At 45.8% G+C, this 144,179-nt stretch overlaps 2 protein-coding genes and 1 non-coding gene across 5 annotated transcripts; 1 reads left to right on the top strand and 2 right to left on the bottom strand.

Annotated features, from left to right (window-relative positions):
- Positions 1–41,413: 41,413 nt before the first annotated feature.
- LOC146023699 (5S ribosomal RNA) lies at positions 41,414–41,532 on the bottom strand. The gene has a single exon (XR_014453108.1). It is a non-coding gene; the product is annotated as a 5S ribosomal RNA (ribosomal RNA).
- Positions 41,533–43,410: 1,878 nt separating this feature from the next.
- BRAT1 (BRCA1 associated ATM activator 1) lies at positions 43,411–67,602 on the bottom strand. Of its 2 annotated transcripts, XM_083152963.1 has the most exons (14): positions 67,473–67,602; positions 65,055–65,189; positions 57,629–57,783; positions 53,837–53,981; positions 52,689–53,058; positions 52,240–52,359; positions 51,373–51,455; positions 50,735–50,853; positions 50,462–50,648; positions 50,131–50,204; positions 49,041–49,134; positions 47,901–47,999; positions 46,233–46,417; positions 43,411–44,366 (listed from the first exon to the last, which is right to left on the bottom strand). In XM_083152963.1, exons 1-14 carry the CDS (start codon positions 67,498–67,500, stop codon positions 43,677–43,679), a joined length of 2,484 nt encoding a protein of 827 aa, XP_083009089.1. In that variant the 5' UTR covers positions 67,501–67,602; the 3' UTR covers positions 43,411–43,676. The 2 variants fall into 2 exon arrangements, with proteins under 2 accessions (XP_083009089.1, XP_083009090.1); XM_083152964.1 differs by lacking the exons at positions 57,629–57,783; positions 67,473–67,602 and having other exon boundaries at positions 65,055–65,188.
- Positions 67,603–67,839: 237 nt separating this feature from the next.
- Positions 67,840–143,342, top strand: IQCE (IQ motif containing E). Of its 2 annotated transcripts, XM_083152961.1 has the most exons (25): positions 67,840–67,994; positions 72,721–72,824; positions 74,135–74,203; positions 76,458–76,500; positions 78,186–78,332; positions 81,300–81,431; positions 83,749–83,819; positions 87,168–87,281; positions 88,809–88,859; positions 90,157–90,227; positions 96,160–96,232; positions 98,093–98,142; positions 124,571–124,734; positions 126,064–126,119; positions 128,194–128,387; positions 128,485–128,565; positions 129,854–129,953; positions 133,495–133,650; positions 135,014–135,040; positions 138,365–138,391; positions 139,690–139,803; positions 140,803–140,924; positions 141,206–141,420; positions 142,694–142,822; positions 142,903–143,342. In XM_083152961.1, exons 2-25 carry the CDS (start codon positions 72,771–72,773, stop codon positions 143,010–143,012), a joined length of 2,370 nt encoding a protein of 789 aa, XP_083009087.1. In that variant the 5' UTR covers positions 67,840–67,994; positions 72,721–72,770; the 3' UTR covers positions 143,013–143,342. The 2 variants fall into 2 exon arrangements, with proteins under 2 accessions (XP_083009087.1, XP_083009088.1); XM_083152962.1 differs by lacking the exon at positions 135,014–135,040.
- The last annotated feature ends 837 nt before the right edge of the window (positions 143,343–144,179 follow it).

Below are 144,179 nucleotides of genomic sequence, written 5' to 3'. Positions count from 1 at the left end.
TTCTAAAACCCAAAACAATTCTCATAAGAAATCACTTTTATAGCACTGTTCTGAATGATCGGCCATTTTAATAATATTATTATGCAAGTCATGATTCAACAAAATGGCTGCTGCTTCTAACAAACACCTGCTGCTTAGTGCAAAGGGAAGGCCTCATACGCAGTGAATAGTACATTGTGCAACAAGCTAAAGTCATCTGCAGCAATAATAGCAATATTTGAGAAAACAGAGTATAACAAAAGTATATAATTATTGATGCGTTATTTCAGTTTTAACAGTCCATCCTCTGAACTTCTCCAAAGAAAGTTCATATCTCTTGCAAAACGCATCATTTGTTTCTCTCTTAATACATCGGAAAACCTTCTTGAAGCATTTCACTAGTATACAGAAAAATCAATAATATTATCTTGGCAAAAACATTAAACTTCTTAAAGCATATATAACATTGACTTATGCGAACCAGTTATTGGGGTTCAACCAAATAAACCAACTGTAGGGAATCACATCACTCACACCTGTTCAATAAACTAATTTTTAACCCAAATAATTTCATTCAACTTTCCTTTTAACGTCATCATCCGTTTAGTATTTGTGATGCTTGTACCATATTTTAATTATATTCACAAATTCAAATACAATTTTATAAACTTGGGATAATGTAAATAAGTGTGTTTCTTTATTATACCATGTGTTACTTTCAAATCTTTATGTTGAATCACCACTGTATTAATTAGTAAAAGTAAATTTTATTACAATAGATCTTGTTTGTAACCATTTAGAAACCTTATAATCCTTGTGGTAATGTCCATGGCTTATGAGACAGTATGTTTGAGAAAACATCATAAGAAACAATTCAATGAGTACCCTTTTTTATCTAGATTTTATACTAGCACACCCAACTCTGTCACATGATAACTACATGTTTTGTTGTACTCCAAAATATCTCCTGTTATTACACTCTTTACCAATTTTAAACCTAGGGAGAGTCAGTAACCTTATAAGATTCACTTGTGTAAATCCTACATAGAAAATGAAGTGTTGTTTGATTTGACTGCAAATATAAGTAGCCATTAACCCAACATTACCGGAGTGATACCGTAGATGACAATATAACCAACAATCAGTTTACCTTATTGTTCTTTTTATCAGCTCATGATGAGCGTCTTAAAGAAGAAATGTCAGTTTGCATATAGATATTATGTTTGCACCATTGTTACCATCCTTATTTAGAATGCCTCTTCTTTACTGATACCTTACTAGATGTATTCTATCAATGGTTCCTGTGTGGGCGTTCTCAGTTACTTTTATGTTATTACTCATATATTTATTTTAAACCTTCTAATTAGTTTAACATATTGGCTATCAGTATTTTATTACCATCCTCTGATGCATACCGAAACCTGGGAGCATCAGTAGTATGATGTATATGTGTGTCTGTTATGATTATTACTTGTGGGATTAAAATTAAAAACAGAAGTAGAATACACCACCATGACTCTAGTAATACCTCTTTGATAACTATACACACTGTCCTTGCCAGCAACCAATCCCTGGTAACCCTCATTCACTATAAAAATATGAAAACTTAAAAAAACAAAAATGACTTCTTCAGTTAGTGAGTGTATGGGAAACTTGGTCACTCATGGGGATCATTGATTTACACCTTGTCCACAACCCGCAGGGACACCACTAAGGGTATCCCCCGATTCCGTGGACCTCTTCTTGCCCACAACCCGCAGGGACACCACTAAGGATGCCCCCCGATTCCGTGGACCTTGTCTTGGTCTGTGTGGGGGCCCTGGACAGGCCCATCATCAAATAAGTTTATTAAGTTAGAATCACAGTCACAATATTTATCTGCATCAGTTTCTATTTCTTTCAACTGATATCACCACCAGGTCGGAAACCTTCTTGCAGTGAGACGCATTAATTCAATTGGTTTGTTTCACAGGGACGGGTCTTGCCTTTGATCTACGAGACATTTAATTGTAAGAATTTTCTCACCATTGCATAGTCTCCAGGCTGGACCTTATAACAACATCCCTTCATAAGCTTTTTTGCTTTTCTGGTAAAAGTATTTAGATGATGTGAGAATTAGAGTGACAAGTCTGCTGCTGGATGTTGAATAGGGTTTGCTGGTCTCCCAAAAAAATGTATATATCAATTAAAATAATGATCTTATAAGGGGACAGGTTCAGTGGCTGCTGAGGAGTAGTGTGAATGTTATACAAAACCGAAGACAAAACTTCAAGTCAACTCATGGTAATTTCCACACCCACCCTAAATAATGTGTTCTCAATGTGCATTTGTTAACATGTTCAATTTTGACTAAAACCTTTTAGTGAATGGTGAGTGCAACCAACCTTCAATAACCATACATTGATGTATTCCTTAGAATACCTTTCCTGTCAAATATGTACCTCTATAATTTTTTTTTTTTTTTTTTAATACCATATACCTTATGGGATAACATATCTGAACACAAATTTCTCAATAAATTTCTTTGCTGTAAAGGATGCTGTACATGGGACAGCTGGGATGTTCCTTATAATCAAGATAACATATCAGATACCATTTAAATATAATGACAATTTTTAAATGCCTGTAAATTCAAAAAAAAAAATATTTTTAACCTTAGGAATGGACCAGTGGTAGGAGAAATGTTTGATGGTTCTATAGGAATAATTTTCCTGAGTTCATTCTTCTGCAGATGCGTTTGGGCCTCTGCATAAGATTAAATCAACATACATGCCCTCTCTCTCCTTACATGAGTCATCCCATGGGCAGCTTCCGCATATGCCATGAGGAGGGGTTTGGGGAGCTACTGGTCTGCCCCCACCATCTTTACATAGGCCATTAGCCTTTTGACTGTATCCATTCATCATCCATTGGCACATTCCTTTTAAATACACAACTCTTGATGTTTTATGAGATTCTGCTGGTCAATTTGTAAAAACATTAAATTGTATAGTGGTGTGATTCACAACAGTGGCCATCTTTATTTTTGTTACCAAGTGCAACAAGATCACTTTATAACATGTGAGCTTGACACTTAACAACTACTGCCTTTGCAGGGAGTTGCACAGCCTCAATGAGCTCCTTTACTTGCTGTGATATTAACGTATTATATCATTGCAAAATCACGATGGAAAATGAGGATCTCTAAATCCAATACTACCGCATATCCCGTATATGGCCATCCTGAGTCTCCTTGTTGGTGACAACTACAATCTTTGTAGATGGTAGTGGCGTGTCAGAGATATCAGGTCTAATTGGAGAAATTTTGCTTTAAATATTCCTCACAATCATGTTCTAAATCCTGCCTCTCATCCATCCTCTGGGACTCCCGGGTCCCACCAGGTAGCAGAGTAGCAGGATTTAGCGTACCACACCTGACAATGGTCAGGTCATGTGGCGCTGGGAGCAAAAGTTCCCAACGAGAGAACCATGCACTGGAAATGTGTCTTGTCCGTGAAGAGTTCATTAGAAAAGATGTAGCATTAGAGACACATAGTGTGCGGTGTTCTGTAATTTCTATACAAAGGCTGCAGCAGCCGCCACAGTCCTTAAACATGTTGGTAAAGCAGATGCCACTCGGTCAAGTGTGCAACTGTAGCACCTGATGGGTCTATGTGAACCCCCATGTATATGTGTTCAAACTCCCAAGGCCGCTGCTTGTTGTTCATTACAGTAAAGACAGGTATATGATAAATCTAATATATCCAGTGCTGTGGCTTCTGTCAGTGCGTGTATCAGAGCCTCAAATGAAGCAATTATGTCAGTATATTGTACTTTGTCAGCTCTGTGTCAGTTAGATTTAGTAGTAGTAATAGAAAAAGAGTCAGTAAGAGAATCCTGTAAAGAATTTAAACACATCATTAGATCATAAACATATTGAATCAGCATTGTGGTAGGAATCATGCAACGCATTGTGGGACATAGTGGGGCTGTCCATAAAACTTTGGCTTAATTGAGTCCACGTATATTGGACTGTGCTGTAAATAAATGTTGTAAGTCCTGACTATCTGCTATTTGATAGTAAGAGATATGCAGATCATAAACCAATGATTAGATGACGGTAATACTTCCATAACTGTAAAGTGAATTGATTTACACTAAAAAAATAATAAGAAGAATAATCGCATTGGGCAGATAACCTGCAATAACGGAGTGTTGCAAATACTATGGGTATTAAATAATATGCGTTGTTGTCAAATCTGGAAAAAAACTATTTCTTGTGGTCCATAGATGTTTAGAAACTTGTGACATGATTAGTTGAAAACTCATCAAAATACTAATTGCTAATGCCCTATGAGCATCACTCGTATCCTCTAACCCCATGAGGGTCCTCATATCGGTTAGTGCCTTCTGACAGCAGTCTCTCATGGATTCCTGTTAATAATACACAATTTCTTCCAAACCACTCTGAGAAAAAAATAATCATTAAATCATTACAAATATTTGAGAGAATATCATGATTAGTTGTGCAGCAAATGCGATTTACTAGTAGCAGAACCCAGTAGTGCTGCACCTAATTGTGACCTCCATTCCTTATTTGTGGGCTCATATGCATGACCAATGGATCTAGTAAAGTGGCAACATGCAATCAGATAAATCAGTAAGCATAAAAATGCAACTCAATATGCATCTTATAATAATCACTATAAAATCTGTATTTTTCAATAAGGGCTTTGATAAGGATTCTGCAGAGGTACCTGCAGACTCAATATTATTTTCTAAAGAATTTCTATTGGCTCAGTAATAATAATAATTATAATAATTTAAAAAAAAAAACACTTGCTTTTTCTGTGCAAAATGAAATGCATCAATTTGTAAATTAATCTTTTCTCTGGAATGGTCACACCTCTATTGGCTGGGATTTAATTTAAATAAAACAAGCAAAAGCAATAGCATTATTAAGCTCAGACATCATATTAGCATTTGTCATTTGGAAAAAAAAATTGGCAGTTTTAAAACAGATGTTGATAAAACAACATTATCACATGAGGGAAGCAGAGGGGAGGGGGCTGGAGGTCATCCTTGGGTATGGCTGATCACTGTCCCATACAAACATTGCAATAACTTGAATCTATTCATTGTGCCTTTTCAAAAGGGTAAACAATATCTTCAATTCTAAGATCTTTTAACACATAATTGTTTATATGTCCTTGTTATGGAAAACAGTTCTGTAACACTCCTTGGATATTTCACATCATTTAGGAATAAAACTTTACTCTCTTATCAATCTCATTAACCATTTCCTGCCTTTAATCTCCTATAGAGTTATTTCTGATGTTACTCTCACCTCATCACTGAAAAAAACTTCTTCCCTTCTGCTTTTTCAAAAATAAACAAAAAATTTCAAAATTATTCTTTTTTTTTCCCCATTTTTTTTCTTTTTCTCCCTAAGGCTCTAAAAGACATATCACCTCTCCTCACTTCTCACTGAACAGAATTAACCCCTCAGTGGGACAGTACAATCTTTCCAAACATATGTGGGTTAGTGGGATATACTATCTCAATTCTTGAAGCTTTCACTACCTGTCACCAGACCATTGCGCGTTCACTCTCATCAAATAATCATTACCTCACAGGTGCATCATCATCACCAATTCCAACTAACTATGACCAGCATAGTATTTTCTATTCCTTCTCACTTGCTCACACTAGTCACATACTCAGAGAACTTTCTGTGATCCCATACAAATGCTTAAAATGGTGTTACCTCTTTCAAAGACAAAAAATGTAAATAAAATAAATGAAAAATGTCCCCCAAAAAACCTAACCATGCGTTATGTGTCATTCACTGTTACCACACCTACGCCTTCCACATCCTGTCATTCCTTGTTACCAGTCTTGTGGGTCTCTACTGTCATTCTTTGTTACCAGTAGTCACGTGTCCCACCCCCACCCTTTCTTCTTTTATTATGTTTCCCCATATATTCTACCTTGTACGTAGGTGGCAGATACCCCCTGTGAATCTCGCTACCGGTCAGCACTGTTCACAGGAAAAAATCAACTCATCAAATCAGAAAAAAATTATATGCAATATGTCATTCTTTGTTACCATATCTGCACATTGTCTAAGTGATCATTACACGATTAGATCACTATCCCCCTTGGTTATCTGACTAACTGTGGCCACAGTATTAACCCCTTAAGATACTCTATCAATTTAGTACCCTCCCCCTTTCAAAACAAACAAAATTAAATTAACACAAATCAAAAACAAAACAAAAATTGGCTTAAAGAAAACCCCACAGCCTCGAGTCAGTTATCACTGATTACCTTCCATTCATAAGAATAAAAATAAACCCAGGATTTATCTGCGCATTACTCAAGGTATATCTGATTCAATATATGTATCCAGATTAAGCAAATAGGCAATAGAAATTGCCAACAGAAAACACGGTCTAATATGTCAATATGAACCTTTAAGAATAGATGTTATATTGGACTTATATCTCATCGATATATATCACTTTTCTTATCCAAAATGTATTACTCATTAAATGAAAAAAACATTGAATTCACATGATCATTTCCTGTTTCTTCACCTAACATGGACAACTCCTTATCTCGCATTACATCAACTGAATCCATCACTTTAGAGTTTCCAACTCACAGCTGCTTTGTTTAATAAACCAAAAAAAATTAAATCAAAAACCCATAGCAGAAAAACATCAGTCCTACATTACGTACTTCATCTCCACAAGACAAGAGAAAAAACTTTACAATGAGATAAACTCGATCTTTCTTTGTTATAAACAATATTCCAATTAACTTTATTTATTCTGGTGGTAAAAATGAACTGTTACTTGGCTTACAATATTAGCGTCTACTCCTTTAAACTCTGTATTTTAACTGACCTCTGTCTATGGATACAAAGAAACTATCTCAAATTGTTATTGTAATCCGACTGCTTGCTAGCTCTAACAATGCAACGTATACTTAATTATTTATTAACATTTTCTTATATAAACCATATACAGTAGACAATCCTTTGGTTTCCAAACAATACAGATTATGGATAAATCATGCATTCCATTTCTTCCACATGTTGCTGGCCAGACAACCAGAAAGAGACGTAAATGCACAATCTCCTCTACCTATCTCTAATCACCAAATTATAAGCACGGGAAAACCTACAACAAATATATGCAACTTCTTTAAAATTTATAGATTGGACAAACAAAGAAACTCTAATTATCAAAACAACCGCTACAGATTAGTTACTTCAGCAATATCCTCAGCAGACAATATACACCAAACAATCCAACCGCGGTCAAAAAATAAAAATAAACAAAAAAAATACTGTCATTTAAAGAATATTTTTTTTTTAAAAAGTAGAAAATTTATTGTCAGCATAACCTTTATACCAATATGCTTGCTATAGTCTGCATGCTTTGCAAATAAACTAAAGAAATACTCTTCCTGACCCAAGCAATGTTGTTTACAACTTCTTGCCAAGATTCTCGCTGCTCTCCTTATCTATTCTCTGACACAGAGAAGAAATGGGCGATGCGGGGTGGTTTAGAAAGCTGACAGTCTGCAAAATGCAGCGTTGTCTTTCCATGCCTTAAATTACGATCTATTTGTTTTATAATTAAATAGCAAAGTTTCTTCAAGCAATATTGGATTAGCACACTTTAACAGATGTTGAGAAAGATAAGAGTACAAATAAATGCACCGACTTTACAATTTTTTCTACACATTTTTTTTTTTTTATTTATTTATTTTTTTAAATAGCTAATTTTTTTTTTTTTTTTTTCAAACTTTGATTTTCTCAACTGATAAAATGTGAAAACCAACATCATTGAATCTCGCTGGGGCCTCCAACTGATAAACCAGATATTTATCTGATAAGATTAGATATGATAAATAACCCAAACCAAATTTATTTACTTTATTACCTTTAAATATAACGGCAACGCTGAAATGATTGCACACCCACACAACCTTGTTATAAAATGTATGACAATGCTTTACTTGAAGAATAGCTTCATTACAGGTAATTGCAAATGCAGACTAACACAAGAAACATAAAACTGACTAGCTAATACTTAAACAGTAATTCTAAATCAAATCAAAATGGACACCTTTCAAGGACAGTGATCAGCCATGATTAAACCTCCTTCATAGTTACCTCCAGCCCCCTGTGCTTCCTTGTTCTTTCTCAACTGCCTTTTTTCCTCCCACTATCACTCTGATATTTAAACCTTTATCACATTAATTAATTAATTACTCATAAGCATTGAGTCTTATTGGAAAGCTCTGCTTTCAATCATGATGTCATAATTAACCCAACACCCAACTTCAGTGGCCTTGTGGGTCTACGCATGTGTGGCCTTGTTCCCATATTATTCAGTTTGTGGAGACTAGGTGTCTGTCCTTGCTACATTATACTGTCAACATCACATTCTTAAGCTTCTAAAACCCAAAACAATTCTCATAAGAAATCACTTTTATAGCACTGTTCTGAATGATCGGCCATTTTAATAATATTATTATGCAAGTCATGATTCAACAAAATGGCTGCTGCTTCTAACAAACACCTGCTGCTTAGTGCAAAGGGAAGGCCTCATACGCAGTGAATAGTACATTGTGCAACAAGCTAAAGTCATCTGCAGCAATAATAGCAATATTTGAGAAAACAGAGTATAACAAAAGTATATAATTATTGATGCGTTATTTCAGTTTTAACAGATATGAAAGTGGTATAAAGCTATCACGTTTGATATGAAAGTGGTATAAATAATATTAACCCCCGTATTAAAATATAATTGGTTTGATACTCAGGGGCTGGCTGGCAACTTTTAGCCTAGGGGGCAAGTCCAGAGCACTGGCCCATAATCAGCCAAGTCACCGTCGGAAGGAATGCTTTTGCGCGCCGTAGGCGCGTTGAAAAATTAGGGGCGTGGCCTATCATAAGGGGCGTTGTCTGTACCATGATTGTATTGTGTACCTGCAGATTGCACATTTTAGCGAACCTTGTAATACCCATTACACATAAAGCCACATGCCGTAATGCCAATTACACATTATGCTGAACACCATGATGCCAGTTACACATTACGCCCAACACTGCGATGCTAATTACTCAATACACCGCACACTGTGATGCTAATTACACATTATGCTGCACACCTTGATGCCCATTACACCCCATACTGTGATGGCAATTACCCAATGCTCCCCACACCGTAATGTCCATTACGCCCCATACCATGATGCCCATTACACCGCACAATGTGATGTCCACAGTGCCAGATATGCCCCCACAGTGCAAGATATTCCGCCACAGTACCAAATACACATATGCCCCCACAGTGCCAGACACAAATGCCGCCACAGTGCCAGATATTCTGCCACAGTGCCAAATACGCATATTCCTCCACAGTGCCAGATATGCCCCCACAGTGCCAGAGACACATATGCCCCCACAGTGCCAGAGACACATATGCCCCCACAGTGCCAGAGACACATATGCCCCCACAGTGCCAGAGACACATATTCCCCCCACAGTGCCAGATATGCCCCCACAGTGCCAGAGACACATATGCCCCCACAGTGCCAGAGACACATATGCCCCCTCAGTGCCAGAGACACATATTCCCCCACAGTGCCAAAGACACATATGCCCCCACAGTGCCAGATATGCCCCCACAGTGCCAGAGACACATATGCCCCCACAGTGCCAGAGACACATATGCCCCCACAGTGCCAGAGACACATATGCCCCCACAGTGCCAGAGACACATATGCCCCCACAGTGCCAGAGACACATATTCCCCCACAGTGCCAAATACACATATGCCCCCACAGTGCCAGACACATATGCCCCCACAGTGCCAGACACATATGCCCCCACAGTGCCAGACACATATGCCCCACAGTGCCAGATACACATATGCCCCCACAGTGCCAGATACACATATGCCCCCACAGTGCCAGATATGCCCCCACAGTGCCAAATACACATATGCCCCACAGTGCCAGATACACATATGCCCCCACAGTGCCAAATACACATATGCCCCCACAGTGCCAGATACACATATGCCCCCACAGTGCCAAATACACATATGCCCCACTGTGCCAGATACACATATGCCCCCACAGTGCCAAATACATATATGCCCCCACAGTGCCAGATATGCCCCCACACAGTGCCAGATACACATATGCCCCCACACAGTGCCAGATATGCCCCCACACAGTGCCAGATATGCCCCCACACAGTGCCAGATATGCCCCCACACAGTGCCAGATATGCCCCCACACAGTGCCAGATATGCCCCCACACAGTGCCAGATATGCCCCCACAGTGACAGAAACACATATGCTGGGGTGAGGGAGGGGGGGGGAGAGCGCTTACCCACTCGCTAGCTGCGGGCCGTGCTGCGGCTGGATCAGCTTCTCCAGCCCTCCTGCGCTGGCCGCGGCTTCCAGAACACGGCCGCGGCTACAGGAAAATGGCCGCCGGCCTCCTGCACTGAGAACATGTCCTCAGTGCAGGGGGCCGGCGGCCATTTTCCTGTAGCCGCGGCCGTGTTCTGTAAGCCGCGGCCAGTGCAGGAGGGCTGGAGAAGCTGATCCAGTCGCAGCACGGCCCGCAGCCAGTGGGTGGGTAAGCGGCCCGGGGGGCATATGGCACTCTGCCCCCCGGCCCAGCCCGCCCCTGTTGATACTGTAACTTCATACACTGATATTGTCTATGTCAAATAAAACCACAGCTGTATAAATTAATTTATAAAGGTCACTTAATGATATCTTAACCAGCTGGAAGAATTTCTAAACATAATGCTAAAAAGATGTTAGAAAAATATGGTATACAACAGATATATAATTCGTAGAACTGTAGATCTTGTTGTATATCAAATTTGATTTGTGTAGGATGTCTCGCAACGCTGATAATAAAATTTATAATATAACATACCTTAGAACATGGAGAGTGCGGCAAACAAAGATCCTGACCATATGGGGTATAAAAAATAAAAAGTTATATTCCACACGATAGCTTCCACATCATCTAAGGGCCATCTTGCTTTTAAAATAAATGAAATTTAAAGTTATATTCCACACGATAACTTCCACATCATCTAAGGGCCATCTTGCTTTTAAAATAAATGAAATATCAGAGTGCATAACAAAGAGGTCTGGGCATACATCTGTTATGCATTTAAAGATACAGGATCCATTCAGTCCGGGTCTGACATGCTGTAGGCTTTTAAATGTAAAGACACAGTATCCTGAGAAATGGGGGATTATTTTAAACAACGGATTCCATGGTCTTTGAAGACACAGCCATTCACGTATGGAGTAATTAGCTTAGACAGAGTAGTAGTGTGTTAGCACTTATAATCATTAGAAACCCCTAAGGGCTGATGTGTGTTAGCATTTATACTCCTTAGAAAACTCATTATCACGTTTGATATGAAAGTGGTATAAATAATATTAACCCCGTATTAAAATATAATTGGTTTGATACTGTAACTTCATACACTGATATTGTCTATGTCAAATAAAACCACAGCTGTATAAATTAATTTATAAAGGTCACTTAATGATATCTTAACCAGCTGGAAGAATTTCTAAACATAATGCTAAAAAGATGTTAGAAAAATATGGTATAAAACAGATATATATTTTTTTTAATTTAAAATATATACCTTATCAACTACATCTGTGTAATTTGATAAACATTATATATATATATATATATATATATATATATATATATATACTTCTGAAGTCCAGGCACTCAGGCAGATAAAGCAACAACTTGGGTGCACCAACTTGGGCCACCAGCCCGAAACGTTGACCCACACAGCCTTGTGTCCATCGTTTGATTTATTATAAGTCTGCCGCCGTGCAGCTATACCAATCTTGTGAGTGACCTCGGATGATTTACCTATATATATATATATATATGTATACTGTATATAACTATTTTATTTTCTAAACTGCAAATGCAATACATGGCCACTAGAAGGCACACATGTTCTGTTGCAAAGATTTCATGGCCTTTTTTTTTTTTTTTTTTTTTTCTGTCTAACCTAATTAACATCTATTCATGTGAATGAGTTTTCTAAGGAGTATAAATGCTAACACACATCAGCCCTTAGGGGTTTCTAATGATTATGAGTGCTAACACACTACTACTCTGTCTAAGCTAATTACTCCATACGTGAATGGCTGTGTCTTCAAAGACCATGGAATCCGTTGTTTAAAATAATCCCCCATTTCTCAGGATACTGTGTCTTTACATTTAAAAGCCTACAGCATGTCAGACCCGGACTGAATGGATCCTGTATCTTTAAATGCATAACAGATGTATGCCCAGACCTCTTTGTTATGCACTCTGATATTTCATTTATTTTAAAAGCAAGATGGCCCTTAGATGATGTGGAAGTTATCGTGTGGAATATAACTTTAAATTTCATTTATTTTAAAAGCAAGATGGCCCTTAGATAATGTGGAAGCTATCGTGTGGAATATAACTTTTTATTTTTTATACCCCATATGGTCAGGATCTTTGTTTGCCGCACTCTCCATGTTCTAAGGTATGTTATATTATAAATTTTATTATCAGCGTTGCGAGACATCCTACACAAATCAAATTTGATATACAACAAGATCTACAGTTCTACGAATTATATATCTGTTGTATACCATATTTTTCTAACATCTTTTTAGCATTATGTTTAGAAATTCTTCCAGCTGGTTAAGATATCATTAAGTGACCTTTATAAATTAATTTATACAGCTGTGGTTTTATTTGACATAGACAATATCAGTGTATGAAGTTACAGTATCAAACCAATTATATTTTAATACGGGGGTTAATATTATTTATACCACTTTCATATCAAACGTGATAGCTTTATACCACTTTCATATCAAACGCGGATCACGTTTGATATCAAACTGTATAAAAGGGGCGTGGACAAACTGTATAAAAGGGGCGTGGACCTGTCAAAACCAATTAGTTTGAAGAAAAAGTGTGCCTTATCTACTAGTTCATCATACATTTTTTAAACCTGAAAGACAGAAACTTATAAAACAATTGAATCTGAAATTGTATTCTGATATACCAGTAGGTAGAGTCTTAGGAACCTATGTACTAAGCCTTGAAAGATATAGTAGATGGAGATAAAGGGCGGGATGTACTTAAGGAAAAATACATTTTTATTCCATTTACATTCTACTAAGACAGGCTTCGGTGTGGAGGGTAATGTCTGGGCTATTGTGCTATCACAGAGATCCAATCGGATCTTTCCCAGTACCCCCTGTACATATACAGATGGACTAATAAACCTGGATTGCAAAAAGACCGGCTAAGATCGCAAAGGGCAGCTCTTATTGGGCCAGATGAACGAAGCTTCAAAAGTGAAAAACAACCAACCAATTGGCCCATTGGGAGAGCTGCCCTTTGTGTTACCCCTTAGGTCTACTGCATGATGGTCGACAAGCATTGGGTCAACACCATTAGGTCGGCATGGGTCTATGTCGACATGGCTTTAGGTCGACACAAGCATTAGGTCAACTTGGGCAAGGTTGACAGTCAAAAGTTCACTGTTTTTTGAGCCGACATGTGCCAACAGGCGATATTTCATGCCCTACCATCCTCTAGGGCGTGGTGGCAGAATAAAATAGTCTGCCGAGCGTAGCAAAGCACGAGGGGACACGGGACACTTTAACCTGTGTCTATGTCGACATCCGGGTAAATAAACAGTGAAAAACCCCATGTCGACCTTTTGACTGTCGACCTTGCCCTTGTCGACCTACAGTAATGCTTGTGTCGATCTAGACCCATGTCGACCTAATGCTTGTATCGATCTAGACCCATGTCTACCCAATGATTATCGACCAAATGATCCACACCCCCACTTTCCTATGTTAGTAAATACAGCATGCAGTTAGTATCAGCAAGTGGTTAGTAAATCCCACACAAAGTACCAACCAACAGTCATATTTCAAACACAGCAGTCAGCAGCTGATTTGCTGGTACTTTGGGTCTGATTCAGACCTGCTCGCTAGGCTGCATATATTCGCTGCCTAGCGTGCAGGTAAATGCTGCCCCACCAAACAGCCGCCACCCAGGGCCGAGTGAATCCCTGTAGCCAACACATCCGCTCGCATGTGACCGCAAGGAGGAGAAACTCATTAGATGGTTGCTCACCATCGAATGATTTTTCAAGCCTTCGCTCTGAAAAGTAAGTCTATACTTACATTTTAGGTACCTGATACATGGCCACGCCTGTGTACGCAGGGGTACCCTGTCGTTACCATGGACGCACCCCCAACTGGTTTTGTGGGCACGCCCATAAAACACTGGGTGGTCCCCTGCGTCTGTCCCATGCCCACCCCCTTCCCGCCCACCATTGAGCAAACACCCCGGCAAGTGCGAAACGCGCCGAAGGCAAACCCGCACCATCAAGTCGATCAGGTCTGAATTGCCCCTTTATCTCCAATCCACTGTATTTCTCTGCCCTAAAGCGCAAGTGAAGCCACTGTTGGAAATGAACCAGTTGTGTGATCCTTCCATCATTCATTACTACAGCAGCAATGCATTATCTGATGCAGGGGAGGGTGTGTGACATCTGCAACAGGCCAGATATGCCTGTATTCATCGCAACCGCTAAGCAAGTCACTGGCTACTAGGGTGGCCAATCTCGGGATCGGCGGGATCCCGGGATTTGGCCCCTAAAACGCCGGGATTTCAATCCCGGGATTGGAGTTTCCAATCCCGGGATTTTCAGGACTTTTTAGTCTATGATAGGTGTTCACATCTGTTCGCAAGGCTGGATTTCACTATAGCAAGGCAGCTTCTACCTGATCTACATTTGCAGCTGTGCGATCAGGTCTGAATTACCCCAAAACGCAATGTTTGAATAATAAATGAATAAAGAGGTAACACAACAGACAGAACGTCCGACATGATGAATGACTTACTTTGTGGAGTCAGGACTGTTTTTTCTTCATGCACGAGGGCAGAGCGAGCGATATCACAGCAGGTATTATAGCAAGAATGGGATTCTGAACAGCCAGGTCCTATGGGGTACAAATAATACATGACAATCATATGTACAAATAATACATGACAATCATATGTAGTCATCACCACTCACTATCACACCACATTTCCTCACAGATCAACTTGAAGCTCCGTATCAGGGTCAAATATCATTTTATCATTTACATTTTCATTTATTTAATGGAGTTATCTCCATCACTAAAACACCTGGTCAGCACAATGGCAGTCTGCATGAGTGTCTTATTGCAAATAGAAAGGTTAAATAGAATGATTCCGAGAAGAACCTCAGGTTTCTGTTTCTCTACAATTTCACCATCTGAAAAATCAGATAAAAAGAATATGCATTATCTGCAATGCAAATGGTTATTTATTTCCTAGTGATGTTATTTGTAGTCTTGTCCTCCTCATATTCAAGTCATATACATGTTGAGTTGCGTTTTTTTTACACACACACCCCCCCCCCCCCCCCCAGGTAAATTCTGCCACTGTTCCCTGTCTAAGTGAACCCAGATGCAGTCTGTGAGACTCACTGTGACTGGCAATGACTTCCTATTGGAAGTCCGACCTGTCAGTCACCCAAGGCAGTGCCATTGGGAGGTGTTCCCTCCCTTCGGGACACCTCTACGTGGGCAGCTGATCGGCAGACCATAAAAACTGGGTTCCACACATGTGCAGTGTGAGGACGATACTGCGCATGCGCTGGACCCGGAAAATGCCTCTGGGGAGCTGCTGCAAATTATGGCAGCCCCCCTCCTCTGCAGAGGTAAGAGCCGCCACTGTACATGTCACCATCATATTAACGTCCACGAGCCTGGACCATCCAGGCTTTGTGAAAGGAGTAAGTAGTCTGAAGCCCCGGCTCTGACCAGTGTACGGTATCCCGGTAAGTTAGACACACAGGCTTCAGTGTGAAAGAGGTATTGCATTAGACGGTAAAGTAGTGAAATGGCTTTGATAGTATATTTAGCTGTTTTTTTACCTGTTTGGCAGTGCTGGTTTGGTCTAATGTCTAGGGAGTTTGGAGGTGTTGTATATTCAGTATAAAAGATGATGAATTTTAAATGTTTTTATTAAATAATAATAATAAAGTATTAAATGTTAACTGGGGTAAATGTGACAGTATATTTAAGCTAGTCAGTCTAGAGACAGAGCAGGACCATTAGAAGAAAATGACTGGGAGAATTGGGAGATGTTCTGTGAAATGGACTTATGATCATGTGAAAAAAGGACGTTTCTGGGTCATGCCTTGGGTTGCCACCTCTCCCTAATTACCGCTCGCCGTCACCGCCGCTGCGGAGCCAATATAGATTGATTGGATTTAAATATGAAATTAAATAATATGCATTGTTTTCTAGGTATATCATCCAAATACCTCTAACAACTAAATTGAGAAACAACATGTAAAATGATTTTTTTAAATTTTTTTAATTTTAATTTTAATTTTTATTTTTATTTATTGGTGGAAGTCCCTCGTGAATTATTCAGTAACGGATCTTTAGCAGTGGATCCGTATGGCGACATTCGGGGAGTGTCGAAAGAACCACTCCTTGTGACATCTACAAAGGTGATGCCATGTATGCAACAGAGATGACCAGGGAAGCCAGATGCTCGCCAGGTCAAAAAACAAAGAAAAACATGAATGTAATTTAATGCACAACCCTCGTGGCCAATTGAACACCCAATGACATATTGAAACCGAATAATCAATAAACAATGTTCAACATTCAATGCAGCTTAGGCTTGCGTTCCACGGCCCGGAACGAGTGGCGTAATGGCGCCAATAACGTCAGTGTATTCAGGTATAAATAGCCGGACACAGGGGTTTGCAGTTTGTGGCTTCCTCTCTCCTGGGAATTGGTCCCGTCGTCTCCAGACTACTGTGCAGCAGTGTTGCCCCCTTGTTTCCATTCCTTGACAAAGGTCACTGTGGCTGACCGAAACATTGGAAGATGGATCTAAGAAACAGGTTAAATAACCTCTTTTCATTTTGACTCTGTGTTTATATTTAAAAACAACTAGGAGTATTTTCAGTTGTTTCTTTTTTTGGCGAGTGTTCTTACCTTCCTCCGGTAGGTTTTTGCCTTTATATATATATATATATATATATATATATATATATATATATATATATATATATATAGAATTTTTTGTCTCGGTATAATGTCTTGTATGTGTTTTATTAACAATGATTGGAAACAGATAAGCCAACGTCTCTCAGTAGGTGAGATCTAAATGAACAGCTGTATTTGTAATCACTAATGATGGGGGATGTATAAAAGTGAGCTTTGCGTCTGGTGAGACAGCCCACTGACGAAGTCCATGATGAAACGCGTTTGGGCGTGTCTCACCAGACGCTAACTTCAACCTGTCGCTGATCGGGAGAGGAAGAGCCACTGATACACTGGAAGAATCTGGCAGAGTCCACAAACCAGCGTCTTTAGACCAGCGTGGTTCCCCAGCTCCAATCTTCAAAGGAAAACTGACGGTGACGGTTGCTTTATGGAAATTGTTTATATTGTGTGGTACTTAAGCCCACACTGAAGAATTGTGGGGTACGAGTACCTGTATATCTTTTTACTTTTTTATGAAGTGGCTGATTGCCTTTTAATAAAAATGTTATTGCACTAAGGAGCTCTTCCTTCTGTATATATATATATATATATATATATATATATATATATATGTAGGAGAGTCCGCACTCAGGATAAGTCGTTGTCATAGGGGGTGCTCCAACAGATGAATGAACATCACAAAGGTACAGAGGTATATGAAATGGGCACTCACCAAGGTCTTAAATTCAGCAAAAAGATTTATTCACGAAATGAAAATACATCCGACGTGACGTGACGTTTCGATCAAAGGATCGTCATCAGGAGAATGTCAACACAGGTAACAGATATCATTCCCAACCAACAGGCAACCTGGTATCCATCCATGGAGGATACCAGGTTGCCTGTTGGTTGGGAATGATATCTGTTACCTGTGTTGACATTCTCCTGATGACGATCCTTTGATCGAAACGTCACGTCACGTCGGATGTATTTTCATTTCGTGAATAAATCTTTTTGCTGAATTTAAGACCTTGGTGAGTGCCCATTTCATATACCTCTGTCTGCTGTGTTTTATTTCGAGTGCCGCCGCCCCCGCATCCTGCTGTAACTCTGCCTGTTTTCAGGCAGCAACGGAGGGCACCGACTTGCCAGCCATCCCTCGGAGGGTACAAATTATTCTGCTACTGTGGAGTGCCTGCCTAAGGACTACATATATATATATATATATATATATATATATATATATATATATATATATATATATATATATATATATATATATTAGGGCAGGGTGAAAAAACTGAAATTGAGAAATTCAAAATCGGCTAGTGTGGAAAAGTTGTGACTTGACTTGAATAAGAAACGTGCAAAAGCATTTTGATCTGAGTCAACATCTTCTGTTCTGGCAAGAGGCCTGAAGTTTGACTTTTTTTGGTGAAAATGACGAAAACTATGAAGATTCTCCGATCTAGTTAAAATTATGTCAGGATGTCTTAGAGTGGTTCATTAATATACTTTAGCATAGTAAAAGAGAGTACGAGATTGTCCTAGTGCAAAGTGACTGACTTTGGTGGGAGAAAAAATCCCTAATAATTGACCCATTTTCATGGTCACAATTGTGAATATTGTGTGTTTTCTCCTGAACGTGTTTATAATAGAAGAAGCACAAATACTCTATATGGAATTTCGGTGACACTGTGTGAAATATAACACTGCATAATAGACCTTAATCAGACCTGATCCCAGTACAAATTTGTTCTCAAAATGGGCAAAACAAATGCTGCATTGCAGGTGGGGCAGATGTAACGTGCTGAGAGAGTTAAATTTGGGTGGGGTGTGTTGAAACTGAAATCTAAATTACAGTGTAAAAATAATGCAGCAGGTATTTACCTTGCACAGAAACAAAATAACTCACACAAATCTAAAGGTGGCCATACATCTACAGATCGATTGTCAGATTGGGCCGGTTGGAACAAACAGCTGGTAATATCTGAATGACAGTTTGTCAGCATTTCAAAGCAAATGGTCAACTGTCATTTGCTCTCATCTTTTACCAGGATTTTGTTCCAACCAGACGGATCGGACAATAAATCTGTAGATGTATGGCCACCTTAAATCTCTCTGCACATGTTACATCTGCCCCACCTGCAGTCCAGCATTTTTTTGCCCATTTTGAGAACAAATTTGTACTGCAATCAGGTCTGATTAAGGGCCATTATGCAGTGTTATATTTCACACAGTGTCACTGAAATACATGAAAATGGATTTATGCTGCTCTCTTTGCAGTGCATATACAAAGATAGACAATCCTGTGTATATAAATAAGAAATAACTGTTGCAGTCTGTTATTGAAAAACAGTAACTGTTACAATAAGTATTACAAGTAAAGGCCCATACACACTTAAAGATTTTCATTTTAAAAGACTTTGCCAAAATCTTTGATAGATATATCTTTCCCCAAAGTAGTGCGTACACACTGAGCTATTTTCCCTAAAGAGCAAGAGATTTTCAGGAGGCAAAAGACTTTGCTGAAAATCTTTCATTATAAATGGGCTGGGTTTGAATTCCAAGGGTTCCATATATACAGTGCATTGGTGGCAGTGGGCATATAAATATATAAACATTGGTGGGCAGTGTTGGCACTAATTTATGCATTGCTGGCACAGACCAGCAATGTATACGTTAGCGCCAACACTGCCCACCAATGTTTATATATTTATATGCCCACTGCCACAAATGTATATTTACTTAAATGAAAACTGCCCACGTATGTATTTATTTAAATGGCATGCATGTACTAGACGGGGTGCGCATCTCCCCCCCGTGTGCCCCTGGAGCGACTCGGCCGCATAATTCCCCCGTGGAGCACCGCGCTAGCCGCATAACCCCCCCCCCCTCAGTGGAGCGGGTAAGCACCAAACAACCGCCTCCCCCCCACCTGGGGCGCCCCGTGCCCTACACCGTCCCCAGCAGATAATGACGCACACAGCTGGCCACCAACGTTTATATTTTTATATGCCCACTGCCACCAATGTATTCATTTAAATGCACCAACAATATATTATAATATATTATATAATATAATATATTATATTTATATATATATATATGTATATTATATTTATATATATAATATATATATTATATATTTATATATATATATATATAAATATTTATATATATATATATATAAATATTATATATATATATATATATATATATATATATATATAGGTAAGTAGGTGTATCGGGTTGGCACTCGTGGCTTCAATAAAAATCCGGTGCCAGGAACATAATAGAGCAATAAGAGACACTTACCCCCTCAGAGAAAGGATGGATCCGGCACACGGTAGTATAGGTGAAGAAAAAGAGGTTTATTAAGAGTGCAACATTGCACTAAGTGACAGCTGCTGACCTGACAGCCGTTTCAACTGCTGGGTGCACCCAGCAGTTGAAACGGCTGTCAGGTCAGCAGCTGTCACTTAGTGCAATGTTGCACTCTTAATAAACCTCTTTTTCTTCACCTATACTACCGTGTGCCGGATCCATCCTTTCTCTGAGGGGGTAAGTGTCTCTTATATATATATATATATATATATATATATATATATATATATATATATATATATATATATAGGAGAAGTAGAAGAATCGGCACTCTCACAGATATGAAACAAATGCCCCGGGTGCCTTCACTTGTATAAAACAACTGAGAAAAGATGAGCGTCACTCCAGAGGACTTGGTTATGTAGATATTTATGTCTCAAAAAAAATCAAACAAGATAAGGATGCATGTACAAATAGTCAACGTTTCAATACATAAATGTATCTTTGTCAAGACCACATGCTCGCAGGAGCATGTGGTCTTGACAAAGATACATTTATGTATTGAAACGTTGACTATTTGTACATGCATCCTTATCTTGTTTGATTTTTTTTGAGACATAAATATCTACATAACCAAGTCCTCTGGAGTGACGCTCATCTTTGCTCAGTTTTATATATATATATATATATATATATATATATATATATATATATATATATATATATATTTATATATATATATATATATATATATATATATTATATTGGTGCATTTAATGAATTCATTGGTGGCAGTGGGCAGAATAATATAAACATTGGTGGCCAGCAGGGTGTTAGCAGAGAGCAGTGCTGTCTGCTCCATAGTTAGCAAGGCTGGGGGCGGGGCCAGCCTGGCTGGGGAGCAGGGCTCTGCAGCAGCAGCAGCATCCAGCCGGCGGACCAGAAGGAGCACAGGGTGAGTACAGACAGGCGAGGGGGCGGGGGGCAGTCCGCCGGGCTGAAAGTGGTTAATCTTTCAGCCCGGCAGGCGTACACACATGGCGATGATGGATGAAAAACCATCCATCATCGCCACATCTGCTGGTAAAACCAGCAGATGAACCACTTTCCTAGCGATGATGCGGGAGCGCGCATCATCGCTAGTCGGCAATCTCCGGGGCATACACACTGGGCGATTTTCGGCCGAAAATCGCTCAAAACGGCTGTTTTGACCGATTTTCAGCTGAAAATCGTCAAGTGTGTATGGGCCTTTAGTGTAAACTGTCTAATGTATCATTTTACATATCACTTCTGTTTATTGACAGAAAAACAGTGTTGCATCCCCTATGCTGGGAACATGAATGGGCTGCATTACAGCATATAATTATGCCAAAGATAAGCCAATATATTAACTGTTAAATACGTTGAAGTGTATTATGATGTAATAAATTGTAAGCTTGCAGCAGGGCCCTCTAACCCCCAAGTCTGTCTGTTGTTACCCAGTTTGTTTTATCACTGTTTATCTACTATTGTAAAGCGCAACGGAATCTGCTGTGCTATATAAGAAACTGTAAATAAATAAATAAACAAATACATCTAATGTTTAGGGGGGAAAAAAACAAGAACATTGATTCAAAAAATAACAGGTTAATCATTTTCTATGAGTGGTGTCCAGCAGTACATATATGCCAATCACTGTGTTCATTCCTAGGCAGCAGGGCCGTCTTAACAGCAGTATGGGCACCTGGGCAAAGCAATGCACTGGGGCCCTTACCCATTCTCCCCTCCTAGGGGTGGGGGTGCTATCAGCAGCAGCTTTGATGTCCCACGGGTGGCAGGGGCTGCTCCATCTTCCATTTAACATGTAGGACCTGGAGCAGTAACTTCTGCTAGTTACTCCTTTACTGCACAGGCGGTGGGAGGGAGAACACTAACGTGTGGAAGGGGGCACTGAGCTGAATGAAGGGTCCCTTGTAAATGACTTCCAGGGAGGTAGGGGGTGTTTTATACACAGGGGACGGTTGGATAATGGAGTGGGCTTAATATTCGTCATTTTCCAGTGGAAGGGCAGCTTGTTTGACTGCAGATATCGCCATTATCTGGAAATAGATTTCTTAGCCTAGGATAAAAACCTAGAGTCCCAACTTTCAGGAGGTGCTGGGAACTTGGGGATCAGAGATCAGGAACCAGAGCAATCCATTGACAAAAATATAAAACTGTGCACCAGACGTTTGGAGCTGGAGCAGGGACCGGCTGCTTGAAGGCTGATATCTCTGGTTCTGGGCATGATAGAGATAAGCCGCTAGTGTCAGAGAGAACCTGAGAAATATGACTGGAAATTGTAATTAACAGGTCGGATGTGGACTGCTGCTTTGAAGTTGGATATCTGCAGTTCCCCAGGGCCGATTTTCAAAATTCTGGTATCCCTGGAAAAAGGGGATCCTCAGCTATCAACATAGAGCCATTATTCACCTGGGGCCCCTGGGCAAGTGCCCATTAAGCCCATACAAAAAGACGGCCCTGCTAGGCAGGATTGATCAGCAATACTTATTACAGCATAATGCACTTTAATGTATTTAACTGTTAATATATTGGCTTATCTTTGGCATAATTATATGCTGTAATGCAGCTGCAGGTGGGGCAGATGTAACATGTGCAGAGGGAGTTAATGTGGCCATACATCTACAGATTTATTGTCCGATCTGTCTGTTTGGAACAAAATACTGGTAATGGATGAGAGCACTTTGCTTTGAAATGCTGGAAAACTGCCAAAAACTGTCATTCAGATATTACCAGGTATTTGTTCCAACCAGCCAGATCTGACAATCGATCTGTAGATGTATGGCCACCTTTAGATTTGTGTTGAGTTATTTTGTTTCTGTGCAGGGTAAATACCTGCTGCATTATTTTTACACTGCAATTTAGATTTCAGTTTCAACACACCCCACCCAAATTTAACTCTCTCAGCACGTTACATCTGCCCCACCTGCAATGCAGCATTTGTTTTGCCCATTTTGAGAACAAATTTGTACTGCGATCAGGTCTGATCAAGGGCTATTATGCAGTGTTATATTTCACACAGTGTCACCGAAATTCCATTTAGAGTATTTGTGCTTCTTCTATTATAAACACGTTCAGGAGAAAACACACAATATTCACAATTGTGACCATGAAAATGGGTCAATTATTAGGGATTTTTTCTCCCACCAAAGTCAGTCACTTTGCACTAGGACAATCTCGTACTCTCTTTTACTATGCTAAAGTATATTAATGAACCACTCTAAGACATCCTGACATAATTATAACTAGATCGGAGAATCTTCATAGGTTTCATTATTTTCACCTAAAAAGTGAAACTTTAGGCCTCTTGCCAGAACAGAAGATGTTGACTCAGATCAAAATGCTTTTGCACGTTTCTTATTCAGGTCAAGTCACAACTTTCCCACACTAGCCGATTTTGAATTTCTCAATTTCAGTTTTTTCACTCCGCCCTAATATATATATATATATATATATATATATATATATATATATATATATATATATATATATATATATATATACACTAATTGTTTTGTAGCAATCTGGAACCGGAGATATATGGTCAAAAATGTGTATATAAGAAGATATAGAAATATAAAAGAGTTTATTTATAACAATACAGTATAAGAATTTATTTATGAAATATTTAAAAAAAAAACAAATATATAATAAAAAAGGGAAAAGATTGGATGTATCATATTATTCAATAGAGTGCTTATATTAGAAAAAAGATTCTGGAGGCTAGGAACACCCAACGCGTTTCGTCTTGTCTGACTTCATCAATATATATATATATATATATATATATATGTATTTTGGTAGGGCCAGCACACACAAATCTCAAATATCAGCAGCTGGGGTGCCAACTTAGGCTTGTAGTCCCAGGGGTACAGCCAAATATAAAGTCCAGTATAAAGAGCACTCACCAGTCTTCCAATCTCAATGCCAATAATGGTGATGTATTAAACTTTTATTGGCATTGAGATTGGAAGACTGGTGAGTGCTCTTTATACTGGACTTTATATATATATATATATACTAGGTGATTCATCGCCCCCTACGGGCGCTCTTCACACCGTCGTAAGGGGCTGCGCCCCCTTAATTTGTGAACATTTGTATATGAGAAAGATGGTTAGAATTGTATGAAAGATGGCCTGTATTGCAACTTGAGTTATAGGTGAAATGTGTTAAATAGAGAGCATATGATGTGGAAGGGGGTGTGTATTGTTTTGTTTAATTAAAAAGCGGTTACAGAGTAAGATGTACATTGATAGTGTAGATGGTACAGTGACATTTGTGGGTGTGGGGGGGGCTGTGTGTGCATGTTGTTTAGGTGTGTGTGTGCAATAGTATAGTAGGGTATTTCTGAGTCAGCGGCTCCCCACTGGCGGAGGTCACGACACAGGAAAACAGGAGGCTGGGTAGTGATAGGGGTGTGTGGGCATAAGGGGGACTAAAGAGGAGGGTGGGAGATACTGTGCAGCTTCTGCCAGTGGGTGAGGGTCCAGCGAGGCAGTATAGGAGTACAGGATGGTGGCCCTTAGTCAGTGTCTCCTCCTACTGGGTGGGAGTTCGGGTGCTTGAGAGCAGGAGGCTGGGCTATGAGGCATGATAGGGGCATGTGGGCAAAACCGCGTCAGCGACTCCCCAGTGGTGGAAGTTACGGTTCAGGAGAGCAGGAAGCTGGGTAGTGATAGGGGTGTGTGAGTATACGGGGGACTAAAGAGAGGCTTAGGGGTGCCGTGAATTGCGGGAGGGGCGCGGGGGTGCCGTGAATCAAGGGAGGGAGGGGGTGCAGGTGTCGGCGAATCGCGGGAAAGGGCGGGGGTCTGCAAAGCGTGGGAGGGGGCGTGAATTGTGCGAGGGGGGGTTGCGAATCGCGGGAGGGGGGGTGCGCGGGGGGTCCGTGAATTGCGGGGGGGCACGGGGCGCGATGAATCACCTAGTTGGTTATATATTCTTGTAGAAGGATGGTAGGATGTTGCTGTCATTCTGACTTAAAACACCTACAGTAAAACAGAACAGGTGTTATATATTATACAAAGAATTGGTTGATGATGTGTAGGTTGACGTGCACATAGTGCATAGTTGTCACTGGAAAAAAATTGCTACAAGAGAAAATCAACACAGAAAGTTCAACACATGTAAATGTTGACATAAGTGTGGCACTTCATCGGTGTCCATGTCGACTCATGAGAATGAATATGAAAACATTCAAAAAAAGAAAAATAAATCTTCAAAAACTCATGTCAACCTTTTTCATTGTTGACCATAGCCGTGCCAGTGTTTTGCATGTGCCATTTAATCCTGGGGTTGCCGTGAATCGCGCGCGGGGGTGGGGGGGGAGGGAGGAGGTGAGGGGTGTCCGCGAATCACGGGCGGAGGGGTCGTGGGTGGATGCCGTGAATTGCGGGAGGGGGGGTCGCGGGGGGTTGTGGGTGCCGCGAATCGTGGGATGGGGGGGCGCGGGGGGTTGCAGTGAATCGCGGGAGGGTGGGTCGCGGGGGCGGGGGGTTGCCGCAATGACAGGAGGGGGGGTCAGGGGTGGGGAATCGCGGTAGGGGGGGTCGTGGGGGGCACCGTGAACCGAAGGAGGGGGGCCCGGGGGGTTGACGCGAATCGTGGGAGGGGGGTCGCGGGGTGCCACGAATCGCAGGAGGGGGGGTGTCACGGGGTGGGGGTCACCGGGGGTGCCACGAATTGCGGGGGGTGTGCTGCAAATCGCGGGGGAGGGGGGTTGCGGGGGGTGCCGCGAATCACCACAAGAAAAAATCAACACAGAAAGGTCAACACATGTAAATGTTGACATAAGTGTGGCACTTCATTGGTGTCCATGTCGACACATGAGAATGAATATGAAAACATTGAAAAAGTGAAAAATAAATCTTGTCAACCTTTTTCATTGTCGACCATAGCCATGTCAGTGTTTTGCATGTGCCATTTAATCGTGGGGATGCCGTGAATGGGGGGGGGAGGTGCATACCCAACATGACCCTCTCCAGGAGGGACACATTGCTCTGTTTCTGGACTTTCTTCTTAATTTATGGATTACCATCACCTGGGCTTAAATGACTTTCTTATCAATTACCCTGTTTAAAATGACAGGTGATGACAATCATTAATTAAGATGGAAGTCCACAAACAGAGCGTTCTGTCCCTCCTGGAGAGGGTCATGTTGGGAGGTATGGAGGTGTGGGGCGCTCACCTGGTGTGTCTGGTGAGTAGCTGTGTCTTTGCTGTGTAACATGAAGAGGCAGAGGGTGTCTGGCACTGTCTGTGGGCTCAATGGGCTGGTTCTCTGTCATGTGAGTCAGAGGCTCCACCCAGCGTTATAGCTCCAGACACACTTTGAGTGACAGATGTAGCCAAATATATAAGAGATATAGTAGCACTTACCCAACCTTGCAGAGGGAAAGGAGATAGACCAGCAATCAGTTGAAGTTTAGAAAAATATGTGTATTGAGGTTGTATCACAGCATAATAATAACAGTGGCTATTACAACATCTCAGCTGACCCGACAGCTGTTTCAAATCTGGATACTGTCCAGTTCTCATCAGGGGTACTGACAGATAGTAATGCAGCTGTATTTATAAGACAAATAAAGGCGCCCCGTACACTGAATCATGGAGCTGTCACTCAGCACCAAGGGGTGTGCTGGTACGTCCGGTTGCTAGGAGACTGGGGGGGGGGGGGCAGGTAAGCGGCGCGTCACTCGGAAAACCCAATGACCGCTGCTAGCTGCTGTCAGTGCGGCTAGATGTTTACAATGGGATGATGATAGCGCCTGTGGCGCTGGCACGGCGTGACTGATAAATAGATAACCGGTCAGTCCGGTGCTGGATATTTGTTGCGCTGTGGGCTAAAGGCGGGGATGAGATATAGGGGCAGATTTATTAAGCTTGGAGAAGAGATAAACTGGAAATAAAGCGGAGAAAAGGTAAAAGGAGATAAAGCACCAGCCAATCAACTCCCAACTGTCTTTTTCAAACACAGCTGATTGGCTGGTGCTTTATCTCCTTTTACCTTTTCTCCGCTTTATCTCCAGTTTATCTCTTCTCCAAGCTTAATAAATCTGCCCCATAGTGAGTATGGATACTGCACAGTGTAAGCCCGGTACCTGTACGTGTTAATGGTGTCGGGAATCAGTATACTGTATGGATCAACACATGTCTAATTAGCATATTGATTGGGCAGTATATACCTAATCTGAGGCCGCTAGCGACGTTAACCAGAATTGGTGCCCGTATTTTAACTTGGTGGATCTGAGTGTTTTAATGGGAATTTCATGAGTTACTGCAAATTGAACGTAATGGCACCCTTATATAATATGTGTGTGTATATAAATGTGCAAAAAATTATTCAGGAGTCTGATTGTCTACTAGACACCATGCCCACTTTTTAATAGTCCACGCCCACTTTAGGAGGCCACACACCCTTTTCCGCACATTAAGAAAGGGGTGGGGGGGTCCCCAGGAATCAATAAAGAGGAGGTGGCAACCCTAGTCATGCCTTATTCTGCCCATACACGGAGCGATAAACTCTAGTTCAAAAAGTATGGGCAGCATATACTTTATGTGCTATGTTATGTGCGGTGGAGCGCGCATCACATCGCACCTGTCCGTCGCACCATGTATGGACGGCATTCGTCAGGCTTACTTAACTTTTTCTGTATCGGCTAGCAAACACCCTCTTTCCAAGATGGGAACACACATATAGGAGGTCATTCTGGTTGACTCACAAAGTTGACTCAAAATTCACAGCTTTGCGAGTCAACTAAACACCGCCGCCCACCTGTGAATGGATGTTTTGCATAAACATCCCTTTGCAGCTTGCGTGCGGGGCAGCAATCATTCGATGGTCACTGACCATCGAATGATTTCTACTGTGCTCGCAAATCTTAAGGTGGCTATACATCTACAGATCGATTGTCAGATCTGGCTGGTTGGAACAAAAACCTGGTAGTATTTGAATGACAGTTTTTGGCAGTTTTCCAGCATTTCAAAGCAAATGGTCAACTATCATTTACTCTCATCCATTACCAGGTTTTTGTTCCAACCAGCCCAATCTGACAATCGATCTGTAGATGTATGGCCAGCTTAAGTTACTCTCTGTGACTCAGATTTGCAGTGGCCAGATAGGGGAAGAGGGTGGACAGTTGACAACAGGAGTCATCAGCTGCCGGCCCCAGGACCCACGTCACGTGCGAATTACCATGGGAATGCCCAGCGTTTTCATGGGGACACCCATGAAACACTGGGCGTTCCCATGGGCACAACCTGTGTGTGCCGCACCATGCCCACACTGCTCCGTGCGAATGGGCCGGCGACTATACAAACTGCCAAAATTAACAATGATATAACAAGGCATATAAACGGCTTCACACCACATAAAGAACAATTACTATGGTGAAAATAATAAGATTGCTAAATGGTAATAGATCAGTATAGATAACGATCTCTTTCTTTTCTTGTAATTGTTCACCAGCCATAATATTAACAAGAAAGTAATATGTATATCAAACACTAAGAATAAAATAGATAAAAAGAAGATAGATAAAATAATAAAAAAATTGGCAGAAGAATTAAGACCTAGAATTGACTTATTTGAGGTGGTTTACGAAGTGCAAATTCGCAGCTAATCATAGCAACCAATTAACTCTAATCAATATAATCAATATAATGCAATTAAAAAATGAAATAGAAAAACAGAAACCAAATATAGTTGTAAGTTATAAATGAAGAGAACATATTGGTAAAAAGACTGACATATACTCACTGCAGAGACCAAATGGGGATGCAGAGAGGGTGACAGCCAGTGTTGATAGGTATTAAGTAAGACACTGAAAGTTAAGGAGTGTGCATTTTTGTAACCAATGACTAAATCTATATCAAAAACCAAGATTGACTTATCACAAAATCTTTTAAACCACAAGACCTTCAATCTTGAATCTTGGCAGGAAGCTTCTCCTTTGGTCTTAAGTATTTGCTAAGAACCGGTTTTAAGGCCCTCATACACTATTTGGGACCGACTTTACCCAATTCAGATGGATTGGGCCCAAATCGAATGTGTAGACATCCCACCCGACCCAATGCGCGGTTCCGTGTGCATCAGATCGGAGTCGGGAGGTTGGATGGGCTGCACATAACATTTGATAAATCCTATGTGCAGCCTCTAGGCGGGGGACGCAGCGAGGCGGGCAGGGGCAGCGGACACAGAGACAAGTGTGTGCGGGCATCTTCCCTCCATTTGGGGGTTACTGTCACACCCCCTGTGCTGTGCAGGTGTGTGTGATGCACAGCACAGGGGGTGTGACAGTAACCCCCAAATGGAGGCGAGCTGTGTCACTGCTGGGGGGACGTGATGGGACCATGTGCCATTTTCTCTTCACATATACACACACTACATACTGTACATACAGGTCCTCTGATCTCTATAACTGGCATTAGCCGCAAACCATGCCAGAGCTGCATCATTGCACACTGTCCAAGTGTTGATCCAAAGCTCACACTATATATCCTAAAGCGAAACACGGGCATTCAGCTAGTCAGATATAAAACTGAGGGCTGTGTATGATGACATTGATTTGTAAAGTGCAACGGAATCTGCTGCACTATATAAGAAACTGTAAATAAATAAATACCCTGGGATGCATGTACTTGCTATTATATTATTATTATTGCTGTTATACACAGTGGTTTAAGAGAGGAGCGAGCCGGTGATCTGCCTCCTGGAGCCTCCCCCTCTATGATGTAGTAGACTCTGGCATTATGGCAGACACATAGGGAAGCTGCTGGTGATTCCTGCATAAAAGAGATTTTCTGAATATAGTGAAATCCATACAGTAGTTGATTTACAATAAGGTTATGTAAAAAAAAAGAGTTAAAGGTGACGCTGCAAAGTTCCAGCTTACTTTACAGCACTCGGGGGGGGGGGGGGGTCACAAAAGGAGGACGTTCCGAAGACAGGCAGCAATGCAGGAGCTGATCCCCTGGGGTTGGTGAATATAACCAGCTGGGGGGGGGGGAGGGTATAGGTGTGCAGGGAGGGGGTCAACACAATGGAGAGGGGGGTGCTGGCGATGTTGACAGTGGCGGCGCATGTGCAGCAGGATTGAGATATTGTTTCCAAAAAATACTCCAATAGGGCGATGTTGTCAATTATCGTATTGTGAGTTGAGACAATGTTATCACAGCACATTAACATCTAATTATGCAACTGGTGATAAATCGGCTTCTATAGCCCCATACACACTAGGCGATGTTGTTTACAAGATTGCCCAGAAAGGGCTTTCTGAGTGATATTGTGAACAATATCGCCTAGTGTGTACATGCCATGTCGTTCACGATGCGCGCTTCCGCCGTCGTTAACGACCCCCTATGTTCGGATGAGGAAATCCTTCTTAATAGCGGTCATGCTGGAGCCGCAGCATGACCATCGCTCACCCCGCTGTCACCCCCCTCGCTTGATGATGCCTCCTTCCTCACCGGGTCCCCGACGGCAGCAATATTGGCATCGGTGGGGATTGGGTAATATGTATGGGGCTTAAGAAAGCATGTAGATTATAGCTGTGTCAAATCAAATGAATTTTATTGTAAATTAGAGTATAGCCTCTCACTGCAGTATCTGCATCTGAATGATGATTATTTGAAATTAAATATATACAGTTGTAATGAGCTCTGTTATCTGACTAAAGGCAACTTTGCCCAGCATGTATGGTTTTTACCTATGGGTTGCAGGGCTGCAGCCCCCCCATGTAAAATCCACCACTGTATATGAGACTACACTGGCTTCACTGTGACTGGCAGTGACTTCCCATTGGACGTCAGACCTGCCAATCACCAAGACTGTCCCAGTGGGAGCTGTTCCCTGCCTCCGGGATGCCTCTGTATGGACTGCACATGCGCCAGACCCGGGATCCTTAATATGTGTCTGTGGACTGCTGCCGAAGCAGCCCATAGAGGCAGGCCCCAGACTGCTGCCGAAGCAGCCCCCCTACTCTACAAATGTAAGGGCCGACGCTGATAATGATGATGGAGAAAATCGCTGGGGTGAAAATCGCTTAGTGCATACACGTTTTTCCTGTGGGTGGAGACTTTCCATAGCAGGACTTTATGGAAAGCCATACACCCTGTCATTCATCAGCTGGCATTAGCAATGAGCAGCGGCCGTGGCTAGCGATGATGTACAAGTGCACATCAGCGCTCACCGCTGGCCCATACACGCTGGGCTGCTTTAGAGCTGAAAGCAGCTCAAACGGGTAAATTGAACTGATTTCAGCTCATAGTCGCCCAGTTTGTATGGGCTTTTAAAGCTTAGGTTGAACTCTGCAGCTGTGCTTCAGCAGTAGCATTGCTATCATCTGTGGTATCTAGTTAAAGAACAATTTGCTGATCCCATTCTTCTTCTCCAAACAATCGTTGTCTTTTTTCTAATAACTGTGCTTGTGCTTCTCGTTTACTAATCTGTTGGATCTTTTGTTATAGCGTTTACAACTCCCTGCTTGATAAACCACATGTATTTTCTTAAGGCCCCCATACACTAGGGCGACTTGTCCTTAGGACAAGTCGCCCCCGACTTCCCCCTGAGCTTCCCCGGCTGCTCCCCGGGGGAGCTTGATTAGATTGGCACCTGATGTGCCATTTTTTACATGTGATAAATCGTCTCGATTTATCACATGTAAAAAACCCGGGGAGCAGGGGGGGGGGGGGGGGGGGAAGGGCTACAGAGCAGGGCTGCTGGTGGGATCAGGGGGGGCTGGGGACGCTGCGGGGGACACAGGCGGCATAGAGCCGGGCAGGGGGAGCCGGGAGCTGTCAGTACTGAATAAAAAATTGGCTGAGAGAGCGCTCAGCCAATCACAGGCTGCCCATTCATTGTATAGGCTTTTTTTTCTAGCACTGACAGCTCCCGGCTCCCTCTGCCCGGCTCTATGCCGCCTGTGTCCCCCGCAGCGTCCCCAGCCCCCCCTGCTCCCTCCACCGCCGCGCCGCCCCACTAGGTCCCAAGTCGGGTGGTCGGACGTGCAGCAGGTCCGACCACCCGACGCAGATCCGATGCGCACAGGACCGCGCATCGGATCTGAGGGGACATCAAAACTAGCCGATTTTGGTCCGATTTCGGCCAGATCCGACTGATGTGGCCGAAATCTGACCAAAATCGGCTAGTGTATGGGGGCCTTTAGTCTGCAAACCTCTAGCTAATATATTTGGGTTAAAGTCAATGAATAGGTCAAAAGTATACATTTAAAAAAGACACATTTATATGGTATAATTAAATAAATATTATAGAGGGATAGTAATGAGGACAGGGGGTATGGTATGGATAGCAGAGAGGACAGGGGGGAAGGTATGGAGAGCAGGGAGTATGGGGGGTAAGGTATGGAGAGCAGGAAGGACAGGGGGTATGGGATGAATAACAGGGAGGACAGGGGTGTAAGATATGGATATCTGCAATTAGTGCCAGATTAAGCCTTCAGGGGGCCCGGGGCACTTTATACAGGGGGGCCCCCTTGCACTTGTCATTACTGGCCGCAAACTGCATGGGAGAATATTACACTGTCAAAACACAGAGTAAAGGCAGTATAAACTTGGTCAATGGGAAAACTGCAGGGGATAGATTATATATATATATATATATATATATATATATATATATATATATACACACATACATACATATATACCACATGAAAAGCCTGTGTTTGTCCCTCTGCACCTTACTCTGTAGAAGACCTCACAGTCCCAGTGCTGCCTCTGATTAAAAACCCTCCCATGACTAGGCGGCTGCTGCTGTTCTCTATGGGCCTGAGAAGTATGTAATGAGCTCCACCAATCAGAGCTCAGCACAAACGTCTCGACCTCTGCCCTCTGGTGCAAAGTGTCATGGGACTTAGTCAACTCCCAGCAATGCACTGCACACTTGTGCAGTCAGTGAGCCTTGGCACCCAATGCTCAGTACCATTAATCATTGTCACATTGGTAGATAGGTGAAGCTGCAGCACTACCCCACTCCCATGCAAAAAACCTTTAGCTAAAAAAAATACATGCCAACCACAGGGGGCCCCTAGCTAGAGGGAGGCCCAGGGGTACTGACCCCTTGTGCCCCCATTATAATCCGGCCCTGTCAGCAGTGGCGGTTTTGACACATGGGCTGCTGCAGCGGCAGCCCATAAAATTGATGATACTGCGCATGCGGCAGACCCGGGACCCCGAACATGCTTCTATGGACTGCTGCCGAAGCAGCCCATAGAGGATATACTGGATCCACTCTTCATTCTCTACACACATTCCCAGGGAAACTGCGGTCACCACATTGCACACTAGGAGGAGCTTATTGCAATGTATTTGCTATATATATTTGTCTTGTATACTGGGTCTTACAAGATAGGGTCACTAGGTTGACCCTATGAATGTCGACATACATTAGGTCGACACGGCATATATCGACACCTTATGTCGACAGGGTCGGAAGTTCAACACAAACATTAGGTCAACATGAGTTTTTCACTTTTTTTTAGTGGACAGGCGGTATTTCATACCTTACCATATACTGGGGCATAGAGGAAGAATATAATAATGTGCCCGAAGCATGGCGAGCCCAGCAAGCCATGCGACAGGACGTGGTACACTTAGATGGTGCCCCTGTCCACATTCAGGACAAAAATAACGTGTAAAAACATGTCGACCTTTTGACTGATGACCTTCCCATTGTCAACCTAATGCTTGTGTCGACCATCCAACCCTGTCGACCTTAGCTGTGTCTACCTATTTCAGGTGTCAATCTAAGCCCAGTCAACCTAATGTATGTTGACCTTCATAAAGTCGACTCTATGACCCATAGCTGTCTCTCAGTTTATTGTTGCTAAGCAACTGTTCCATTCACTTATTGGGGAGTGTATTTTGATGGTTTTTATTTATTTCACCACAAACAGATCACAGTGTATACAGTATATAGATTTTCTAGGCGCTTCTCATTTTTCTATAAACAGTGGTGGATTTTACACATGTACTGCAGGACTGCTGCCCCCCTCCTGCCCAGCCTGCACTGCTCCTACACTACACTACCCCTCACACACTGCATTACACTACTGCTTACCCTGCACACACTACAGCAGATGTTCTCAAACGGGGTCCTCAAGGTACCCCAATGTTCCAGGTTTAAAGAATATCCATGCTTGGACACAGGTGACTTAATTATTATCACCTCACTGAATTTGATTTAACCATCTGTCCGGAGTGCCGAATATATCTTAAACATGGACCGCTGGGGTACCTTGAGGACTGCACTGACAGTACACCTGCTCCATGCACATACTGCACTACACTACCACCCATCCTGCACCCACTATACTACACCTGCTCCACACACATACACACGGCACTACCACTCATCCTGCACCCACTATACTACACCTGCTCCACACACATACACACGGCACTACCACTCATCCTGCACCCGCTCACTGCACCCACTATACTACACCTGCTCCACACACATACACACGGCACTACCACTCATCCTGCACCCACTATACTACACCTGCTCCACACACATACACACGGCACTACCACTCATCCTGCACCCACTATACTACACCTGCTCCACACACATACACACGGCACTACCACTCATCCTGCACCCGCTCACTGCACCCACTATACTACACCTGCTCCACACACATACACACGGCACTACCACTCATCCTGCACACACTATACTACACCTGCTCCACACACACACACACACACACACACACACGGCACTACCACGCCTCCTGCACCTGCTCCACACACACGGCACTACCAGTAATCCTGCACCCACTCACTGCCCACACTATACTACACCTGCTCCATACACACCTGGCACTACTGCTCATCCTGCACCCGCTCACTGCACACACTATACTACACTTGCTCCACACACACCCGGCACTACCGCTCATCCTGCACACACTACACTATACCTGCTCCACACACACCCGACACTACTGCTCATGCTGCACCCGCTCACTGCACACACTACACTATACCTGCTCCACACGCACCCAACACTATACTATACCTGCTACACACACACACGGCATTACTGCTCATCCTGCACCCGCTCACACTATACTACACCTGCTCCACACACACACACACACACACACACACAGCACTACCATTCATCCTGCACCCACACACACACTATACTACACCTGCTATACACACACACACGGCATTACTGCTCATCCTGCACCCGCTCACACTATACTACACCTGCTCCACACACACACACTGCACTACCATTCATCCTGCACTCACACACACACTATACTACACCTGCTATACACACACACACACACACACACACACACACACAGCACTACCATTCATCCTGCACCCACTCACACTAGTCTACCTGACGCTCTCCATTAGGGAGAAAATGCTCTGTCCCTGGACTTCCTTGGTAATATATCATTGCCATCACCTGTGGTGAAAACAGGAATTTTGGTCTTACCTGTTAATTCTGTTTTTCTGAAGCCATGGTGGATCACTGGTACCATGGGATATTGTAGGTCCTCCAGACCAGGCACCAAGGAGTTAAACTTCGGAGAATGCAGCTGGGATGGCCTCGTTAATTACCCTGCCCTGCCCCAGGCTAATCAGTTTACTTACTACCAAAGCCCAAGGAACAGGAAAAGGCGAAGACGACACACACACACATACACACACCCCAATACCAGAGTCTTGAAGAAACAAGACAGAGATACACTCAAACACAGCAGATAACAGCGAAGGGTGGGTGCCCAGTGGCTTCAGAAAAACAGAATTAACAGGTAAAGCCAAATTTTTTTCCTTCAGCCTATGGTGGACCACTGGTACCATGGGACATCCTAAAGCAGTCCCTCAAGGGTGGGAACACTCCCTAACTGCACTGAGGACTCCTCTACCAAATGCTGCATCAGCAGTGGCGAAGGAGTCAAACCTGTAAAAAAGGATAAACGGATAAACGTACAGTATGTACAGAAGACCAGGTAGCTGCTCTGCAAATCTGCTCAGCAGAAGCACCCCGGCCCGCCGCCCAGTACGCTGCTACCGAGCGAGTAGAATGGGCTCTAACGGAAGCCGGAACTGGCTTACCCGAGAAAAGATAGGCTTGACGAATAGCCTCTCTTACATCCATCATAAAGAATAAACAAAAAATCAGTTTTTTGGAGAGCCTTGGTTCTCCAAACATAAAGGCGTAATGCATGCACAACATCTAAAGTAACTAAATCCGAATCCTCGGAAGAAGAACCAGAAGACAAAAAAGCCGGGACAACAATCTCCTGATTCAAGTGGAAACTGGATACCACCTTAGGAAGATAGTCCAAACGAGTACGGAGTACCGCCAGGTCTTCGTGGAAAACTAGAAAAGGTGTCTTAACTGATAAAGCACCTAGGTCCGAAACCCTCCGAGCCGAAGCGATGGCCAGGAGAAAAACAGTCTTCCACGTCAACCAATGCAAAGCGGCCTCCGCCAAAGGCTCAAACGGAGCCTTCTGTAAAGCTTTGAGAACAATAATCAAATCCCAAGGGTGAACTGGGGAAACATAAGGAGGCTGCAAGTGTAAAACACCCTGCAGGAAAGTCTTAACCGCAGAAGACTGAGCAATCCTCTTTTGAAATAAAACAGACAAGGAAGATACCTGGACCCTTAAGGATGCCAGACGCAATCCTGTATCCAGTCCCTCTTGTAAGAAAAAGTCAATAACCTTGACAAAGAATATTGCCTAGGAGGCAAATGACGCATTAAACACCACACAAAATAAGTCCGCCACACCCTGTGGTAAACTCTAACTGTAGACGTTTACGCACAGAAATCATAGTATGAATAACTTGGTCTGAAAAACCTCTAGCCTTTAAGACCGACTGCTCAACCGCCATGCCATCAAATTCAGACGGGGAAGGTCTGGATGAAGACAGAGGCCTTGCGTGAGTAAGTCTGACCGTAGAGTTAGACGCCAGGGGGGTGCGCTGGAGAGATCCTTGAGATCTGCGAACCATGCTCGCTTTGGCCAGTTGGGTGCAACCAGAATGGCTATTACGCTTTCCACCTGAATCTTTTGAAGGACCCGCTGAAGCAGGGCAATTGGAGGAAAGAGATACACCATTTGAAACGGCCACGGAACTGCCAGTGCATCTATTAGAAACGCACCCGGGTCCTTTGTGTGTGCTCCGTAACAAGGCAACTTGTGGTTGTGCCGTGAGGCAAATAGGTCGATCTGAGGCTGACCCCACCGTACCACCAACTGGTGAAATACCTCTGGATGGAGGGACCACTGACGAGTGGATATCCTGCCTGCTTAAGAAATCGGCCTCCCAGTTGAGAAGGCCTGGAATGTATGTAGCCGAGATCGCGAGAAGAAACTTCTCTGCCGAACGAAGGACCTGAGACACCTCGAGCATTGCTGCCCAACTGCGGGTGCCCCCCTGGTGGTTTATGTAAGCCACTGCTGTGGCATTGTCGGATTGCACCTTTACTGCACGGTGATACAGAAGAGGCCCCGCCACTTGAAGTGCCCGGAAGATCCCTCGTAACTCGAGAATGTTTATTGGCATCCTCCTTTCTGCCGCCGACCAACGGCCCTGAAAAAAGAGTGGGTCTCCACCACGGCCCCCCAGCCCCTGAGGCTGGCGTCCGTTGTGAGAATAACCCAGTCGAGGATGAGTAAGGATCTTCCCTGACTTAAGTGGGTGGAGTTCAGCCACTAAAGAAGAGACAGGCGGGTGTCTCTGGATATCACGAGGAACTGGGACTTCAGGCATACGGGAGAGTGATCCCAACAACGAAGGAGCTCCAGTTGTAATGGGCGAGAGTGCCATTGGGCATATTGCACCATCTCAAAGCAGGCCACCATCTTGCCTAGAAGACACATGCAGAAATGAACAGACAATGTTCTGCGGACTTTTTCCAGTTGATCAACCACCCGTGATCCTAAAGCACCGACAACATCAACTGGATGTGACTTTGAAGTGTCGTTAGTGAATCTGCCATTAGGAGTAGGTCGTCCAGATAGGCCAGGATTCCAACGCCCTGTAGTCTCAGATGAGCAATCATGACCGCCATCATCTTTGTAAAAACACGTGGATCGGTCGACAAGCCAAATGGCAATGCCAGGAATTGATAATGTTCCTGTTGAATCACGAATCTGAGAAACCGCTGATGGTTCTCCCGAATTGGAATGTGCAGGTATGCATCCTGCACATCCAGCGATGCAAGGAAGTTGTTCCTCTGGAGTGCCTGAAGAATGAACCGTAGGGATTCCATCCTGAATCTGGGGACCCGGATAAATTGATTCAGGGTCCGCAGATTCAGGATGGGGCGGAAGGAACCATCCGGCTTGGGAACAAGGAATAGGTTTGAATAAAACCCCCCTCCTCTCTGTAGAGGCGGGACCGGTTCTATGACTCCTGCAGTAAGGAAAGAGTGAACCGCCTTGCGAAGGGCCAAAGTCTTGTCGGCATCTGCAGGATGCCCTGTTGAAAAAAAACAGGGGGGGGGGGGACCACTTTTGAAAGACAGGGTATACCCCCTTGAAATAATCTCCCGAATCCACTTGTCGGAAGTAATTTCCCCCCAAATGTCTGCAAAAAGAAGCAGATGCCCTCCCACCACAGGACTGGCAGCGGGCACCGTCAGGCTGTAGGCTTCTCAGGCTGTCTGGGGGCCTGGCGACGGCCCGACCAGGGCTGATGGCCTTTTGTCTTTTGCGGCTTAGACTGGGTTGGCTGGAAGTGTGAGGAGGACTGATCCCTTGCCTTCCCCTGGGGACGAAAGAAACGAAACTCCGGAACTCTCGGTTTCGGTGCTGCGGAGGGCAGAAAAGCCGTCTTGGAAGCAGCAATGGTCGCTACAATCTTGTCTAGTTCGGTACCAAACAAAACTCCCCCAGAGAATGGTAGGGCCTCCAACACCCTCTTGGACTCACTATCCGCACGCCAAGTGCGGATCCATAAAGCCCGCCTGGCCGCAACAGAGGCCACCGAGATCCTAGACGCGAAGGTACCCGAGTTTAACGTAGCCTCACTTCGATAAGCATTTGCTTCCCGAATGTTATCTACCAACTCCATCAGGTCTGATTCTCGGGAACCTTCCCTGAGACCTTCCGCCAGTGCATCCAGCCATTTATCGATAGCTTAGGATACCCAAGCCCCTGCCGTAGCAGGACGAATGGCCGCCCCTGCATTAGAGTAGATTCCTTTTAGGAAATTTTAGAAAATTTTCAATCTTCCTGTCCATAGGCTCCTTAAGGGAAGTCACGTCAGGAATAGGGAGAGTGGAAGAAGTGACTAGACGCGCGATATGCGCGTTCACATGTGGCGGATTTTCCCATAACTTTAAATGCCCTTAAACCATGGGATAGAACTCAGTAAACCTCCTGGAAAGAAGGAACTTTTATTAGGGTGTTTCCACGCCTCTTTAAATAGTCCCACTAATTGAGGAGATGAAGGGAAGGCTGTAACCTCCTCCTTAAAGCATTCCTAAAGGGGGAGTGGGATCGGAGTCTGCTATCTGCAGTACCTTTCTAACGGCCCTCACCAAATCTTCCACCCTAGTGAGCGTCATATGCTCCTCATGAGGTTTGGCCTGCTCCTTGACCTCCTCATTTTCCTCCACTTTCTCCTCAGAGGATTTCTTCTGCCCTGGGTATAAGGAACCCTCAGAGTCCGTATCGTCTGACGTATCTAAGACCCTGAGAGGTCTAGCCCGAGACTTTATGTTCTCTACAATCGACTGTTGCAGATTTGAAGAGACCTGCACCAAACCCTGCACTGCTTGTGCCAACCCCTGCACCCAAGCTGGCTCTGGGGCAGACTGAGGTACAACCATTTCCAAAACCGGGTCCGACTGCAACAATCTAGGAGCCGCCAGTTGTTCAGTCAAATCTCGCATGGCCTGGGACAAATTAACAGCCCACTCTGGTTCAGCCGGCACAGCACGACTGGGCAGGGACTCGCTAGGCGCAGCACAGCGATCACAAACGCCACCATGGTCTCTGTTAGTGCAAGCAAAATTTTCATTGCACATAGTACAGCTGTAAGCATGCAGTGCAGAGGCACCTTTACCCTTCTGAGAAGGCCCCCTGTACGCCATGACACCCAAAAGAAAAACACAGTATAGAGACAAAAACAAAACACACACACACAGCCTTAATTAGGACAGTGGGTAATGACAGGCACTACACTAATTGGAAGAGACACAAACATAAGATAAGTGGCTCTGTTATCTGCTTCTGTGAGCCTACCACAGTAGTAATAAACTGTAAAGTAACAGAGTATACTAAATAAAACCACAGATAACCTCAGTTAGTGAGAAAAAAATAGGGTAAAAATGAACCCCTATATAGGCATCTACTCCCAACAACCAGCACCATGAGGTGAGGAAGGGGAATATACAACCTGACACCAGGACAGTGCAGGACAGGGAGGCATAACACTCAGCGCCAGCAGTCTCTCCTCCAGCATGCAGGATAAGCAGTGTCTGACTAACACTCTGGCACACCTGTTTGAAACAGGCACCAGAAGGAAGGAGAGAGGCGAGAGTGATGTCAACCAGGCTGGAAATTTGAAACAAAGGACCTGCACTGGGGATGGGGGTGGAACTATGGGCTGCTCAAAAAATGAACCCCCTCCCGGAGCCTAACCAGGGCTATATGCCCATATAGGACCTGCAACAGGTCAGCCCTGGTGGCCTAGAGGGGAGACCGAAAGAACAGGACCCCGCTGCCGAGAACGCCGGCGGAGCCTCCTCCGCCAGCGTTGGTCGGCGCTATAGGTATGCCGGAGCCCCACACCGGGACTCCGGTTACCTGACTGAAGCTTGCAGACGCTGCAGCGGCTCCCCCGATGCCTTCTGGAGATGCTGAGGCATCTGGCCATGGAGGTCAGAGACCCAGCACAGCGTGCTTCCTTTTGCTGCAGTGCACTGTGCACAGCGCCTGCAGCAGGCAACCTACAGCACCTGGTGTTCCCATGAGGTCTCCCACAAAAGTACTAACCAGGCCCAACACTGCTTAGCTGCCAAGATCGGATGAGATTGGGCCTATTCAGTGTGATATGGCTGTAGGTTGAAATAAAAAAAAAAAACCTGAAGTTTAAACCAGGGCTGAAGAACAAACCCTGCTCCTACAAATGTGCCTGTTCCTGAGGCACCAAGAAAAAAACTGATTAGCCTGGGACAGGGCAGGGTATTAAGGAGGCCAGACCAGCTGCATTCTCCGAAGTTTAACTCCTTGGTGCCTGGTCTGGAGGACCTACAATATCCCATGGTACCAGTGGTCCACCATAGGCTGAAGGAAAAATACCTTTCTTATCAATGACCTAGCTCCCCACAGGTGATGGCAATCATAAATTACCAGGGAAGTCCAGGAACAGAGCATTTTCTCCCTCATGGAGAGGGTCAGAAAGGCAAATAGGACTATACTACACCTGCTCCACACACACCCGGCACTGCCACTCATCCTGCACCCGCTCACACTATACTACACCTGCTCCACACACACAGCACTACCACTCATCCTGCACCCGCTCACACTATACAACACCTGCTCCACACACACCCAGTACTACCACTCATCCTACACCCGGCTTCACGCACACAGCACTACCACTCATCCTGCACCCATGCTACACACACACACACACTCATCCTGCACCCGCTCACACTATACTACACGTGCTCAACACACACCTGGGACTACTGCTCATCCTGCACCTGCTCACACTATACAACACCTGCTCCACACACACCCAGCACTACCACTCATCCTGCACCCGCTTCACAAACACACACCACTACCACTCATCCTGCACCTGTGCTACACACACACTGCTCATCCTGCACCCGCTCACTGCACACACTATACTACACCTGCTCCACATGCACCCAGCACTACTGCTCATCCTGCACACACTGTACTACACCTGCTCCACACACACCCGGCACTACTGCTCATCCTGCACACACACACACACACACACACTACACCTGCTCCACACACACCTGGCACTACTGCTCATCCTGCACCCGCATACTGTACACACTACACTATACCTGCTCCACACGCACCCAGCACTACTGCTCATCCTGCACCCGCATACTGTACACACTACACTACACCTGCTCCACACACCTGGCACTTCTGCTCATCCTGCACCCGCATACTGTACACATTACACTATACCTGCTCCACACGCACCCAGCACTACTGCTCATCCTGCACCCGTATACTACACACAGACTACACTATACCTGCTCCACACACACCCGGCACTACTGCTCATCCTGCTCCCGCATACTGTACACACTACACTATACCTGCTCCACACGCACCCAGCACTACTGCTCATCCTGCACCCGCATACTGCACACACACTACACTATACCTGATCCACACACACCCAGCACTACTGCTCATCCTGCACCCACTACACTATACCTGCTCCACACACACCTGGCACTACTGCTCATCCTGCACCCGCATACTGCACACACTACACTATACCTGCTCCACACGCACCCAGCACTACTGCTCATCCTGCACACACTACACTATACCTGCTCCACACACACCCAGCACTACTGCTCATCCTGCACAAGCTCAAGCTATCCTACACCTGCTCCACACACACACACGGCACTACTGCTCACTGCACACACAATACTACACCTGCTCCACACACACACACACAGCACTACCACTCATCCTGCACCCACTCACATTATAAAACACCTGCTCCACACACAGCACTACTGCTCATCCTGCACCCCCAGACTTACTTATATTTATTGAATTCCACGGGGGTATATGGAATATGCATACCTGTGGTAATTCAAAATTGGACGCAAGGTGTGAACATTTTTTTTGCTGGCAAATTCCTGCACCTAATTCAATATGCCCCATTATGTGCGTGGGTATGGTGAGGGCAAATAATTGGAGATTTGGATGTTGGAATATGACAGCGTGTTATTGCTGTTATTATTAAACAAACTTTATTGCTTTGCTTGTGCTGGACATTTTATCTTTGGCTACAGCAACCTTTGTGATGTATGACCATTATGGATTCAGATGCAGCAACAGAGAACCTGACAGAACAGTTCTAGGTGCTGAGCATTGGGCTTTCTGACAGAAGGACCAGCGACATTTCACTAGTATCATAATTATTTATAAATGAAATCTAAAATGACACTACATTAGGCAGATGGAGGGAAATCAGTAGCAGTCCGCGTCATGCTCCTCACCACCCGAAAAGGTGGCTTTGATGTCCTGCAAGAGTGACAGCGGCGTTTCATGTACATAATCGCTACTTTTTGACAGAGAACATTTCAAATGATCAAAATTGATTTTCTTTAAGACGTCAACCACCCAGCTTGTGTCACACTGCACATTATCATTACCAGCCCGGGCTGTGATACGCTGGTCTTTCAGTGCGTGCTCCAGCCAGTCTCTGTCATATAGTCCTGCGTTACAAGAGTTCCCCTCACACAGTTTTGTCCTCACACACAGGAGGATGTCACAGGCTTTTAACGCCACAGGTCTGTCACAGTCACACAGACAACTCAGTAAAAACTGGAAGAGCCCTATTTGTTCACAATGCGACAGTGCATCAGTGACTGTGCTTTTACGATCAGGTAACCCTACAGCGTATGGGCAACTGTAGGCAATATCCAACGCGAGGGTCTGGCGTATAAAGACGTCAGCCAGGTCCAGCGCATTCACTTTCACTTCCCAATCCAAATCACTGAGCGTCACTTCTAGTATCCGATATAGTAGGTTCTCTGCGTCATGGAAATTCTGCATGTGACCCTTCCTCAGCCAATCGGTGAAAACCTTTACAACAGCCCTCCGGGGAAAACCTTCAGTATCCCGACATAAAATGTCCATTAGATTTGGCACCAGGTCCTGTTAAGGTGGATATAATGATAACAGAGTAGAACAGTAAAACAAGTCACTGTTACCTGAAGAGCAGGATCTTAAAGATAACACAAACCAAACATTACTGACTTGGCCCATTCTCCTTAATGGGCAACTATGCCTATTTCAGAGTTCTCTTATCTTCTCTGTAGTTAGTACAAGTATTTGGAGCAGACTAGATGAGGCCAAGTGGCCAAGGCTGTCAAATTTTATGTTTCAAAGGATCTGCTGCTAATGTCTTGAGGCCCCCATGCACTAGGGCGACTTGTCCTTAGGACAAGTCGCCCCCGACTTCCCCGGCTGCTTGATTAGATTGGCACTTGATGTGCCATTTTTTACATGTGATAAATCGTCTCGATTTATCACATGTCGGGGAGCAGGGGGGGGGGGCTACAGAGGTGGGAGCTGGTGGGAGCAGGGGGGCTGGGGACGCTGCGGGGGACACGTCTGTGTCCCCCGCTGCTGGGGACGCTGCGGGGGACAGTGTCTGTGTCCCCCGCTGCTGGGGACACAGGCGGCATAGAGCCGGGCAGTGGGAGCCGGCGGGAGCTGTCAGTGCTAGAAAAAAAAAGCCTATACAATGAATGGTGGGCAGCCAGTGATTGGCTGATTGCACTCTCAGCCAATTGCTGACTGGCTGAGAGAGCACTCAGCCAATCAAAGGCCGCCCATTCATTGTATGGGCTTTTTTTTTTATTCAGTGCTGACAGCTCCCGGCTCCCCCTGCCCGGCTCTATGCCGCCTGTGTCACCCCAGCGTCTCGCAGCGTCCCCAGCATCCCGCTGTGTCACCCCAGCGTCCCGCTGTGTCACCCCAGCGTCCCGGCTCTATGCCGCCTGTGTCACCCACGCTCTATGCCGCCTGTGTCACCCCAGCGTCCCGCAGCGTCCCCAGCCGCTGTGTACCCAGCGTCCCGCAGCATCCCCCGCTCCCTCCACCGCCGCCCCACTAGGTCCCAAGTCGGGTGGTCGGACGTGCAGCAGGTCCAACCACCCGACGCAGATCCGATGCGCACGGGACCGCGCATCGGATCTGAGGGGACATCAAAACTAGCCGATTTTGGTCCGATTTCGCCCAGATCCGACTGATCTGGCCGAAATCTGACCAAAATCGGCTAGTGTATGGGGGCCTTTGGTGCCAGTTACCACAGGTCACCAATCAACATATTGTGGAATCCAAACCATGATGGCTCAAAGCTGTTTTGGTGGTATAAGGGGGACCTACATAATATGAGGCAGGTGGTTTTAGTGTTACGGCGAATGGTTGTATATATATATCGAGACCATACCAGTGAGGATTCCCTGAACACACAGACAGTTCAATGCTTAGACCAGTGCTATTTTTCAGCAGGCTTCAGCAGGAACTGTGGCCCTTTTTCTAGTTCACTTTTTCTGACAAAATCCTTCTTAGATGGACAAAACCATGCACTGCAGGTGGGGCAGATGTAACTTGTGCAGAGAGTTAGATTTGGGTGGGGTTTTACTTCAAAGTGAGATCTATATTGCAGTGTAAAAATAAAGCAGCCAGTATTTACCCTGCACAGAAACAAATGACTCACCCAAATCGAATTCTCTTTGCACATTTTACATCTGCCCCGCTGCAGTGCACATGGTTTTGTCCATCTAAGAAGGATTTTGTCAGAAAGAGTGAACTAGAATAAGGGCCTCAGTTCCTGCTGGAGCCTGCTGAAAAATAGCACTGGCTTAGACACTGTATAACCACCATATGGAACCCCAATAGTAACATCTAATGGAAAGGCAAAGTTGGTCCGGCTGACTTCCTGCCAAGTGTCCCACTCGATAACTAATTTCCTTTGATACGAGCAACACTAAATGTAGGCAGGATAATACTGACCTCTCTATTTAATGGTGCTGCGGATATGGCATCTCCGGCCGTCTTGTAAATGGGAGCAATACCAATAATCTTCCCAATGCAGGTCACAGCGCTGGCCCGAACGTAACTCTCTGGGTCTTTAAGAAGATCTAAAACCAGCTTTGGAACACCAGACGAACTCAGAAGTTGTCCGAACTCCCCTTGTTCTGAAAAAGAAACCAGTGAATTTGTAATCTGGGAAAAACTTCATTATGTAAATTTCTATTTCATGTCATGTACATCCTAGTGCTGTGGCTTCTCTTCTGCACCACAGAGGCCCCAGCATCTCATAAATGAAGTAGCCACAGCTGAGGGGAAGCACTAAGAGTCTGCTCAATAAAACACCATTAGATTCCAGGGGGAAGGACCCACATGAAAATCCTACGTTAGGGAAATACATTTCCCTAAATATACATAAAAACAGAACCTACGTACAGTATCTGTACACAGGGGTTACTTTTGTTTTGTTAGTTACCTGCAGATCTTAAGCTGGAACATGGTTAATGAAGGACAGAATGATCATAGTTCCGTCCTTCAATAGGATACTTGGTATCACTAGCAATATAGAGCCCAATTCCAGTCTATTAGCAAGGCTGCAATTTTTGCAGATTGACAAAACCATATGCCCTGCAGGTGGGGCAGATGTAACATGTGCAGAGAGAGTTAGATTTGGGGGCATTTTTTTGTTTCTGTGCAGGGTAAATACTGGCTGCCTTATTCTTACACTGCAATTTAGATATCAGTTTGAATACACCCCACCCAAATTTAACGCTCTCTGCACCTGTTACATCTGCCCCACCTGCAGTGCAGCATGGTTTTGCCCATCTGCAAAAATTGCCTGATTGAGGCCCATAGTCAGGTTTGAGGTGCAGCAGCAGACACCAGCGACCGCAGGCACAGGTATATCCGGTAAACACACTGCATAATATGCACCAAATTGTGCATGAGAGGAGATATGTCGATCCGATCCACCACATCAGACAACATGTCACTCTATGTCTACCCAGCTGTCACCTTATTTATTTATTTATTCTCCAATTGGGGACAGTGGGAACTTGTTTTTTTTATTTGAAAAACACAGGGCCATCTTAACAGCATTGTAGGCCCCGGGCAAAGCAATGCATTTAGGGCCCCTCCACACCCATTCACAGGAAAAAATGTACACAACCAAACCATAACATGCCCATCCTGTGGTCCTATGCTATTTCTCCACTTGCTTCCATACAGTGAATGGCTGTCAGCACTCTGAAGAATAGCACCAGCCATCCCCCAATGAGCATGCTGACAGCCATTCACTGTCTGGCTGCAGGCTGGGGGGCAGGTAGAGAAAGCTGGACATGGATTGGTGGATAGCTCCAGCCATCCACCAATCAGCATTCTGACAGCCATCTACTGTCTGGCTGCAGGCTGGGCAGCAGGTAGAGAATGCTGGACATGGATTGGTGGATAGCTCCAGCCAACCACCAATCAGCATGCTGACAGCCATTCAGGAGGCAGGAGCTCACAACTCAATCTGCCCCAGCTCAAAGGCCCCTGTCATTGGGGGGCCCTTGGGCAGCTGCCTATTGAGCCCATACATTAAGATGGCCCTGGTACTACGTATCAGCAACTATATGGATCATCGTGTTGGAACACAGCTTAATAATTTACCTTTAACAGCATCTGTGACATGAGTGACAAATTCTAACGTCGTATCTCGGACCTCCCAAGAGGGGCTGCAGGAACGCTTCATTAACACGGGGCACAAAGCTGGAAAATAGAACCGGCATGAGTTTCAAACCAATTTCTAGTTTATTAATTACGACTTTCTATAGCATGGGTCTTCAAACTGCGGCCCTCCAGATGTTGTGAAACTACAAATCCCAGCATGCCTTGCCACAGTTTTAACACTCCCTTATAAAACTGTGGCAAGGCATGCTGGGATTTGTAGTTTCACAACATCTGGAGGGCCGCAGTTTGAAGACCCATGTTCTATAGCAACCAATCAGATTATATTATCTTCTAGAAGGTGTTAAATAAATAAGAAGAAAAATCTGATTGGTTGCTACGGGCAACATCCCATCTTCAATAGAACTCCCATCTGAGTAAATCATCTGAGTTCCAGAGCACAAACTAAAGCAGTGCACAGATTAGATCAGGCCTGGCCAACCTGAGAGTCTCCAGTTGTTGTGAAACTACAAGTCACAGCATACCCTGCCACAGCTTTGCCATTAAGGAATGCTCAAACCGTGGCAAGGCATGCTGGGATGTGTAGTTTCACAACAGCTGAAGAGCCATAGGTTGGCCAATCCCTGGATCGCCCGCCCATGTAAGTAAATCGGCGGGGCAGTCAGTGTGGGACGTGTTTTTTTGTTTAGGTATGCCAATCACGGGACTGACTATTTTTCAATACCAGATTCCCGGACTGGCATCCATACCTGCATTAGATGATATTTTTAATGCTATTGCAGGTTCCGAGCGGTCGAAATGACAAAACGTTTAAATTGTCCATTGTGTACCCACTATGTCATGGACAATGTGCACTCCCGTGCCTCATCAGCAACATCCTCTGTCATCTGTGCATGCAGGATCACAGGACAAGGCAAGCGAGTGGGGTAGTAAATACTCCCAGCTGATGAAGTGGAGGAGTGAATACGTCAACTCCAGCGATCCCTGTTAAAAGCACGGACAGAGAGCCCCACTACCCTACATTAAACCCAGTAAAAACAGGACAGTAAAATCCAGCTAATTATTCAGTCATTGAACAGATCCAGTTCTGTCATAGAATGTACTGTATGTTGTAGGTCAGACCTTGGAGGAAAGAATTGCTTTGTTCCCAGTGCTCATCAGATGTTCCAGAAACCTGGAGCCACTTCAGTGATGCCTGAAACGCCTTTTTCAGAACCTAAAGTGAGGACAGTGATTAGCCAGGCTGCCGACATAGGGGTAGATGTATGAAGCAGTGATAAGGGAGAAGTGGCCCATGGCAACCAATCAGCTGCTCTGTATCATTTGATAATATGCAAATTATAGATGTTACTTCAGTGCTGATTGGCTGCCATGGGCCTCTTCTCCTCTGGCTCACTTCTCCTCCCTTATCACTGCTTCAGGCATCTGCTCCTGGATTCCCTATTTCTCGCTTTCCTGCCCACAAGCAGAGTTGTAGTTATTACCAGTCAGCTAATAGATAATAAATGAATGCATGGATTACACAGTCCTGTCCTCTGTCATAAAACACATAGGGGGAAATGTAATAGAATGAGAGAATCAGAAAGTGAGAGATTTGGAAAGAAATCGCCAGGTTTTTTTTAAAGCGGCAATCATTTACACTGCAAATCCAGTTTGAGTTTGCAGTGTAAATGATTGCCGCTTTAAACAAAACCTGGAGATTTCTTACCAAATCTCTCACTTTCTGAATCTCTCATCCTATTACATTGTACCCATAGGGTTCTCTCTTGCATTGTCTTATCAATAGATTTCTATCACATACATTCTGTAATTGGACCATTTTACACTGTGTTTATTCTCTTTATACAAAAAAACCCATCACAAGGTAGTACGGAATAAAAAAAGATCAGATCTGGAGACAGACAGACAGTCAGACAAGGGTTAGGATGAGAGTTTGAAGTTTTGTTGAGGTCAGCAACCAGATAGGGAGAGGGAGAGAATTCCTGAGGTAAGGTAGCAGCACAGGCAAATGATTATAATGATGTTCCTATGTGCGGCTGTCCTTTCAGGCAACTAGCCTGTACTGGATAATACAACATTTCTACGGAAGGTGGAAACTGCCAACGGTCAGTAATATGCTAAACAGGGCATCAAATCTACATTCGGCTTTTATCTACTCGAATACAAACATGGGGGACATACTTGTAATAAGCTTTAAAATATGGAGTCTTACTGTTGGGTCTGTCTCTGGGTTCTCAAGATAAGCCGTAAGCATGCTGTAGGTCTTTGCCAAAATGTCTGCTCGCACTAAAAACAAAAACACCTGATTAACTCACCCCATCACTTGCAGACCAGGAAACAAAAAGGTAATCCCACCCCATTACTAGGTCACATTAATACCCCTCACCATCTCCACTCAGTATAATTAAAGGTCTAATTTTTGGTACTGGATGGAGTCACAAAAATGACACTAAAAATTTTAGTAGTGTGCTAGTGGAGTAACATTGAAAGACAGACCTGGGATGCCAACAATATATGCCCAAGTTACACAATATTTGCCTCACATGGCCAACGTGACAGAGCTCCGATGGCGTCCAGCGCTGACCTTTGAACTCGAAGGGAACCTATCAGGAACCTGCAAAAGTGGGACCCAGCGGATGAAGAGCAACCTGCTTGGCCAATGCTGAACTGCAGAACGGACACCACAGAGCACAGCACAGAGGCATGGGGGATCTGCAGGGGGCATTCATCCTGAAATGAGAGGAGTCCATTATACAAACATAACCAACACAACGGGATGTCACATAATGCAAGCTGTGCTGGGTCTTATAGGTTACCTTCTCACACAGCTCCGTCAGGTGGCTCAGGCACTGACACAACAAGCTGACACATGAAGACTTTGTAGATAAGAGATTTTCCACAATGAAGGGATCAGACACGGGTTCATCTAGAAAACCTAAAAAACAGACCGGAATCATGATGTGTTTCTCTATAGAACGCTTGTTACAGAACTTGCAGTGTAACCCGCATTATGGGGGAAATGTATCAAACCTTATAAAAAGTTAAGCAGTAGCCATAGCATCCAATCTGTGCTAGATTAATGGCACTCAATGTTGTCATAGACCGGATGTCGACATAGAACATGTCGGTAAAGAGACATGTCATTACCGGCGATGTCACTTGCCACACTTCTCCTTCATACATGGGGAAGAAGCGGTAACAGCCACATAACGGATAACGGCGCTGAGATTGCTCTGCTCCGCTCCTCCCCCCCACTGAGGGGCAGATTTATTAAGCTTGGTGAAGTGATAAAGTGTCTGGTTTTTATCACCGGCCAATCAGCTCCTAACTGTGAAGTTACAGGCTTGTTTTTAAAAATGACAGGTAGGAGCTGATTGGCCGGTGATAAAAACCAGACACTTTATCACTTCACCGAGCTTAATAAATCTAATTTAAGATAAACACTGTAAAATACCTGGCTGTCCTGATGAAGTCTTCAGCACGCAGTCCAATGGGTGGAGGAGCACACATGCAGCTTGCAATCTAACATCTTGGGGACTAAAAACACAAAGGCTCAGACTGTATAAAAACCATCTTAAGAAATATATAGATTAACAAAACAGTTGTGTTCTGAAAAGTGGAAAAGGACAGAAGTTGTTTATTTGCACATGTCATAATTCACAGACAGTCAAGTCTATAGCAGAACATTTGTTATGCAAAGTTATCAATTCTAAGCATGTACTAAGCAAGATCACAATAGTCAGAGACATCATAGCAGCGGGCTGATTGGCTGCATTCTCAGAATATTGGGCCACCCACTGTGTGTTTTACATATTTGTGGCTTATTGGGATCATGTATAAAATGGGCTAGGACAGCAAATAGAAAAAGGGAGTGACAGGGCAGAGCTACAGGCAGAAAGGGCAGTGAGGCGAGACAGAGTATCAGTGGCAGATCAGAGGACAGTGGACTAAGTGGGGGGTGTGACAGTGCAGAGCAGTAGGCAGGCAGGGTAGTGAGGGGAGGCATAGCAGCAGCGGCAGAGCAGGGGACAGTGGACAGAGAGGGGGTGTGACAGGGTGGAGCAGCAGGGAGGGAGGTCAGTGAGCCAAGACAGAGCAGTGGCAGGCAGGGTAGTGAGGGGAGACATAGAGCAAGGGACGGTGGACAGAGAGGGGGCGTGACCGGGTGGAGAAGCAGGTAGGGAGGGTAGTGAGGGGAGATAGAGCAGTGGGCAGAGCAGGGGACAGTGGACAGAGAGGGGGCGTGACAGGGTGGAGCAGAAGGCAGGGAGGGCAGTGGGCAGAGGTGGGGGAGACAGTGCGACAGATCAGATATACTAACCAATGCTTTAATCTCAGAATGCCAAACGCCAGGGAACCAGCATGGAAAGGGTTCAGGGTTTTTAGTGCCCGTTTTAGCACAATCCATAGACCGTAGTCAGCATTACAGAAATCAGGGAATCTGGGGGAACAAAAAATAATGCCAACATACTGAGACACAGGCTTAGGGGTCAGTTCAAGTAGCCTTGAGGGGCTCGCCTGGCAAGTTAGTGTGGCTATACGCTGCCCTTATGGCAGCTTTAAACTGGCATAAAGACTTGAATTTATTGTATCTATAACCAATGGCTGGTTGATCATAAGCAGAAAATGGCAAACACTATAAAATACACTATAATATATATATATATATATATATATATATATACACATATATATATACACACACAAGTTTAGCAATTTCAGTGGCCATGTTTATTTGGCTCCATATTTCCAGGGTGTTATTCTGGATACCTGGTCACAGCAAGAAGCAGGCCCTCCAGATGAGGTGCAGCATGGACAGGTTTCTGGTCCAGGAGAGAGATGATCAGCTCTGCTGTCCGGGGCCAGAGCAGCTTCGCCAGTGACTCAGGGCAGTCTCTGAAGACGGCAGTCAGAGATCTCAGCGACTGATTGACCATTTGGGAATTTCCGGAGGCGAGAAGCTTCTCTAAACACGTAAGGATTGTTTGCGCCATATCAGGTAACTCAGACATACTGCCGGCATCTGGGTGTCCCTCCAGCTTCACACACATGATGAAAACATGAGCTACTAAGTCATTGGCTGCATGTGCCACAAACAGGCTGGAATCCGTCAGCAGATTCAACATCAGCTCCGACACTCCTGGCGGGAGGCAACATAGACAGGGATCAAACACCATCGTTAGCGGAACTCAGGTCAATCTGAACTTAGTGATTATATATCAATTTTCTCCAAAGAACTGGCACTCCGTATAACCCAAAGAGTAACTGTAGTGTGGCCTATGGTGGTGCTCCGTATAACTTAAATAAACTCCTGCTGTGGTGTACAATCAAAAGAGTTAATGTAGCGTGGCCTATGGAGGCACTCCACCAGACTTTCAATAATGGTACAAGACATTTTGGAAGCGACTTCTTTATGAAAACATGCCTTGTGTCTTGATAAAGGAAACATTGACTTAGAACCCACACCTTGTGCCATTGAGAAGACGATAGGGAACAGACAGCTGTTTCGGTGTACACCTGGGTAGCGCACACCGAAACAGCTGTCGGTGTGTATGACAGAGGGATGACGGATGTACCATTGCTTTGCTAAGTATCTATTATGTCTTACAAAAAATTCCCTCTTGTTTTCTCATGCTGCTAAAGAATTGCACTTTAAGATGTTGGTTTTGCACAAGTTTTTTTCTTTAAAAGGATGTTGCTCTGGCTTCTCTTGGGTTTGTATCTGTGGAACTTGCACTGACAGATGACCTTTTGAGCAAGTGCGGCTTAGTTTTATACAATATATATATATATATATATATATATATATATATATATATATATATATATATATATATATATATATATATATATATATATATATATATATATTAGAGAGCTACACACCCTATCAGATAATAAAGATGTACAGTACTCACCATCTGTATGTACAAACTGTACCGCCTCCTGATGCTGTACCATACTGAGCAGGCCTTGTATCCATCCTATCCTCACTGAGGCATCCTTCCACATAACGTTACTGTGATTATTCTGCCCGAAGATTTCCTGTACAATATTATCACTCTGAAAGACACATCAATCATTATAGATAAACCTGTTTGTAAGTACACCCTGCACAAAGGAGAAAAATGACCTATGTAAAATCAACAGAACAGTGCTGGATACAAGAGAGAACATTTCCTAGATGCCATCACCCCGATACATGACATCTCCCACACTCCTGTTGTCTCTGGCACACAATGGGCCTATGCGGCATGCAACTCTGATGGTAACTGAAAGTATCTGCTCATATCTAGCGCAGTCGCACAGATGTCTATGACTGCACCACACTCAGCCCTGTGTACACTACATGCCCCATCATTACGTGTTGTACTTACACCTATCACATAGCAACACGACTAAAATAGGCGACCCCTTGGCATGCACGTGTTGGCTACATTTCCACAGGCCGGGTTCTCATAAGTGTTCCCTCCATCGCTCTGCACCTAATCCGTGAGGTGGGGCATTATGGTTGCTTATGCACCTCCCTCCCCCCCCCCCTCATTCACGGCATCCCCACGATTAAATGGCACATGCAAAACACTGACATGGCTATGGTCGACAATGAAAAAGGTTGACAAGATTTATTTTTCACTTTTTCAATGTTTTCATATTCATTCTCATGTGTCGACATGGACACCAATGAAGTGCCACACTTATGTCAACATTTACATGTGTTGACCTTTCTGTGTTGATTTTTTCTTGTGGCGATTCGCGGCACCCCCCGCGACCCCCCTCCCGCGATTTACAGCACACCACCCGCAATTCGCAGCACCCCCGGTGACTCCCACGATTCGCGGCCCCACCCCGTGACACCCCGCCCTCCTGCGATTCGCGGCACCCCGCGACCCCCCCTCCCACGATTCGCGCCAACCCCCGGGTCCCCCCTCCTGCGGTTCACGGTGCCCCCCACAACCCCCCTACCGCGATTCCCCACCCCTGACCCCCCCTCCTATCATTGCGGCAACTCCCCGCCCCCGCGACCCACCCTCCCGCGATTCACTGCAACCCCCCGCGCCCCCTACATCCCACGATTCGCGGCACCCACCCCCCCGCGACCCCCCCTCCCGCAATTCACGGCATCCACCCACGACCCCTCCTCCCGTGATTCGCGGACACCCCTCACCTCCTCCCCCCCCCACCCCCGCGCGCGATTCACGGCAACCCCAGGATTAAATGGCATATGCAAAACACTGGCACGGCTATGGTCGACAATGAAAAAGGTTGACATGAGTTTTTGAAGATTTATTTTTCTTTTTTTGAATGTTTTTATATTCATTCTCATGTGTCGACATGGACACCGATGAAGTGCCACACTTATGTCAAAATTTACATGTGTTGAACTTTCTGTGTTGATTTTTTCTTGTAGCAATTTTTTTCCAGTGACAACTATGAACTATGTGCACGTCAACCTACACATCATCAACCAATTCTTTGTATAATATATAACACCTGTTCTGTTTTACTGTAGGTGTTTTAAGTCAGACCTTTTACTGCTACTATTACTGTTTATGTAAATGCATTCTGAATGACAGCAACATCCTACCATCCTTCTACAAGAATATATAACCAACTAGGTGACATCGCGCCCCGTGCCCCCCCTCCCGCAATTCACGGACCCCCCGCGCACCCCCCCTCCCGCGATTCGCAACCCCCCCTCGCGCAATTCACGCCCCCTCCCACGCTTTGCGGACCCCCGCCCTCTCCCGCGATTCGCAGACACCTGCGCCCCCTCCCTCCCTTGATTCACGGCACCCCCAGCGCCCCTCCCGCAATTCACGGCACCCCTAAGCCCCTCTTTAGTCCCCCGTATACTCACACACCCCTATCACTACCCAGCTTCCTGCTCTCCTGAACCGTAACTTCCACCACTGGGGAGTCGCTGACGCTGTTTTGCCCACATGCCCCTATCATGCCTCATAGCCCAGCCTTCTGCTCTCATGCACCCGAACTCCCACCCAGTAGGAGGAGACAGTACAGACTCCTGTACTGCCATGCTGGACCCTCACCCACTGGCAGAAGCTGCACAGTATCTCCCACCCTCCTCTTTAGTCCCCCTTATGCCCACACACCCCTATCACTACCCAGCCTCCTGTTTTCCTGTGTCATGACCTCCGCCAGTGGGGAGCCACTGACTCAGAAACACCCTACTATACTATTGCACACACACACACACACACACCTAAACAACATGCACACACAGCCCCCCCCCACACCCACAAATGTCACTGTACCATCCACACTATCAATGTACATCTTACTCTGTAACCGCTTTTTAATTAAACAAAACAATACACACCCCCTTCCACATCATATGCTCTCTATTTAACACATTTCACCTATAACTCAAGTTGCAATACAGGCCATCTTTCATACAATTCTAACCATCTTTCTCATATACAAATGTTCACAAATTAAGGGGGCGCAGCCCCTTACGACGGTGTGAAGAGCGCCCGTAGGGCGCGATGAATCACCTAGTGTTTTATAAATGTGGCTCCCTGGAGAACGTGCACGCTGCAACCCCACAGACGCTTTGTTCCCAAGAATCTATAACAGCATTGGGCACTGGTTGGTAAAGTAACTAATATGCCAATAGCCTACATCAATACTTTCATTTGAAAGATGACGTATGTAGTTCTGCTAACCGGATACATCCCATTGCAGTAAAAAACAAGTGTCTACGGCGCTAGGGAATAACGTAGTGTGTACTGGGCAGTGTAACTTCTGCAGCCACCCTGCTGGAGGATTGCCAACCTCCACAATTTACCACAAGAAAACAAAATAGCATGGAGTGCTCAAGAAATACACTATATCAATCAATAACATTTATTAAGTACACAGATAATACAATGTATGAATACACAGTTAAATATACAATGTATAGATGATAGAAAAAATGAAAAAACAAAAATGAAAATAGAAATAAAAACAAACTTGACATAAAACAAAGCTTAAAATGTAAGCCTTGGTAGCAGGCACATATCACTGCTCATAGGAAGTCAGTGCAATCACTCGCGTCTGGGTTTTAATGATTAGTCCATTAGCAAGTGTTATTGAGCTATAGGATATCCTTATGGATGATAAAGAATTTATTTTTAAAATGACCGGCGCATCCAGCGCTTAACAGTTATGGCCAATGTGCCCGGCAAGTTGCTCTGAATAATATCAGAATTACTTTTTGAACTAGATCGCTTGGCATCGCATCTAGTTTAAAACGCACAGTGTATGGGCATCGTTAGGAGTGAGGATCACTTACAATGCTATGGTCCATGGTAATGGTCAACTGTCCTATTCATGAACTGTTCCTGGATTAGGGGGAGGGGGAGTGTTTCATCTGAAGTTCTACTTTCATAAATATTAATATGCACAGAGATAAGGTTCTGTGGGGAAGAACTTATCAATTCTTGGAGAGAAATAAAGTGAAGATCAGCTCCTGTGATATTTCTAGAACATTCTGTACAAGTACAAAACTAACCAGCTTCTAATTGACATTTTGCAGGCTGTGCTCGAAAATGACAGTGGTTGGAACTTTATCTCTCTCCAGGACTTGATGATAGATCTCAATTGATCTGGAACAACTTGCTTCACCCCAAAAAAAAAAATTCTAGATCCAAAAAGGAACCTCCTCTAATAGCTGTCTGCATTCGGGTTTTGCAAACATTTTCTCTTACCAGCAGGTATTTAAATCCTCCTTCCTGAGCTGCCAACATCCCTACTAGTCTCATGGAGAAGGCGAGGAGGCTTGGATCTGTCTCTTTCACACTGAGCACCTGCTGAAGAAGTCCAACAATACACCGATTCTCATCCAATAACGTCTCGGGAGGTGCTAGGAGGAAGGGAAAGAAAAGGGGATTTTTGTCCTTACCTGGAAAATCCTTATTTCTGAATCCTTTGGTGGACACTGGGACAGTGGGAAGGGGGCGGAGCCATGGCGACAGGCACCAAGTAGCTAACACTTTAGTGGTGCAGCCCAGGCCCCTCCTTCCCCACACTCCATCCTAGGTCAGTTTAGACTACCACCGGACTTAGGAGCACAGGAAAGGAGAGAATGAAAGAAAGAAAAAGAGAGATCTTGTATCACCATGAACAAGAGCATTCCCTAAAACCAACCCATCCGCCGATCAGGGGCGTCTGGGCGGGCGCCCAGTGTCCACCAAAGGATTCAGAAATAAGGATTTTCCAGGTAAGGACAAAAATCCCCTTATTTCCTTCATGCCATTGGTGGCCACTGGGACAGTGGGACGTCCCACCGCTGTCCCCTCACGGGAGGGAACGCTCCTGAGCTGCAGAAAGAACGCCACGGCCAAACGCAGAGTCGACCTCGGTGAAAGTATCAAACCTGTAGTGGCGTATAAAAGTGTGCATGGAAGACCATGTGGCTGCGCGGCACAGCTGCTCTGCGGAGACTCCTGAAGCCGCAGCCCACGATGATCCTACCGAGCGAGTGGAATGGGCCGTGAGCCCTGCTGGCGCCGGCCTATTCGCCAGGAGGTATGCCTGCTGAACCGTAAGCCGCAACCACCTGGCAATGGACTGTTTAGATGCGGGCCAACCCCGCTTCTGATGATCATAAAGAACAAACAAAGCTTCTGTTCTTCTAATCTCCCTGGTCCTATCCACATAGATGCGAAGGGCCCGAACCACATCAAGAGCCCCTCCACTTCTTGAATCCTGGAAAGCAGGAACCACGATTTCCTGGTTTACGTGAAATCTGGATACCACTTTTGGCAGGTAACCCAACCTGGTACGGAGGACTGCCCGATCTTGGTGGAAAACCAAAAACGGTGGCTTACAAGATAGAGCGGTCAAATCCGAGACCCGCCTAGCTGACGCAATTGCCAGAAGGAAACACACCTTCCATGAAAGCCAACGCAACTCCACTGACTCCAGAGGCTCAAACGGAGCCACCTGAAGAGCTCTCAGAACCAAAGGCAGATCCCACGGGACTACGGGACTCCGAAAGGGAGGAGTCACGTGCATGACCCCCTGGAGGAAAGTGCGAACCTCCGGTCTTGTCGCAATGCGCCTCTGAAACAGAACCGAGAGCGCCGAGACCTGAACCTTCAAAGTGGAATGTTGAAGGCCCAAATCCACTCCCGACTGCAAGAAGGCCAACACCTTGGGCAACGAGAACCTCCTTGGATTCTTCTCGTGCTCTTCACACCAGCGAAAGAAAGAACTCCAGATCCTGTAGTAGACTCTTGCTGAAGACGGCTTCCTAGCCGCTATCATGGTTCTTATCACAGAATCTGAGAACCCCCTGTCTCTTAAGATCTCCCTCTCAAGAGCCAAGCCGTCAAACCGAGACGAGCTAGGTTGGGATGTTGACAGGGTCCCTGAGACAGAAGGTCTGGCCGGAGAGGTAACCGCCACTGAGGTTCCTCCGCCATGAGCCGGAGATCGGCATACCAGGCCCTGCGTGGCCAGTTTGGGGCCACCAGGATTACCCTTACCCGTTCCCGCTTGAGTCTTCTTAGGAACCGAGGAAGAAGAGCCACCGGCGGGAAGGCGTACACCATATCGAACGGCCAAGGTGCCGACAGAGCGTCGACCAGAAATGCGCCTGGATCCCGAGTCCTGGACCCGTAGCAAGGCAACTTGTGATTCCACCGGGATGCCAGGAGGTCTATCTGAGGCCTTCCCCAACGAAGGGTTAGAGAGTGAAACACCTCTGGATGAAGAGACCATTCTCCGGAGTGGATCTCTTGGCGGCTCAGAAAGTCTGCTTCCCAGTTTTCGACGCCGGGAATGTACACTGCCGACAATGCCAAGAGGTGACGTTCTGCCCAACGTAGAATTGGCTGTACCTCCAGAAAAGCTACTCTGCTCCGAGTTCCCCCCCTGGTGATTGACTGCCCGAGAGCAAATCAGGGGGGCCGCCTGGAGAAGGGCTAAGTAGATCGCCCTGAGCTCTAGAATATTGATCGGCAACCCCGACTCCTGGTGGGACCAAACTCCCTGGTAGGATCGGTCCTCCACCACCGCTCCCCAGCCCCTGAGGCTAGCATCTGTCGTCAAGAGTACCCAGTCGGAGACTAGGAAGGGCCGTCCCATGGACAGGTGACGTGGCTTGAGCCACCAGAGCAACGATAGTCGAACCTCCTGAGAGAGTACTACCTCCTGCCTCTTCAGAGCCTGTGGCGAACGGTTCCAATACTTGAGGATCTGGTGCTGCAACGGACGAGAGTGAAATTGGGCAAATTCCACCATCTCGAAGCACGAGACCATCTTGCCCAAAATCTTCATACATAGATGAAGAGAGACTCTCCTGTGCTTGAGAAACCCTCGTAAGAGGGCCTGCAAAGCCAGCCGCTTCTTGTCTGGAAGATAGACCCTCTGGGCCTGGGAATCCAGACGTGCTCCCAGATGTATCATCTCCTGGGAGGGTTCCAGGCTGGACTTGCGCCAGTTCACTAGCCAACCGTGAGCCTGGAGCAGGTCCAGCGTAATGCCTAGATGTTGCAGGAGTAGTTCTCTGGACTGTCCCAGAATCAGAAGGTCGTCCAGATAAGGCAGAATCCGCACTCCCTGGAGGTGAAGGAAGGCTGCCATAACTCCCATCACCTTCGTAAAGACTCTTGGTGCTGTAGAGATTCCGAAGGGTAGAGCCCGAAATTGGACATGAAGATCCTTGGTTGCAAACCGGAGGTACTTGCGGTGATCCGGATGTATCGGAACATGCAGGTATGCATCTCTGATGTCCAGAGATACCATGAAATCCCCCGGCTCCATTGCCTGTATAATGGACCGGAGGGACTCCATGCGAAACCGCGGAATGTTCAAGTAACAATTGAGATCCTTGAGATTCAGGATTGGTCGGAATGAACCATCCGGCTTCCCGATTAGGAATAAATTGGAGTAATAGCCATGGCCCCTCTGCTGAGGAGGAACCACTTCTATCACCTGAGACTGGAGAAGAGTCTGAACGGAGGCGTTGAGAGCCTCCGCCTTCAGAGGACAGGCCGGGCGCCCCGTGATAAAGAATCAGGTCGGCGGACGCCTGTTGAAGGAGAGATAGTATCCTTCCGACACTCTACTGAAAATCCAATTGTCCGATGTCGTCTCCCTCCACCTGTTGGCAAAATGGAGGAGGCGAGCCCCTACCGGCAGGGAGTCGACCTGAGGGGTCCCCGAGTCATTGGGAGGCCTTCTCCGGGGCCTTAGGAGGCTGACGTTTGCCAGACTGGGACTGTCTGCTCTTACCAAACGACTCCCTCCTGGGAGGACGGCTTCTTGTTGAAGATTGTCCCCTCGGCTTTCCCTGCGGCCGAAAGGAACGAAAGGACTGCTTCGGCTTAGAGGGTGCCGACGGGCGGAAGGCTGTCTTGGAAGTGGCTACCGTAGTCACAATCTTGTCCAGCTCCGGACCGAAAAGCATATCGCCCACAAAAGGAAGGGCCTCCAGGGCCTTTTTGGACTCTGCATCCGCATTCCAAGTGCGGAGCCACAAGGCTCTTCTGGCTGCAACCGAAGACGCCGAGATCCTAGAGGCTAACGTAGCCGTGTCCAGGGCCGCCTCGCCCAAATACATGGAGGCTTCTCTGATATGGTCCACCAGAGAAAGCAGCTCCGACCTGCGTGTATGCCTGACGTAATGTTCTCCGTCAACATATCTGCCCATTTGCTTACCGCCCTAGCCACCCAGGCCGAGGCCAAAGCTGGCCTATTAAGCGTACCCGCATGAGTAAAGATAGACTTAAAGACATGTTCCATCTTTCTATCCGTGGGGTCCTTTAGAGCCGCCACAGTGGGAATAGGCAAGGTAGTAGCCTTTACCAGCCGGGCTATGTGGGAATCCACCTGAGGCGGGCGTTCCCATTTCGTGCGCCCTTCTGCCGGAAAGGGATAAGAAGAAACCATCCTTTTAGAAATTGTAAATTTCTTATTAGGAGCAGACCAGGCCTTTGCCAGGTCTCCCTCCAGCTGCGTTGAAGATGGGAAAACAGCCGGATCCTTCTTCTTGCGCTTAAAAGAGGGTGCCTCCTCCGCAGGGGGTTGGTCTGGCTCCTGTATGTTTAAGCAAGAGCGGACCGCCTTCACCAGCGCATCTACCCTGGACTGAGTCATAACCTCGTCCTGGGATGTAGCCTCCTCGTCAGGGTCGTCCGGGTCAACAGGGTCATCTGTGTCCGCCTGGTCGTCCCCTGAAGTATCCGTCCCCGTAGAGTCAGCTCTCTGGGTGCGGGCTCTGGGGTTCTTGCGCTTGCTAGCGGCACCCAGCAGGTTCTGTAGAGAGGAAGAAACCTGAACCAGTCCCTGCACTGAGGAAGAAAGGCCCTGTACCCAAACTGGCTCAGGCGCCAGCGTCAGCAACTGAGGCTGGGACTGCGTGAGCGGAGCCGGTTGAGCTGGTGGAAGAGTCGCCTGTGAAGGCTGACTCAACACTGGTGGGGGCTGAGGGTGTGAACGGGAAGCGGCTAGCTGTCCAGCAAGGTCCCTCATGGCTGCCGTCAGGGCCGAATCCACAGAGTCCCCACCATTACAGCGTGTACACACACCCCCATGGTCTGTCGAGGTGGAAGAAAAATTCTCCTTGCACCTAACACACTTAAAGGCCCTCAGGGCAGGAGCGTCCCCTGACCGCGAGGGTCCTGCGGACTTTGAGCCTGACTTAGAAGTCATGGCTATGCTCTATCCCACTTCAATACAAGACAGAGTGAATAGAGAGATTTGCACAGAAAACCCCTATATAGAGAGGGGTGTGAAAACACAGCACTGAACACCTCAAGGGTGCAGTGTCAATGCAGTACAACCTGACCCGTCTGGAGACCGGGGAAGGAAGGGTGCCACAGTGTCCACACAAAAGCTGCTTTCCTGCTGCTCCTCTGCACCGATGCGTGACAGAGTCAAGCCTCCATTAGGACAGGACGCTGGCAGTCCCCGGCGGGAACTCATATAGAGGCTCCCTGCCGGGGATTGGGTGGGGAGGAGGTGTGGGACCTCCCCCCCCTCCTGGAACCTTGCCAGGGCTGAGAAAAATATGGCGGCCCCCACTGCTACAACAATAGCCCTGGTGGTCTAGTGGCCTCGGTTTCCCCTGTGGGGACCGAGTGTCACCGCCAGGAAACCGCCGGGAGCGCACCCACCCCCGGCGGCTACGTGCGCTGGGTTCCCTCCCTCCGGCATCTACTATCCAGACGCCACTGCCAGACAGAGCGTCTCGCGGTCACCGTTGCGGGACAGAGTCAAGCTTCCATCGGGAAGCGTCTCTGTCTCGCGTCTCCCCCAGCCGCGATACCGCTGCGTGCTGTGGGGAGGGAGGGGGGGAAGTGCGGCTTACCTGCTCCGTGGCGCACGGTCCCTCTGTGCTGGGACCCAGCCTGCAGGTCCGTGGCAGTTCACGACGAGCTGGCTCCGGAGCAGGTGAGCAGCCTGGGTGGTCCACCCGGCTTGCTCACCGCAAGTGCTAAAAAAAAAAAAAAAACTTTTAAAAAAAAAACGCTGCAAAAACCTGCAGCAGCTACTAAAAACGTGCCTGTGCTCCTAGGCACCAAGAAAAAACTGACCTAGGATGGAGTGTGGGGAAGGAGGGGCCTGGGCTGCACCACTAAAGTGTTAGCTACTTGGTGCCTGTCGCCATGGCTCCGCCCCCTTCCCACTGTCCCAGTGGCCACCAATGGCATGAAGGAAATATAAGAATGTTGTTATATAACGGACAATACACCATGCACCACAAATAGAGACATAGAGTAGGGCCAGAAGTACTAAGCTTTGATAAGTGGAGCGTGATAAACAACCAGCTGCCATGTCACTGGCTGTGTTGGAGCTGGTTGGCTGGTAGTTTCTCTCTCTCTCTCCACTGTATCAATGTTTTGAAGCTTAGTACATCTGGCCCACATACAGTACCGTCTGAACCTATCATCATTAGTAACAGAATTTAATCCCACCTCATGCTGGGTGCGAATGATCCAGCTGAAACCAGCAACCCATCTGCTTGGAATATCGCACCACACAAGAGAGATAACAGGGGCAAGGGTAGGGCAACTCGCTTAGGCTAGGTGGGAATCAAGTCATTAGTCAGTGATCCTACACACCATGCAGGGGGTAACAGAGAGAGTCTCTGGAGAGGAGATAAAGGAGCGGAGCATTGATGACATGGACTGAACTACGGAAGGACAAGGTGGAAGGGCCCTGCCTGTAAGAGCTTACATAGTAGTGGGAAGGGGCGGGGCACCTGGAGGGTGAACTAAATACATAGTTGAGGGTTGGATGTCCCACCCTCAGGGGCAGATTTATTAAGCTTGGAGAAGAGATAAACTGGAGATAAAGCGGAGAAAAGGTAAAAGGAGATAAAGCACCAGCCAATCAGCTATGTTTGAAAAAGACAGTTGGGAGTTGATTGGCTGGTGCTTTATCTCCTTTTACCTTTTCTCCGCTTTATCTCCAGTTTATCTCTTCTCCAAGCTTAATAAATCTGCCCCTCAGGCACTTACAACTCAAACGGCATTTGCAGACATATATACATCCACTGTATGTGTGGGCCTGTATCTGTTCATGATTACAAGAACACAATGATACTGTACACTGCCTACATTACCTTTCCTCCCCATCTCTCCAGGTGCCAATGTTATATCACTTTTTCACCGACGTGAAAATCCCAGGTTTTTGCACATGCACCAGGCCTGGATTTTAGTCAGTGGAAATGGTGACAAGGTAAATCTCATGTCTACTGACCTGGAATTTTTACTTGGGATACAAGCAGAGAATTTAACGGGTAAAACCCAGGTCGGCTCTTACCTGGGTTTTTCAACCCGGGCAGGGGAGGCTGGCCATTGAGCATGCACTTCCCGTTTGCGTGCTGCCCCCTGCCGCTGACAGCCTGCCCCCCACCCCCCAACGATGCCCGCCTGTCCCTAACCCAACCCTCCACCACAAACCTCCTGCTGCTGACCTTCTGCCGATGCCCAAGCCCCCCTGCTTTCCCTTATCAGTGCAAAAGAAATCAACCCGGGAATAAACACGAAAACAAGGCAGCGGAATCGTGGTCATGGGAAGGAGATCCAACTAAATCCTGCGATTTAGTGACCCGGGATTTTGGTGGAAAAACAGTATTCAATTCACACAACTCTGGATATTGACATAGGTGCACACAATTACCTGTCATAAGCAAAGACTTGAACCAATCCAGCAGCTTCTCATAGACTGAGTCATCCGTCATAGGCTGTCTGCTGTCAGCCAGTATTACACAGATGTGTGGCAGCAGCTGGAAACACTCCGCGTCCATAGGGAGCTCTGTAGGGAGTATCACAGTTATATTATGTACATAATGGTATTCTTACTGAGTAAATACCATTAATAATAATAACAACAACAACCATTTTAATGAAACAGGCACAATAAAGGACAGAAAAGCTTCTCATAAAATACAGAGACCATGGAACTACTAAAGGAAAATGAAGAAAATGCTGAGTACAATGAAAAGTCCTGAGTTTGCATTGAAGGATTTTAGAGTGTGTGGAACTGCGCGGGGAAGCGAGTGCCTTATAGTTGTAGCAGCACGGCTAAAACCTGGACCCCCAGATGAATCAGGAGAGATTCATTTATGGTTCCAAGTAACGGAGCTACTGTACATCATAAAGAAAAATGGCAACGTTTTTATTAAAGTAATCCGATAATTAGGACAATCATTTTTTTGTATCTTCCATGTGTTATTCAAGTGCAGTTATGTAGTTTCCCCCAACATTCCCTTGTGACAGCTCCCACCAACCTCTCACATCTGTCATCACTGGTTTCCTTAACCCTTAGACTGCCAACGTTGCTGTGAGAGATCCTCCAAATATCCGCTAAAAATACCAGCATCGCTCACAGCGACTGTTCTTTTAGTATACATAAATACAAATACAGCTGAGTCCCTTAATTAAATATTGCGCCCCCCCCAAAAAAAAAAAAGAAAAGAAAAGTGGTTTTGAGCGACACTGGCATTTTTAGCAGATATTTTGAGGAGCACAGAAACGGTGGCACGCAAAGGGTTAATAAAACACATTCCTTCAGTGTATAATGGGTCTCTGGTATCAGTGTGTGTCAGGGATTCTCTATACATAGTTACATAGTAGGTAAGGCTGAAAAAAGACTTGCGTCCATCTAGTTCAACCTGGTATAGATATCCATTGCTGATTTGGTAGGTTCTGGTATTTTACAGACAAATTATATTTCTTATTTGTACCCATGAATGTTTTTCTCCAGTAAATGTTTGTCCAACTTTGCCTTGAACGCATTTAATGAGCCAGCCGTTACCACCTCTCTGGGAAGAGAGTTCCAGAGTTTGACTGTTCTGACCGTAAAGAAATTCTTTCTACTAGCTGAATGAAATCTTTTTTCATCTTATCTATACTCATGCCCTCGTGTCCTAGATTCCTTTCTAGTAGAAAAGAGGGTGTGTGTGACAGTTCCTTATATTGGCCCTTGATATACTTGTACATGTTGAGCATGTCCCCCCTTAAACGTCTCTTTTCTAACGTAAATAGTCCCAAATTGCTTAATCTCTACATAGCTGCAGTCCAGCTAGTAATCAAATACACAATAATCTTTATCTAGAAGTGGCGTCAGGAGGGCATCAAGTGTAAATGTCAGAATTACTAGCTGCTTATTCCTGGACATTGTATATTCCAGGAACGCGACCCCTCTGGACTTAATTACCGGATTGTCAAGTGTAATCCCACCATAATAATCCAGTGTAATCCCACGCTGTAATAGAGCACCCTAAAAATTGATGGTCTATAATCAATATAACTACTTTTACCATTGATTTGGGAGAACCAGATGGTTTCTCACCATCAATAATAAAGAGCTATTGAATATTTTTAGTTATTTTTTTCTTATAGGTTTTTGGTACACAGAGCATAGCACTGCCCCCTGACACCTGTTAAACCACGTCCCCGAATCCTGATTGGCCCACAATTCACTAAACATTAAAGGGGTGACATCGATGGGTGAAACCATTAATGATTCCCTTACAAATGGTTTTACACCATCAATGGGTATCCCTAATATAATATACAGAAACACAGATGTGGATTCAAAGGTATACAGTGTCTAGGTAGACATGTACTATGTCAATAGTGAAAAAAGGTTGACATGCACTAGGTCAACACAAGAAAAATGTCAGAGTGAAAAAGATTGATAGAGGAAAAGATTGACATTAGTTTTTCCCAAGTTTCTAGTGTCAGTGTCAACATCGACCTCCAATGTGTTACACGTACCCTTACGTGGCTAGAGCTTTAGGCACCACTGCGCTCGGCACACTTTAATGTACCCAATCGTAGCCCACGTGGATCTTAAGGCATAAAATAGTCCAAAACATGAAAAAAAGTCACAAAAAAACTTTTTACATGTCGATCATTGCCATGTCAACCTTTTGTCAGCGATCAAGGGGCACCACATTATCACACATATACTATTGGTTCCTTATATATAATACCCTCTCTACTGGCAACTCAGCCTCTACACCTGCTATGGCTATGCACACACAGGTCACTATGCCATTGTCACTGCAAATAGAATAAAGTTTAAGCAGACCTCCTCTGGGCCCAGGCTCCCTCTCCATGCAGCACAGTAATCCAGAGACAAGATCCAGCTACTATAATAGACAGCATACACCGTGCCCATAGAGAAGGAAAAACATGGCATGACGTCTTTACTAAACGCCGACACGCAGCGGCCATCTTTATTGCTGGAAAATATTTTTTTTTTCTGAATACAGCAATGGTAGGAAATAATATAATCATGAAACAACGACCAACGTTTCATCTGGAAGCGCAACCCTCAGTTGGTGGTGAGTCACCTGTGCCGAAATGTATTAACATTTTGTAATTGAGAACTGACAGTATTGCTCAATTTATGGGCTGCTAAGTTGCTTTTCCCACATCAAATATGGCCGCCGAGGATTCCCGCGCCTTTCTGGTTCCAGAATATAGCTCCGGGTTGCGGTGGAAGTGCTTGCTTGCACCTCCTTGGTTGCGGTTGCTAAGGACTCGCTGTGACACAGGGATCCTCGGGTGATCCTTAGACCCCGGTGTGCTGCTGGATGCAGGGGTGCAGGTGAGAGGGGCTGTTGTCACCTGCTGGCAGGGGAGCAGGGGCTGTATAGTGACTGGGTGCAGAAAGCTAAAGCACATGAGAAATGTAAAGTAATATAACGCAAATATTCCCAAAGTACTATATTGTCATTGCATGTGCTACATATAAATGCACTGCTGTATGGGCCCTGATTATGATGTTGGAGTAGATGTGGTTGCGGCAGTGCAATTTGGTGGTCACCTGGCTGCAGTTTTATGCAAATGCCACTACAAAGCCCTTCCCTGGGTTTCGGAACATGCTGTGTTACACACTGCGTAATGCATGCGCCATACCAGTTTATGGGGATTTTCGCACACGCTCAGTAGCCTAAAAATGGCACAACAAAGGTTAGTGTCAGACCTAACCTATAGGTTGCAGGACTGCAGCCCTCCAGGTAAAAACCGCCACCCCCTCAGTGTCAGTGAATTCAGATGCAGATGGGACTGCACAGAGTACTCTGTGACTGCCTATTGGAAGTCCTACTTGTCCGTCAGAGACACTACGGCAGTCCTATTGGGAGGTGTTTTCTCCCTCAGGGACTGCCAGTCCGAGCTGCGATAAGTAGAGCTGACTTCCTTTAAGAATCCACTCCCTGCCTTATCATGCAGACCAGTCTGGCTGCAGTCAGTGCAGTCCATAGAAGCCGGGGGTTTGCGCATGTGCACCTGCCAGATCCATAGCGCAGGTGTCAAGACCTCTGCCAAATGTAAGTAGGGGCTGCCATTGTGCAAATTCGGAACAATCAGCATTGTATGCGAGTCTGATTTAAGCCCATAGACTCTGAGATCAGAGCATTGGTAGCTTGCAGACGATTTTACTTCAAGTTTGAGAAAAAGTGAATGTTGCAATAACCTACAGTACAACATGTGAGAAACAGATTGGGTACTTGTGTATTCTCACGGCGCCCCCGATTTCCATCACAGGTCATTGTACAACCAAAAATCGCGTTGCATCGCATGCGATGCGACCGATTTTAAGTCGCACATGCACCCAGATGCCTAATTCCTATGTTAAATGACCCCCAGACCTGATTTTAGATTGTACACTCACCCTGATGGGTAATGACCATGTTAAATGCCCCCCCCCCCATTGTTAATGCCACCACACTATCAACGCCAACCCGAAGCGTGGCGAGCGGCGGCGGTACGCGTCCTCAGACCTTTTCATACCCCCACTATCCACGTCAGCGTGGAGTTGATTTTATATAGTGTGGTGAGCGCAGCGAGCCACCGAGCCTGAAGCGTGGCGAGCGGACGCGTAATACTTGTGAAGTTATGCGCGTCCCCTAGCGGGGCTCGCCACGCTTCGGGCTCGGTGGCTTGCTGCGCTCGCCACACTATATAAAATCAACTCCACGCCGACGTGGATAGTGGGGGTATGAAAAGGTTGGAGGACGCATACCGCCACGCTTCGGGTTGGCTTTGATAGTGGGGTGGCGTTAACAATGGGGGGGGCATTTAACATACTTATTACCCATCAGGGTGGGGATACAACTAAAAATCGGGTCTGGCTGGGCATTTAACATTGAAATCGCGTTGCATCGCATGCCATTATAATGGCATGCGATGCGACATTAAAATTGTACACTCTGCCCAGGAAAAGCCATCTCTGGTCGCTGATGAAAAGGAGACACTGAACAATATATCTCCCCCGTGTGTACGCACCTTATGATGGACAAAGGGTTTCCTACAGGTGCTCTGGTTTCCTCTCACAATCAAAAAATATACTGGTAGGTTAATTGGCTCCCAACAAATTAACCCTAAAATGTCTGTGTGCGTGTACATATGGTAGGGAATATAGAAGCTCCACTAGGGCAGGGACTGATGTGAATGTTCAAATATTCTCTGTAAAGCGCTGCGAAATATGTGTGTGCTATATAATAAATAATAATAAATACTGCGGACAGCGACACCACAGAAAGGGAAGAGGAACTGCATGGGTTTTCAAAGATAGCTGGTGCTAGAATGAACACTAATACAGAAGTTCAAAATCAAAGAAGTTCAAACTTTCACCAAATCCTAAATCTCGTAATGTATTACACCCTCACCCAAACTTACCAAAACAAGAGGTCCAGCATACCTAGCATTTTTGACCCATATCCCTTCTAGGACAAGTATAAAGTCCCGGCTCTACAAAGTGTCTTCTGTGGAGCATGCGGATTATATCCCTTTTCCACTAGCCTAAATAACCCGGGTTTTTGCATGGGAGCGCGCAACCCCGGGATCTTAGGCAGGTGGAAACGCTCCCTGTAGAAATAACACCGGTCGTGAGACCCGGCATTTCTACCCAGGTAGCGACTAGGGTTGAACACTGGTTCAACCTGCGTCACTGTGTAGTGTAAACACGTAATCAGAGTCTCTGCGACCCGGGCCTTATTTCTAGATGTGTTTTACATGAGGCATTAAGCTTACAATGCAGAGTTGAATGTACACCTATTTACAGAGCAGTTTCTGTGCATTTTCAGAGCACATTCTTTGAATCTAATGCTCCTTTCACATCACAATGCAGGGTGTCACCTGGAATTTTACTCACTTGTGTCCCCTTTCAAACTGACAGCCCAACCCATAGACTTGTGCCGAGTTGGCACTCAGAGATGAGATCATCTCCAAGTGCCGGCTGTTCATTTTTGTGAATGGGTACCACGTCTTCAACCCTGTTCACTACCTGAGTTGAAATGCCAGGTGCTGGACCCGGGTTATTTTAACTGGGATAGTGCTGGCAGTGTCAAAGGGGAATAAGGTGCAGATTCAATTACTGGTCTGATTTATCATGGGATTTTGGCTCCAGGGTTATGTGCCTGGGGCTATTGCAGGGTTGCCTACCTGACCCTCTCCTTCAGGGAGAAAATGCTCTGTTCCTGGACTTCCCTGGTAATGTATGATTGCCATCACCTGTGGGGAGCTAGGTAATTGATAAGAAAGGTGTCACCACAGGTGATGGCAATCATACATTACCAGGGAAGGCCAGGAACAGAGTATTTCTCCCTGAAGGAGAGGGTCAGGTAGGCAACCCTGGGATATCGTATTACTACCCACAGCAAGCTCAGAGCAAGTATGCGGTAAACCTTAGTGCCGGGTTTAGTGTTCACAGCGATGCAGTTACCTCCCGAAAATAGGGGGTGATTCTGGTTGATTTAATTGTGCGAGTTTGGACCCATCCCGTTGTTTTGGGGACTGCGCATGGTCTATTATGCACATGTGAAGCCCCCCTTTGCGAATGGCTTGCATAGTCGCTGAGCCGTATGCAAGCATCAGGGTGGGCCACGGGCGGAGGGCGGCTGGAATGGCGCTCGTCCATAGGAACGCCCAGCGATTTATGGGCGTCTCCATGAAAACACTGGGCGTTCTCATGGGTACGCGAGTGGGCCGATGCCTGCCAGGGGCGGGCTGCTGACATCACAGGACATCAGCTGCCCGTCCCATCTTCGTCCAGGTGCGCGTCACTAGAAAGCCCTTTCCGCTGACTTCTATTTGTGAAGGCAGGAGAAATCATTTGATGGTCGGCGACCATCGAATGATTTATCCTGCAGCGGAGGCGGGATACGGTCATATTGTTGACCCGACTTAGGTCGACACCATTGGGTCGACAGGCAACAAGGTCGACAGGGTTCTAGGTCGACATGGATGAAGGTCGACAGGTGTCTAGGTTGAAATGGTGTTAGGTCGACATGGGTTAGGTCGCGAGGTCGTCATGGGTTTTTTCACTATTTTTTGAGCTGACATGTGCCGACAGGCGGTATTTAATGCCCTACCATCCACTAGGGTGTGGTGGGAGAATAACATAGTGTGCTCGAAGCATGGCGAGCTATGCGAGGGGCTGCGGTTGACTTCCGACTGTGTCCATGTCGATCTCATGTCAAAACATCCATTTGCAGCCTATTGGGTGACACCCACATCATTCGATGACTCTCAGGTCCCTTAGATATGCATGCACCCTCAACAGGAACAGGGCCAGTGATGTCAGCTACCCCCCCCCACACACACACACACACACCCGCGTCACTGGGCGTTTTGCATGGGAATGCCCATGAAACGCTGGGCATTCCCCATGGGCGAATCCTCCGGTCCACCGCCCCACGCCTGCAGTCTTGAGTGCATGCACCCAGCAAACTCTGTTCGCTGTACGCTCCTGGCGCATGCACGCAGAAATGCACATGTGCACAAACGAAACATCAGTCCTCGGAGGACTGATTGAACTAGAATAATCCCCATAGTGTGTGTGTGTGTGTGTGTGTGTGTGTGTGTGTGTGTGTGTGTGTGTCAGAATGACTGCAGGAGATGGGAACAGAACAGTTAGGGAGAGGGATCAGAAGAAAGGGAGTAAAGGGCAGAATGGGGCGGAGACTGATGTGACCTGGCATATGATGGGCTGATCTATCTATCTATCTGAGGGCCAGATGCACTAAGCTTCAAAAGGGATAAACAACCAGCCAATCAGCTCCCAACTTCCATGTCACAGACTGTGTTTTAAAAATGTCAGGTAGGAGCTGATTGATTGGCTGTTCATAACTCTCCATTTTGTCACTTTTGAAGCTTAGTACATCTGGCCCTGGGACAGCATTTTGTTCTGCTGTACATCTATACAGATCACTCAAACTCTTGTTGGCAGCATTCATTAAGGGTTCAAAATCCCTATTTCTTACTTACTGTAAAATATGCATAAAATACAGATACCCCTGTGACGGAATTATTTTTCTGTATAATTCCAGGCCTGCAGTTTGTGGAGGAGGAATTATACTCCCAGGAGCCACAGTAAGCAATGTCTTGGCTAGCCAGTGAGAATGGGATTGAAGCTGAAGAACTGGACGATGTGGTAAGTAACCAGCGCATGTTTGTCCCTGTAATCTGCTTTATAAATAGCTGGAAGGTTTTTTTTCAACACGGCTGTATTCATCGCAATATTTAGCACTTGCTCAAATGGAACTTATCTAAAGATGTCCAATATCTTGCAGGGGTGTAGATTATTAGATAGTCAGAAAGGCAACCACTATTGGACAACAGTGAAAAGATTGACATGCACTAAGACTGACTAAAAGGTCAACACAAGCAATATGTCAACATAGAAATGGTTGACCTGGGAAAAGGTTGACATCCGGGTTTTTTTTCCCTTTGTCAATGGTGACCTACAGTAGTGCATGTTGACCTTTTTGATGTGTCAACCAATAGTGGATGACCTAATGACTGTCGACACAGTCTACCTATCAACCGGAACCAAACTTGCAGCATCCCCATTCAGTCAGCCAACACGTAACGTCAGTCATAAGCCCTAATCTAGGGGCCGATTCAGGATCTCTTGCAGCGATCCAAATTCGGCACCTGCGCTGATGGTCGGAGTTTGCATATGTGTATTTTTGCGCATACGCACACCCCAGCACTGGACGACTTTGGCGAGTTACACACTAGCTGTGCCCTTCGCTATGGGGCACAGCTAGCAAAAAAAAAAAACAAAGCACCGGCAGTAATGAAATGAGAACGTACATTGTATATAAATGTAAATAATATGGCTAAATCTGTACAAAAAAAACCTCAATAGTAACCACCTATCTTTGGGGTATATATGCTGGCAGAGGACGGGGTCAGGATGCCGACATTCAGTATACTGACAGCCAGCATCCCAGCTGTTGTCTAAACACCGGATCTTCGAAAAGATCAGGATGCCGACGCTGGAATAGGGTTCCAGCCAGGGTTCCGATCGGTAAGTAACCAGAAAAGAGAGGAGGTTTAGGCACTAGTGCGGATATATATAGCGCTTAGGTTTAGTCGGCGGGGTACAGGGGTTAGGCAATGGTGGTGAGGGCTAGGGTCAGGCTGTGGAGGGGAGGGGGGTTAAGAAGGGCAGAGGTAAGTTAAGTATACTTACCTGACCCTTTCAGGATTCCCTCCTTCAGGATGCGGGCGTCAGTATCCTGACCACCGGTCATCTGTATGTATCCCCTGTGTGGTTCTGGATATGGGATTTAAATGAATAACAATATTAAAAGCAAAACAATTTTAAATCCCACAGTTTAAACCGCAGACAGGTGTCCGGTTTAAAAAGTCACTGCGTTGTGTGTCTGTCTGTCTATCTATCCCTAATGCAATAGTATTGATTATCATATACTTTATATTCTGCTTCTTTTCCAGTATCACGAGCTGTCACAGCTGGCCGATGATGGACTTTCTGCTGCTACATATGAGTCAGACACCGATAAGGTATATACATATGGTCATATTGTCAGGAGGAGATGATGTTTATTACAGATTAAATCAGAGTGGTGGGTGGAGATGAGCTATTGCGTTTCGCTGTGGACAGGTCATTTTGCAAAGTTGTTGATACATAGAAAAACTAGTGGTCGATGGCTTCACTGTGCGCTGTGATGGTTCCTGCTCAGATACCCAGATCAAAATTTCATGCAGATCCATGCAATTTCAGTGGCTGGACATCAGCGGCCTTGGTCAGTTGAAAGTTCTACTCCTGTCATAGGGCCCGATAGTGTAGCCCATGGGTCCTCAAACTGCGGCCCTCCAGATGTTGTGAAACTACAAATCCCAGCATGCCTTGCCACCGTTTTAACACTCCCTTATAGCAAAACTGTGGCAAGGCATGCTGGGATTTGTAGTTTCACAACATCTGGCCAATGGTTTCCCATAGTGCATCTTTGTATGTGCTTGAGTGGATTTGCAATTCTCTATAGGACGTCCATGTGCTTCTGCATTAGCATCATAGGGCAAGGGCAAAAGTCGTAAGGTGCCCACACACTAGATCAATTTTTTTTATTTATTTTTTTACCAATTCATCGGCCCGCTATAATTATAGCCACCTTGGCACGAAACATTCTCATTAATGATGCATTTAATTCTAGAAGAGACAATGAAGACAAAAATACAACACATTTCTTCCAGTTTATGGGTCTGATTCATGTTTTAAAAAAAGCACCCAACTGGGCAAAACCATGCTGCACTGCAGGTGGGACAGATTTAGGAGGGGTGTTCTCATGCTCAAGTCTAAATTGCAGTGTAAAAATAAAGCTGTCTAACATTTGTGGGCTACATGCAAAAGCAACCGGTATTTACCCTGCACAGCAAAAATATACCCCACCCAAATCTAAATCTCTGCACATGTTACATCGGTACTTGTGTAATATCTGGGCGCCTGATTTTTTGATGCAATCAGATGCGATGGACCAGTGTTTTTTTGTTTTTTGTTTTTTATCGGGTCGGAAAAATCGAGTCCATCGCATGCGACCAAATTGCATGCGATGCGATCGACCCGATTTTTACATTGGATACAATGTTAAATGCCCCCCAGACCCCATTTTTACTTGTATAAGCACCCTGATGGTTAATTATGTGAAATGCCCCCCCATTGTTAACGCCGCGATCAACGCCAACCCGAAGCGTGGCGAGCGCAGCGGTACGCCTCCTCCGACCTTTTCATACCCCCACTATCCACGTTCGCATGGAGTTGATTTTATATAGTGTGGCGAGCCCCGCGAGGGGACTCGACAAACGAGCCCGAAGCATGGCGAGCGGACGCGGATTACTTAATATGTATTCCGCGTCCCCTCGCGGGGCTCGCCACGCTTCGGGCTTGTATGTCGCGTCCCCTCGCGGGGCTCGCTGCGCTCGCCACACTATATAAATTCAACGCTTCGGGTTGGCGTTGATCACGGCGTGGCGTTAACAATAGGGGGGCATTCTCAGGGACCATTTAACATTGTATCCAATGTAAAAATCGGGTCCATTGCATCGCATGCGATGCGATCGACCCGATGAAAAAATCGGGCGCCCAGATATTACACAAGTACCATTACATCTGCCCCACCTGCACTGCAGCATGGTTTTACCCAGTTGCTTGCTTTTTGCTCACCAACACCAACGGTGTTGCCCAGGCCCTACTACAGTATGTACAATATTACATCTCCAGCAGTTGGAGTCCTGCTTATTATATAGAAAAAAAAATGTGTTTCACTGATTGGTTTTCTTAATGGGCAGAAAGAAAAAAAATGATTTGATCTGACATCAAGGAGGTTATTCTAGTTGACTCGCAAAGCTGCAAATTTCGCAGCTCTTCGATTCCTCTAAACGTCGCTCGCATGCCGAATATCCTTATTCGCATGCAAATGGATGTTTAGCATCCATTCGCAGCCTTGCATGTGGGGACAAAATCATTCGATGGTCACCGGATCAAAGACACCTCTCTGGTGTCTTTGATATGCGACTCCCTGTACAAGAAGCGGGCAGGCATGCAACCACCCCCCGCATCACTGGCGCATCTACATGGGTACGCCGCACTGCTAGGTGCGAACGGGATGGCGAATAAGTACTGCGCCGTGCCCGCCCACACCCAGCTTCTGCCTTTGCGCAGTTGCGAAACATCACTCTACTGTGCGAATGTGCAGGGGAGCAAATGGGACAGAATAAGCCGAATATACAAAATGTTTTCTTTCAACTTTTACTTTTGCAGAAGCTGAAAAAGAAAAAAATCGGCAATCCTCCTAGGTCACAGAGTAAGTGTCCTCTATCCGTTACTTTTACAGAAATGTAGTAACAGAATTAACCACTTATAGAGCCAATATGGTTTAATGTAACATCGAAGCACAAGCTTAACTCTTCTTATTTGAATTGATGAACGGGATTAATAGCTGGTACGGGTCTGGTCAACCCATGGTTCTCTAGCTGTTGAGAAACTACAAATCCCAGCATGCCCTACCACAGTATTACTTTTAGGTAATGCTAAAACTATCGCAGGGCATGCTGGTACGTGTAGTTTCACAACAGCTGCAGAGTCGATCTGAGCTAGCCTTTCATTCCATGGATTCCAGTTCTTCCCCCCTGTGACCAAACTATCAGGAAAAAATCCCTTTTTGGGACTATTATGAAATAAGAATTGTTAGCTGTAGATTACATTTTTTTTTATTTCAATAAATTGAAAGTTTATTTAATCATAAACTGTAAATCAAATTACTAGGACTTAAACTTGAAACATACTTGCCTACTTTTTTAAACTAGATTCCCGGGAGATTATAAAAGATTTTGCTGCACAAAAAGCAACTTGAACCATTTTGGAGGGGTGTCCTGCTCTGACAATATCTAGCCACACACTGGGGCAGATGTATTAAGCCTGGTGAAGAGATAAACTGGAGATAAAGTGGAAGGAGATAACGCACCAGCCAATCAACTCCCAACTGTCATATTTCAAACACAGCTGATTGGCTGGTGCTTTATCTCCTTCCACGTTAACTCCAGTTTATCTCTTTGCCAAGCTTAATACATCTGCCCCATATTTACATGTATTGAATCTAACATGCTTCTTGCAATACCGGATATTTTGTTAGCAAATATTCACTGTGACGTATATTGTGCTGAGTAGAAGGAAATAAATATGATTAATGTGACGCCTATGCAATTTGACCTTGTGTGAATTCATCCCTTAACATATATTAATGTTTTTTGGAGTGTTTGATGTTACACTGGACTGCCTGCAACACACAGACCATATCTATATTTATTGAATGTGCGGTCTTCCATACCTGTATAGCATCCTCCAAATCATCACGAATCCTGGATCATCTGCAACACCGTGGGCTGGCTGGGTGACCGATGGCGGTCGTACATGCTGGCCGCTGCAGGTCCTACCAAGAGGCCAGGAAATCTTCATCTTCTGATGGAGAGCTTTGTCGCTTCACAATCCCACCCCCATAACAGAAGCAACACACCTCTGTTTTGAGAAATGGAGGCCATCACCAACCCCTCCCCATTACTTTTTGGCATGTACTGCTATAACATCAGGCCCACTGTGTGACCATGTGTTACGATCTCTCCTACCTTGATTACAGCAAATCACTGTCCTTGCAAAGAAACTCATTGCTGGCCGTTCAGCTGCTGTAGTGAAAAATCTGGGGTTTTTGATTTACAACGATTGGTAGCAGGAGATTACTCGATAAAACGAGCATCTCCCTCAAGATGCGGGAGGATAGGCAATTGTGACTAATGAATACTTATGCATAACATAATGAAGGGTAAGGACATGTGGATGGGCTACTCTTTTGAACCAGTAAAGGACTTCCATGACACAGAAAGGCAAGGAGCACTTGGAAATATAATTAGTAAAATGCAGTCTTGTAACTAATACAGTACACACTATTATTAATGTAATTGTTGTGATCTCCCCTTTGTCTCTGGTTTTGTATAGATTCTCCATATCTCTCAAGCACAAAGATGTATAATAGAAAAGCCCCCGTGTGGAGGTCTTTGAAAGGGACGGGTCAAATGCACACTCAGAATCCCATGCTGAAGGTACCGAGACAGCTATGGCTGGCTTCCCTTAAACAGGGCAATGGTAAGAATACCGTAGGTTTTATTCCTTCTGCAGACACGATGTGATGGTGTAACTCAAAAATAACACTTAAAAACAAAAAAATAAATTAAGGGCCCAATTCATACCTGCTCACATAGCGAGCAGGTAAATATGGCCTGCCGAACGCACGCCGCCTGAATCCACTCGCTTACACATACGCTCGCATGCCCCCGCACTTTTAAAAAATCGGTTGGTTCCTCACCATCAAATTTTTCCTTTGTTCGTTATGAAAAGTAAGCCATGACAACTTTTCATCTGGACGCTTTCCACCCGATTGGGGGCGGGTGCTGACGTCATGTGACATCATATGCCCACTCTGCGCAGTCTCTCCCATGAAACGCTGGGCGGACCCCAGCGACTGCAGGAGTGCCCCTGCCTGTCACTCAGGCTGCAAGCACGACTGAATCGGCCCCTAAGTTCAGTTTGACAATTTATAATAGGACTTGAAGGTTAGTATGTGGATTGCTCCCAATTCAAAGACTGATGTGAATTTCGGCGTCTTTTAGTTTGTTGCCATGGTTACAGATGTTGATATTATAACTGTCTGATATTTGCTGTACAAGGGGTGATTCAAGTTGGTTTGCAAAAGCAAACTCCTTCTTTAGAAGACAAAACCATGTGCACTGCAGGTGGGGCAGATGCAACCTGTGCAGAGAAAGAGTTACATTTGGGTGAGTTATTTTGTTTCTGTGAAGAATAAATACTCACTGCTTTAGTTTTAAACTGCAGTTATGATTTCAGTTCGAACACACACCACCCAAATGTAACTCTCTGCACATGTTATATCTGCCCCACCTGCAGTGCACATGATTTTGTCAATTAAAGAAGGAGTTTGCTTTGGCAAACCAACCTGACTCACCCCCATAGAGTCTAATTCACTTGCGGTTGTTCTTGATGCAGCTGTTGCTATCTTTTGCCATTCGCAATTGCGATTATTTGCTAATCTGGGCAGGAGCTTGAAAAAGTTATAAACTCTACCACCTAGATGGCAGAGAATATATGGGGCGCTTTGAGAGATGGGTAGGTATTGCCAAGCTGCTCACACCTGGGGGTGGTAAAGCCCCTATATAGCTGTTGCTGGAAAAGAAAAAATGTAGGTGGTGGAGCGCTATCTATTAAAATTAATATTAGATAAGTGTCACTTATCTATCTAATATTTATTTTAATAGATAGCGCTCCACCACCTACATTTTTTCTTTTCCATGTACAGGAGCTTACCTAAGCATAGTAATTCCCACTGCTTGTGCTCAATTTCTGTCCAAAGTGTACAGTTGCTGAGACATTGGTACCATTGTTGCGAGTTTGGTCATGTTGCAGAATCTCCTCTGTAGACCTTTAAGCTGAGCTGTTCTCATGGGATGCGGAGGGCCCTCCAGTAGTAAGTGAGATCGCAACTGCTATGTATGCATGCCCAGAAAATGCTGTCTGAACAGCCGTGACTTGCCTGCTTTTATCTGACCACCCCCCAAACGCTGCCTTCCTGTCACTCACTTTGTGACTAATTGCTCGGTGCCACTGACATTGCAGTATAATTGCTGTGCATGAAAACATCAGCCACTCTGCGATCGCATCTAAAATAGGCCTATAATGTCAACCAAAGCACAGCAACAGACTTGTCCGAGTCTCCAAGTGCTCATGTAGTACAGACAGCCGATTCCAGTTATAAGTGGTTATGGTGGATTAGATCTACAATGTCTAGGTCTACAGTCATATGGCCGACTACTAATGGTCAACTGGGTCCAAAGGTCGACAGGGTGTAAAGGTCAACAATTTAAAGGTCAACATGGTTTGTTTTGGTGTCTATGACGACATAGGTCAACATGGACACTGTCTAAGTGTACCGCATCACCTCACATGGCTCGCTGTGCTTGCCATGCTTCAGGCTCGGTTCCTCACTGCACTCAGCACACTTTTATATTACACACACACACACTGTAGTGGATGATAGGGCATGAAAAACCACCTGTCGGCCCAAAATGTTGTTCAAAAATGCATGTTGACCTTTTTCATGTCCTTTGTCATGACCCTTTCAATCTTTTGACTGTTGACCAATAGTGGTCGACCTTATGACTGTCGACTTAAAGTCAATATATCAATCGATCCGGATACCAATAATTATAAGTGTTTATTCCACTAAATGACCCTAACCAGCTGGATATTTGTAATATGTAAACAGTAAATAAAGACCCCGGCTACCACATCTTTATACCAAATGTTACATTAACTTTGTCTAGTTGACTTCAAGCAAAATACTGCTGGTATATAGAATACATCATCGAACAGTATGTGCTTGGCTGATGGCGAATACACCACCGCTGCTGCTGCTGGGGGCTTCATGTATATTTAACCCTTTGAGTGCCAACATCTGTGTGAGATGCACACAATGTCCACTAAAAATACCAGCATCACTCACATTTGTTATATAAATTCAAATAAAATATGTTAATTTTAATAAAGCTTATATTTCCCATATATAAGTAACCATTGCAGGTTATTAGGAATAAAAAAAAAAAAAATCTTGGCAATTTTTACACCTATTTTTGGCACTCAAAGGGTTAAGGTGTCTGTTAGTTTTCATTTACCTACAGTATAATAGTAATACATGGGGCATAAGTGGTCATGGGTGTATGTAAATGGTAACCCCCCCCCCCCGTGCCGAGCAGTATTCACCCAGTATAAGAATAAGAGGGAGGTGACAGATGAAATTACAATCTAGAAGTGAGAATTTGATGGATCCTCCTCTGTGTTGGAGGAGAATTCCAAAAGTTCCATTGTGTCTATTTAAACAGCTCGGAAAACAATTGACACTGCCACCTGAGTATTCTTGTGTGTAATCCACATTCCATGCTATCCCTGACTGTGGTATCCTAGCAACTGTATGTGTGCACCTGGCACTTTACCCTGCTTCATTCGCCTGTGTCACCCCATCACTTGTGCTTCCTCCCGCAGGCTTCACCCAACCTGTGAAATTGGATGGAGACATTGGTCAGGCCTGGGCGAGTCCCGGCAGCAGCACTCCAGAATACCTAAAGGAAGCTCTTGGGATGAAGAAGCCGAAGTACTCCCGTTCTGCTAGCACTGGTAACCTATTAGTGTATAAGCAGCAATACAATGGTCCAAGCCTTACACCACGTATAGGATACATCCAGATTTATAGTCATTGGCATTTCATTGCAGAAAGCTCTATAGGAATTAGTTCACTCTCAGTATATTGAGATGCTCTCTAAGCAGCAAAAAAAATTGCTGTTTAGCAAGCCAACTAAAAGCCGCCCGCCTCCCCGCCCCCCGGCGCATTGCAATTGGATACTTTGCATAAACATCCATTCGCAAGGGTGCGTACGGGGGTAGAATTATTCGATGATTGCCGACCATCAAATGATTTTTACCCTGTTCACAAATATAAGTCAGCCTTGACTGACCTATACTTGCGGCATCCGAGAACGGGGGGCGGGCGGCTGACATCCTTTGACATCAGCCGATCGCCTGCGTTCCCATGAGGATGCCCAGCTTTTTCCTGGGCACACCCACAGTTTTTGCTGGTACGCCCAGGCAATGCGACCGCATACTTGGGTGCGTGCGCCCAGCGAACACCCTGTTCTATTGACATGCTCTAAAGTATTTAATGATGATATATCAGTCTTTAAATATGTGGGTGATATCCTTATTAGTTTTCAAACCAGTTGCTATGTTGCATCAAAAGGGCCGGTTGACTATGAAAATATAGTGTACCTGTGTAGTTTCATGGCGGTAGTTAGCGTAGCGTCCCTGTCAGAATCGGCATAGTGTTCCCGCGGGCAGCGTAGTCAGCGTCCCTGTCAGAATCGGTGTAGTGTTCCCACAGCCGCAGTCGTTGGGCTACGCTAACAGCGTAGCTTAAGCTGCCGCCTGAAAGTAGTCAGTCAGGCATCCCTGTCAGTATCAGTGTTGTGTTCCCGCCCGTTTGCGGGCAGCCGGAGCTTATGCAGTTAGCGTAGTCAGTCAGCGTTACACAGTTAGCGTAGTCAGTCAGCACTTCTTACATTGTGTGGGAACCATTGACCATTTTAACCTGGCTAACATAACAGGTGTGAATGTGTTCCTGACACACCCTCACTATCCACGCCAGCCCGAAGCGTGGTGAGGGGACACGTTACGCGTCCTTCCGACCTGTTCATACCCCCACTATCCACGTCGGCGTGGAGTTGATTTTATAAAGTGTGGCGAGCCACCGATCCCGAAATATGGCGTGCGGACATGGAATACATGTAAAGTAATCCGCGTCCCCTCACGGAGCTCGCTACGCTCGCCACAATTTGGGCTCGGTGGCTCTCTGCGCTTGCCACACTTTATAAAATCAACTCCACGCCGACGTGGATAGTGGGGGTATGAACAGGTCGGAAGGACGCGTAACGTGTCTCCTCGCCACGCTTCGGGCTGGCGTGAATAGTGAGGGTGTTCAGGAACACATTCACACCTGTCATGTCAGGCAGGTTAAAATGGTCAATGGTTCAGTCCATAACGGGGGTATAAACAGGTCAGAAGGACGCGTAACGCGGGGCTTGCTGTGCTCACCACGCTTCGGGCTGGCGTGGATAGTGGGGGTTTGAAATGGAGGCATTTGCCAGTATGTAACATGGAGCACTGGCAAATGCCTCCTTTATTGTGCATGAGATGCACTTGTGGCTGCACCCCCCCCCCCCCCCCTTTGTGCAGGAGACACACGCGCTACTGAACCCCCAACCCTGCCACAATACTTACTTACAGATAGATGGAGCATCTCTCCACCGGCGCCCGCATAATCCCCTCTCTGCCGTCGATCATGCGGGCGCTGTGTGAGGCGCTCACTAGGCTTGCCGGGGACAGAGCTGCAGCTCCCAGGGACAGTACAGTAACTACACTGGGCTGCGGCAGAGAAACTAAGATTACTACGCCATTGGGCTACGCAGATAACGTAGCTTAGGCTGCCCTCATGAAACTACACAAGTAAGGCAGCCGTTGGGCTACGCTAATAACGTAGCTTCAAACATAGCATAAGCTGCCGCTGTAAAGCTACACAAGTACCAAATATAGTTTTCTCCTCAGATCCACTCTACGCGTACTGACCTATGTACTATATGGTCTCTGCCTCCATCTAAGTTCACTGCTTCCTTACTGAGGATGTTAGAAAAACCCTTTATCTTTTCTCTACTAAGTGGTCCTTCACTCCGGTCTGCAAGTGCCACCAACCGGTCATGTTTTGTGGATCTCTATAATTATTCACCAGTCAAATCCTCTATTTAGCTGGGTTAGTAATAATCCCACCTGCTGCCACAGAAATCTTGAAATTGTGACCTGATTGGAAAACCTGAGGCTTCAGAACCACTGATCTGCTACACCACTGCTTTATATAAAGTGGATAATAAGTTGTTGTATTATTTAGGTTACTTACCAGGAACACCGGATTTTAAAGAGAAAGAGGACATGTATGACCACATCATTGACTTGAAGAAGGTATGTAGTCATGGTATTTGATAAATGATAGCAGTTTGAATCTCAGCGTACCTACTCTTCCCATATTGTCTTTAGTCTACTCTTTGTACTTCACTCAAAACTCTAAAGTCTGGGGGTGCCAGACGGGGTCCCGACAGTCATTTACCCAACGTCAGGATCCCGACAGTCAAAACCCCGACACTCGGGGTCGCGATGGCCATAGAGGGAGAATAGAATAGGTGGCGAGCGTCCAGACTGTCGGAACCCTATACCACACCCAAAGTCTGGACCTGCATTTAGTGGTTACTTTCTGCTCTCTTACTCCAAGACATCCTTTCGATTGGTTGACCTTGTCTAGGTTGAGAGACCATAGGTTGACCACTATTGGTCGACACATGAAAAAGGTTGATGTGGTCTAGATCGGCACTGAAAAAAGGTTGACCTGTCAATGGTCGATCCAGAAAAATGTTGAGACAATACTTTTCTAATTATAATCCTTTTTTTTATTTTTAAACCGACTTTCTTCCTTCACAATCCAAGCGGGCATAGAGTAGGGATCTAATAGTGTGCGGAGCACAGCGAGGCACCGTGCCCGAAGCATGGCATGCAGACCCGTTACACTAATACGGTGCTCATGTCAACACAGACACAAAAACTTATGTTGACCTAGATCATGTTGACCTTTTTCATGTGTTGACATATTGCTTGTCGACCAATCGTGGTCAACCTAGAAACTGTCGACCTTACAATCCACACCCAATTCCTAAAGCTGGGTACGCACTAGATGAAGTCAGCCGCCGCACCGTAAGTCTACGTCAGCACAGACTGACTTAGATTTGCGAGCAGTGAAAACAAATCATTAGATGGTCGGTGAGCCATGGAATGATCTCGCTCCCGTACGTTACCCTGCCAATTTATGTTCATGCAAAACATCAGTTTTCCCACTTTAATAACGGCCCACTTCAATCTAGGCCCACAGATAAACTCTGGCCACAGCCTAACCGGCCACAGCCGTATGCAATGACTACTTAAGTACTCTAACAATGCATGAGTTCCCAATAATTGGAATCGACTCGTTTAGTCCCCACCCCCTACAACACATAGCAATAAAAGTGGCTTAGAAAAACAAAACTAGCATTCCAGGATTCTATATATCACCTAGAATAAAAATAAATTCCTCCCTACACACATGCTAGGTACTGTTGTAAAGTACACAGAGGAGATGTTTAGTGTTTTACCTAGAAGTACAAATCAATCCCACACAATAGATGTAATGCTCTGCAGTACAGAGGAGATGTTCAGTGTTTTACCTAGAAGTACAAATCAATCCCACACAATAGATGTAATGCTCTGCAGTACAGAGGAGATGTTTAGTGTTTTACCTAGAAGTACAAATCAATCCCACACAATAGATGTAATGCTCTGCAGTACAGAGGAGATGTTCAGTGTGTTACCTAGAAGTACAAATCAATCCCACACAATAGATGTAATGCTCTGCAGTACAGAGGAGATGTTCAGTGTGTTACCTAGAAGTACAAATCAATCCCACACAATAGATGTAATGCTCTGCAGTACAGAGGAGATGTTCAGTGTGTTACCTAGAAGTACAAATCAATCCCACACAATAGATGTAATGCTCTGCAGTACAGAGGAGATGTTCAGTGTGTTACCTAGAAGTACAAATCAATCCCACACAATAGATGTAATGCTCTGCAGTACAGAGGAGATGTTCAGTGTGTTACCTGTTGGAGACAAGAGATGATGAGTCAGATGAATCTGGTATAACGCTGTAGTTATGAATCAGTTTTCCCACTTTAATAACGGCCCACTTCAATCTAGGCCCACAGATAAACTCTGGCCACAGCCTAACCGGCCACAGCCGTATGCAATGACTGGGCCAGGCCTGGTCAATGCTCTTATGTAATGCTCTTGACCAGGCCTGGCCAACCTGCGGCTCTCCAGATGTTTGTCAAACTACAAATCCCATCATGCCTTGCCACAGTTTTGCTATAAGGGAGTGTTAAAACTGTGGCAAGGCATGCTGGGATTTGTAGTTTCACAACATCTGGCGAGCCACAGGTTGGCCTGTCCTGCTCTTGACCATTCCTCGAGTCTACCTGTTCTACATCATCAATCATTTGATTTCTCCCTCCTGATGTATCTACCAGGAGGGGTTACACTCTGTATGTGACACTCTCTATATCGGGCATACAATAACTATTATACAGTGATAAGTTACACAGGGGACTATGGTTGCACCATATGATTTAATGTACTAAGTAGTTAGTTGGTCAGCCTGCCTGACCAAATGCAGACCAGCGGCTTCTGCTCTCTTTCCATAATCCGCATGTAATTGATGCAATGCCTTCACTAAGGTAGTCAGGCCGGTACTTGTAGAGTATCACGGCTCCCACGACCTTCATCGTATGCTAAAAATCGCATCGCATGCGATCAAATCGCAGGCGATGCGATGGCACCCGATTTTGCACTGAAATGCATCAGAATGCATTGAAATGTGTATTAAACTTGTGAAATGCCCCCAAATGCCATTTTTCATAGTGCACCACCCCCACTATCAACGTCAACCCGAAGCGTGGCGAGCGCAGCGGTACGCGTCCTACCACCTTTTCATACCCCCACTATCCACGTCGGCGTGGAGTTGAGAATAGAAAGTGTGGCGAGCGCAGCGAGCCACCGAGCCCGAAGCGTGGCGAGGGGACGCGGATACCTTCACAGCTATACGCGGGCTTCACAGGTATCCGCGTCCCCTCGCAGGGCTCGCTGCGCTTGCCACGCTTTGGGCTCGGTGGCTCGCTGCGCTCGCCACACTTTCTATTCTCAACTCTACGCCGACGTGGATAGTGGGGGTATGAAAAGGTCGTAGGACGCGTACCGCCGCCCCTCGCGGGCTCGATGCGCTCGCCACGCTTCGGGTTGATAGTGGGGGTGGTGCACTATGAAAAATGGCATTTGGGGGCATTTCACAAGTTTAATACACATTTTGATGCATTTCAGTGCAAAATCGGGTGCCATCGCATCGGATGCCATCGCATGGCATCTGATGCGATCGCATCCGATTTTTGAGCAAAAATGCTCAAAAATCTGTAAAAATCGTATCGCATCGTATGCCACTACATATGGCATACGATGCCATACGATGGGAGCCGTGAAACTCCACAAGTACCGTCAGGCCTATTACGTTAATTAAGGATACCAGTTTCAAGATTTAACTCTTCTGATTCAGGTCAATCCCATGTTTTTCCTTGGAGCCAGCTACCAGCAGGGAAAGCAGCATCTCCTAGAGAAGCAATTCAGTTATTGTCTCCTCTACTGTGCAGTAACAATCTAATATGCTTTCCTCTAATTCAGACGCTGCAGGCGAGGAAATCCGAGGGAGATATAATGAAAACAAAGCTCAGGAGGCTGGAGGAAGAAAACAGCCGGAAAGACCGTCAGATTGAGCAGCTGCTGGATCCATCCAGAGTGAGTTTCAGTCAGACTAAAAACCAGACATTGTGTTACCCAGAATCCCTTGCTAGCCCTGCAGCATGGAAAAAGCTAAATTAGCAGTGAGTTTGGCTAAAAGCTCCAGTCAGGCATGGAGTTGGTCTTTAAAAATGTTTGACATAAACAGCGAGCACAGCTTCCAATGTCCAACATATTTTCCATTCTCGCAGCAATAGTACATACCTAGGATATTGTACTCCCTAGAAACTAGCTGATTATTACATACATTTGGACATTTATAATTCATGTGTGATGTTGCCTTGAAAATCCAGTACTTATGCCTATGCGTTCCCACTGTAGCAAACCTTCTACTTTTTCTGTGGCAAACCTTCCTCAAAGTCGGGCCAAATAATGATTCCATCTCAAACCTAGGCCCTTATTCTGATCGGTGCGGCCGGATCCGAATATGCGGCCAGCACCGTGCGTCCTAAACCCCGCCTTCCATACGAATCGCAACTCCGTCTGTACGCGGTAAGAAGCTGTCCGAACGGACCGCACGTGTATTTCTCATGAATACACCTCCTCCATCTCAGGGAACCTCACCCATCATTGCAGGACCGAGTGGCCAGGCAGCTCCCGCAACCTCAGACCACACGGGCATTTCTCCGTGCAAAAGCAGGGATCTGGGCGGGCAGCTGACATCCGGCAATGTCATATGTCCGCCCCCTACACGTGCGTCACGGCCGCATTACCATACGTACGCCCAGCGTTTGCATGGGAACGCCCATGAAACGCGGGGTGTAAACATATGGTAATGAGCCCAAACAGCCCTTCACACCCCTCTCCACCCCCTGTTCGTAGTGTACACATTTCATGCGGAATGTGGCCGTGCGTCCCGCTCGCACATGCGCAGAGACGCCTCTGCACATGCGCAGACACAAAACATCAGCGGCACGAACGCACGCGGATATTACCGCACCAACCAGAATAAGGGCCTTAGTTCTGTTACCCTGTCCTAGACACCATTATTTCTTAAGATACAGTTTCCAGGACCCAAGAGTTTTTTTTTATTGTAACAGTAGGAAGTAAACCACTGTGTTGCCAATGAGATCCGGGTAGCGTAGCGGCAGTCAGGATGCCGGCAGATGGAATACTGATGACGCAATCCTGTCGCAGGTCAGACGTCCGGAGGTTTGACTGCAGGGAGGAAGCATTAAGGGGGTACGTTAGTGCCTAAGCATCCACCTTGTAGCCTAACCCTAAGGGGGGAGAGTTAGGCACCAGGGGGTTATGGTTAAACACCAAGGGGGTTTAGGCTGTCGGTGGTAAAAGGGTTCGCATACATACCTAAAAGATCTCAGTATCCTGATCAATGTGATACCATCGCCCTTACCACATCATCCCAAGTGCCGGGATACTGATACCATTCTGTTGTCAACTACTGTTTCCACAAAGTTGTATATATCCTTGGTTCTTTGCTTTTATAAAGCAACTACAATAACAACAAATCTGTTATATAGCAAATTGCCGTCATCGTCTTCTCCTTTCTCCTATTGGCTGCAGGGTTCAGAGTTTTCAAGGAGCTTGGTGGACAAAAGAAGTGATAACAGTGTGGTGAGTGATATTCTTTGCTGGGACTGCTTGTAATACACTATACTGGTCTCCAATGGATAGAATCTTACATTACAGAGAAAAAAAATAGAACACCATAAACGTCAATGAAATCATTTTGTGTGACAGAACACATAATTCAATGAGGGAATGACCGCTTTTCATTTTTAGAAGTTTTTAGTAAAGTTATTTTATTATTTATTAACCATTTGTTATATAGCGCAGCAGATTCCGTTGCGCTTTACGATTGTAAACAGAGATAACAAACTGGGTATTTACAGACAAGACATTCAAAAAGGTAGGAGGGCCCTGCTCACAAGCTTACAATCTATCCAAATACACGTTGTGTTACGTTCGTTATACAGATGACCTGCTCCTAGTTTGGACTGGTGGTGAACAACATTTTTGGGACTTGATTTTTTTTTTTGGTCAACTTTTTGGATGTCGCCTATTGCGATATCAAATGAACAGTGTTCATCAAATACTTAGTCATAGTTTTGTTCATGGATTCAGATAACGATCACCACCACGAGCCCTTTCTACAGTGGGGTGAAAGTCTCTAAGGTGACATTGAAATAAAAGCCGTTTTTAAGAGGTGTCCTTCATTTGACAGAGATGGTCTTTTACAACCCAAGACACACCATAAAGACCCAGATCTTGTAGTAGATTATTACTATTAACCCATGAGGAATGTGCTAGCTATGACCACTTTGGTCCATTGCAATATTCCTTTGATGTACCCATTACGTGGCTGATTCTGAATTGGACGAGCGGTGTCCATCTTTTGCCACAGGCACATCTGCCACTTTTTACTAATATCAGTATAAGGCCTTCACTGGTGTACATCCTTGCATCTGAAACAGTGGCGGAACTTGTGGGCCCTGGTGCAAAAAATATAATTTGGGGCCCTCTCCTCCACCCCAACCCAAGTTCACAATATGCAACATGGCAGTGGGTGAAATGAAGAGGGTGACTGAGGCAGCCCTTGGTCCTCCTGCTGCATCAATGGTAGTTCCGCCTCTGATCTGACAGTATAAGATCTGGGTGCATCCGATGATCGTGACAGTGATCCGATGTTCGGAAGCACGCAGGAAGCGTCTACTTCCACTAGAGGGTGAAAAACAAAGCAAATAAATTGTTGCTCTGTTTAGACGCAATGGCTGCAGGGGTAAGTTTTCTTCCTGCAGCCTCTTGAGAAGAGATATGTACATGGTTAAGGTTCCCTTACCAGGACAATAGAATGCCTTGAGGAACAGATTTTGCAGTGACTAAAATCCAATTTTTAATACTCCTATTGCAGTTGGTGAATAATCTCAAACAGAAGATTCTGAAACTGGAGAAGCAATGTAAAGAAAAAGATAACGCACTCAGGTATGATACAGAACAAATGCTTATTTTTTTTTTATCTTTGGCTTTGTTGTATTTTCATTATGGTAAAATAAATATGCAACACAAAAGGTGTGTACACACGGGGGCGATATTGGCTAAAATCGCTGGCAATATGGTCACTGACCAGTGATTTGTTGTGCTGTGGGCGATCAATCGCCGGCCGTGCGCTCCCGTGTGTAGCTCCTAATGACTGCAGGAGCATGCTCCTGGAGCTGTGCAGGAGTTCAGCGGCGAACGGACATCGATCCCCCCGCAGAGGTCAGCGGCAGACAGCCCCCCCCCCTTTGAGTGCCAACATCTGTGAGATGTTCAAAATATCCGCTAAAAATTCCAGCCTGGCTCACATTTTGTTATATAAATTTAAAAAAAGTATATTTCCTATATAAGGTTAATATTACAGGTCATTATGATGAATAAAAATCTTTGCTTGCCCATTTTTACACTTATTTGGACAAATTCACTTGGTACTCAAAGGGTTAAATATATCCATGGTTCAGCACAGATGGTTAACTCAAATTGACTGCTAAAAGTGATTCAGTCACCTGTGGTCAAGCACGGATATCCTTAAAACCTGGACCATTGAGGTACCTTGACGATAAACCTGAAAGTGCTCAGTGTGGTAGGGGGACTCTTGTGTGGTGGTTCGGTATGGGTCAGGATCCCAAAGGTCAGTACACGGACATTGAAAGGCCATTGGTATCCCGACAGGGGAGCGCCAAAAAGACCTTTGTGGTGTGAGAGTGGTCTGCAAATGAGAATAGCCCATGTTGGTGGGGATCCCTACTGTCAGGCCGTTAAACAGTCGGGATTTCTGCGTCGGCATTGTGACCACCGGGATACCAACTGTCAGCAAGTCATCGAGGACCTCTTGTGCGCACCTGCTGACCAAGCATGCATGGCGTTCATTGCTGTGTAGGGTACCGAGGCAATTATTCAAAGTGCAGCCCATCTGCTAAAGTGTGCTAATGCTATCTTCAAGCCAAGCTCAGGAGTGCTTGGTAAATCTCACATCGCATCCCCATATAAACCTATTGGGGCTGCATCTGCAGGTGGGAATGGAGGGATCACACCAGGTGTCAGAGATACCGGCTGAGGTCCTTCTGTCCTGCTTTAATGGAACAGCGCAAATCTATAATGATAAAAGGGCCCTTAAGGGGTGTACACACGGAGCAAATTTTTGCTATTTTCTAAGCAATCTGACTAGATTGCTTAGAAAGTAAGCACAGATCTCTCCGTGTGTATGCTCCGAGGGATTAAATATCTCTTGCTAACTCAGTGTCAGTGCATGCAGTCACAATCTAGTCAGATTGCTTAGCAAATGACTGCAAATCTCTCTGTGTGTACAGAATGAGAGATACTGATCACAATCTCCCATTCTGAACTATTACCCTGACTTTTTTTGCTTAAGCAAAATTGCTTAGAAAAATAGCTTAGCAAAATCACTTAGCACAAATCTCTGCATGTGTATGTGCTCCCCATGGGAGATCTTGACACCAGCAAAATTGCTTAGCAAAATAGCTTAGCAAAATTGCTTAGCACAGATCTCTACGTGTGTATGCCCCTTTAGCCTCTCAAAATAAAGGGGCATACACACGTAGAGATGTGTGATAAGCAATTTTTCTAAGCTATTTAGGATAGGCGATTTCCTGGTGGCCAGATCTTCCATGGGGAGCACATACACATGCAGAGATTTGTGCTAAGCTATTTTGCTTAAGCAATAAAAGGCCGGATAGTGGTTCAGAATGAGAGATTGCGATCAGTATCTCTCATTCTGTACACACAGAGATTTGCAGTCACTTGCTAAGCAATCTGACTAGATTTTGACTGCATGCACTGGTTTAGGTAGCAAGAGATACTTATTCTCTCGGAGCATACACACAGAGATCTGTGCTTACTTTCTAAGCAATCTAGTAAGATTGCTTAGAAAATGGCACAAATTTGCTCCGTGTGTATGCCCCTTAAGCCTGACTTCTGTGCCACAGCCCCTGCTATCCAAACAATGCCTTCCTGTTGATACTGTTAAAATCTTTCTTTTGTTAAATTTCTGTTGAAGATATTCCCTCATCAGCACTATGCCATACCTCCCATTCCAGGAGAGACAAGGGGTGACATGCTATGGATTGAGATAAATGCGCATGTTTTTATATCGCACCACATCGCACTTTTGAAAATCGCAAGATTGGCCCGTTTTTCGCATATTTAATGAGATGCGAAAAACTGGCTGAATAGTGCGATTTCTTTAGTCCTGAAAATGTGCGATTTTCAGGTCTGAAAATCGCACGTTTGCAGGAAATCGCAATAAAAAAAAAAAAAAAACAGCGCGGGGTCCCCCGCCAGAGCATAACCAGCCCCGGGCTCATTGAGCCGGTGCTGGTGACATATCAGGGTCCCCGACAAATAGGGGTCCCCTTGATTTAATGAAACCAGGCTCCAGGTCCGGCGCTGGTTCCCGAAATACGGGGGACAAAATGACTAGGTCTCCCGTATTTTAAGAACCAGCACCAGACCCAACCAGCCAGCAGGGTAATGCCACAGCCGGGGGACACTTATTATATAAGGTCCCGCGGCCAAAGCATTATCCCCCTGGCTGGTCAGCATGGGCAGGGGTCCTGGGGAAGTGGGGAACCCCCCAATGAAGGGGTCGTCCCCCCCTCCAGGACTTACCAGCCCATGCTGAAAGTCCGGGGCTGTCCCCGATGCCCCTGGGCATCAGGCATCGGGCTGATGCAAAGTGTAAAAAAAAGATTAAAAACTATTGTTTTCTACTGTAGAACTATGAGTCCCAGCAAGCCTACCCCGCATGCTGGGACTTGGAGAACCACAAGTCCCAGCATGCGGGGCATTAAAGGGCCCGCTGGCACTTGTAGTTCTACAGTACAAAAAATAGTTAAATAAAACACACTGACACCCTGAAAAATAAAAGTTTAATACACACACTGATACTTGCCTACCTTGAGCCCGTAGGTTGGTCCCTGGGTCCGGGGTCCAGGGCTCCTGGACAGAAGAGTCCGGTTCCAGGGCCGTGGTCCTGGTTCCGGGGTTGGTCCTGGGCTCCAGGGCTGATGTCTCCGGGGTCCAGGATCCGAAGTAGTCCAAAATGGGTTCCTAAGGAAGGAAATCATACTCACCTGGTCCCCGGCGACGACCCCGGCATCCTCTCCGGCAGACGCGCTGGTACCCGCTCACGGACTGGAGAGGCGCAGAGATGTTCATCTTGCGCACCTTTCCTCCAGATGTTTCTATTGTCCGCCTAGCGGCCAATCAGGAGCCGACTTTCTCGGCTCCTGATTGGCCGCTAGGCTGCCAATAGAATCATTCGGAGGAAAGGCGCGGAAGATGAACATCTCTGCGCCGGACTCTTCTGTCCAGGCGCCCCGGACCCAGGATCCAGGGACCAACCTACGGGCTCAAGGTAGGTAAGTATCAGTGTGTGTGTTAAACTTTTATTTTTCAGGGTGTCAATGTGTTTTATTTAACAATTTTTTGTACTGTAGAACTACAAGTGCCAGCGGGCCCTTTAATGCCCCGCATGCTGGGACTTGTGGTTCTCCAAGTCCCAGCATGCGGGGTAGGCTTGCTGGGACTCATAGTTCTACAGTAGAAAACAATAGTTGGTACTTGTGAGTTATCCGGGCTGCCGATTTTGTCCTTAAGTTAAGGACACCCGACCGACGCGATGCCCGCGATTTAGCCCCAAATCGGGGGCATCGCGTCGGTCGTGGCCGTTATAAAGGGCCGCGACGCGATGCCCACGATTTCCTATACACAGTAATGTTAAAAGACACGATGGACCCGATTTCCCATAGACCGTAATGTTAAAAGACGCGATGGACCCGATTTCCCATAGACAGCAATGTTAAAATAAAATGACAATATGAAATTGTCCAATATGTTTTAAAAAAAAAATGTTTCATGGCCCCCCACCACCGTTAACGCCACCCCGCTATTGACGCCAACCCGAAGCGTGGCGAGCGGCGGCGGTACGCGTCCTCCGACCTTTTCATGCCCTACTATCCACTAGGGCGTGGAGTGAGAATAGAATAGTGTGGCGAGCCACCGAGCCCGAAGCGTGGCGAGGGGACGCGGACACCTGTGAAGCCCGCAAGGGCACGCGGATACCTGTGAAGGTGTCCGCGTCCCCTCGCTGCGCTCGCCACGCTTCGGGCTCGGTGGCTCGCTGCGCTCGCCACACTATTCTATTCTCACTCCACGCCCTAGTGGATAGTAGGGCATGAAAAGGTCGGAGGACGCGTACCGCCGCCCCTCGCGGGCTCGCTGCGCTCGCCACGCTTCGGGTTGGCGTCAATAGCGGGGTGGCGTTAACGGTGGTGGGGGGCCATGAAACATTTTTTTTAAAAACATATTGGCCAATTTCATATTGTCATTTTATTTTAACATTGCTGTCTATGGGAAATCGGGTCCATCGCGTCTTTTAACATTACTGTCTATGGGAAATCGGGTCCATCGTGTCTTTTAACATTACTGTCTATGGGAAATCGTGGGCATCGCGTCGCGGCTCCTTATAACGGCCACGACCGACGCGATGCCCACGATTTCGGGCGCGATGAAAAAATCGGCAGCCCGGATAACTCACAAGTACCCAATAGTTTTTAATCTTTTTTTTACACTTTGCATCAGCCCGATGCCTGATGCCCAGGGGCATCGGGGACAGCCCCGGACTTTCAGCATGGGCTGGTAAGTCCTGGAGGGGGGGGGGCCCTTCATTGGGGCGGTCCCCACTTCCCCAGGAACCCTGCCCATGCTGACCAGCCAGGGGGATAATGCTTTGGCCGCGGGACCTTATATAATAAGTGTCCCCCGGCTGTGGCATTACCCTGCTGGCTGGTTGGTTCTGGTGCTGGTTCTTAAAATACGGGGGACCCCTAGTCATTTTGTCCCCCGTATTTCGGGAACCAGCGCCGGACCTTGAGCCTGGTGCTGGTTTCATTAAATCAAGGGGACCCCTATTTGTCGGGGACCCTGATTTTATGTCACCAGCACCGGCTCAATGAGCCCGGGGCTGGTTATGCTCTGGCGGGGGACCCCGCGCTCGTTTTTTTTTTTCTTTTTAATTTAACTGTTTAAACTTTTTTTTACACCAGAACCCTGCACAGATCATTGCGATCTGTGCAGGGTTCTGGCTAATTCGCCCATCAGAACCTGGTCTGATTTTTGGGCGAATTATAGACACACTTTATACAAATCGCATACCATTTAATATGCGATTTGTATACTTTTTAATGTGAAAACATCTGGATGCGATGTGCTGCGAAAAGCAGCCATCGCATTTCCAGTGTGTCCAACTTGTTGGCCAAAATCGCACTTTTTTCGCAGCTCATCAAATATGCGAAAATGGAAAAAAATGCGATTTCGGACGTTTTTGCGAAAAAAAATCGCCAAAGTCAGATTATCTCACTCCATAGAATGTCACCCATAATGTTCTGTTTGTGGACTTCTCTCTTAATTAATGATTGCCATCACCTGTTTAAAATAGGTTAATTGAGAAGAAAGGTGTTTCCACACAGGTGATAGTATGATAAATTAAGAGGGAAGTCCAGAAACAGAGCGTTGTGTCCCTCCGGAGAGGGTCATGTTGGGAGGTATGCTATTCTCATTAAACATGATTAATCAGTCCATGTTTTGCATTTTATATTTGCCCAATGCATTGTCCAGCTTCTACCAATAATGTTTAATTATGTGACTTTGCATTTACTGTAAAGATAAATATCTCTCATTTTATTGACAAATAATCTACACTAAATAAGGAGACTGCTATCACATCTCCTGATTCTACCTATTTACTGCTGGAACCAAACTTTCAACCACCTGGCCGGTTTTTGAGGGATGAGCAACCATGTTTGTTTTGAAGGGGGGGGGGTTGTAGAGTGTATTTCAGTCTTTCCTCTCTTTATAGCAAACTCCAGACGGATCTAAAAACCACCAGTGTAGAAGAGATGAAAATTGCGATGGAGACGTACTATGAAGAGGTAGGTGCAGGGGGGTTAGATGGTTTCAGAACTGACCTAAAAACCAGTCACTAACTACTTTGGATTATTGTCTTTATTTTAAATGGACTCAGTCAAAATGAGTAATTGAGTTGGGTTCATTATGATTTCTTAATGGTTATTATACCGACATCCATTGACCCCGACAGTCTAACTGTGCTGCCCAAAATGTATACATAGTTCAATTATTAAAAGACACACTGCCCTTTGTGTAGGGGCACAGACACCACCAAGAATTAAAAATGGAACACCAACTGGCTAATAAGGTCAGGCGCGTAGGACCACCTTAGCATTGTGACTTCTTGTCAGGCTTCTCCGGAGAGGATTGTCAAGTGGTAATCAGGCCTGCATTGGCCAGCCAACACCCAGTTCTAAGTATGGTGCAATATGAGGCAGAACAAAGGCATCACAAGCCACAATTACCCACCAGATTTGAATTGAGATATGTGGTTAAATTAAATTAGGGGAGACGGTCACTTATTCAGAAGTAGCTAAAAACACGTCCTTATCCAGCAAGTTTGAAACCGACCAGTGTCCCTGCAAGAATTGTTTTCACTTTATGTTATGACCTGTTTTAGCACACAATGGAGTAATTTGGACCGTCAGGTGTCCTTTAGTGACCAGCTGCGGTACTTCACCTCATAGAGGCACAGTGACGCTCAGAGACTGTGTCTTCGTTTAAAAAATGGATTCAAATACATGAACTAAAACACCGTCTCTGAGTGCCGCTGTCTTGTCTTACCTGCTGTATACACTACTCCAGAGGGCACCAGAGCAGCTGAGTACTCTGACATAATACCTATCTTCCAATTATGTCAGAGATAGGTATAAGTATATAAAGAGCTGCATTACATGGGTATTTACCATAACATGGCAGATTAGACTTTTTGCTCTGGAAAAAGCACTCACAAGCCACATTGCCAGGAATCTGACATTCACAGGTCTCCTTACAATCTTCTCTCTGGTTTGACTAGACATGGGGGGGGAGCCAATGCCAATTCTCGAGAGCTACAAACCATTAACCTTTTCCAGGTCTATTTATATAACTATAAGTAAAGTAATTCCGTATCTCCACTTGTGGATCTTTAAAATTTTTTTACAAAATGAGTACATCTGTGCACCAGCTAGGTGGTCTGGAAAATTAAGGACTAGAGTTGGCTACCTCTAGACTAAAGGCCCCCATACACTATGATTTGGGAACGATGAAGCTGGCCAGCAGGCGCACTTAGTGGCTTCCCATTCATTTGTATAGGTTTTTTTTAAGTGCGCACGCTTTCCCCTGCCCAGCTCCCTCTGCCCCCCCCCCCCCCCCACATGCTCCCTCCGCCCGGTACTCTGGTCGCGGGCATACCCCGCCTGCTGCCGCTCCCTCTACTCCCTTCGCCTGCAGCACCCAAGAGTTGCATGAGATGAATCCCATACAAAACTTTGCACATGAAGTGCCTAATTGCTTGTAACACCTCACGAGGAGCTGCAGGGACAATTAGGTCCGACTTGTCCTAATGTATGGGGGCCTTAAGACAGTTCAGCTTCTCTACCTTCCCATCACAGATACATCAGAATGTCCGGTCTGACTCCCAGGAATTTTGAGACAGCGGTACCACCTTTTGTCCCCAAGATGGCGCTGCAGCTCTTACAGCTGAGAGGTGGAACATGAAGTGCAGCAAATGTCTTGAGTCTTTCATGTTATGGCTCTGATTAGATGCAGACAGGACTGGAGCATCTCATTCTGAATGTTGATACTGTTCATTCTCCCAGTAATAAGATGACAAAATTTAGAGAACGTAAAGCACAAACAATTATCTTAATACGTATTTTATGTTCTGTTTTAATAATCAATAGATTCAGAGGTTACAGACCCTGCTGGCCAAAGCTGAGACTGCACAGCAGAGGTGAGTTACACATTACTCAGGGGACTGAGCTGCCAGTGGTATTAGGACCTCACTGTATACCTTCTGTAGCCAGACTCCCTTCGTGCTGCACGGTCTATACACCGGCTGACTACTTCTCTCTCAGCCAGTTCACTTCCAAGCCTCTCACTAGGCTTACCAACTTCTTCTATCCAAATTCTTATTGACTGCTAATTCCTTCTCTCACGCTGTACAATTTACCCCAAATTACAGTATAACGTCTTTGTAACACTACCCTTCTGTACCTCCAGGTATTTTATCTACACAAACCTGCATTCAAAATAATTATTAATTCCGATTCTAGAACACACTCTTAAGACCCCAAGCTCACTTAACATTCGTTCTGTCCTGTGTTTAATACAAATGTAATAAAGAGGGAGCACTGAGCCTTATTCAGAGATGGCATGTGCATTGCAAACCGTGAACATCGGGGACGAATTCGGACACAAACTAATGGGTCTGCATCAGCCACTCTGTATGCCTGTGTTTAATAACCATGCGAATGTGCTGCAGCAGTCTTGCGATGGTGGTGGCAGGGAGCATTTATTCATAAGTGACTGACGGTCATGAATAATTTGGGGGAGGTAAAGGAGAGTGGCTTAAAAAAACTTGGATTTGTCCTGACTGCTTTCTGGTGCGTCTTATCCTGAGTCTGTGATCCCGTGGGCAGTTACAGTGTCCCCAGCCTCTCACATCCCGCGGCTACTCTGAAGCTTGATGCTCTGCACCTGACAGGCATCTTTGTATGCAGCCTTGCAAAGCCGCTGATGAATGCCTCGGTGTAAATCCAGGCGGCTGCAGCATTTGCATATTTTTGTACCATATCTGCATACATCTTCTCTGCTGCGGGGTCATTAGCGTACATCTCTGAATTAGTAACGCAGGGATGCTCCTTATCAGTGGCATAAAAATAGCTCCGCAGACCCCGCGGTGGCTTGGAGGCGCTTGGTAAGTTTGGGCGGGTGGTCTGTGGGGGCTACTGCTGCTCTGCTAATGAGTCCGCTGGGTCTGTTGGTACTCCACTGCCGGACCGTTGGGACCAGCAGGTCTTCCTGTCTGTGCTCCTCCTGTTGCCATTATAAATGTCCCTCACAAAATGGCTACTCCCTCACAGCAGACAGTTATTTAGGAGGGTAGAGGTGGCGGCCTCCTCTTGCAACCTTAATAACTGTGCAGTAGGGCAGCGGCCATTTTGTAAGGGACATTTTTTCATTGTATCAGGAGGAGTGCAGGGCCCAGTGGTCTGGCAGTGAAGCAGCAACAGACCCGCGATGGCGGCGGTCGCAGTATTGGTGAGAGGGGGCGCGTTTAACTTTTTGTGTGTGTGTGTGTGTGGGGGGGGGGGGTTGCACAAGATTTAGTTATGCTTCTGCTCCTTATTCTGCTATACCTGCTTCCCATATGTTGCATATAGTAGTAGATCCCATATCTGTGTGACCCTCAATAAATATATATATATATATATATATATATATATATATATATATATATATATATATATATATATTATATATTTATAATAATAATAGCAACTAACACAAATGAATGGTAAGGTAACTATGAATGCCTACATATATCTGCTACAGTCTGACTGCCTGTCCTCCTCCTCTAATCAGCTTTACCCCTGGCATCAGTACACCAGAGAGGGATGTAACAGGCAAGTGTAATACCCCCTGACTTGTAGCACTGCTAGTACCTATACAACACTTTACAGTATTCAATGCTCCCGATTCACCGTTCTCCGTTTCATGCTCGCTGCAATTCGCTGGTGTATTTCAATGGGGTTTTCACTGGGATTCGCCGAGAGTGTATTCAATGCTAGGATGGCGAATTGCTTTCTCCCTGGTTTTTGCCATGATTCACCATTTTGCATTCGACATCTTTTTAAGGTGAACTGGAATGTGATCTTTTAAAAAAATAAAGGGTTTTTTGGTGTAAAAAAATCAGAATTTTTCTATCATACCAATGGTGGTCACTGGGACAGTGGGGTGTGGGTGGAGCTTCAGCTACAGGCACCAAGGAGATTATATTTCTTTGAGTGCAGCCCAGGCTCCTCCTCCTCCACGCCCCCTACAGGCTTCAGTTTTTTCTTGGTGCCTCATGGCACAGGATGTCCAAGGAAGGGCTGTGTTCAGCCCTGTGATTATACTTCAATTTCATTTTATTTTTATCTTCTTTTTTTTACTGGAGCAAGCCTGTGCAATATACCAGGCTGCTCTCCTGGTCCGGGCCGGCTCGCTGACCTTCATGGCCAAGCCTGCCAGCCGTCCCTCTTGGCAACACACCGGGACATGCCGCGGCCGGATCAGGTAAGCTGACTCCTCCGGGCTCTAGCACGCTGGTAGCACGCGGCGCCGGGACAGGTTTTCCCGGTGCAGGGGTCAGGTAAGTGGAGCCTCCTCACCTCCTCAGTAAGGTGCGCTGAGGGAACGTGGCGCCGGGAGGAACTGCTTGCTGTAGCATGCGAGTCACTTTTCCGGCGAGGTGGTGTAATAACCAGAACATGTGGTAATTGATGTATGGTAACTTTAAAAAGATGAACTGTAATCCCTCATAGAGGAAATAATGTGTCAGACTCTCACAGAGAGTGACTTGAATAACAGATGCTGTTATGTGACCTGGTACACCCCTCAATGGTGACATATTAGACTGGTCGGACTGGATGACCAATACATAAGAGCCCCGGACTATACCATTTCCCCTGCAACATAGGGGTAAACTGAAAAGCCTCTCCAAGACACTTAAAAGTGACATGTCACTGTTAATAAAGTTGGGGTGCTCGAGCCCCACAACTATGTACCCATGAACTGTGGAGGTCGCGTGGGGAGAGATATAAAAAGGAGTGGAGCCGTTGACAGGGCGGTTGGTGGCTGAGTCAGGCAGAGTAACGCAGCTGGGAAGAAGTGGAGAGCGGCTGGAAATAGCAGAACTACGCAGCAGTGGATAGCGGTGCTGGGGGAAACCTAGTGACGGCAGAGCTGCGCAGCAGTGGAAACAGCGGTGCTGGAAGCGGGTAGGATACTTGCCAGAGTCCCGCATCTGCTGTCAGCCAGCGGAGATCTTCCCCGACAGCGCGCACAGAGCTAGTACCGGGAGAGGAGATGGTTCCCTAGAGAGGCTGGGAAGGACAGCGCTACGCAGCTAGCAGGATACAGCAAGGAAAGGCTGGGGCAGAGACTGCAAGCTTACCGGGTCTCCTGACAGGCAGCGGAGGTCAGGTCCCGACAGTTCCGGCACTGTCTGTGCGGGGAGGAGCAAGCGGCGATTGACAGCACAAGTGAGGGAGGAGGCTGTCTTCCCCCGGTGGACTGGCTAGCTGTACCCGCGAGCGGAGGGCTGATTCCCGGTGACCGGAGGCTGGAGGATCCATTGGCACTCTGGTCCACCCGGAGGTGTGACCCCGCCCAGCGGAGGGGGTCCCGGAATCAGCAGTGAGGCTCCAACATAGGCGGCGCCCGGTGACAGAGGTGCGGCCTGGGCAGAAATCCACCAACGGTAGGCGGCTGATGCCGAGAGAAGGAGGGTTAAGTTGGTGACGCACTTAGGCCCTGCCAAAGGGGGTGTAGCAGGAGACTGAGCCCCATTGTATTGTGAGCTGTCAAGCAGTTAATTAGACTGGCGCTGTTGCCACCTCTGGACTTTGTTTATCGTAGCAACCTGCTCTAATGATAGTGACAGGCATAGTAGAGTGAGACTGCAGCCACATGTCATCGTACTCACCCACAGCTAAAAGCGAGACAAGCTGCCTATAGTGACAGTAGGGAAATTGCATGTAGGATTTCCCTAAAGTCCTGGAAATCACCTTATACTAAAGGCTGACACCTGACAATACAGAGAAACTACTGGGAGGGCTGCACAGCATAAGGAGAAGAAGCGATACTTCAGCCCTGTATAGATAAATGTGATAGACTGCTGGGACCTCACTGCACAGCGCAGGGAAGTGACATTGTATTTGGAGTTAGCTGAGAGAGAGACAGGGAGCAAGAATATAAGCTATATTTACCAGGTTCATAGACAGGAGCCTCTAACCCCGTAGTTATTCTATAATACAGCCTATAACCCAGCTATTAACCCAAACGGAAAGAAATAGGAGTGAGAAGATATTGCCTTTGGGGGTATAGATGGAAAAGGACAAAGTTACAATACATATTAGCTAAAGCTAGCAGTTTGGAGAAGTGACTTCCCAAGATACTTACCAGAAGGAGAGTACATTGTTCATCAGGGTCAAGCTGCACAGAATCTGCAACGAAAACTAGACAGGATCAATTATAGCATTGCACCAAATATTGGAATACAAATAGAAAGAGAAAAGATACATATCTCTCCAGTTGTCCCCAGTAAAGATTAGGGACGCGTCATATTGCCACACAGGATTATACATTGTATTGAGAACGCTCCAGTCTTCAAAGGGGAGTAATTGAGGGCCCCAGAAACATTGTAGTAAACTAGAATTGGACTAAGTTAAGACTTTCTGCCTATCCATATGAAACTCCTTTTGGGACCTGCAGTATATGGTTCTGTAAAGAAGTATGGTGTAATACCGTGTAATGTTTTAGAGATAAGCTTGACGCATTACCTTAGAGTTGGTAGTGTATTTAACGTGTTAGTGATTTAAACAAGCATCTAGTTAGAAGCACAGTAGTTTAATTAACATATCTACCAAAGCAATTCTACGGGGTTGCCAGTAAAAGTTAATTGTACATGACGTTGATAGCAGTAACCATTTACCATTGTATGATTCTGCAAAAGTTGAAAGTTTATCCATATGTTTGTATACTGTAAATTTGCAAACCAACATTTGTTCAGAAAATAAAACTAATATACTTACCAATACTGGAACAGTTTTTGAGAGGATTCTGCGAAGAAGAGATAATCTGCAAAACAGAAAGGAACAGAGCATTACAATAGAATCCCAGTTTATTACAAAGAAAATTTCGTGGCGTCACGAACAGGATTCGAATAGTTAATTGTGCGCAAGGGGAAAACAAAAAAAAAAAAATGTCTCAGGAACAAGCGTCAGCTTCTGGAGCACAAGGAGAAGGTGTGCCTAACGAAAATGTTGCTGGCCCGACGATGATAACTTCACCCATCACAATGCCCTACTATTATGGAGCTCCGTGGATGCCCACATATTCAGGCAAGGTGCGACTATCTGGCACCACCACCTTTAAGGACTTCAAATCCCAATTACAAGCGATGTTTACCATCCACCCATTGAAGGAGGAGCAGAAGGTCCAAATGCTTATTGGACAGTTAAGGGGTGCGGCCAAGAGGGAGGTCAAGTCATGGTCAGACCAACAAATCAAGACCGTCGATGGGATCTTCGAAAAATTAGTCGCCATGTTTGAATCCCGAACCGTGGCGGCATTGAAGAAACGACTTTATGCAAGACAGCAACTACCCAATGAGACACTAAGAGATTTCGCGTTGAGTCTCCAAGAGTCACTCAAGACGTTACAGGCTTTGGACCCTCGCGAAAAGCAACAAGAGAACGAGACACTGATAAATGTGTTTGTAGAGGGGGCCAGGTGTAAAGATGTGAGAAAACAGCTTCGGATGTATCGATCACAGAATCCAGATGCTTCATTTTTGGAGTTTAAGGAGGCGGTACTGAAAATTTTGGAGGACGAACAGCCGGATGAGGATGAGAGTTCCGAGTCAGACGATATGAGTGAGCCAGATGTTCCACACAAAAAACACTCTGTATATAAAACCGACTTGCCAAAGGCCAAAGAGTTTCCTGTCCTCCAACAAGTGCAAGCCCCTGTTCAACCCGACAGAGTAGGGGTCTTGGAGGGACAAATGACACAGCTTACCAGGAGCCTTGACCTGGTCTGTCAAGAATTGAGAGAACTTAAGCAACACCAGATGCCTAACAAACCGCAAGAGTGGCGTTCAGATCGGAGAATGCCGCCTCGAAGATGGGATGTTCCTAGATTTACAGGAAGGCTACCTACGGATCAGTTTGACTCTCAAGGTAGGCCCATTTGCAGGAAGTGCCAGAGGAGCGGACATATTGCTCGCAATTGTCAACAGGAAGCTTTAAACACGGAGGTCCCGAGGCAGGGGACCAACCCTCGGGAGGAGACCAGGCAATAGGTCCATCGTCAGAGGAATGGTGGCCACACTACGTGGGAGAGTGTCTTTCATTGGAGATTTCAATAAGGGGAGTGAAAGTCCCTGCGTTATTGGACACGGGCTCCCAAGTGACAACAATTCAATTAGACGAATTTATGAAACACTGGAAGAAAGATGAAATTAACACACCCCCTACTAACTGGATGAATTTAGTGGCAAGTAACGGCCAGCCCATTCCATGTAGTGGTTATTGGGAAGCAGAGATAGAAATTGGAAACACCAAGTTACCAGCGCAGGGCTGTCTAATCTCCACTGATAAGAATGAATATTTCCCACCTGTCATCATTGGGATGAATGTTTTACGCAACTGTCCGGACGAGATTATTTATGCCCTGAAGACCAAGATATCTTTAGTTCCGCCAGGTGAAAGGAGAATCTTACAGCAGACCATTCGTTTTCTACAAGGCCAAAGGAATTTCGCTAACAAGCTTGGGGAAATAGGAAAAGCCCGAATTGCGGACCGGAATCCTGTTATTCTTCAACCAAATTCTGAAACGGTTGTATGGTGCAAGGCCCGAATGGGACCAGGAGGGCTCGACTACGAAGCATTGATTGAACCATGTGACAATGAAGGCCAGAATCCATTTGTGGCTGCCCGGGCTCTAGTCTCGGTACATCAAGGGAGAGTGCCAGTTCGGATACTAAATCCTCAGTCTTATCCGGTGCGGATGTTTCGGTATTGTCCTGTTGCCAAGATCTCACAAGTAACGTTCCAAGAAGTATTAGGAGAAGTATTAACGGTAGCGCAACAGGGGGCAACCTCCGAGGAGCATGAATCTCACTCAACTGAATGTTCCTGGTTGAAAGATGTAAAGATTGGTGATGAGGGCACTTCAGAAGAACGAAGACAAGGAGTGATCCAGGTTGTGTTGAAAAATAGTGCCGCATTTAGTAAACACGCATCCGATTTCGGCAGGGCCCTGGGAGCTTGTCACCATATTCCGACTGGAACGGCTCATCCTATTAAAGAACGGCATCGTCCTTTGCCCCCTGCTCTGTACCAGCCAGTACGCACAATGTTGGAGGAAATGAAAGAGTCCGGAGTGATCAGGGATAGCTGTAGTCCATGGGCAGCACCGTTAGTGATAGTGAAGAAAAAAGATGGAAGTCTCCGGTGTTGTGTCGACTATAGAAAGCTCAATGCGGTAACCCATAAGGACGCCTATCCTTTACCGCGTATTGAAGAAACGTTAACCGCATTAAAAACTGCCAAGTTTTTCTCTACGTTAGACTTAACAAGTGGATACTGGCAAATCCCAATGGCCATCGAGGATCAAGAAAAGACCGCATTCACCACCCCAATGGGCCTTTTCGAATGGGACAGGATGCCATTTGGGCTGTGTAATGCACCTGCGACATTCCAACGCGTAATGGAGCACTGTCTTGGGCACCGGAATTATGATATGGTCCTCTTATATTTGGATGACATCATCATTTTTTCTAAATCATATTCTGATCATCTGCAACATCTCGATGACGTACTCTCCCAGCTGACTAGGTACGGACTCAAATTAAAACCAGCCAAATGTCATCTGCTGAAACCTCGTGTGCAATATCTGGGCCATATAGTTAGCGCTGATGGAATCGAGACAGATCCTGAAAAGACCCGTGTTGTGGAAGATTGGCCGATTCCTAAAACCCTTAAAGAAGTTAGGAGTTTCCTAGGGTTTGTAGGATACTACAGACGATTCATCAAAGGGTTTGCCAAAATCGCTACCCCACTACATGAACTTTTGCGTGGAAAGTCAGGTGCGGATAAGAAGAGCAATATCCCTGTGCGGTGGGTTGAGGTACATCAAGAAGCTTTTGAGCAGTTGAAATCTTCATTATTGAAAGCTCCGGTATTGGCTTACCCAGACTATGAACAGCCCTTTTATGTCAGTACAGACGCTAGCCATCAGGGACTAGGGGCCGTCCTGTACCAGAAAGAAAATGGAAAGAATAAAGTAATCGCCTACGCCAGCAGAGGTTTAAGAAAAACTGAGAGAAACAGCGAAAATTACAGTACCTTTAAATTAGAATTCCTCGCTGTAGTTTGGGCAATCACAGAAAAGTTTAAAAACTATTTAGCCGCGGCCAAGGTAATAATAACCACCGATAACAACCCATTGGCCCATCTTCCGACAGCCCACCTGAATGCTCTGGAACAGAGATGGGCATCGAGACTGGCAAACTTTAACTATACTATCCAGTACGGTAGCGGTAAAACAAACAACGCTGCCGATGCTTTATCCCGCTTACCCACGGATGAGTTAACGGAGAAAGAGGATGAATTGGAAGATATAGAGACTCCGCCATTTAGTCGTTCTAGAGTCAGGCAGAATGTCATTCGAGTCAACACAACAGATGAGGACCAGGAGAGTCCAGGAATTGATTGGAGTGCAGTTCAGAATCAAAGCTCCATCTTACAAGAAGTAAAGCGCCTGATACAGGATGACGTCTGGTTAACCAAGGAACAGAGAAAAACCGCAGACCCCGAGTTGATAAAATTGTTGCGGCATCGTGAGAAAATCTATTTCAGGAAAGGAGTAATGATTAGGAGCATTGTCGATCCAGGAACACATCAAAACCTCCAGCAAATAGTCGTGCCCAGATCACAAGTCGAGCACTTATTGTTAGCATATCATAATGAATCTGGACATTTTGGGATGCAAAAGACTGAGGCTGTGTTGAGAAGTAGATATTTCTGGATAGGGTTAAAATCAGACGTGGAAAGGTGGTGTCAGAATTGTGCTGTCTGTTCCCGAAAAAGAAGTGCTGGACCGACGCAGAAGGCCCCTTTACTATCACCAGCCAATATCCCCTTGAACTAGTGGCTCTTGATCACGTAAAGTTGGATACGAGTTCGCAAGGATACCAATACATGCTCACTATAACTGATCATTACAGCAAGTATATAGTGGCCGTCCCAGTGAAAGACATGACCGCAAAGACCACAGCAACGGTCTTTCTAAATAAGTTTGTTCGCCCTTACGGATATCCAGACCGCATCTTAACAGATCAAGGTGCTGCTTTTGAGTCACAATTGTTCAAGGAACTCTGTCAGCTGTATGAGTGCAAGAAGTTAAGGACCACTGCCTACCATCCTCAAACTAACGGATTGTGCGAGAGGGTTAATCAGACCCTGATTGGGATGATCAGAAGTCTTCCAGTTGAAAAGAGATCCAGATGGCCAAGCATTCTTCCAGAGCTTACCTATTTATATAATAACATCGAACACTGCTCCACGGGATTCACACCGTATTATCTACTGTTTGGCAGAAGGGGCAAGCTCCCTAAAGATTTGGAACTGTTACCTGCATTAAATGACTCTTTTCCCCCCGAAACGGATTGGGTACAAGAACACCAAAATCGGATGAAACTTGCTAAAGAAATTGTGCTACAAAAGATGGAGACAGTGCATCAGCGACAAGAGCAAAATTATAACTTAGACGCCCGAGCGATTCCCTTACCGCTGGGAAGTCGCGTGTGGAAAAGGAAAAATCACCGCTCTGGAAAGTTAGACGACAGATGGGAAGAAGAGCCCTATCAAATTGTAGGGGTCCCAGACGACAATGTATTCACGTATCGGATAGAGAGACAAACTGATGGATACAATAGTGTGGTGCATCGCAATCAACTAAGATTGTGCACAACTGAGCTGTTACCGTCTACTATGAAAGAGGAAATTGTAAGGGGGACCCGATTCCCTGAAGAAGAAAGGGGCAATCCTCGTACTGACCCCATGGCAATGTTAATGCTTATGACTGGGCCTGTTATTATGGGGACTGGTTGCCCACGCTCACAAAGTTCATGTTATAGTCGTCATGAAATTGTAGTTGATGATAATGATAGCATTGCTTTGTCAAAGATAGACATGTCTGAACCGGAATTAAGAAGGTCAGAGAGAAGTAATAAAGGTCATTTACCTTTACGTTATAGAGAGTAGCTTTGTATGCAATTGTTATGTATCTGTTTTATAAGTTGTAATATTTTATGTAAGTATGCGTGGGGACACGCAAATTTCTAGGGGGGTTGTGTGTAATAACCAGAACATGTGGTAATTGATGTATGGTAACTTTAAAAAGATGAACTGTAATCCCTCATAGAGGAAATAATGTGTCAGACTCTCACAGAGAGTGACTTGAATAACAGATGCTGTTATGTGACCTGGTACACCCCTCAATGGTGACATATTAGACTGGTCGGACTGGATGACCAATACATAAGAGCCCCGGACTATACCATTTCCCCTGCAACATAGGGGTAAACTGAAAAGCCTCTCCAAGACACTTAAAAGTGACATGTCACTGTTAATAAAGTTGGGGTGCTCGAGCCCCACAACTATGTACCCATGAACTGTGGAGGTCGCGTGGGGAGAGATATAAAAAGGAGTGGAGCCGTTGACAGGGCGGTTGGTGGCTGAGTCAGGCAGAGTAACGCAGCTGGGAAGAAGTGGAGAGCGGCTGGAAATAGCAGAACTACGCAGCAGTGGATAGCGGTGCTGGGGGAAACCTAGTGACGGCAGAGCTGCGCAGCAGTGGAAACAGCGGTGCTGGAAGCGGGTAGGATACTTGCCAGAGTCCCGCATCTGCTGTCAGCCAGCGGAGATCTTCCCCGACAGCGCGCACAGAGCTAGTACCGGGAGAGGAGATGGTTCCCTAGAGAGGCTGGGAAGGACAGCGCTACGCAGCTAGCAGGATACAGCAAGGAAAGGCTGGGGCAGAGACTGCAAGCTTACCGGGTCTCCTGACAGGCAGCGGAGGTCAGGTCCCGACAGTTCCGGCACTGTCTGTGCGGGGAGGAGCAAGCGGCGATTGACAGCACAAGTGAGGGAGGAGGCTGTCTTCCCCCGGTGGACTGGCTAGCTGTACCCGCGAGCGGAGGGCTGATTCCCGGTGACCGGAGGCTGGAGGATCCATTGGCACTCTGGTCCACCCGGAGGTGTGACCCCGCCCAGCGGAGGGGGTCCCGGAATCAGCAGTGAGGCTCCAACATAGGCGGCGCCCGGTGACAGAGGTGCGGCCTGGGCAGAAATCCACCAACGGTAGGCGGCTGATGCCGAGAGAAGGAGGGTTAAGTTGGTGACGCACTTAGGCCCTGCCAAAGGGGGTGTAGCAGGAGACTGAGCCCCATTGTATTGTGAGCTGTCAAGCAGTTAATTAGACTGGCGCTGTTGCCACCTCTGGACTTTGTTTATCGTAGCAACCTGCTCTAATGATAGTGACAGGCATAGTAGAGTGAGACTGCAGCCACATGTCATCGTACTCACCCACAGCTAAAAGCGAGACAAGCTGCCTATAGTGACAGTAGGGAAATTGCATGTAGGATTTCCCTAAAGTCCTGGAAATCACCTTATACTAAAGGCTGACACCTGACAATACAGAGAAACTACTGGGAGGGCTGCACAGCATAAGGAGAAGAAGCGATACTTCAGCCCTGTATAGATAAATGTGATAGACTGCTGGGACCTCACTGCACAGCGCAGGGAAGTGACATTGTATTTGGAGTTAGCTGAGAGAGAGACAGGGAGCAAGAATATAAGCTATATTTACCAGGTTCATAGACAGGAGCCTCTAACCCCGTAGTTATTCTATAATACAGCCTATAACCCAGCTATTAACCCAAACGGAAAGAAATAGGAGTGAGAAGATATTGCCTTTGGGGGTATAGATGGAAAAGGACAAAGTTACAATACATATTAGCTAAAGCTAGCAGTTTGGAGAAGTGACTTCCCAAGATACTTACCAGAAGGAGAGTACATTGTTCATCAGGGTCAAGCTGCACAGAATCTGCAACGAAAACTAGACAGGATCAATTATAGCATTGCACCAAATATTGGAATACAAATAGAAAGAGAAAAGATACATATCTCTCCAGTTGTCCCCAGTAAAGATTAGGGACGCGTCATATTGCCACACAGGATTATACATTGTATTGAGAACGCTCCAGTCTTCAAAGGGGAGTAATTGAGGGCCCCAGAAACATTGTAGTAAACTAGAATTGGACTAAGTTAAGACTTTCTGCCTATCCATATGAAACTCCTTTTGGGACCTGCAGTATATGGTTCTGTAAAGAAGTATGGTGTAATACCGTGTAATGTTTTAGAGATAAGCTTGACGCATTACCTTAGAGTTGGTAGTGTATTTAACGTGTTAGTGATTTAAACAAGCATCTAGTTAGAAGCACAGTAGTTTAATTAACATATCTACCAAAGCAATTCTACGGGGTTGCCAGTAAAAGTTAATTGTACATGACGTTGATAGCAGTAACCATTTACCATTGTATGATTCTGCAAAAGTTGAAAGTTTATCCATATGTTTGTATACTGTAAATTTGCAAACCAACATTTGTTCAGAAAATAAAACTAATATACTTACCAATACTGGAACAGTTTTTGAGAGGATTCTGCGAAGAAGAGATAATCTGCAAAACAGAAAGGAACAGAGCATTACAATAGAATCCCAGTTTATTACAGGTGGCACACTTAAGCGGCAATATCGCCGGGAGTTGGTGCGCTCCCGGCGGTCCTGGCAGTGGCACCCGGTCGTTTCCGCGTCCCACTAGACCACCAGGGATTTTTAGCTGAATGGGGATCCAGCAGTCCCTGGGGTTCCAGGAGGGGACGGAGCTTCCCCATTTTCTCCGTCCCAACCCCCCCTGGCGGCTGCCTACTCGGTTTTTCCCGCCAGGGGAGTCTTCTCTCCCCTCCCCCTCTCAGCATGAGAGATGCTGCTCAGGTGCAAGTCAGAGCGAGCAGAGAGAAGGGCACCCGGCCTCCCCCAGACCTTACAGTCAGGGACCAGGCTTGCATTCCCTGCTACCACACTATCTCAGTGTGTGTACAGGGTTGGTGTGTTGCCTTTACACTTCCTGCTGTATTCTCAGCAGTGTGTGTATATATGTGTGAAACTTTTACCTCAGTATTTGCCTGAGGAGTGAAGTGATAGTTTCTGCACCCTCTGTCACGCTGACCTGGTGTCAGGTTACACTGTTCCCCACCTCACTCCTTTGTGTTGGTGTCGGGTCCTAGAGGCTTTTTACTAATGTAAAAGAAAAAAGCATCTCTGCTGGGCACTTGCAGTCACACAAGCAGACAGATCATCAAACAGTACTGGGTTCAGATCCCAGGATTGGCCCAACCTCACAGCTAAGCAGTGTTGGGCCTGGTTTGTTCTTGGATGAGAGACCACAGTAATACAGATCCTGTAGGTCTCCTTCCCAATCTGGGGCGGCATATTAGAGAACAGGCTTCTCAGCAAACGTTCTCCCGCCTACTCGTATGTACAAACTAAAGCACAAAGGCACATAGCTGATTGCAAGCCACAGGCTTACCTAAGTGTGCTGGTGTACTGCTCTTATACACAGTACGTGCCTATCTGCACAGAATATACCTGTCTGCAAGCCACATGCTTACCTAAGTGTACTGGTATACTGTTCTTATACACAGTATATACCTGTCTTCAAGCCACATGCTTACCTAAGGGTACTAGCATACTGTTATACACAGTTCATGCCTGACTGCAAGCCACATGCTTACCTAAGTGTACGGGTATACTGTTCTTATACACAGTACATGCCTGTCTGCAAGCCAGATGCTTACCTAAGTGTACTGGTATACTGTTCTTATACACAGTATATACCTGTCCGCAAGCCACATGCTTACCTAAGGGTACTAGCATACTGTTATACACAGTTCATGCCTGACTGCAAGCCACATGCTTACCTAAGTGTACGGGTATACTGTTCTTATACACAGTACATGCCTGTCTGCAAGCCAGATGCTTACCTAAGTGTACTGGTATACTGTTCTTATACACAGCACATGCCTGTTTGCAAGCCACACTCTTACCTAAGTGTACTGGCATACTGTTATACACAGTTCATGCCTGACTGCAAGCCACATGCTTATCTTAGTGGGCTGGTAAACTGTTCTTATACACAGTATATACCTGTCAGTCTTACAGTCCTCTGTTCCTCCCCCATATAGGGGTGGATGGCATAGGACAGGGGCTTATTAAGGCAGTCTGCTTACCCTGCCTGTGCTGCTGTGAATTCTACTGAATATTTGTATAAACATATTCAGCAGCAAAGGGTCAAAAGTTCACTGCTATCCTGTAGTGCAGTAATATATAGTGTACTGCAGATGAGGTATACTGCTGTCCTAGAGTACACAGAATATGTGATGTACTATGGCTATGCTAGTCTGCTCTGTTGATTACACAGAGTAATAATTGGGTTGCATTGTGGATTATTTTTTCCTATGTTGCACATAGTAATATATAAAAGTACATGTCACACATGTGGTATGCTACTTTTTAGTAGGACGATAAACTGCCCATTCCGCAGTTACTCACAAGGGACAGTTGGCCCCTTTGGGTGAGCATTACTAATATATGCTTTGCCAGGATGCAGCGATTCAGTCCCAGCGGTTAGGACTTGGGCAGGCACTTAAGGCCCCTTTGGCTATAATGCTTTGGATGCCTCTATACACTTTTTCCCATCTCCGCTGGGAGCAGCGGAAAAATTCAAGATGGTATTGGGTCTCCCTATAGTGTCTAGTCTGCTATGTGAACATTGGTCCTGCTACCTAAGGTTCGGACATTCCTCCCTAGAGGGAGAAACGTTTACAATAACTGTGCCTTATTGCTGATCTCTCCACCTAGTGGAAAGTACAGTATATCCTATTCTAGAGCGTTTGCTTTGGGGTTAGTTTTCAGTCTATCGAATAGACTGGTTCTGATTACCAGGCGTCATGGCCAGGTAATGGGCCACAACTCATACTCGGAGTACCTGGTTCAATGCACATAGTGCATGCGTACTCAGTAGATACAGTCACTCCTGTCAGGGGACACTATTATACTGGTACCTTCCCCTCAACCTGGCACAGTTTTTTTTATTCTGACCTGTTCCTCGTGAAGAAGCCGGACAGTTCTTACGGCCCATCCGCAACCCGAAGCAGCTTTCAGGATGTGGTAGTTTGTAGCGGTTCCTTCATTTTGCGGTCCAAGATCACCATTATCTATTCACGGCCTTGCCTTTGGCACTGTCAACGGACCCGTGAGTTTTTAACAAGGTCATAGCCATCATGGCAGGGTTCTTGCGACCTATGGCAGTCCATCTATTGCCATATCTGGACAACCTACTAATCTTAGCATGGTCTCCAGAGACTCTTCACAGACAAACTGACCTTAGACCTGTTTTCAATGCCATGGCTGACTAATAAAGAAGTCCAGCATGGTCCCACCACAAACTATGATTCACCTGGTGGTGCTCTTCCTCTGTGCCCCCCTGAGAGCATTCCTCAAGTATTGCAGAGTATATATTTACCGATGCAGAACGGTCCTGGGGAAGCTGGTATTCTGTTGTGAAATTACAGAATTTTCCAGGCTACACTACACACCTCTGCAACTGGAGATGCTCCGCCATTGGAACCATTCTCCAATAGACCTCGAAACCCCAAAAGTTTCTTCTTTGGTGGTTTTATTCCTCCAATCCTTTGGAAGGGAAGTCAGTTCTCCATTCAAGACTGTACACTTGAAATGACCAATGCGAGTCTTAGAGGTTAGGAAGCGTTCCTCTGTAGCTTCTCCTTGCAGGCTTGGGTGTTTAGAGAATAAGCCAGGCTTCAACATAAACATTATGGAGCTCCTAGCCCTTTTTGGGCGCTGACCTGTGCCCTTCGTCTGGTTCTGTCCGAGACAGAGAGAGACCAGTTGAGCAACGCCATGGCAGTGGCGTATATAATTCACCAGGTTGGGACTGGGAGCATGGCCGCCATGAGAGCAGTGCTTCTGATCCTTTACTGGGCAGACCACCATCTTCTTGCACTGTCTGTGGTACACATCCCAGAACTGGAAAATGGTTTAGCTGAGTTTCTCAGCCAACACATTCAGTCAGGCGAGTGGGCTCTCTACAAGGACAATTTCCAGTTGTTAATAGATCACTGGGGCCTCCCACAGATAGACCTAATGGCCTCGTGATTTAATCGCAGGCTTCAGCATCACAGATCAGCAGTGGTTTTTCTCCTGGCCCCATACTGGCCTCAGAGGGCTTGGTTCATAGACCTCCTCGTCATTTCCGTGGAGACTCCTCAGCGGCTTCCCTTGAGGTGGTGCTATTGTAGAGTCTGTGCCTGCACCCGGATATTCCCAGGTTGGCTTTACTGGCGTGGCTCTTGACATAGAACTCCTGAGGAAAAGAGGACAGAAAGAATGCCTTTTGTGGGTGCACCTAAGAATAATAGAACTCATAATACATAACTTTTAATAAATCCATATAAAAATTATCTGCGAAATATAAAACCAAAACATACAACAATCACACAAAATAAAAAGGGGAGGACATTCCCCTGACTCAGTGTGACCCCCTGATCACCACAACCCCAATATATTGGTAAGTACTGTATATAACAATAACGGAGTGGATATTCTCCTAGGGTAGCGGTAATATTAGGACAAACAATGTCTGTCTCACTTATGGAGAGATAGTAAGTGAAATAAGGGTGAGGTACGCACTTATTGAGGACAAACCTCTAATAGTGCTGCCTTCAACCTTAATCTCCACTAATGTGCACAGGTGCTTGGAGGGCTGGTGAACCCAATCCTAAGGTGTGTGAGCACGCACTGACTATTTTCACAGATAAGTAATAGAGGAGTGGGTATTCTCCTGTATGCAGCGTATCAGCAATAGAGTCAGTGAATCAAATACTATCTCATATAGTTAGAAAGTAATGAGTGAGAAAGGGTGAGGCACGCACCTATTGAGGACAAACCTCTAATAGTGCTGCCCTCAGCCCAGGTAACCGCTACCGCTCACAAATGCTGGCGGCTGGTGAACCCAATTTGAGGTGTGCAGGGATGCACTTGCCTCGTTCACTTCAGCTTGTTCTGACAGCGCTCAGTCTGGCGCCAGACTAGCGTGTCAGTCGTCGGGCGGACCGCTCTCAGTTTTCGCGCAGCAATACAGATTGAAATTTCAACATTGTAAGTGGGGAGGGTTTTAAGACACACTGAGTGTGTCAAGACGGTCAGCGTACGCTTCGCAGTGAACGCTTCCTCAGGACCACCCGGTGGGCGCCCGGAAGCTCCTTTTATTCCTCCTATCTGTTGAATATTCATGAGCTGAACGGGGGTGTGTTCCTCCCCCTGTTCGTCATTGGTGTGACTCTGTGACGCGTAAATCTTACTGTCAATATGGGAAACAATGCTCTCGTCAGAAAATCTATTGGGTCTTGGATACATCAAAATCATGGGGTAAGTGCCTGTTTGCTGTGCGGGTCTGTGTTAAGTCAGAGACCGATCGCTGCTATTCCATAAGTCCGTGGTTGAGGATTTTGCTGCTGGTCGACATGTCACGTGTCGACCTAAAAGGTATGTATGCACCGATGGTCAGAAATCTCATGAGGTTTCTCATGTGTAACAGTTGTGGTGTGTATACCGATACGTAGAAGTTCTGTGCACTTGCGGCTTGCCGGTACTGTGACTGGTCGACATGTCCCATTGGTGTGACTCTGTGACGCGTAAATCTTACTGTCAATATGGGAAACAATGCTCTCGTCAGAAAATCTATTGGGTCTTGGATACATCAAAATCATGGGGTAAGTGCCTGTTTGCTGTGCGGGTCTGTGTTAAGTCAGAGACCGATCGCTGCTATTCCATAAGTCCGTGGTTGAGGATTTTGCTGCTGGTCGACATGTCACGTGTCGACCTAAAAGGTATGTATGCACCGATGGTCAGAAATCTCATGAGGTTTCTCATGTGTAACAGTTGTGGTGTGTATACCGATACGTAGAAGTTCTGTGCACTTGTGGCTTGCCGGTACTGTGACTGGTCGACATGTCCCATGTCAACCAGAGAAACGCTTGTAAACACTTATTGGCAGGGATCCGAAATGGATACTTGTCCCTGCATATGCTTGCAGTGTATACACAGATACATAGCTGGGTCAGAGAGATACTCAGACTTTGCTGACGATATACCTGCCCATAGACGCATGGGCGGTATATGCTCCACTGCTATTGGGCGCATCATTGTATGTCACTTTGCAAAGTTCTGTATTCTGTAAATTTGTGTAATATACAGCGTATAGATCGCAGGGACTGCTTGTCTCAATATTTGAAAGGTAAAAATGCTCACGTTAGTGTATTTAAGTTCACTTCGTGCTGAGCGTGAAAGATTCATGAGTGATATGTGATCGTGAGTGTGAATATTCATATCATATTCTGCTCCTGTAATTCCGAAGAGCTCGTGAGAAAGAACGCCTTTAATTTTGAATTAATTCGACCTTATAATTTAACAAAGACATAAATAAATAAATAAATGAGTAAGTGCTGGAAATTGGGGATAGGAGTGATGGATAATGCATCTAAAATGACTCGTGGTTGACTCCGGTGAATATATCGTGGGATAACTTACATGAAGTGCAAAAAAACAGAACAAACGTGTCAAAAATAACCAAAGTGATGAAAACGTGATGAAGATTAAGGCAGATGAAGATTCTTGATATATTCCCTGTGGTAAATAAGTGATTCGTTCCTGGGCCAACCTAGGACCAGGGTAAGTAGGGGGTTAGAATGTGCTGAAAATGGTGAGTATGTCAAGGTATCTGGTCCCTGTCATCTCTCCTGGAAATCATATGAGGTTCAAAAAAATTGCAAAAATAGTAATAAATTTATTATTATTAATAAAATAATATTACACCTGAATAAGGGATTAATGAAGGTGAGGGAGATATATTGTCCCTTAAGATGGATAATTGGTAAATATGCGCATCAATGTAGCAGGTATGTGTGATGCTTGTCTTGTGTCAGCACATTATCATATGGGACTTAAATGATGCTATAGAAGTAAATCAGTTAAATGAATTGATGAGGTAGAAATAAAATAAGACCAGTGCATGTAGTTTAGCTGCATAATGTATATGCGATGAATCGCATATATACAGTTGAGTGGCATGAGAGGAGAGCTTCCCTTGTTGCTCTCTTGTAAAGTGACAGCTGTCATTGGTCATAGAAAGACCGTGTATATATTCTCCTCATTCAAGCCTGAGGGGACCAGGGTTTGCATGAGAAAAATGAGTCGGGTTTCTTGCTTGAGCAGTTCTTTATCAATGTCGCCCCTCCGGGCGCCCAGTACAACTTGTAGCATCCCGTATGCTCGGAGGCCCTTGGTATTCCCTTGGTGGTACTTAAGGAAATGCTTGGCTACTGGTGTCAGGGTCTTGCCATTTAGGTCATCTCTTTGGGCATATTTGATACTCGCTAGATGTTCTGACAGACGGGTCTTAAATGGCCTTTTGGTTTTGCCAATGTAATGTTTCCCACAGGGGCATTCCAAATTGTATATAACCCCTGGGGTATCACAGGTGATGTATTGATTGATCCTGTGTACTTTCCCATATCTGTCCGTGTATGTGTTGCGGGGTGCTATATAAATACAGACTTTGCACGTCCCACATTTAAAAGTACCCTTTTTGCGAATTATAGTCTTAGTGGGTTTCTCAAAGTGACTTTGTACTAAGTGGTCCCTGATATTCTGGCATCTCCTCCAGCTTATGTCAATGCGGTCACCCAATATTTCACCAAGGTCCTTGTCGCTCTTAAGGATTCCGAGATGTTTATTGAGTGCCCCCTGCACTTGACGCCATTCCTGGCAGAATGTGCCGATAAATCTGGTTTTGTCATTGTCATTTGTCTCCTTTCGTTTGTTTGGGACCAGCAGTTGTTCTCGCTTGTATTTGTGTACCTCTCTTCTGGCTTTGCATACGGATCTCTTACTATAACCCCTACTCATCAGTCTGAGGTCTAGTTCGTCCGCTCTTTTTTCATATGTGGTATCTTCCGAACAATTGCGCCTTGTCCTGAGATATTCGCCCTTGGGTAGGCCCTTCCGGACTGGTGGAAAGTGTGCGCTTTCATTATGGAGTAGCGAGTTGGTTGCTGTACTCTTTCGGAAGAGGTCTGTGACCAATGACCCATCAGTACTGACGCTGATGCGGAGGTCCAAGTACTCAACCTCTTTCTGGCTCACATGGCAGGTAAGTTTGAGGTTTAGGTCATTGGTGTTTAGAACCTCCAAGAATGTCATAAACAGAGCTATGTCTCCTTCCCACAGTATAAGCAGGTCATCAATGTACCTGAGCCACATCAATATGTGTACTGTGAACCTGTCATTGTGGTCAGTGAATACATGTTCCCGCTCCCACCATCCCAGGTGGGAGCGGGCGAATATCTCAGGACAAGGCGCAATTGTTCGGAAGATACCACATATGAAAAAAGAGCGGACGAACTAGACCTCAGACTGATGAGTAGGGGTTATAGTAAGAGATCCGTATGCAAAGCCAGAAGAGAGGTACACAAATACAAGCGAGAACAACTGCTGGTCCCAAACAAACGAAAGGAGACAAATGACAATGACAAAACCAGATTTATCGGCACATTCTGCCAGGAATGGCGTCAAGTGCAGGGGGCACTCAATAAACATCTCGGAATCCTTAAGAGCGACAAGGACCTTGGTGAAATATTGGGTGACCGCATTGACATAAGGTGGAGGAGATGCCAGAATATCAGGGACCACTTAGTACAAAGTCACTTTGAGAAACCCACTAAGACTATAATTCGCAAAAAGGGTACTTTTAAATGTGGGACGTGCAAAGTCTGTATTTATATAGCACCCCGCAACACATACACGGACAGATATGGGAAAGTACACAGGATCAATCAATACATCACCTGTGATACCCCAGGGGTTATATACAATTTGGAATGCCCCTGTGGGAAACATTACATTGGCAAAACCAAAAGGCCATTTAAGACCCGTCTGTCAGAACATCTAGCGAGTATCAAATATGCCCAAAGAGATGACCTAAATGGCAAGACCCTGACACCAGTAGCCAAGCATTTCCTTAAGTACCACCAAGGGAATACCAAGGGCCTCCGAGCATACGGGATGCTACAAGTTGTACTGGGCGCCCGGAGGGGCGACATTGATAAAGAACTGCTCAAGCAAGAAACCCGACTCATTTTTCTCATGCAAACCCTGGTCCCCTCAGGCTTGAATGAGGAGAATATATACACGGTCTTTCTATGACCAATGACAGCTGTCACTTTACAAGAGAGCAACAAGGGAAGCTCTCCTCTCATGCCACTCAACTGTATATATGCGATTCATCGCATATACATTATGCAGCTAAACTACATGCACTGGTCTTATTTTATTTCTACCTCATCAATTCATTTAACTGATTTACTTCTATAGCATCATTTAAGTCCCATATGATAATGTGCTGACACAAGACAAGCATCACACATACCTGCTACATTGATGCGCATATTTACCAATTATCCATCTTAAGGGACAATATATCTCCCTCACCTTCATTAATCCCTTATTCAGGTGTAACATTATTTTATTAATAATAATAAATTTATTACTATTTTTGCAATTTTTTTGAACCTCATATGATTTCCAGGAGAGATGACAGGGACCAGATACCTTGACATACTCACCATTTTCACCACATTCTAACCCCCTACTTACCCTGGTCCTAGGTTGGCCCAGGAACGAATCACTTATTTACCACAGAGAATATATCAAGAATCTTCATCTGCCTTAATCTTCATCACGTTTTCATCACTTTGGTTATTTTTGACACGTTTGTTCTGTTTTTTTGCACTTCATGTAAGTTATCCCACGATATATTCACCGGAGTCAACCACGAGTCATTTTAGATGCATTATCCATCACTCCTATCCCCAATTTCCAGCACTTACTCATTTATTTATTTATTTATGTCTTTGTTAAATTATAAGGTCGAATTAATTCAAAATTAAAGGCGTTCTTTCTCACGAGCTCTTCGGAATTACAGGAGCAGAATATGATATGAATATTCACACTCACGATCACATATCACTCATGAATCTTTCACGCTCAGCACGAAGTGAACTTAAATACACTAACGTGAGCATTTTTACCTTTCAAATATTGAGACAAGCAGTCCCTGCGATCTATACGCTGTATATTACACAAATTTACAGAATACAGAACTTTGCAAAGTGACATACAATGATGCGCCCAATAGCAGTGGAGCATATACCGCCCATGCGTCTATGGGCAGGTATATCGTCAGCAAAGTCTGAGTATCTCTCTGACCCAGCTATGTATCTGTGTATACACTGCAAGCATATGCAGGGACAAGTATCCATTTCGGATCCCTGCCAATAAGTGTTTACAAGCGTTTCTCTGGTTGACATGGGACATGTCGACCAGTCACAGTACCGGCAAGCCGCAAGCGCACAGAACTTCTACGTATCGGTATACACACCACAACTGATACACATGAGAAACCTCATGAGATTTCTGACCATCGGTGCATACATACCTTTTAGGTCGACACGTGACATGTCGACCAGCAGCAAAATCCTCAATCACGGACCTATGGAATAGCAGCGATCAGTCTTTGACTTAACACAGACCCGCATAGCAAACAGGCACTTACCCCATGATTTTGATGTATCCAAGACCCAATAGATTCTCTGACGAGAGCATTGTTTCCCATACTGACAGTAAGATTTACGCGTCACAGAGTCACACCAATGACGAACAGGGGGAGGAACACACCCCCGTTCAGCTCATGAATATTCAACAGATAGGAGGAATAAAAGGAGCTTCCGGGCGCCCACCGGGTGGTCCTGAGGAAGCGTTCACTGCGAAGCGTACGCTGACCGTCTTGACACACTCAGTGTGTCTTAAAACCCTCCCCACTTACAATGTTGAAATTTCAATCTGTATTGCTGCGCGAAAACTGAGAGCGGTCCGCCCGACGACTGACACGCTAGTCTGGCGCCAGACTGAGCGCTGTCAGAACAAGCTGAAGTGAACGAGGCAAGTGCATCCCTGCACACCTCAAATTGGGTTCACCAGCCGCCAGCATTTGTGAGCGGTAGCGGTTACCTGGGCTGAGGGCAGCACTAATAGAGGTTTGTCCTCAATAGGTGCGTGCCTCACCCTTTCTCACTCATTACTTTCTAACTATATGAGATAGTATTTGATTCACTGACTCTATTGCTGATACGCTGCATACAGGAGAATACCCACTCCTCTATTACTTATCTGTGAAAATAGTCAGTGCGTGCTCACACACCTTAGGATTGGGTTCACCAGCCCTCCAAGCACCTGTGCACATTAGTGGAGATTAAGGTTGAAGGCAGCACTATTAGAGGTTTGTCCTCAATAAGTGCGTACCTCACCCTTATTTCACTTACTATCTCTCCATAAGTGAGACAGACATTGTTTGTCCTAATATTACCGCTACCCTAGGAGAATATCCACTCCGTTATTGTTATATACAGTACTTACCAATATATTGGGGTTGTGGTGATCAGGGGGTCACACTGAGTCAGGGGAATGTCCTCCCCTTTTTATTTTGTGTGATTGTTGTATGTTTTGGTTTTATATTTCGCAGATAATTTTTATATGGATTTATTAAAAGTTATGTATTATGAGTTCTATTATTCTTAGGTGCACCCACAAAAGGCATTCTTTCTGTCCTCTTTTCCTGTGAAATTCCATGCCTGTGGTAGCACACCCTCAATACTTACATGTAATAATTACAGGATTATACTTATTACTAGGAGGGTCCGTTTGGTGAAAACACTGATTACGTCATTACCCTGTGCGACTGACTTTTGCCCTCTCTCTTATTAGAACTCCTGAGGACTAAGGGTCTTCCTCCTGTGGTGGTCACGACCGTGATCGCGGCAAGAACACCATCCTCATCCCGAATTTATTATCGGGTGTGGCAAACCATTTACCATTGGTGTTCAGTTACGGGATTTGAGCCACAAGACTTCTATTTGTCTCGGTTCGGTCTGGATCTGGCCTTGAGATTAGCCTTCTTCAAGGTACAGGGTTGACCAATTTCCATCCTCTTTCAAAGCGGGCGAGCCAAAAGGTTTCCGACCCAGACCTTTTTTTCCAGAAATTGCGTCATATACAGACTTCCTTTGTGCCACCTATCTAGCCTGGGGGCCTGCGATTAGTATTGTCGGCCTTCCAGCGCTCTCCATTGGACCACCTGGATCCTGTGGTTTCAAGTGGCTCTCTTGGAAAAGTCTTATCAACGTTTCTCCTTATCGGGGTTTTTGTCCTGATAGGGCGGTTCTCTGTATCCGCATGGAGTTCCTACCTAAAGTTATTGCTCAATTTCATATGTATCAGGAAATCGTACTCCCAGCCTTTTCTTCCTCAGAGGACTCTCCAGAACTTTGTTCTTTAACTGTTGTCAGAGCTCTATGGCTCCGTTGGTCGAACTATAGACATCAGCAATTCAAATACTTGTGTTGTTTGATGCGGCCATGCGCATTCAAGTGCTTTGTTTTGTGGTGTATGATGCGGCCTGACGTTATAGCAAACTTGGGCCCGCTGGCGGCACCTCTCTATCAAACAGACGTATTTGTCTTCGCATATGCCAGTTCCTTGGTCTCTTCAGGCCTATTCTACTCGTGCAGGAGAACCCAGTTGGGTGGCTCGGCAGGAGACATCTGCAGAGCAGCTGTGTCATGTGGCCTCTTGGTCACATACTTTCCTTAGTTTTTACCAATTTGACACGTTCGCCACAGCAGTTTCTGCTTTTGGGTGCCGTGTCCTCAGTGCAGCTCAGGTGCGTTCCCTCCCGTAAAGGGACAGCTTTGGGACGTCCCACTGTCCCAGTGACCACCATTGGTATGATAGAAAAAAGTGGATTTTGGTCCTACCTGTAAAATCCTTTTTTCTGAATCCATGGTGGACACTGGGCGCCCACCCTCACGCACAGTGCTGGCAATAGGGGGGTTCCTTCAGAAACCTTTTTTCCTCCTTCTGGTTGCATGGTTTCCTTTTTCTCTTTCTCTTCCTGTTCCTTTATGGCTAGCTGTTGAACAAACTGAAGCCTGTAGGGGGCGTGGAGGAGGAGGAGCCTGGGCTGCACTCAAAGAAATATAATCTCCTTGGTGCCTGTAGCTGAAGCTCCACCCACACCCCACTGTCCCAGTGTCCACCATGGATTCAGAAAAAAGGATTTTACAGGTAGGACCAAAATCCACTTTTTTTTTTCTGTGAACGGGCATGCTATTATTTGTGTGTATGTTTTTTTTTTTTTTTTTTTTTTTTTAAAGTTCGGCTGTTCGGAGCCGCTCATTAAATATTCATATATTCACTTCACACTGGTCCCAGCTTATTATGAGCGGGACCAGTGAAACGGCTCCCTACCCCTGTCCCCTGACAGCTCTCCTGGGGGGGCAGCTTCTGCTGCCTGAGTCCCCGGGAGCCCTCCTTCTCCCCCACAAATTCTGGAGCAGGCAGGGAGGCCTACATCTCCCTGCCTGTCACCTTCCCCCGGCTCCCTGAGGCATTCGCCGCAGGGGTTAAAATTCGCCGTCAGGGGCAGCGAGCCCATGCAGCGTTGAATAGGGTGACAGGGAGGGCTGGCAGCGAATCCTAAACAGGATTTGCTGCACATGGAGAAAAACACATTGAATACTCCCCACTGAGTATCGGAGACCCTGAGGTGTTCTACTATTTGGATAGTGGTAGATGCTCAATTAGTTTAGTAATACCATTCAGGTGCATGAGAGGGAATGGTTAATCTTATGTAAGTAAAAATACATGGTTTCCCCCAGCTTAATGAATGGCATTCGTAACCAGTCTAGACACTGCATGATAATAGAATTCAGAGATATTGGTTACATATATTTGCGCAAATGTATGATATGCCCCCAAGCCATCGTCAAAGCTTCTCTGTATATTGGGGGTCCCTAGTGCTATATCTAAGTGCACGGTGCGGCACCCCAAAAAAACCGCATAAGCTAGAAAGCCCAGTGCGGCATGCCAGTGAGATACTATAGTGTTAATAGAGATTAGTGAGCGGAAGCCGAAGCGATACATAGAAAGTGAGAGAGGGGAAAAAAAATTAAATGTAATTAAAATATTAAAGAAATAGTGTTAGTGAGATGTAGGGGCGTGCTGCACTAGAGCCACCCAGCTCAACCAGTCCAGGGGTACCGCACCCCACACCACTGTTACCCTAAATTGGATCTATGATTAACCAGCAAGGAGCCACATGAAAATTACTCCTTACTTAATATATATAATATTTGTGCAAATATATGTAACCAATATCTCTGAATTCTATTATGTAGTGTTGAAGACTGGTTACTGATACCATTCAGGGGGGAAAAGTATTTTTTACTTAGTGTTCTACTATTTGCCAGGTTATATAAGGGCTTCATTAGAAAGTGCGGTTTGTTTTGCGTTAGATCTCCGCCAGAAAGCCGAGATTCCCTGAAGAGACAGAAGGCGCTGAACGCGGCTCTGCTGAAACTGGCCAAACAAGTCAAGGAGCTGCAGGATGAGAATAGAAGTCTGAAAACCGATCTGGACAGAGCCATGGCCCCATCCCCTACATCAGCCAGATCCAAAGGTAAAATCTACCAAGCATACGGTCACTAGGTCGACATGGGATTAAGTTGACAGGGTCATTAGGTTGACATGGGGAAGGTCAACAGCCAAAAGGGCGACGTGGGGGTTTTCACTTTTTTTTTTTTTTTTTTTTTTTTTTAGACCTGGTATTTCATGCCGTACCATCCACTAGGGCGTGGTGAGAGGATAAAATGGTATTCTGAGCGTTTGACTGTTAACCTTCACCATGTCGACCTAATGACCCTGTCGTCATAATGTCATGTCGACCTTCATGCATGTCGAACTAATGCTTGTTGGCCTAGTTGCTGTCTGTCCAATGATCTATACCTGTTATGAGACTGTGTAGTCTCTTATTAACTGCACTGGTCATATATGGAAATGGACTGAAAATAATTAGTGTGGAAGGTGGTTTACTACTAATCCTATAGATTGTAAGATTGCAGCAGGGCCCTGCTACCTCCAAGTCTGTCTGTTGTTACCCAGTTTGTTCTATCACTGTCTACTATTGTAAAGCGCAACGGAATCTGCGCTTAAGAAACGGTAAAATACAAATTAACTTTTTCCCAATGTCTCCACAAGGTGGCGATTTATAATACATTTTATAAAGTTTATCAAATGGCAAAAACCAATAGGGCTTGACCACAATTCATACCACCCGCAAATTTCCGGGTTAAAGCTTTTCAACCCGAGAATTTGCTGAAAAACCCGAGTTTTTCTGTGGTGTGAAATGGTCAACACGGGTTTTAAATCCCGGCACCCAAACCCTACTCTCGGACAGGGTCAGAGTGCCGGGATTTAAGACCCATGTTGACCCTTTCACACCACCGAAAAAACTGGATTTTTCAGCAAAGTTGAAAATCTTTATGACCCGGTAATTTGCTTCTGGTGCGAAAGGGGTATGACTGTTCTAAAGACAGGCTAAGTGAGGATTCCCATTCTTCTAGGTCAGGGGTTCTCAAACTCGGTCCTCAGGACCCCACACATTTTCCAGGGCACCCAGCAGGTGCACCGGTGCACTCATTTCTCATTGACACGTTTGAAAAGATCCAGAGGTGGAGCTAATTATTTCACTTTGATTCTGTGAGTAGACCTGCAAAACATGCATTGTGTGGGGTCCTGAGGACTGAATTTGAGAACCCGTGTTCTAGATTTATAGAATACCCCCTACTTTTGTTAGTGTACCAGCACTTGTGGCAGTGCAGCCGGAACCAGTGACATCACTGATCCAAAACGGCGACCTACTTTGTGAATGGAGTAGGGTACCATTTGAGTATATGATAAAATGGTAATAATCCTGTTCAGTTGCTGTTTTCTGTTATTTTATGTCTAGATTACAGTGAGTGGAGCAAACAGAGGCTGGTGAGGAAAATCTCAGGACTGGAAAAGGTGAGTGCGGTGCTATAACTAACCCTACACAATCAGTATTGTCCTAGCTATCCGTCATGGAGTGCAGTTCCAGGTTCATATGCATTTTCTGTACTTTAAATATTAGCTGAAGGTAATCATGCACAAAACCAAACCCATATCACCTGATTCTGAGACTGTCCCAAATGTGACCCTGTACGCATCGGTTGTGCAAAAATATGCAAATGTCAGAGCTATCTGGATTTATACTGAGAATCCCACTGGTGTCGCCGTTCCACCTTTTAACCCTATACATGTACAGCATAGGCTATGGTAGTATGACGCTGGAGCTGTATTTATCTGTATGTACAGATGTCAGTCACAACAAGTAGCCTCCTACTTCGATGCTATGGACAGTATTCAATTAGAAAAATTCTCTGTGCATGGCGAGAGATTTTTTTCTCTCGCCATGCACTCGCCCTGTTCCGGAGGGCTCGCTGCCACTCCTGCTCCCACTATGCAATGTGGTTAAGACTCGCCGCCACTCGCGGCGAGTCTTAACCCCTGTGGCAGGGAGCTGGCAGGGAGCCGGGGGACGGTGGCAGCCAGGGAGATTAAAGTCTTCCTGGCTGCCCCAGAACATATGTGGAGGGGAGGAGGGCTCCTCGGGACCCAGGCAGCACAAGCTGCCCCCCCTATAGCCAGCGGGGGACCCAGTATTCACTGCACCCGATCGTGCATATGTAATGATCGGGTGCAGTGAATATATGAATATCTAATGAGCGGCTCGAGATCTCCGTCCCCCTGCTGGCTGCTCTGTGTAAAAAAAAATAAAAAAAAAATAACAATTTCAAAATATTTTTTTTAATTAAATATATATTCATGTGCTATAAGCACATGAATAAAAATAACATGACCCTTCACAGAAAAAAATTCCTGATTTTTTGACACCAAAATTTAAAAAAAAAAACCTTTTAGTTTAAAAGTTCACATTCCAGTTCTCCATGAAAAGATGGAGAATTGCTACACGGAGAAAATCACTTCAAAAGACGGCGAAAATATCACATTGAATAGGGTGGTTCACTTTTGGAGAGCAAAATGCTCCTTCCAACGCGAAAATAGCACAAACTCGCCATAAAACACGGATAATTTTTCTCATTGAATACTGCCCAATATATGAGAGGTAACCGCAGAAGTCACTGCCTTCATCCTACCATCTACTTGAAGGATTGTGGAGTGTATGCAAATTGGAGTCAGCGGCACGGTTTATTCTGTCTGTATGACCCATCTATTTTCAGCCGGAGATCTCCACTGATTAATTGTGTACACACACACACACACACACACACACTGCATGGCTTTTGCTTGACATATTCATTCCAATGATCTTTTTGACATTTATAGATCAAAGGCATTTAAATCGCAGAGGAATTCCGGCTTTTTTCAGCTCCATGTAAAATGTATTTATAAGGAAAACCACTGATGTTCTCCCATCGGGTATGGGTCATAGGGTTGACACTATGATTGTCGACATACATTTGGTTGACTACTAAAGGTCGACACATGAAATAGCTTGACATGGTTGGAGAGTCGACAATGGGACCATATTCCCTCCCATTGAGCTCAATCTGTGTGCACCCATAGCGTTTTTGCTATCTGTTACATGTTCAAGTGTCTTGTGAGTCTACTCAATGAATTAAAAGTTATGTTTTAACGATATGAGTGACACAACAAAAAGTTTTTGACATCAGCGGCCCGCCCTCAATCACTCTGCGAGTAGCGGGCAGAGGCTAGCCTTGGCTCGCTGCCTTTGCTCAGAACCCGCACGCATGCGTACTGTGCATGTGAGGTTGTTTGATAATAGCTAACTGGTCTGATTCAGGCCTGTAGTGGTAAAGTAGGCGCAATTTGACAAATGTATATGTTCTGAGCCTGTTTGCTGGGACTTAGCCGCTGTGTTTAGGAAGATGCTACAGAGCGTTGGGAAATTGCAGCAATATGGTGTCCCAGAAAAACTGGAAACTGAAGAACAAAAACCAGTCCTGAATAAAGCTGCTTCCCAGTTCTTGGTGTCGGTAAGTACAACGTTTACTTATTTTCTTTCATAATTCTGTAGAAATTAGAAACCCGAGCGGAGAACTCAGAGCCGACCAAGTCGTCGCGAGTCACCGCGATCCCTGGCTCCGATCAGGGGGACGGGCCACCAAATCCGAAGTCTGAGCTCCAGGAAGAATGTGACCGATTGAAGAACTTGGTCAAAAAAGTAAAAGAAGATCGTGCGGCTCTGCAAGAGCGACTTGGAACAAAGGAGTGAGTGAGCCGCTTGTGAGCGCGGTGTCCGGGGTTTTACCTGAGATGTACTACAAGTCACAGCATAGATATGAGAATTACATATATTTCTTTGCAGGTCAGAGTACAAGAAACTGCAGCAGGAAAAGACGGATCTAGAGACACAGCTACAAAAGTTAAAGGATAAAAAGGATGATCGGTAAGTGCTTCTAGTGTTGTCTACATCAATAATATCAGCCAAACCAATATGTGTTTCCGATTTCGCAGCACTGTGCAGCATACACTGGATAAGATTAAGTCTTAGTCTTTATTTTGTAGCAGCATACCAGGTAATCAGCATAAGCAAGGATGGTTACAGCATTGCAGCATGCAGGTGTCACAGTATAGTAGAAACTCTTCAGAAGGCTCCAGTGGTCCCTGCCAAAGCCCACACCGCCGGCCTATCACCTGGGCAGCTATTCCACCATCAGGAGCAATAGAGGGAGGTAGATTCAGGGGAGATGTGAGGAAGAATTACTTCACAGAAAGAGTAGTAGATAAGTGGAATAGCCTACCATCAGAGGTGGTAGACGCAAATACAGTAGTACAATTTTAAACATGCTTGGGATAAGCATATTGATATCCTTACAAATAAATAAGGATCAAATATGGTTTGAGGTAACATGTTTAAAAAAGGGGGCAGACTAGATGGGCCAAGTGGTTCTTATCTGCCGTCACATTCTGTGTTTCTAATGACCATCTGCCCTAGAAACGGTTATAGCAGGAAAGCACAGGTGCTGCTAATTAGCCCAACCCTGATCACATCAGTTTCCCTGCTGCTATAAAACCTGGACCGGATCCTCCACATTACTTTCATGTGGAGGTATGCTGTCCCTGCCACAGTGTATGTATCCTCTATCAGCTACTGCTTGTAGACAGCAAGTCGCAGATCTCAAGGGTTTTAGGGGTATGGGCATGGGTCATAAGGTGGACAGTCAATGGGTCGACCACTCTTGGTTGACACATGAAAAAGGTCAACACAAGCAATGTCAACCTATGGCCTGTTGAACAATAGTGGTCGTCCTATTGACTGTTGACATTCTTTCTGCCCAGGCATCATAGAAGGGAATCGCTTCTGCGCTCGCACCAGATCTGGATGGTTGGAGTTTGCTCGTGCACATAGATTGATCCATCTATCGGAAGTCCACACTTTCTGTGAATTGGGCAGCAACTAAGCCGTGACCATTTGATCACGCGGAACACATCATTGTAGTACACATGAGGCTCGTTGGTGTGAGGCCCTATACTAATGGTGGTACTGCAGACATAAGAACAGTGGGCAGGATAGGGCAGGCACACAGATACATTGGCATAGACTGGTACCCAGGTTGCCACAGCCATACATGCCTATGGATTAGGCTCAGTCTACATTATAATCTGCAGTGTGGTCACTGAAGTATGATACAGTAGGAGTCTTAACACCTTTCTTACATATTTTCTTCCAACAGAGAAGAAATTAACCGGCTTAGCCAAAAAATAAAGAGGTTGGAGGCTCAACTGGAGGAAGAAAGACATGAGAAGGAAGCGGCCATGGAAGCTCTGAAGAAGGTGAGTTCATATTTGTTATTGTGCAGTCATATTACTTATAGCATGTACTTCATTTTCATGAGCTGTCCCCTGGATTATAAATTGGAAGCATTCCGCTCCCACTACTACTGCTAGAGGCCCTCACCCCGACCTCCGCTCTCATCCTTGCTCCAGTGGTCCGTTTTGCAGATGTTGAATGCTGTGGTTATCTGTCACGTCCCAGGTCATTGGAGGGATAGCATGGTTTGCTCGTCTCTCACTGGTGTCCAGACGTCATGATTACTTTCAGCCTGTGTTGGGACTTAAGGACCACTGTACTGCTTTTTAGGCACAATGATAAGAAGGAGAACAGGTGGTGATAATGGCCTCTATCTGATCTATACATAGTGGTAGGGATGCCAATCCGGGGGCATTTTTTCAATCCCAGAATTCGGGATTGAAAAATGCCCAATCCCTGGATTGGCTTCCCTAATAATAAAAATCCACCCCGGCCGCCCCGCACATTTACTTACATGTGCGGTGAAGCCGGGTGGGTGGGCGATGGAGCCAGGCGGGAGGGTGGGCGATGCAGCCAGGGTGGGTGGGCAGACTCATGGAGGAGACGGGCTGTGTGGTCTGCGCAGCGTGACCTCGGACGTTGTCACACTGCATAGAGCCGCTCTGCCGGGGACGGGAGAAGCCGGGCAGCATGCGCAGTCTAATCACAAATCACAAGTTTGGAAACTTAAATTCTGGCGTTTTACGGGCCAAATCCTGGGATCCAGGCGACAGGTTACACAGCACAGGTTACACAGCGCTGGTCGGGATACATCCTCGAGGCTCTCGGACGACAGTCACCTGGCGACAGGTAAGCAGTGTTAGCCACACTGGTTTCTTAAATACCCTGAGGGTCACTAGCTCACTATAAGTTTGTAGCAGTGTCCCTTCACCGCAGCCATACCCACGGCTTTTGCACGGAACACCAAACACAGCCAGACTAGCTGTTGGTAGGAGCAAAGTTGATTGCACTTGCTCCTGAGGCAATAATTACGGTGTTAACTTTAAACCAGGGGGATTTATCTAAAGATCGTCTTTGGCATAGCATACATCCACTCCCACCAATGCTTGGTAGCAATGGGATCTGGTAGCTATCGATACCCTAGACCTTAGACGTATCTCTTTTTCTCCCCCCTCTCTTTTCTATCTTGCACATACTTCTTTTAGGAATTTTCTCATCACTGCAGGGGGATTTGGCAGGACTCTGCTCTGATTATAAATCAACAGGGCACCATATACCCTCTTAAAGTGATAGGAGACATTCCACTCTATATTTTCACGCAGCCTATGGTGAGTACCGCTCACTTCCCACCAATGTGTTAACACTGGGAAGCAGCAGCCTACTAGCCCATTAGGCATAAGCCGTCTTGCTGTTGCACTAACATAAGCACTCTATAGAACTTTTTCAACAAGCACTCATCTCCACCCATTAAATTTCGGCTGGACCCTGCACTGACAGTGTCAACAGGGCACCTTTTTATTGGGGAAGAGACAGCAGATGCTAATTCTCTATAGCCCTCAATTAAACTCCCTGCAAACGGACTGACTACACAAATCACTCACTGTGTCGACTTAGGACTATGACTAGTCGGTTGATACAGCAGCAGTATTTGAGTGCATTCCCGTGGAGTTTCTCATTTATACCCATCTATAATCAAAAATAATTTATATCATCACTCCTCTACGTGGCTACCACTGCATTGCCTGTCTGTCTACAAGTATTTGGAGCTCTGTGCCTGCTACAAAAAATGTATGCCGTTAGAACAAAGTGTTAATTTATCTGAGAACCATACACATACACACTATACAATTTATTGGATGTAACCTACTTTGATAAACCAATCCATTTCGCTACCAGTGTTTCTTTTATGAAAATCAGTGTACCAAATTGACCCACATTAGTGGACATATACATTCCTTAATTGACCCACATCTGTGGAGTAACACCAGCGACATATCGCTGGAGGGACTCAATTGAGTCCAGCAAGTGGTTTCTACCACTGATTCATGTTTCATGTAGTTTGTTTTTGTGTCTTTGTCCATTATCAAGCCTTTTAGACTTATTGATTAAAAGTTATGTTTTAAATTGATAACCATCACATAAAGATTTTTCTTTATTGACAAGCGTGCCCCCAAACAAAGGAGAGTACTTTTTCTTTTTTCTCTAAATTTGTACGTTTTCTGCTCTCAGGGGTGCACCTCCACATGTAATGTAATGTAAAATATATTAATATAAACATTTTCTTGTCTACTGTGGAACCCACATCATATACGCCATTCAAGTTTTTCACCAATAGGTGTAACTTGTGCAGAGGTCCTCCACGCATCCCCATACCCCATCCCTATATGCTCACCTGATCTCAGCAGATGACTGAGCTTCTGTCTGCTGATATGCCTTCCACAACACCAGCCACCAGCCAATCAGAGCTCATGTACTGGCAGCCAATCACTATCTGTGGATTCCTGTATACATGCTCTGGTTGTCTGGCGAGCCAGTGCCATATGTGAAAGGGGTAGGGGCGAGGAGTATCAGAAGTGCACACTCTGCCTCTTAGGGGGGTATTCAATGTCGGGGTCACGGCAGTCGAGCTTGCTCGACCGCCGTGACCCAGTCCCATTCTCGGTCAGCTCGACCGAGAACACGCAGGCGGGATTCAATGTCCCGCCTGCCGGGGAGCGAAAAGGGGGCATGGCCGCAACTTGCGGCCGGGAAGAGGCAAGCTGCAGCCGGCAGCTCGTCACTTCCCGGCTGTTCTCGGCAGAACGAGCCCGACAGCTAGTGATGTTGGGCTCGTTCTGCCGAGATACCCTGCTCAATGCTGTCGGAAGACAGCATTGAATAGGGCCCGGCGGGCATCTCCCCGATGGGAGGTGCTCGCCGGAGATTGAATATCCCCCTTAGAGACGGACAGCACGTGTTAGCAGCGGATGCCCAGCAGCGGCAGGGGAGGAGGTTGTATCTAGAGCGGTGAATACTACTGGGGACATGTGTATAAGCAGCATTAATGTGGGCATTATTTCTAAGTGGCACGGCTAGGGGCATTTTGTGTTTTAAGCGCCACATCTGTGGTGGGCAGTATGTGTGTAAGAGGCACATCTATAATTTATATAAGGGGTACAAATTGGCACTACTGTGTGGTGTAATGTGAAATAGATTGTTCTACTGGCGTCATTTGAATTGGGGTTACTGTTGTGAGGCCACACCCCTTCATTGCGAGACCACACCGCACTGGTGTGCACTGATCCTTTTGAGGTAGGAGGTGTAGGTCACATATTTATAGTTTGCAGGGGGGGGCAGAACATCTCAGCTCCGTCTCTAATGACAGTGGGGGCTAGGTGGTATGGGAAATGAGTTCCAGTACCACTTTTAGAACTAAACTGAAAAACACAGGTAAGCTATACATTAAAAACCTATCGCAGCCTAGTGAGTCAAAAATATGTGGAAATGAATGTAATTGAAATGGGCAGAATGGAAACTCCTTTTCCAAATGTGCGAGCTAATTAATCTCTTGTTTCCCTGGCACAGGATGAGTCACCAGGATCCTATACCAGCTCTGCAAGGAGCACACCTAGCACCTCATCTGCCCGTGGCTCCACCAGTTCCTCCAGTGGAAGAGAGAAGACAAAGAAACAAGAAGCTGCACAGCTTATCCAGAAGAACTGGAGGCGTTATCAGAGCCGGGTGAGGTTCCATTGTGGCCCTCACTTTGTCATGAAAATCCAGTCATGACGGTTCTAGGGTTCTGTATGCTGCAGCTCAGATTCTTTATTGGATTTTTTTTTCATAATATTAGCTATAAGGCTAATTATTGGGGCAATGAATGTAGTAATGTGCAGTAACAATTTTTTTTTACCTAGGGGTTGCAGGCCCCCAGTACACCAACCTACCTCCCAACATGACCCTCTCCAGGAGGGACTCATTGCTCTGCTCCTGCACTTCCCTCTTAATGTATGATTGCCATCACCTGTGTTGAAGCACCTTTCTTTATCAATTATCCTGTTCAACACAGATGAAGGTAATCATGCATTAAGAAGAAAGTCCAGGAGCAGATCCCTGGAGAGGGAGGTATTCACCAACTAGCCCAGAGCTTGCAGAGGCTTCCTATTTGATGCACTATCTGCTAATCACATTCTGGGCTGCAATCGGCAGACACTGCTTCCAATGGAAAACCTTTCTGCCAGCTCAGCTCTGCTACTAGGGCTGCAGACGACGCAGTCCTTAGAAGCCGGTGACCGTGCAAGATGCAACCCATTGAAGTCAGTGGGCATGCCCGCAGCCAGGATTCCCCATCCCCCCCCCCCCTACATTGTGGCTAGCGCGCGTCCGCACCAATAGTGCCGGTGTGCTGGCAGCGCAACAGACGGAGCGTGCTGCAGAAGCTAACGTCGGCCCCCTAAAGAAGAGGCTTATTTGCAGTTTCTCCATTTGTCCCCAAGGTGGCAGTCATCTGCTGCTTCCCAGGAAATGAAGAATACTTTCTTTTAACCAAACCAAACAATCTGGCAAATGTCACAGGGAGCCCAATTCAGTTTTGATTCAGATTTGGTTGGAAAGGCGCCCAGTACTTTGAGTGTGTGCAGGACCCATTCTGCACATGCTCAAATGTGTTCTGCGAAACCGGACACAGGGATGGCATCAGACTGTCAGTGATTGATGGACTGTGCTGTTTAGGGGTGCAGAGGGGGTCGAAAGACTCCATTTGTGAAGACCGAGGCATGCTTCCACAGTTTGAGGAAGCCAAGATCATATTAGTGCCGTCGCTGCCGCATTACCATATTAGTGCCGTCGCTGCTGCATTACCATATTAGTGCCGTCGCTGTTGCATTACCATATTAGTGCTGAGCATTACCATATTAGTGCTGTTGCATTACCATATTAGTGCTGTTTCATTACCATATTAGTGCCGTGGCATTACCATATTAGTGCCGTCACTGCCACATTACCATATTAGTGCTTTTGTGTAGGCAATAGCAACCAATTCTCTAGGCCAAGCTGTACAATTTTAGCTTTAGTGTTTTTACGGACTTTGTGCTTTCATTTATAGAAAGAAGAGAACGTCAACCTGGAGGAGGTAGGCAGTGTTATCACCTTATTGGTGTTATTATAGAATGCCCATTAAGGTTAGGGTGAGCCTAGAATGGAAACAGACCCTACAGAAGCAATATCAACACAGACTAAGGGGGTATTCAATCCCGGGCGAAACGGCATTGGTGAAAACGGACTAAAAAAAACAGGCAATTGAATACTAATCGGCGAATTATTGCTGATTTTTCAACTGGCTAGGAAATTCGGTCGGGGTTAAATACCCCTGTAAAACAGAAGGTACTATAACCTGTATCTGCTATCAAACAGCACTTCACCTCACAGAACCCACCAAATTGCATCATTGTATACTCAGGAACCAAGTGATGAATGCAGGAGAATAGGTGGTTCTAGTGGTCAGGGTTCTAAACACACACACACACATAACTACCTGCTTTCTCCTGCTCACCTCCGCAGTGTGTGACATTGGGCCTTATTCTAGTTCACTCTTTCTGACAAAATCCTTCTTAGATGGACAAAACCATGTGCACTGCAAGGGGGGTCAGATGTAAAATGTGCAGAGAGAATTAGATTTATTTTGTTTCTGTGCAGGGTATATACTGGCTGCTTTATTTTTACACTAAAACCCCACCCAAATCAAACTCTCTCTGCACAAGTTACAGAGGAAGGATTTTGTCAGTGGCCCATTGTGCTTAGCATTACCTTAGTGCACGGGTGGGACTTATTGAGAAATTGTCATCACACTCTCATCCCACCCACTTCATTGAGGATCCAGGTGAGATATGGGAGTCCGAACCACTCTCCTGGGAGTCTGGGGGAACTTCCTGTAATGTAAGACTTTCATGGGCCTTCCGGTAAATTATATAATGGTATATGCAGCTGTTTTTTATCAGCACATCAACAACACGATCATAACTATTTATATTTAACTGATATTTCTTCTGTTACTTCCAGTACACCTACCTTAATTATTGTTGGTCATTATATCCGGAATACACAAGGGATATTGGGCCTTGTTCAGTATCAGAGCCAGATTCTGCTACTGCTACCGTGTTTCCCCGATAATAAAACCTACCCCGAAATTAAGCCATACCCCAGATTTTGGACATTGGTCCAAAATAAGCCCTACCCTGAAAATAAGCCCTATTAAATTTTCCATGTATTCATTTCCTGACAATAAATTCTACCTTCGCTCACCTCTGCGGTATTTAGAGAGCACAGGCTTCTACAGAAGCCGCTTCTGCTCCCGGTCCCAGGGATGCATTGCGGGAGGTGGCGTGACATCTTCACGTCATCACGTGGCTGCAGCACAGCACGGAGCACTGGCGCAGCTAAGAGAGAAAGGATTTGTGATTAAAGGAGGCTGTTACGGTACGTTCCCGCTATTTAACGGAGGACTGGGGGCATGTTTAAAAGGAGGACTGGGGCAAGTTTAAAATGAGCATTGGGGCATGTTTACCATAGCAAGGGGGACTGGGGCATGTCAAGCATGGAGGACTGGGGGCATTTAAAAAAAAAATAAGATTGTCTTATTATCGGGGAAACACTGTATCAACTGCGTGCTGGGGACCACCCGGCAGAAGGCATGCCTACCCAACATGTTAAGGGCTACCCATTGATGTGTTCGCAGTTTAATTGCGATTGCAGTGCAGGAATAGCAGTGAGGGCAGATGCATGGCCAATATCATTCGCGTTGCAGCGGCTGTGTGGGATGTAGGGCAGCTGCCCTGAAGATGGTCCAGACACGCCCATGTTGTGGTTGGAGATGCGCAAAGTACAGAGCATTCAGACATTTGCACTTGTGCAGGACTTGTTCTGCACATGCTCGAATGAGCTCTGCAAAATGGGGCTCATGGATGGCATCAGACTGACAGTGATTGACAGTGTGCCATTTTTGAGCAGGGAGAGGATGGTGTCAGGCTCTGTTTGTGAAGACAGCGGTGTGCCAGTGCAGTTTAGGATGAGGCCATGATATCTTTTGTTGCACAGAGATTTCCTGGTCTCTGCGACAGGCAGCCTGAGTGCTCATCTCCATGGGTGCTGCAAGTTGCCCAATTGTGCCTGGAAAGATCCGATACTGCATCCTCGGATGTAGTGATGCAGCAGATGGCGTGACACCAACTGCCGCATTACCATATTAGTGCCGTCACTGCCGCATTACCGTATTAGTGCCGTCACTGCCGCGTTACCGTATTAGTGCCGTCACTGCCGCGTTACCGTATTAGTGCCGTCACTGCCGCGTTACCGTATTGGTGCCGTCAGTGCCGCGTTACCGTATTAGTGCCGCCGTATTACCATATTAGTGCCGTCAGTGCCGCATTACCGTATTAGTGCCGTTAGTGCCGTCAGTTCTGCATTACCATATTAGTGCTGCCGTATTACCATTAGTGCTGCCACATTACCATATTAGTGCCGTCACTGCCGCGTTACCGTATTAGTGCCGTCACTGCCGCGTTACCGTATTAGTGCCGTCGTTGTTGCATTACCATATTAGTGCTATCACTGACACCTTACCATATTAGTGCTATCACTGACACCTTACCATATTAGTGCTGCCACAGTATTTATTTATTTATTAACAGTTTCTTATATAGCGCACACAGATTACTCAGCGCTTTACAGAGCATAGTTATGAGCAAAAACATACCGAATTACAGCACAAGACAGTTTAGGACAAGTACATGGTTAATACGGATAGTTGCATTTGGGGACCGGACACTGCAGCAATCATCAGGGTGGCAGAGGTTTATATATTCTAAGAAAGGCACATGAGGAGAGAGGGCCCTGCTCGTGAGAGCTTACATTCTCATATTAGTGCCATCCCTGCCGCATTACCATATTAGTGCCATCCCTGCTGCATTACCATATTAGTGCCATCCCTGCCGCATTACCATATTAGTGCCATCCCTGTTGCATTACCATATTAGTGCCATCCCTGTTGCATTACCATGTTAGTGCCATCACTACTGCATTACCATATTAGTGCCATCCCTGCTGCATTACCATATTAGTGCCATCCCTGCCGCATTACCATATTAGTGCCATCCCTGCCGCATTACCATATTAGTGCCATCCCTGCCGCATTACCATATTAGTGCCATCACTACTGCATTACCATATTAGTGCCATCCCTGCTGCATTACCATGTTAGTGCCATCACTACTGCATTACCATATTAGTGCCATCCCTGCTGCATTACCATGTTAGTGCCATCACTACTGCATTACCATATTAGTGCTTCTATGTAGGCAGCAGCAATAGCAACCAATCTGAGGCTCCGGAGCCTTTCTCTAGGCCAAGCTGTACAATTTTAGCTTTAGTGTTTTAACTGACACTGTGCTCTCTTTTACAGAAAGAAGAGAAGGACGACCTGGAAGAGGTAGGCAGTGTTATCACCTTATTGGTGTTATTATAGAATGCCTATTAGGTTAGGGTGAGCTTGACTAGAATGAAAACCCACCAAATTGCATCATTGTATACTTAAGAACCAAGTGATTAATGCAGGATAATAGGTAGTTCTAGCGGTCAATGTACTAAGCACACACATAACTACCTGCTTTCTCCGGATCACCTCCGCAGTGTGTGACATTGTGCTTAGCATCATTTTAGTGCACAGGTGGGACTTACTGACCCGATTCACCGCAAATTGTGTCATCACACTCTCATCCCACCCGCTTCACTGAGGATACAGGTGACATGTGGCAGTCTGAGGGAACTTAGTGAAATGTAGGACTTTCTTGGGCCTTCCGGTAGATTATACAATTGTATATGCAGCGGTTTAACCAGCACATCAACAACACCGATCATAACAATTATTTGGCTGGTATTTCTTCTGTTACTTCCAGTACCGCTATCTTCATTATTGTTGGTCATTATAACTGGAATACACAAGAGATAATGGGCCTTTTTCAGTATCAATAGGGCCGCCCAGTATGTTAGGGTCCACCCAGTAATGCGATTAGGGTCAATTACTGGCTGCAAATACAGGTGCACGACCGCCATCTTTTTCATTGCAGTGGCTGCGTGTGATGTCACACAACCGCTCTAAAAACGATAAGTACTCTCCTATTTTGCTGGACCACTCATCGAGAATGGGACCTGCGTGCGTCCCATTCTCGGCTATTGGTGCTCCGAGGCGGGACACTACGGCTTATCGGGAGCAAAGATAATTGTGGCTCCACTTGTATCACCAGCACGGGCTGCACAACATAGTATCCTGAATATATTCCACCCAATCTCAGGGGCGGGTCTCACCCAGCTCGTAGAGGGGAAAAAAAGACAGTCTGGCAGTATGACAGATGTGTCGGCCTGTTGCAATGGTCGGGGACCCCATCGTTTGTGTCCAATAGCTGGCAGACCTGTCCATCGTCTCTTGCAACTCTCATCCAGCGTGCACTCTGTTTGGCATGCACTGCACCCGCTGCGCCTATTACCCGGGCACAGCTCGACGCAGACCTCACTGGGAGCACGACCTGCTTGGGCGGCAATGACGTTTCCTACTCTCTCCTCTACCGTTTGCACTGACTTTGTTTAGATGTTCTGCATACACCTCACACCATATGGAAGCCGGGGCGCTTGGTTTGAGAGTTGAATAGGTTCCTGTTTAAGAATTCCTTTTAGGCTACTCCTATGAATTGGTTCACCTCCCCATTTTCATGTTCCATGTTCCCTTTATAGTCTGCCATGTTCCTTCAAGCAGCTCTCCGGGGTCATCTAGCCAGAAAGAAAATGTTATCTGCTCCAGCCGCTCATCGCTCACAGTCTCCGAGAGCAAGCAGCCTCCTCCGCCAGGTAAGGACACTGCTATTATGTGTTGGGAGCGAGCAAACCCCATCTCCCTGCAGTAGAACACGTGGGTGATCTAACCGATAGAAAGCCAATAGGTCAGCGCCATTATGTCGCACTCTACAACTCATGCGTTCTGAATGGCTGTATTCCTAGATATTAAAATATGGAAGAGTTGAGAAAACGTGAAATAAAACCATGTCAACTATATGTGTGTTGACCCTTTGTACTGTCAACCTATTGGTTGTTGATCGATCATCCACCACCCGAGAAAGCTGCTTGTAATATAGCCAGTCCACCTGGTATCCGCATTATGTGAGGGGAGGCAGTACACTTATTGAGGATCCAAGTGCTCAGGTGTCAACATTTCCATGTCCACCTTTTTGTCACTGTCGACCTTCTGCATATTGGCTTTTTGGTGTCCACTTATAGCACAACTTACATAGTCGCCGAAGCGTTCACAACAGGTGGGCCGGATCGAGATGGGCAGCGGATGTTTGCGTGGGGACGGGCAGCATTTCCTGGGTGTACCCTCAAACGCTGGGTATCCCCATGCGAACGCAGGTACACCCAGGAAATGCAGGTACACCCAGGTCGACTGTCGGTGACCATCTAATGATTTGTCCCCATACACTACGCTCCCCTGACAATGAATGTATATGCTAAACATCCATCAGCAAAGCGGTAGAGATGTGTGGACCACGGCGGAGGGTGGGCATTCGCTCACCTGGCAGGCAGCGTTAGATGGTTTTATAATCAGCGATTTTTTTTCGCTGCTTAATGAGTCCTCTAGAATTACCCCCATAATGCCTTTTGTGTATAGGCGGTAACTTTCACACTGGATTTTAGCAGTACAGTTAATGGGATGTATTTGGATTTGCATAATACAGTTTCACATTCAGGGCCAAAAACAGAAAGGATTGTTCTACTCCCAAAATAGCTGCCTTTATTGTGTGGTGGCCCTGAAATAAATGTACTGCCACTAACTATTACGTGTAACTCCAGGACAGTGATACATCGGAAGGCAAGCATGGACCAGATCCTAGCACGGGTGAAGACGATCATGTGAGGGTGCTGCAGGCAGCTTTCCGGGCACATGTGACCCGCACTAAAATGCTTGGACAGAGGTAATCTCTTCTACGTAACCAACCAAACCAAGTGCAATCCGCACGTCACTGAACAGGGCTTGGGCACTGACTGTGGTTCCCATACCGTGTGTGTGTGTGTGTGTGTCACACGTCCGGTCTTCTGTCTAGTAAACACCTGTGAATGACTGTAAAACTGAGAAATGTTTGTTTTTAAGAATGACTATTCATTCAGATAACCCCAGAGCATATAAGACTTTATACAGCGATTTTATAGGTGTCTACCATCTTGTACCTGTTACTGACATTGTTCTTTGGGTTAGGCCCAGTGACCTGAAAGGCAGAGAAAGCCCAGGCAGGAGATCTCCCAGAGACACTATGAGATCTGCCAGCGGGAATACACAACCTTCCAGAGACAATACGAGATCTCCCAGCGAGAATACACAACCTTCCAGAGAGCGCACAAGATCCCCCAGGGAGAACACAAGGTCTCCCATCTCCAGGAAATCATCCAGCCAAGATGTCCGTTATTCACGAGGTCATATAGTCATCTTTTTGCCTTTTCGCCACTGATCAAATCATAATTTGACTGTCTGCCCTTAAAGGGTGTGTTATGGGGCCTGTACACGTAGCGATTTAGGGGCATTTTCTAAATTGATCTCACTAGATCGCTTTGAAAATGACCCTACATCGCTCCATGGGGGTGATTCTGGTTTAATCGGACCCCCCGCGCTACTGCACATTGTCAGTTATGCTCATGTGCATCCGCTGTGGGCAAGCGGCCATGGCAAATAGATTATTCACAGGGGGCGTGGGCTGGGAGATGCACTCATGGGAACGCCCAGCGTTTCATGGGCGTTCCGGTGAAAACGCTGGCCTTGCTCATGGTAATTTTCTGATGGTATGGGGGGCGGGCAGCTGTCCGGCCACTTCCCGCACAGGGCTGCCTGGCCGTCCGGGCAGCATCTGGGGGACTCGCAAGGCTGCGGAATTCGCAGCCTTGCAAGTCAACCAGAATGACCTCCCTTGTGTAGGGACCATAGTGATGCATCGCTCAGAACGCTCAGTAAATCTCTACATGTGTAGGCCCCTTTAGACCTATAGCTCCTATAACCTGGCCATATAATTATTTAGAAATTAGCATCAACTGCGCAAAACACCAACTTCAATAACTCAAGCGCATTAGGCAGAACTGTTAAACCCATATTGGCCATATCTAATCACTGTGATTATGGAATATTGGGGACGATTCAGGATCGCTCGTGGTGATCCGAATTCGGCCCCTGATCCAATGGTCAGGTTTGCGCATTTGCAAGCCCTAACAGCGAATGGCTTCACACACACACACTGGGCCGTTGCCGGTGGAGGGAGGGTCAAAGGCGAACACAGGGCCGGCCCAGGGGAACACCCAGTGTTTTATAGGTGTCCCCATAAAAAAAAAATGCCGGGTGTTCCCCTGGGAACGCTGGAGGGCCGATGCCTGCTGAATGTGGGTCACAGCATGTCCGCTGCCCGCGCCTTCCTCATCCTAGCGCTCGTAAATAAAGTCAGTTGAGACTGACTTTTCTTTGCGAAGGCAGAACAAATCATTCGATGGTCAGCAACCATCGAATGATCTCTCCTGCTAGAGGCTGCATGCGAGGGGATGTGTCCACGTTACATATCCCTCACGTGTTACCGAGGGGATGCGGGGGGGGGGCACGTTTGGACGGGTGGCGGGCAGCTTTAAGCAGCAAAGCACCACTGCTTAGCGAGCGGTAATGAAATGATATGTAATAGCAGACCTTTCTTGTTGTATATTGATGATCCAGCCAGTGGAAGCAGTGGAAACGCCAGTGAGGATTACATTCAGGAGTTGAGTTCTGAAGAAGAAGATGAGAAGGAAGGACTCCCGAAGAGGCCAAACTCCCACAGTTCCCTGTCACAGCGATCGCCGTCAGGTAAGTGACTTGAGATCACTGCACCTCTCACAACTGTTGTATTATTGTACCACTGCTAAAATCCTATCTGGGCTATGTAGTTACAGGGAAGACTCATCCCCCCACAGAAGACTGGCAGTCTGACGATTCAGATGACATCATCATTGTGTCTCCATCGCGGCCTGCCCAGAGGAAAGACTCCCATTTTTAACACTACTGAAGCGCCGTTCCTAGTGCCTACAAAACTTTAGCAGGGACACTTTTTCTATAAACAATTTTTCTATATTTATTAACTCCTCAGTCATTCCCATCCCTTCAGAGACGAGACTGCGTGGCATTGGACTCTGCATCATCAGTGCTTGTGTAGGAGGAGGGTGGTTGGTGTGGTTTACGGATGACCCGGGCGTATTGTGGTGGCCTGGGACAGCTGCTGGGGGGTACAAATGTAACACTGCTTCTATTGATGTACACTTGCAAATTGCAAAAGAACGTGTACGGTGCTCAGAATTACGTCCGGTGAATTACAGCGGTTTGTGCCTCACCAGGCTGTGTTCTACTACAACAGCAAGCACCTATGGGCCAGTGCGTAGAGTTCTGCTTTAATGACTGAAGACACACTGCTTGTGATACAAGGTAGTAGCATGACCAAGCTGTGATATTATAAGCTCCACCCATTTGAGAAGCATTGGGTTGGGTTGATGAGGGGGGTATGATCTTCCGACAGGCGGGACTCCGGCGGTCATTAGACAGATGGCGGAACCCCAACTGCCAGGACTCCTACAGGGGGGGCGAGCGCTATGAAGCCCCTTGGTGATTCGCTGTGCTCGCCACAGGTTCTATTCTACTTCTATGGGGGTCGGGAACCCCAACTTGGGAGAATAGCCAATGTCAGTCAGGATTCCGATGGTCTGTTGAACAGCGGAATCCTGACTGTCTAAAATATTGGGAGGAAGGACAAGAAACGCCCTCGTCCAGGGTTTGCCAAACTCAGGAGCTAATTCAGCACGGATCGCTTCTTAGAGAACTCACAAAACAAGCGTTTGAATGACTGCGCATGCGCTCTGTACACATTGTGCATGAACAAGGAGAAATAAAACAGAAAATGAATATGGATTGTACACGCAATGTAACCGGAGTTACAGGAAGTCAGCATTTGGAGGCGGAAACCGTCCGTTTTCTCAGACCTACTCACATTGCACAGACTGAAATTGCGCATGGGTTTGTAAGAGGACCATGATTAGCTAACCATTTGCAATTTAGCAAGGGGCTTCTTCTCTTTCTGTCTGGGCGGCTTTCTCCTCGCAGTCAACTGCAAATTCTCACATTTTGCCCCTCAGTCCTTAATGCATCCCAACAGCCCAGGTTTTAAGGATATACA

This window comes from Crinia signifera, chromosome 7 (genome assembly GCF_055691185.1).
Source record: "Crinia signifera chromosome 7, ASM5569118v1, whole genome shotgun sequence".
Lineage (NCBI taxonomy): Eukaryota > Metazoa > Chordata > Amphibia > Anura > Myobatrachidae > Crinia > Crinia signifera.
The sequence above is the reverse complement of the archived record's forward strand: the minus strand, read 5'-3'. Positions and strand labels throughout refer to the sequence as shown.

Bases quoted from the DNA above. Each gene is read 5' to 3' on its own strand.
- BRAT1 (XM_083152963.1), bottom strand. From the start codon at position 67,500: ATGGAGAGGGAGCCTGGGCCCAGAGGAG. The intron at 50,649-50,734 runs GTAACCTATAAG...CTCTCATTTCAG, and splicing joins TGACGGAGCTGTGTGAGAAG to GATGAATGCCCCCTGCAGAT. The intron at 44,367-46,232 runs GTCAGTATTATC...CCACCTTAACAG, and splicing joins CAGCACCATTAAATAGAGAG to GACCTGGTGCCAAATCTAAT.
- IQCE (XM_083152961.1), top strand. From the start codon at position 72,771: ATGTCTTGGCTAGCCAGTGAGAATGGGATTGAAGCTGAAGAACTGGAC. The intron at 72,825-74,134 runs GTAAGTAACCAG...CTTCTTTTCCAG, and splicing joins CTGAAGAACTGGACGATGTG to TATCACGAGCTGTCACAGCT. The intron at 96,233-98,092 runs GTAGGTGCAGGG...AATAATCAATAG, and splicing joins TGGAGACGTACTATGAAGAG to ATTCAGAGGTTACAGACCCT.